At 40.4% G+C, this 121252-nt stretch overlaps 3 protein-coding genes across 4 annotated transcripts in view; all 3 read left to right on the forward strand.

Annotated features, from left to right (window-relative positions):
• The first annotated feature begins 7519 nt into the window (after positions 1 to 7519).
• On the forward strand, positions 7520 to 69486 carry BACE2 (beta-secretase 2). The gene is made up of 9 exons (XM_014075021.2): positions 7520 to 8196; positions 44204 to 44292; positions 45923 to 46139; positions 50722 to 50850; positions 53451 to 53585; positions 62439 to 62540; positions 64660 to 64809; positions 65775 to 65943; positions 67113 to 69486. The coding sequence occupies exons 1-9, from the start codon at positions 7879 to 7881 to the stop codon at positions 67364 to 67366; spliced, it is 1563 nt and encodes a 520-aa protein (XP_013930496.1). The 5' UTR covers positions 7520 to 7878; the 3' UTR covers positions 67367 to 69486.
• A 13230-nt stretch (positions 69487 to 82716) lies between these two features.
• Positions 82717 to 101313, forward strand: FAM3B (FAM3 metabolism regulating signaling molecule B). The gene is made up of 8 exons (XM_014058760.2): positions 82717 to 82939; positions 92187 to 92315; positions 94023 to 94146; positions 94510 to 94568; positions 97464 to 97514; positions 99551 to 99638; positions 100427 to 100559; positions 101095 to 101313. The coding sequence occupies exons 1-8, from the start codon at positions 82915 to 82917 to the stop codon at positions 101185 to 101187; spliced, it is 702 nt and encodes a 233-aa protein (XP_013914235.1). The 5' UTR covers positions 82717 to 82914; the 3' UTR covers positions 101188 to 101313.
• A 7453-nt stretch (positions 101314 to 108766) lies between these two features.
• LOC148044407 (interferon-induced GTP-binding protein Mx2-like) overlaps positions 108767 to 121252 on the forward strand; it is a 23581-nt gene continuing 11095 nt past the window's right edge. The window contains exons 1-9 of one of the 2 annotated variants that reach the window (XM_087721681.1): positions 108767 to 108976; positions 110207 to 110276; positions 111431 to 111623; positions 113023 to 113160; positions 114565 to 114719; positions 115900 to 116038; positions 118145 to 118343; positions 118702 to 118780; positions 119228 to 119350. In XM_087721681.1, the coding sequence (XP_087577807.1) occupies positions 110226 to 110276; positions 111431 to 111623; positions 113023 to 113160; positions 114565 to 114719; positions 115900 to 116038; positions 118145 to 118343; positions 118702 to 118780; positions 119228 to 119350 (1077 nt within the window). In that variant the 5' untranslated portion in view covers positions 108767 to 108976; positions 110207 to 110225. Of the gene's footprint in view, positions 108977 to 110187; positions 110277 to 111430; positions 111624 to 113022; positions 113161 to 114564; positions 114720 to 115899; positions 116039 to 118144; positions 118344 to 118701; positions 118781 to 119227; positions 119351 to 121252 lie in introns of both variants that reach the window. The other variant, XM_087721683.1, reaches the window with a different exon arrangement.

Raw genomic sequence — 121252 nt, forward strand, 5'->3', positions numbered from 1 at the left:
AGATGGCATGAGTAGTCAGGACCCTGATCTCAGGCTGCTGTTGCTAAATGCCAGGTCTGTGGTTCACAAGGCTCCCCTCGTCCGGGACTTAATTATAGATGAGGGGGCAGACCTGGCATGTATTATTGAAACCTGGCTGGGCCCAGAGGGAGGAGTTCCCCTCACCAAGATGTGCCCAGAGGGTTTTCAGGTGCTTCATCAGCCGCGACCCCAAAAAAGGGGTGGGGGAGTGGCCATTGTTATCCGAAGGTCTCTAGTTCCTCGTAGGATCCCTGCTCCAGAGCTTGTCGGGTGTGAGTCCTTGCTGGTGAAGTTGGACCCTGGGGGTCAAGTGGGCTTGCTGTTAATGTACCTGCCTCCCAACAGCATTGCAGCAGCTCTCTCCTCGCTCGAGTCAGTAGCCAAGCTGGCGGTTGAGTTCCCCAGGCTTATGGTGCTGGGGGATTTCAACCTGCCTTCGCTCGGCAAGCACTCTGATGGAGCGCAGGAGTTCATGGCCTCCATCACAGCCATGGGCTTGACCCAAGTAATTCGGGATCCGACCCACTCAGCGGGCCACACGCTCAACCTCGTATTTCTCTCAGAGCAGTGGAGTTGTGATCTTGGTTTGAGGGGTATTGAGATCTTGCCCCTGTCATGGTCGGACCACTGCCTACTGAGGCTTGACTTTCGGAGGCCAATCCCCCACTGTAGGGAGGAGGAACTGACTAGGTGGTTCCACCCCAGGCACCTTATGGACCCTTTGGGCTTTCAGATGGCACTTGGTGTTATACCTGATACTCTCGTCCGCAGTCCAGCTGAGACCTTGGTCGCTGCTTGGAACTCGGTGGCGGCAGAGGCTCTTAACCGGATTGCGCCTTTACGGTCGATCCGAGGCAGTGGATCCAGGAGGGCTCCTTGGTTTACTGAGGAACTCCGGGAGATGAAGCGCCAAAAGAGACGCCTAGAGCACCGCTGGAGATCCGGTAAGTCCGAGTCAGACCGAGCACTGTTAAAATCTTGCATCAAAGACTACCTTCTGGCAATCCGGACTTCAAAAAATACATACATTGCCGCTCTGATTGCATCCGCTGAGTCGCACCCAGCCTCCTTGTTTAGGATAACCGGCTCCCTCCTTAAGGGGAGGGATGCGGGCAATCCTTTACAAGGTAAGGCTGAGGAGTTTGTCCAATTTCTCACAGATAAAGTTGCTCGGCTTTGGGCGAACCTGGATTCCAATTACGCAGAGCCAGCCGAGGTACCAGAGGTGGGTCTTGGATTGATTTTCAGTGTGTTACTCCTGAGGAAGTGGACTAGGCCATTGGAGCAGTGAGTGCCTCCACATGTGTACTGGACCCGTGTCCCTCCTGGCTGCTCGCAAACAGCAGGGAGGTGACACGGGGCTGGATCCAGGCGATAGTGACCGCCTCTCTCCGGGAGGGGTCCTTTCCCCCCCTCTAAAGGCGGCGGTGGTGAGACCCCTGCTGAAGAGGCCGTCCTTGGATCCAGCCGTTTTAAATAACTACCGTCCAGTCTCCAACCTCCCCTTTGTTGGGAAGGTTGTTGAGAAAGTGGTGGCCTCTCAGCTCCGGCGGTCCTTGGAGGAAACCAATTATCTAGACTCCTTTCAATCCGGATTCAGGCCTGGCTACAGCACGGAAACTGCTTTGGTCGCACTGACCGATGATCTCTGGAGAGCCAGGGACGGGGGTCACCCCTCCGTCCTAGTGCTCCTTGACCTCTCAGCAGCCTTCAATACCATCGACCATGGTATCCTTCTGCGACGGTTGCGAGAGGTGGGGGTGGGAGGCACCGTTCTTTGGTGGTTCTCCTCCTACCTCTCGGACAGGTCATAGTCGGTGTTGGTTGGAGGGCAGAGGTCGACCCCTAGGCCCCTTAACTATGGGGTACTGCAGGGTTCAGTCCTGTCCCCCCTCCTGTTTAACATCTACATGAAGCCGCTGGGTGAGATCATTCGACGGCACGGGATAAAATACCACCAGTATGCAGACGATACTCAACTGTATCTGTCCGCCCCGTGCCAGCTCAGTGAAGCAGTTGACGTGATGTTTCAGTGCCTGGAGGATGTTAGGGTCTGGATGGGGGTAAACAAACTGGCTCTCAATCCTGACAAGACCAAGTGGCTGGTGTTTTTCCCTCCCAAAAATTGGCTATGTATTCCAACTATCAGGCTGGGGGGTGAAATTATACGCCCCTCAGACAGGGTTCGCAATTTGGGAGTCTTCCTGGATCTGCAGCTGACTTTAGATCACCATTTGTCGGCTGTGACCAGGGGGGCATTTGCCCATGTACGCCTGGTGCACCAATTGCATCCCTATCTGAACCGGGAGGCTCTTACAACAGTCACTCACACCCTTGTGACCTCAAGACTGGACTACTGCAATGCGCTCTACATGGGCAGCCCTTGAAGAGTGTTCGGAGACTTTAGCTTGTCCAGAATGCAGCCGCACGAGCAATTGTGGGTACGCCTTGGTACACCCACGTTACATCTATCCTCCGTGAGCTGCACTGGCTGCCTAGTGGTTTCCGGATACGCTTCAAGATGCTAGTCATCACTTATAAAGCCCTACATGGTATTGGACCTGGGTACTTGAGAGACCGCCTTCTGCCAATTACCTCCCATAGACCCATCAGATCCCACAGATTAGGCCTCCGAATTCCATCTGCAGGCCAATGCCGGTTGTCGACCACCCGGAGGAGGGCCTTCTCTGTGGCTGCTCCGGCCCTCTGAAACGAATTCCCCGTGGAGATTCGGACCCTCACCACCCTTCAGGCTTTCCGAAAAGCCGTTAAGACCTGGCTGTTCCAGCAGGCCTGGGGCTCCTGAGTTCCACCCCTACTCGAATTGTTGTGCGTGTTGTGACTTTTTAAATTGTGTTGTATTGTTGTTTGTTTTTTTGTCTTTTTACTTTTTTGTATTGTGTCCCTTCCCTTCTGGTTTGTCAGCCGCCCTGAGTCCCTCTGGGAATAGGGCGGCATACAAGTCGAATAAACCAAACCAAACCAAACCACTCTGTTTCACCATGCTCTGTCTAGATTCTGGCTTCCTGATCTGTATATAAATTTCTTGTGAGAACAACGATATACTTTTAGGATTTCCATTTTTTCTGCGATTATTTCGTATTTTGGAGTGATTGATCATTCTCTTTCTTAGCTTAATTGAACATGCACATGAGGAGTTTGAGACCTGTTCCACAGTCAGCATCTGCTCATGACTGATGCTTCTTTTGAGGCCTCCTTCTATCTCCTTTTAGCAATAAGATAGTTGATCTGATTTTGATGTACTTCATCTGGTGATGAACATGTATAGAGTGACTTTTTTCAAAGAGTATGTTAGCTATGAAGAAACTAGAACAATAAAATAGATAGGTCAGTCTCTTCCTTATTTCAATTTCCTAAGCCGTACAGTTCAACTGCAGTTTCCTCTTTAATGTTTCTACCTTTGGCTTTCTAGTCTCCCTTCACAAGCAGCACATCTTTCTTGCATGTTTAACTTCAAACTGAACTTGATCATAAAACTCATCAACCTTACCTTCTTGCATATTGGGGATTGGAATATAGGCTTCAATGATTGTCATATTAGTGTTGGTCAGAAAACCTAATTGATATTATTCAGTCATTGATTGCTTTGTGGCCAATAACTATTCTTGCTAGCTCCAACATGATTCTTTTTTTGTTAACTTCTGAGTAATAAACAGTATGATTTTCTGACTAAAAGTGTCCAATCTCAGTCCATCTTAGTTTACTGATGTCTGAGATGTTGATTTATAGTTGTTTCATTTCATCTTTTACTATATTGACTTTCCCACATTCATGGTTCTTACAATCTATGTTTCTTACTGTAAATCAATATTTTGCAGCTTCTAATTTTCTTATGTGACAATATCAGCAATTAGATATTCTGCAGCTTTTAATGTAGCCACATCATTAAAGCTACTAGCACTCAAAATCATCCTCAGCTCTTCCTCAGTAGCATGTTCATTGCCATTCAAATTGAGGGACCCATATTGTCAATTATTTTATCTTGTCTATCCATGTGATTTTCTTGGTAAAAATACAAGACTGGTTTATCACAGCTTTCTCCTGTGCATTGATGCCTTTGTAATTGTCACTAAAGTGATCAACTGCCTCTAGTATCTTCCTATATTGCTGTTGCTCAACAAAGATATCTGCTTGCTGTAGCACAGCAGGATTTAAGGGTATGTGTCTCTGAACAACCCAGACTTTTTCCCTATATTCTTTCTTCTCAATTAATAACCCTCAATTATTTTTTTATTAAAGCTTTTTTTTATTTTTTATTTTCAAAACAAACACAACACATGAAATCTTCCTTTTTTACATACTGTAGAAAGTGTATCAGTTGGTTACAAAAGACTTTCGTGCATCTCTTCCACAGTCATCAAGCATAATTCATATTAACTCAAGTATTTTAACTCAGATATTTATACATGTTACCGTCACCATACTTCCATTTTCATTTGACTATAGTTGTTTAAATGTCCTTCATCATAAAATATCCCAAGATTTAATACATAACCACATACTGGCATTTCATTTACTATTTCTAAAATCCTCCAATGACACTAAATCCTTATATCCTATTCTAGCTAAACATCCATAATATTTAATAACAAAGTTTTCTATCCTTCTTTCCAAATCACTGTTTACAATTTACATCTCATTTCCTTATATTGTACCCATACATATATATACACGTTATTATCATTATCCCTCCTTTATTTGACTATATCCTGCATCATATCATTTTCCCTCTAGTAATCAAGACTTAACTGAATCTAACTTAATTATTTTAATATTATTGTTGTTGTTGTTATTGTTATTATTATTAACCTTTATATATAATCCAAAAGGCTTTCTAATCTTCCTTTCATGGGTGCCATTCAATATTCATATCCAGTTAATACTTATCATAACATTACACATTGTATACATTGTTATCATTATCAATTATTTATTTAACTATATCTATTATCACTAAATTTCGCTAAGTTTAGCTAGTTTTAAATTATACTCTTCCATCTATCAACCAGTATCTTTCCAATAACAAAACCGTGTCATATCTTCTGCCATTTGTGGCATCAGTCCTCTAAACATCTCCTTAATCAGCTTTGTATGGACTCCTCTTAGCAACTCTTTGCTTATAAGATCTCTCATGTAATTTCGATGCCCTTCTTCTGTTTCCTTAATCTGCTTATCTTTGATTGTCGGTGGTGTTATCAAAACTATTGCTAATAAGGTTTCTCTCTTTAAGTCCATAAATTCTTTTATTTTTTCCTCTTCTGTGTCTTCCCATCTGGGGTAAGTTTCCCCTCCATTTAATTCCTCTTTCAGTATTCCACTCTTTCCATTTTCAGAAACAAACCAATCACCATAAGTATCAGCAATTTTAATTTCTTTATATTCATTTTCCTCTTCGATTTTTTGGATTTTAATCACCACTTTTTCCATTTGATGAACATCTTCAACTTCTCAGTCATATTTTACTGTTAGATGCACTAAGTAATCCAACTTCTTCTCTATCCTCTCGTTTGTATTTGATAATTTCTGTATTTTTGAGAATATCTTTTGCAGATTTAAAACTTCTTTCTGGTGTTGAAATTGCGCCATGATTTCCATCTGACAAATACTGCTATTCTAGCTTAGAAGGTTTTAGCAGAATTAAGCATCACAATAACATTTCACCTTTCTCTGGTTAAGAATCTACTTCAAAGGAACATCTCTGTGTTTTTCTTCTTCTTATCACTTTATATAAACAAGCTATGAGTCCTTGAAGTGCCAAGCCAGGATGATCAGTGAAAGAAGTATTTCGTTTCCCATACACTTTCCCACTGTAAAGCGGTATATAAATCTAAGTACTATTGCTATTATTATCCATCATTGGAGCATACCCAAGAGTATGTGCAAGGACCATCAACAACATTACAATGGCAGGAGCAATCACACAATCAAAGCCATGGTCCTTTTTAATGCACACCTCATATGCATGTAAAAAAGGCATAACTTTGATTGCCTGGTCTTGTACAGTTTAAATGATGTTGTTAATGACTCTTGTCATCACCTGAATGCACCTGAACATAACATGGTTATTATCAATCTATGGAAACACACTTTGATGTTTACAACTGGGATTGTATGAATTCATGGCTTCTGAAATACATTTGTGTCCTTTATTTATTATCATTCATCCCATAGATTTGCAATGGGCAATATTTTTCTTGGTTTCTGGTATTCCCAAACTGTCTGCCTCTTGTTAGATTTGGGATAGTGTGACACAAGTGGAACCAAATCACAGTTTTACCTCAAGCATGCTTCTATTATTGTAATGTAAGATAGGATATCTAATTTACAGACCTGGAAGGGCACAACCCACAAACTAGGAGTATATTGCCATGCACAGGCAGGATGTAGGCATTTATTGCACCTATGCTGTCATATAATTTTGGTCAGTTGAAGTAGTGATTTGTTCTCCCTTCTCCTTCACAATGGCCTTCTCCAATTCAAGAAACGTGGACAAAACTGTGTCTAGGCAATGAATAATTATCTTCTAATCTTCGTAATTGTTACTTGTTTCATTGCAAGACACACCAAAACATTTTTTTGCACTAAGCATATTATGTCTTGTTCATACAATGACATCATTAATCATGAATTAACTATGGTTTGTTGAACAATAATTTGGGGGATCATAAATTACTCTTATCAATAAATTTATAAACCAGAGTTCATACAACATGCTCAAGCAAGACTGTCCAACTCACATTATGGCATGGTCAAATATAGGACCTCAGCTTACATAGGACACCTTTTGTATCTGATGGGTATTATGAGTAAATGCTGTATATAGGCAACCAATAGAATATATGTAGCTCACGGCTGAACTGTTATATTTCAATAGTTATATACCCTGTTTATAACTAGGGTAATGAAATCTAAGAACCTAGAAATGGTGTACTGATGATGTTACCTAGTCAGGTTGTGAAATGTCTAAAAGCGAACACCAAGCTCAGACAGCACCAAATAGGTACCATTAGCCAGGCCTAACATCTAAAAATAAAAGTGCTGGAATGGGAGGGTGAAAGGGGGGTTTCCAATCAAAATGCATGAAACCTTGCCTGGATGCCCATATGATCCTCATGATCAGGAGACTGTGGTGGTGGTCAGGAAAATTGTTGCCAGCCACCGTTCCTCTCTTGCGGGTTACAGGATTCTAAACCACAGACAAATTGACCTCCGGTCTTGTGAAAGTATATTTTGAAAATCAGAAAAGATTAATCAGCTGATTAAACTTCTGAGCAATAGAAAAGTTTCCACAAAGGCTGTCCCAACTCCGTGCAGCTTTCATTTTACAGAACTCCTCCACGCCCTCCGCTTTGAACAGTTTCGCTTTTATGGCCAACCCCTTAGAAAACTTATGAGGGAAATTCCTCCTTCCTCCCTGGCGCTTTCTCCGCCTCCAAGGCGTTTGCCGGCCACGGGGACGGCTGAGTGGCCCATCGGCCCAGGCGGAGAATGCTGTCAGCCAAGCTGACCGCCCAGCGGGGCACTTTTCTTCAGAACAATTTGCAATCCCGTCACATCCGCTGGGAAGTTACTCGGCGAGTGTCTGGAAAAGAAGACGGCGCCCCCCGCAGTGGTAACCAAAGTCCTGAGACGCTTTGAGCTCCGGGAAAAAACTTTCTTTCTCGGGGCGGTCAAGAGAGCTCTTCTCAGGTTGGACATGCGGGAAGAAGCACCATGAAGCTGGGCTGCCCAGGCGCCTTCCTCGCCTCTCACCGTCGCGGCCGCTTTGAGAAGCAGCGCAAGGGAAGGCTTCAGCTCCCTCTTCTCTAACTGCCTCAGGTTGCGGCGACTGGGGGGATGTCGCGGACGGCTGCCTGTGTCGTGCTGTTGCTCCTGCTAGCAGTGGCGGAGCGGGGCCGGGCTAGCTTCGCCTTCCGCCTCCAAGTATCTTCTCCGGTGACCCCCGAGAGCAACCTGGTTCCCACGCCCGTGTTGCTAAAGTCTCGGAGCAACGGCGGAGCCGGCAGCCAGCCGGCGCTCCCAGAAGCCTCGGGCTTGGCCTTAGCGTCGGATCCCGGCGGCTCCCTCAACTTTCTGGCCATGGTGGACAATCTGCAGGGAGACTCGGGACGCGGCTACTATTTCGAGCTGCTCCTCGGCACCCCGCCGCAAAAGGTAGGGGCACTGCCGGAGCGGGGCTGGTGGAACGATGAGGGAGGTTTCCCATAAAGTGGACCCGTTTGTGCGTTCGCACCCGGGACGGCGTCTCCTTTCCGCCACCGCATCATAGAGCAGGTCTCCCCCTTTCCCTATCCTGAGCGATTCAAGGACCTGGGCGCGCCCGGGGAGGGGGAGCGGGTACAGCGCGTAAGGCAACCTTTGTCAACCAAGTGCTCTCCTGGCGTACTGTGGCTTTAAGCAGTTTTGGTTCTGGCGTCCCGGTTGGGGAAGAGTGGGCTAAAGCGTCCGAAGGCTGTTGTGAGAAATAGATCATGGGGCTTTCTGAAGTACTTAGAAGTACCTGAGATCCGACTGAACCTGCTACTTCGAGGCTATCTCCGATGCTTCCGGGAAGCTCACAGATTTCCAAGGCGGTAGTTGTTTCTGCTGTTCCTTTTTTATCCCCACCCCCCACCCCGGCAGGAACCGAGGTTTAGAAATATCCTTTCTCTGACTTTAGAAGGTTTGGTAAATTGTCAACATCTTCACGTTTTAAAACTCCATTATGTATCCTTGAATGCCTTTGTTCAGTCTGATGCTATTGTCATTCAACTTTATTATCATATGGGGTTTTAAAACAGGCATTTTTAAAAATCAGTTACTAACATTTAATTATCTCTCTCTAAATAAGTACCCAAACCATTTTTCCTCCCCCCCCCTTTTTTTGAAGTCTGAGGTTTTGCTGAGAGATGGCCAGAACTTTATACTATATCTCTTAATTGTATTGGGTGGGGTAAGGCTGTAATTAATCTTCTTTTGGGGTGATGTGTTGTGTCTCGCTTCCAAGTGATGGCAGAAGTCGTAGTGAAAGTCTATTTGAATGAAACTTTATTGCACTATATACTTTTTAATATATTATTAATGCAGCTGAAAAACAGATGGGAGCAGTTTCTGGCTAGGGAAGGTTGTGGTGCCCAGAAAAGTAAAATATTACTTTCCTTGCAACAACAAAACTGTTTTCCCCCTCCCTTTACAGTGATGAATATGCTTATACGCGGCTTGTTATGTTTTCTGCATTTGGAACAGCTCTATAATACTTCAGAATAATCTGAATTCTGATTTTTATTGTGTTTATGTTTACATGACCTTTTGAATCACAACCCCTGACCTTGCTATAGTATTTGCTACTTCTGAAATAAAAAACAAAGGATCTTTCTATAACTATGTAGCAAAATCCTGGTGTACATACTGATTCCATTTGGCTTGCTGGTTGTGTGGCCGTAAGCATTCTATTGCCATTGTAAGTTTTACAGTTGGCGCATAAGCACAAAAGTGCCTAAAATGTGAGGTAAGCTTTTCCTGTTGATAGGACAGTTCATGTTTGTCCCCGACACTCCTTTTTCCCCACTCTCTGCCAGGCTGGGTTCTGGCCAGGTTGCACATTCTGCTAAACCTGACCCCCCCACCCCCAAAAAAGATAAAGACAAAAAGAAACCAAACTATATTATGGATGAGAACACTGCATGACCTAAGTTTCTATGTATGCGAGTATGATTTCACATCAACCCACTTAATAGGAATTTGAATTCTACCTTATAAGCATAGAACCCTCATAATCTGACCTTTGTGCATACTGACTTCTGCAAGCCAGTGGGCTAAAATGTTTCCACTTTATTGTGTTTGTGAGAATATTGAGAAAATAATCTCATAATTGTTTAAGGAAAGGTTTGTTTTAATTGTGACTTGATGAATGAGCTACAAGGATGTGGTTTTCACATTCTGCTGAGTCATGCATATAATTTTTTCCCTAATTTTTGGAGAACCATGAATCCTATTTTTCTGTGACATCTGAAGTCTGGAACAACACCCACCCACAGATTAATTTGGTCTTCATTCTGACTTTGTTCAAAATTGTTAATAAAATTTGGTTCTTCTCCTAGGTTTTGAGCTAAAAAGGGTTTTTTTTGGGGGGGGGGGATCAGTTATATTTTATTTGTCTTAGAGCCAAGGTGGCGCAGTGGTTAAATGCAGCACTGCAGGCTACTGCTAGATCAGCAGTTCAGCGGTTCAAATCTCACCGGCTCAGGGTTGACTCAGCCTTCCATCCTTCCGAGGTGGGTAAAATGAGGACCCAGATTGTTGGGGGCAATATGCTGACTCTCTGTAAACCGCTTAGAGAGGGCTGAAAGCCCTATGAAGCGGTATATAAGTCTACTGCTATTGCTATATTGCTATTGCTATTTTAAATTGTTTCACTATTGTGTATTTGCCCACTGTTGCATAATTTTATACAATGTTCTAAATGGGGGGGGAGACCAAACTAAATTTGATTTTTTATTTACATTTTAATTGAAATGTATTATACCTCATATGATTACTCTCTGATTATATATTTAATCATTTTGCCCTTCTGCTTAATTAAAAATCACAATTTGATGACAATTCTTAAAAATCTTTACACAATTCTCATGTGTTAGGATTTGCACCATAATTTTAGATCATGAAACACAGTTCACTAACTATAGTGGCTGAGTTCATACAACATTTCAAGCCAAAATCAAATAAATTATGAAATATATGAATTAGGCCTTTATGTGAAAGAGTTGCAGAGGTGTCAAACTTGTGCATTTCCTGGCAGGCTGTTGAAAAGTGACCATATTTGCTTTTAGTCATGGATTGGTACTTAGTTACTATCAAACAAACAAACTTTGATAGGGAAATGTCAATTGTGGGAGTGCTTGTATATTCATATTAATCCTACCCTAGGTCTCAATAATGTGATAAAATCTATTTAATTCAGTAGAAGCTTTCAAATTACTTGCAATTGTGAGACTAAGTCACTGATTAATTGCAACAAGGTCTTGGACTGGAGAAGTATAGATATACTTGAAAGCAGCATAATGGGATGTTGGCATAGTGGGCAGCCCTACTTTGTTTATATCCTTTCAGCCCATATAAGTTCAGATGAATGCCTACACTACATTATGAAGCACCCTTTTCTGGGGACCAGCATTACAATGTCCTAGATAATTCCACCTCTTCTCCTTGCCAAAAATTCTGGGATCATAGTAATGATTGTTATCCTGCTGATAATATCAAAAAATAATGAGAATTATAGTTGATAGAGTTTCTTACAAGGTAGAGATGATCCATAACTATTCAGACGAGAAAACAAAACAGAGATTGCTGCAAATCAACTGAGTGACTCCATTAAAATTATATCTTTCATCTTGCCTTTGCTATTCTTTAGAGCCACTGAATTAAAAGAACTTCCCTAGAAGAAAAATAGCTTATTGAACATTACTACATCTTTGTCTACAGGGATGTGGGATGTACAGTTGCAAGAAAAAGTATGTGAACCCCTTGGGATTACGTGGAGTTTTGCATGAATTGGTCATAAAATGTGCTCTGAACTTCATCTAAGTCACAACAATAGAAAACCTGCTGAACATAATACTACTCAAACATTAGATGTTGCCATGGTTTAATTCAACATAACTTGTAAACATTCACAGTGCAGGGAGGAAAAAGTATGTGAACCATTGGACTTAATAACTGGTTGACCCTCCTTTGGCAGCAATAACCTCAACCAAACGTTTCCTGTAGTTGCAGATCAGACCTGCACAACGATCTGGAATAATTTTGGACCACCCCTCTTCACAAAACTGCTTCAGTGTAGCAATATTCTTGGGATGTCTGGTGTGAATCACTCTCTTAAGGTCATGCCACAGCATTTCAATCGGGCTTAGGTCAGGACTCTGACTGAGCCACTCCAGAAGGCATATTCTGTGCTGTTGAAGCCATTTTTTTGTTGAATTACTTGTATGTTTTGGGTCATTGTCCTGTTGCATCACCCATCCTCTGCGGAGCTTCAGTTGGTGGACAGATGGTCGTACATTCTTGATAAACCTTGGAATTCATTGTCCCATCAATGACAACAATCCGTCCAGGTCCTGAGGCAGTAAAGCAGCCCCAAACCATGATGCTCCCTCCGCTATGTTTTACAGTGGGTGTGCTGTGCCTTTTTTTCTCCACACATAGTGTTGTGTGTTTTTTCCAAACAACTCAATTTTGGTTTCATCTGTCCACAGTATATTTTGCCAGTAGTGCTGTGGAACATCCAGGTGCTCTTTTGCAAACTTCAAACGTGCTGCAATATTTTTTTTGGACAGCAATGGCTTCCTCTGTGGTGTCCTCCCATGTACTCCATTCTTGTTTAATGTTTTCCTTATTGTAGATGTGTCAACCAGAATGTTAGCATGCGCCAGAGATTTCTGTAGGTCTTAGCTGACACTCTAGGATTCTTCTTTACCTCATGAAGCATTCTGCGCTGTGCTTTTGCAGTCATTTTTACAGGACAACCATGCCTAGGGAGGGTAGCTACAGTGCTAAACTTTCTCCATTTGTAGACAGTCTGTCTTACCATGGACACATGAACATCAAGGCTTTTGGAGATATTTTTGTAATCCTTTCCAGCTTCATGCAAGTCAACAATTCTTGATCGTAGGTCTTCACATCAGAGTGCTTCTTGAAACCAGTAAACCCAAAACAGGTGTGTGTTTTTAAAGGGCAGGACAGCTGTCAGCAACACATCCAATATCATCACACTGATTGGAGTCAAGGTTGGCTCACTCCTGGCTCCAATTAGCTCTTGGAGAAGTCATTAGGCTAGGGGCTCACATACATTTTCCTCCCTGCACTGTGAATGTTTACATGTTATGTTCAATTAAACCATGGCAACATCTAATGTTTGTGTAGTATTATGTTCAGCAGACTGTGGTTTTCTATTGTTGTGACTTAGATGAAGTTCAGAGCACATTTTATGACCAATTCATGCAAAACTCCATGTAATCCCAAGGGGTTCACATACTTTTTCTTGCAACTGTAGTTCTGTACACATTCATCCAGGAAATAAGCCTTACTTAATTGTGGACTTTACTTTTAAACAGACCCACATAGAATTGCATTGCTAATAAAGTTTTCAATGTTGGATACAGCATATTAAAATATTCTTATTTTCACTCAAACTTTAAGAATATATTAGCAAAATAGTTTTCTGCAGGTTTTTTCAGAAGTAAAAGTTTGAACTAGAAAAGTAAGGGTTACTCCTTGGGTAAATATGTCTTACAGCTGCAGCATATGAGTTTGTAATAGTAGTAATGCTGAATAAGTTATTTCTATATATCACACCCACACATACTTATAATATGTAAGATAAATATCTAAATATTTATTGTTTTTAAATAGACCAATAAGGTCAATAATCTGTTTTTTTTAACACAGGAATATGCAAACTCGGCTTTTAAAGTGATTACATCTTTAATACTGTATAAGTTTTTTTTTCTTAGATGTTTTATCAGAAACTGGAATATTGCTAAACTGGGGGAAAAACCTCAGCAATTTATATATGTGTATCTGCACGTATTGAATACTTTGAAGTTTTAGAAACTTAATTATTTTTCTTTCTGTCATGAGATTGCATGTGAAGAATTAAGGTCTCTTTGGGCAGGATGGCTAGTCAGATGATAAAGATAAACTTCTTAATCCTCAGAATGTTCACAGTTCTAAAATGGATAATAATCAGTTGTGTTGGTTCAAAGAAGTATTTTGAAGAGCTGAGTCTTATTTCCCGAAAGCCTTCAGGGCTTAAAACTTTCTCCCCCCCCCCAAATATAATGGTTCTTTGTAATATTTCAACTGATCATTATAGAACATTGCTAATATAAAGGGGAAATGAAGAAACTGAAATCTTTCTCTATTTCAGTTTTGCTCTGTTCAGTTAGCTCTTAATATCCTTTTGACTAAAGTGGTGTGCTCCTTCTCATATCATTTGCTACATTTGTCTTAACATATAGGGTTTTTGTGTTTTTTAGGGTTTTGAACATAAGCTATTGAAAAGGTTTTTCACTGAATTACAAGTGTGCAATTATATCTGTTCTTCAACTTGTTAGATGCTTTTTATAAAATTGAAATCACTGTTTGGGATTACTTCTATCAATGAACAAGTCAAAAAGTATTGGTTTTTAAACCAAAAAAAGAGAGATTATTTTTCTTTCTTTTTCGGTTAAAGAGGCCAGCATGGATGGGGAAATACTGAGAAAATGCCTTTTGAGTGCTTTGGGGGATTTTGATTTTAAAGCCATAATCTGAATAATTGAAAAGATGAAGATGGTTGTTGTTGTTGTTGTTGTTATTGCCAAGATATCATTGCAATATTTCTAACTACTTAGAGTAGGAGGAAGGGCATGTGTAGCCTTTTGGGTGCTCTAAACTACAACTCTCAGCAGCCCAATCATCTTGGTCAATGCTAAGGAATGCTGGAGAGCCATAGTTCCTTCCCCCTGAGCTAAAAGTCATATGCCCTCTTTGTATTTGATTTCCAATATGGATCTGACTATAGTGTACAGGTAGTCCTTCATTTACAACAGTTTATTTAGTGACCATTCACTAAATCATGATATTGAAAAAAGTGACTTATGACTGTTTTCACACTTATGACCATTGCAGCAGCCCCATGGTTATGTGATCAAATGGTTATGTGATCAAATTTCAAATGGTTGGCAACATTCTCATATTTATGACAGTTGCAGCGTTTTGCGGATATGTGATCAGTTTTTGTGACCTACTGACAAGGTCATAAAATGAGGAAGCCAGATTTACTTCACTAACTTAACAGTTATAGTGATTCACTTAACAATTGTCTCCCCTAGCAATGGAAATGTTGGGCTCAATTGTGATCATAATTAGAGGACTACCTGTATTGTTTTTTTGTGTTCAGTCTCTCCTGAGCAGTACTCTGATACTGGGTTTTGGTATTTTTCTTGAAACGCCTGTAACTGATATTTTTCTCCTATTTCTAGAACTGGACATGAACATAAATTGAACACCTGCCATGAATTCCAACTACTTTAGAAAAATATTTATGATGTTCAGAAGCAAATAAAAGAGATGATGTATTTATGTCACTCAGTGTCAATTTCAGTAGGAAATGTGACAAAGCTGTAATGAACAAGGGAATGTTGCAGATATAATCTACTTCCTAATGAAGCATTTATGAAACTCTATTACATTCTTGTTGAAAAGCTATTGAAGTGTGGGTTGGATGGCACCACAGTGAGGCAGATCCACAACTGGATCTACCTAATACTGGCCAATCAGAGTCAGCATTAAGGACTCAATATCACATTGAGTAACCGGTGGGGCTCTGCAAGGGTCACTCCTCTGACCAGTATTATTCAACCTTTTTTTTATTAAGGACCAGGAATTGATGGCCTGCTTGTCACATTTTTATATGTATGACATAAAACTTCAAGCAATAGCAATAGCAGTAGACTTATATACCGCTTCATAGGGCTTTCAGCCCTCTCTAAGCGGTTTACAGAGAGTCAGCATATTGCCCCCAACAATCTGGGTCCTGGGTAACATACAGGTATGTCATGAGTAGCGACAGAATGAGTTTGCACCCTAATCTGGACAGGTTGAAATACTTGACTGAGAAGAACAAGATGCCCTTTAACAGGGAGAATGTATGATACTACCTTTAGGGATAAAAAATATAGGATAGACATGCAGTATCAGGAATTCATGGCTTGGAAATATTACATCTGAGAATAGATGGGAAAGTGGCTGGACTAGCCAGAGTTAACATCTATCTAGGTGTTAAACTTCCTGATGGTATGATCTGTACAATAATGGAATAGTCTATGTAAAGAGTCCTACATCAGGAAATATTTAAATAGATTGGACAAACACCATTCATGAGTGGATTAATTGATTTTCCTGTACATTGTAGAAAGTTGGACTAGAGGTTGTTGAGGTCCTTTCCAACTCTACAGATATATGATGCTATATCAAGATTCAAAAGAATCTTGAATATGAGTAGTTTTGTCAAAAAGGAAGATTGCTTTACAATGGTTTCCCTTATGATTTCAAACATTCTGTGAAAAAGAATTTCAAGAATGGACATGATTATTTTTCTTTATAGACATTGACAAATCATGGTAATGTGTTCTAGACATCAAATGTTCTGTTCTACATCAGCACAAACAAGAAGTACCGGTAGTTCCTAACTTCCACCCACAATTAAGCCCAAAATTTCCATTGCTAAATGACACAGTTGTTAAGTGAGTTTTGCCCCATTTTACAATCTTTCTTGCTAGAGTTCTTAAGTGAATCACTGCAGTTGTTAAGTTAGTAACATGGTTGTTAAAGTGAATCTGGCTTCCCCATTGATTTTACTTGTCAGAAGGTCGCAAAAGGTGATCATCTGGCCCCAGGACACTGCAACCGTCATAAATATGAGTCAGTTGACAAGTATTGGAATTTTGGTCACATGACTATGGGGATGCTGCAATGATCATAAATTACTTTTTTCAGTGCCGTTGTAACTTCAAATGATTACTTAACTTTGCGTATTGTAAAACAGGGGACTCATATAATTTGTGGAAGAAAGATAATATCCCTTTTCCAAAAAACAAGCATTGTATTTCAGTGTTCAAGAACTTGCTCCAAATATAAGGCAATCAATTGAATGATATCAATAAACTTTTTATTTTGTAAAAAAAAAAATCAAAGGAGTATGTTGAATGCTAATTGACAGGTTTGTGATGCTATGATTTCATTTGTATATTTTCCTTCCTGAATTCTTGCTGAACCTGGAACAAGATTTATTGTACACTAATAGAATAGTACTGTGCCCTGATTTATTAGATCTGCAATTAATTCGCCTCCACCACGATTAAGTGTATTTTTGGACATTTTAATAAATGTTATATTTACCGTATTTATTTCATTTAACTAATTAGAACAAATGCCAATACCAAATTTTGAAACCAGCATTCAAATAAGTTTTAATGAAGTTTGATAAAATTTGAAAAATAAAATTTAATAAAATTTCTTTGCTTATTATTTCCCTTTATTGCTTTATTAGTCATCCTTGCCTTTGTTTCCTTCTCCAAAAAGACAATATTGCTTTAAATCATCTCCAACTATTGCAGAAAACTATGGATGTGTCTATGAAGAAACTCAGAGTAGCTTCACAATATCTGTATAATACGGTATTTTTGTAGAGTAACTGTACAAAAATGGTTGGTATTAAACATTACAAGGAAAAATAGTAAGAAAACTGGCCTAATTTCATGCATGTGTAGCCAGAGCTAAGCATCATTTCAGAGGATCTTATTAAGAGTAAGCATGTAAAAACTATACTTGAAGGTGCTTTCACACATTATTAGGGTTTATTCCCTGGATAAATTAAATGAAAACTGCTCTAGTGACAGTCATATTTGTCTGTTTGTTTTCTATATCATATATAGCGACATGCATTGCTTTCAAAAACCACTTAAAATGTGGATTGTCAACACCTCACAGAATGATTTGCCAGTAAGGATATTTGCTAGAATCAACACGAATTCAATCGAATTGTCTGGAGGCCATCAGTTAGATGAATTTGTTTATACATTCCAAATTTATGAACAGGTGTGAAACTTTTGCTTCTGTTGGAGGTTAAAAGATTTGATCTTCATCCAAAATGAAATGTATACACATCAAAATATCTTGTTTGTAAATCTTGCTAAACTTTCTATTCCAATATCTATTTTTCATCATGCAAATAATTTTGAGGGAAGGATTGTGCATGTAAAGATGAGAACAGAAATCCAAATCTAAATTATTCTCTAACTTTTTCCTCAGAAGTTCAAATTAAATATAGTCCAAAATGTGAAACATCCACACTTTGTATATTTTTCTGAATAGAAAATACTTTGTACTGAATAAAAAATTGTAAATAGTTTATTCATTGTTGAATTGTTGAGTGGATGTTTCCCCCCACAAAGAAATGTGAGAATCTTTACGACATTCCCTTGTATGTTATGTGTGGCTCTTCCCCACCCTACCCCCTCCTGGAAGGCCAGCTCTCCCTCACCCCTCAAAAAATGACAAATTCATAGGTTTGAAAAAAATATAATTAACAGCAAAATGAACTCCCAATGGAATGAATACCCTTACTTTTTTCCATTTTCTAGGAAGTTCACTTGCTATTGTCTTACAGTGCGCCCTCCCTCCCCATACATCTGAATCAGTGGTGGGTTTCAAAAATTTTTAGAATCTCTTTTGTAGGTGTGGCCTGCTTTGTGGGAGTGGCTTGCTGGCCATGTGACCAGGTGGAAGTGATTTGCCAGACATGTGACTGAGTGGGAGTGGCTTGACATTCATGTGACTGGGTGGGCATGGCCAACTTGTAAAATGTAGTGAAACTCACTTAACAACGCTCTTGCTTAGCAACCAAAATGTTGGCTCAGAAACTCTGACATTTGAAGCAAGCAAGTCTTAAAGCTGTCAAGTTACAAGACCCTTGCACCCCTAATTCTTTAGAAAAAAATATCCCAGGGGTGTTCAAACTTGACAGCTTTAAGACTTGAGGACTTCAACTCCCAGAATTCCTCCTCCAGTCATGTTGGTGCAGGGACTCTGGCATTGAAGTGTGCAAGTCTTAAAGCTCTCAAGTTACAAGACCCTTGGACCCCTAACCCTTTAGAAAAAAAATCCAGGGATGTTCAAGCTTGACAACTTTAAGACTTTAAGGTTTAAATAGGACTCTTGGAGCGGGTTGCGCAATTGGTGAGTCAGCCAATCAGTGAGCAGCAGGCAGGACAAGCGTGGTGCGGACGGGTGGGGAGAGGGAGCTGGAACTGGTTTTAAATGGCATGGTAGATTTGTGGAACCTCTTCTATAGTAGAGGTTAGAACTGGCAGAAACCCACCACTGATCTGAATGGTCAGGTTGCAGAAGACTGCTGAACCATAAACAGCAACAAATACAACTCTGCACAAATAAAAGTGATGTTCTAAATAGGGGCAATCTAACGCCTCCAAGGTCACAATATTATGAATAACTTGAATTATTTCAATATTATGAAATCACAGTAATCATCTTATAGGGGAGACAGGTGGCAAAATAATAATAAATCAATCAATAGTAATATTTTTTTTGAAATTAGAGTTGGAGCACGATTCTCACTCCCTCTTCATTCCTGAATTCTCTTCCTGTTACAGTACTAGCTTCCAAAGGAAAAAGAAAATGATAAATACAGATCTTTCTCCATGCTAAATTCTATGCAGACCTATTCTGCCCATTCAGCAGGAGTTCAGAAGGATCTGCAAATTAATAAGAATGCTCACTCCAATCTGCCTGCCTTTACTTTGCAATTTTCTCCTGAGAAATAATAACATTTGAGCACCTCCTCCAATTTGATTTGCAATAGTTCATCTTTGCTTGAGTAAGTCTTTAGTAGTGCAGTGAAGTAATGTTTGGTGTTTTTTTTTTTTAGTGGTCTATCATTAAATAGGAGAAGGTTGTAGCCTAGGACTTCAAGGTTAGGCAAGACAAACATTGCAAGATTGATCAAAGATTATTTGGTTAATTAGTTTAAGAATTTCTTCACAGTTTAGTGTTAATTGTGGAGAATGGTAACGTTTACAAACCCTTTCCACATCATCTACTCCAGCACAGATTATAATTAGTAATAGATTTTCATTAACTGCTCCAAAGATTCATTTATTGGCTAACTTTGCTCCTTGAAGGAGTTTTGCCAAATGAAAGTAAGAAATTGGATGTTAAGTAAAAGGGGTTTGTATGATTAAAATTTACAAATCTATCATGAGAATTTAAAATTTGTTAGAAATTATTTTGAGAGCCAAAATAGATCAGGGGCCATTTAAATAACATAGCAGTAGGATTTATTTTTTTCACGCTTCATGGTATATACAATTATCTGCAGTCCTGAGGCCTGAAATACAAGAGGTGTAAGAGAACTAGTCATTAAAGAAGTTGCATTATTTCTTTGTTTTTCATGGTAAATATGCCTCTATCTTTTGGTGAATGTGAGGAATTATGGCTTTTCCCCTGGGAGATGGCAGTGGGGTAATCTCACCATCTCCAAATCTGATGAGATACCTGGATCCTGAATTCATCAGAATTGCACTCTTTGATCCAATAAATTCCTGCATCCAACACAAACGAACTATGATTGGAGTTGTGATTGACCAGATTAGGTTTGTAGTAAACCTAAGGTGACCAGATTTTCAGATTGGAAAAGAGGGACGCCCTTGACTGGGGGGGGGGGGGGGGGCTTGATTAAAAAAAAATTTTTTTGTCAAAAGGTCACCCCAGGACACTGAAACCAGCATAAATACGAATCTGTTGCCAAACAAAATTTTGATCACGTGACCATGAGGATGCTGCAATGGTCGCTAAGTGTGAAAAATGGTCGCAACGGTCGCTAAGTGTGAAAAATGGTCATCAGTCACCAACCTGGCCTGCCCATAGAATAGCAGCCACTTTGAGACACATAAACCTGGTCTGAACATATTGCATCACAAAGATTTGCAAAGATCACATTTGCAAAAAGGAACATTTCTTGTAGTAAATACATTTTATAAACAATTTAAAAATAAAAATCCCCTCAAAATAATAAAAAGGTATTCTATAAATAAAAGAAATCCTTAAAAACCATTGTTAAGTATTACACCAGCAATAATTTATACTGTCACCATTTCAAACTATTCCACACAGAATAAATTGAAGTAAAATCATTTTAAACCATGAGGATGCCACAACGGTCGCTAAGTGTGAAAATGGTCGCTAAGTGTGAAAAATGGTCGCAACGGTCGCTAAGTGTGAAAAATGGTCATCAGTCACCAACCTGGCCTGCCCATAGAATAGCAGCCACTTTGAGACACATAAACCTGGTCTGAACATATTGCATCACAAAGATTTGCAAAGATCACATTTGCAAAAAGGAACATTTCTTGTAGTAAATACATTTTATAAACAATTTAAAAATAAAAATCCCCCCAAAATAATAAAAAGGTATTCTATAAATAAAAGAAATCCTTAAAAACCATTGTTAAGTATTACACCAGCAATAATTTATACTGTCACCATTTCAAACTATTCCACACAGAATAAATTGAAGTAAAATCATTTTAAACCATGAGGATGCCACAACGGTCGCTAAGTGTGAAAATGGTCGCTAAGTGTGAAAATGGTCGCTAAGTGTGAAAAATGGTCATCAGTCACTTTTTTCAATGCCATTGTAATTTTGGTCACTAAACAGCCATGTTCCTGACTTAACAACCACCATGATTCACTTAACGTGGCAATAAAAGGTCGCAAAATGAGGCAAAAATCATTTAACAAACGTCTCCCTTAGCAACAGAAATTGGGGGATCAATCCTGGTCGTAAGTCGAGGATTACCGGTAGCCAATTGCAAAAGGCAACTTTACTTGGAACAGGTGAGATTGTGCCCGGATCCCTTTCATGCCAACATCCCATCCTGTCCATGGGGAGAACTCCACAGGCGGACAAAAGCCCCAATCCCCTCTCAACCTCCAGCTGACTCTGCCATCCGCCATAACCACACATGCCCCTCAAAGGCAAAACTCCGGGGGCTGAATTCTACAGGGGGAGGAGTAAAGGGGGGATTTGAGGGGCAGCCCAAAGCACCATCTGTCTAAATTTGCATCAGGTAGGCAGTAACATTTTCATAGACCATGATCAGAGGAGCAGCTGATCCTATGGAGAGACTCCTCCTGCATTCAGTCCCAGGCCTACAAGTGGAAGTACCCTTCCTTCCTTCCTCCTTTCACCTTCCTTCCCTCCCTCCCTCCCTCCCTCTTTCTTCCTTCTAGCCTTCCTTCCTTTCCATTCTTTCTCCTTCCTTCCTTCCTCTTGCCTATCTGCCTTCTGTCTTTCTGCTCTTTAGATCTCTCTTCCTCCTTCCTTCCTCTTTCCATCCTTTCACCAAAAATCAGGATGTTTTATTAGCATCAGCATCATTCTGCTGAAAATGCCAGATTCTGTGGTACTTCTGGATGAGATTTAGAAAATTACAGAGACATGAGGAACCATTATATAATTTCACTTGGCAAAACTCTGATTAAAATAATAGCAACAAAATGTAAGGTTTTTTAATTTTAAAACTCTAGCAAAACATAGATTTATTTCCAGTTTAGTTAATTAATGCCATTATAAACAGGAATGCAATTGATTAAATAAAATGACTTTTTCTTTTATTAAGAATACTTATTCTACACTAAACTAGAAAATATTTCATAGCCCCTTCAACAAGTTTGTTACAAATTTTCAGGATTGCATGCATTCTTGAAACTGATACCATGTAATGTTAAAAAGCAGATAGCTAACTAAGTACACTAAAAACCATGTTTAATTATTTGCTACTTGAGGCCAATAGCAATGATGAAGAAATTTCTGTCATCCTCAGTGACAATATTTTTAGGGCCAAAAAATAAAATTCTGTATATTGGATCTGTTGACTGGAGAAAGGCTTGCTCCCCCATTTCAAGGAGCTGCTGCTTCTTCCACTGCCTCCCCCCCCCACCTCTTAGAAGTCCAGCCAGCTGCCCGCCAAGCTCTCTGCGGAGACTCACCCAGAGTTTTCACAGCGATTTGCCTGGTGAGGGGAGGCGGCAGGTTGATGCAGACCAAATCCACAGTATAATAAATACAAGTATAATAAATACCTTCCTCCTCTTTCTCCTCGCTGCGATCTGGATGCCCGACGCGCCTTCCTTTCCTCCGCGTTCGGCCCTTTCGCATGGAGCCTCAAGATTACGAGCAATGCAGGGTTGCTAAGTTAAGGGCGTCCGGTCCCAACTGGGAGCAGTGGCTGGCTCTGCTCATGGCCGCGGGCCCCTGCCCTGCTGCGTCCAGCGCGTCTTCAACAGCATGACCCGGCATCCCAAGCGAAGCTCCCCGTCCCCCGCCTAGCTACGTTGCCCACACGCAAGGGGATTCAAAGTATCCAGCCGGATTTCTTGAATCCCCGCGCGTGTGGGCAACGCAGCTAGGCGGGCTCTGCTTGGGATGACCAGGCTATGGAGGGCATATAGCCTGGTCATCTCAAGCGAAGCTTCCCCCCCCCCCCGCCTAGCTACGTTGCCCACACGCACGGGGATTCAAAGTATCCAGCCGGACTTCTTGAATCCCCGCGCGTGTGGGCAACGCAGCTAGGCGGGCTCTGCTTGGGATGACCAGGCTATGGGAGGGTATAGCCTGGTCATCTCAAGCGAAGCTCCCCCCCCCCCCCGCCTAGCTACGTTGCCCACACGCACGGGGATTCAAAGTATCCGGCCGGATTTCTTGAATCCCCGCGCGTGTGGGCAATGCAGCTAGGCGGGCTCTGCTTGGGATGACCAGGCTATGGGGGGCATATAGCCTGGTCATCTCAAGCGAAGCTTCCCCCCCGCCTAGCTACGTTGCCCACACGCACGGGGATTCAAAGTATCCAGCCGGATTTCTTGAATCCCCGCGCGTGTGGGCAATGCAGCTAGGCGGGCTCTGCTTGGGATGACCAGGCTATGGGAGGGCATAGCCTGGTCATCTCAAGCGAAGCTCCCCCCCCCCCGCCTAGCTACGTTGCCCACACGCACGGGGATTCAAAGTAACCAGCCGGATTTCTTGAATCCCTGCGCGTGTGGGCAACGCAGCTAGGCCGGCGGGCAACCCGCTTGCTGTTGAAGACACGCTGGATGCGGCAGGGCAGGGGCCCGCGGCCGGGAGCGGCTTCTGGCGGCTACCGGGCGGCGATCTCACACCATCCGCTCGCGGCTCTTAGTACTCACCAGTCAGCGCAGCTGCAACCTCTTTCGTCTTTTGGCGAAAGGAAATGGAGACTCGCGCAGGCATGCTGAAAATTTCCCATCCCAGCCAGCTCACTGATTGGCTGGAGTCCAGGCCAATCCAATCAGTGAGCGGCAGGCTGGGCTGGCTTAAATTTGTAGGTAGGTAAAAGCACGCTTTTTTTGGCGCTCGCAGCTCCCGCCCATCAGCTGCTAGCTTGCTGGGCTGGCTCATCGGTAGGATAGAGAACAGAACGATGAGCCAGCCCAGCAAGCTAGCAGCTGATGGGCGGGAGCTGCGAGCGCCAAAAAAAGCGTGCCTTTTAAAAAGGCGGGCGGGACGCGGGAAAATGCATTAAAAAGCGGGGGTGTCCCGCCAAAAGCAGGACGTCTGGTCACCTTAAGTAAACCACCCTCCAGGCCTTCCGCATAGCCCTTAAAACCTGGCTGTTCCGGCAGGCCTGGGGCTAAAGACTTGCAGCCCCACTTCGAATGGTATGATTGTTGTGTTTTTTAGCTGTGTATGGTCTTTATGTTTTGTAACTTTTTGTATCCCCTCCCTTGAATTGTGAGCCGCCCTGAGTCCCTCTCAGGGAAAAGGGCGGCATACAAATGAAGTAAATTAATTAAAATTTTAAATTTTTTTTTTAAAAATTAACTTTAAGCCATGGGATTGAAGCCTATAAAACATTGTCCTTTTCCCAGCTGCACAGTATTATAAGAGAGTAAAAATTTATCTGAAGTCAATTATTGTGCAATACACAATATTTCTGGCATCACAGTATGTGTAAATTGGGTGTGAATACTTTTTCTAGGGAGCTGAAACTTCTTCACAATCTTAAATCCAAAAAAGATAAGAACACTGCCATCAAGGCAGATTTCTGAGGGAGAATATAAAGTATCAGGAGACTTGGTGGCAGGTTTACTCCCTACTTCCATTTTATTTCTTTGACCTTGTGGTTCTTTTGATAACACAATAATTCCCTACAAAGAAGTTCTTTTTAAATCAGTGGTATTTAGTTCTGGGTAAACAAGTTTAAGATAATACAATACAATAGCAGAGTTGGAAGGGACCTTGGAGGTCTTCTAGTCCAACCCCCTGACTAGGCAGGAAACCCTATATCCTTTCAGACAAATGGCTATCCAACATCTTCCAGTGTTGGGGCATTCACAACTTCTGGAGGCAAGCTGTTCCACTGATTAATTGTTCTGTCTGTCAGGAAATTTCTCCTCAGTTCTAAGTTGCTTCTCTCCTTAATTAGTTTCCACCCATTGTTTCTTGTTCTGCCCCCAGGTGCCTTGGAGAATAGTTTGATTCCCTATTCTTTGTGGCAACCCCTGAGATATTGGAACACTGTTATTATGTCTCCACTAGTCCTTCTTTTCATTAAACTAGACATACCCAGTTCCTGCAACCGTTCTTCATATGTTTTAGTCTCCAGTCCCTAAGATCATGCTTTAAATGTCATAACAATGAAGTGTGGGGAGAGTGGTGATTCCCCATAAATCACAGAAACAATGCTATGTGTAAAATGCAGCATTTAAAATAATGAACAACTCTTTTTAAGTAAATGTGAGTAGAGACTGTAACCATCCCAAAGGTTTTTTTTCTTTCAAGATGCAACTGGATTTCTTGTTTTTTCTTTGAAGACGTTTTACGTCTCATCCAAGAAGCTTCTTCAGCTCTGATTGGTGGGGAATGGAAACCATTCCCCATAGTGAGGGGGGAGGAGTAGTCCTGGTACCAGGAGGCGTTGCCCAATGAGCTTATCTGACTCAATCCAATCACGAGAGGATAAGGTCAACCCATTCTGGATACTCCTCCCCTCACTATGAGAAGAGGCGTATCAGGTAAGTACCAATGCCCTTTTTCTACCATCCAGTCAGAGCTGAAGAAGCTTCTTGGTTGAGAAGCAAAACATCTTTAAAGAAAAACACTTGTCTCTTGAAAAAGCACCTTTGGGAAAACCATGATCTAGATGACTGAGAATTTAGAATTTTTGAACTAGAATCTGAGTGAGCTTTGCTCTTTAACCAGACTATTATCTGGCAGTCTAAATGGAAAGATAATTTTGTTGTTCACTTCCTTCAATGCCTGCTGATTGACTTTAAGATGATCTGAAAAGCTCACGATACCCTTTTCTCCCCCTTCTGGTGTTAAATTCTCAGAGACTGCCTGGAAAAGATTCTATAGTTTTCTTGGCAATTTTTTTTTCCAGAAAGATTTTTGGTTTTAAAAATAGTTTCCCATTGTCTCCTTCCTAGAGCTGAGAGAAAGTAACTGGCCCAAGGTCACCTAGCTGGCTTTGTTCCCAAAGCAGGACTGTCTCCATTTTCTAACCTGAAGCCTTGACTGCTACATCAAAGTGGCTCTACAACTTGCAGTCTAGTTATCATGGCTACATAGAAGTTAACTGAGCAAAATCTGCCATAGTGGAATGTCTCTGGTTTGGCAAAAACAGGCTGCTGCTGGAATGTACCTGATCAAGATAACATTGATTTTTGGGTTTACCTTTATTGTTTCTCAAAACAAACTAAATTAAAAAATGTGTTTCACAGTTTAATGGAATGTCCAAAATGCAGTGAAGCAATTCTGGGCTGTTCTAGAAAACCTACTTGTTCCTTTAAAAAAATAATAATAATGGACAAATGCCATTCTCAGTTGCATTTTTTTATTTCTTAGCTCCATCTAAAATTGTCTAAAATTAATTTAACCTGCATTTCAACATATGAATTCAGAAGTACAAACAAAAACTGTATTGCCTTCTAAAAATAGGATTCCCATTCATTTTGCTCATGGTTTGATTCCTATGATAGAATGTGCAGAATCTCCCCCCCCAAAAAAAGACTGCACTGTCTTGTGGGGCGGGGTGGGGGAGATTCAGGGCAGCCACTCTGTGGAATCTCTCAGGATCTACTTAATAGGTAAGAAAGTTATAGCTTCAGTTTGGCAAGTTTCTGTCCATTAGGTGTAAGCAATAAAGGACTGAACTCGATTGGATCTCACCGTCACATCTCTGAGTTTCAATCACACAATTTCACATTAAAACTTTAGCAACTAAACTGCATTCACTAATTCAATGTTTCTCCAAAAGCCAATATGAGTACTATGAATGGGAGAGAAAAAATCATATTTGCAAATTCAAAGTGAGCAATAACACATAGTAGCATTGGGCTAATGACATACATTATAGCAGTTTGAGTGCTTTATCTTCTGTTTTGGTTGGAAGCGGCTGTTCCAGAATGGTTGATGATGTAATTAGAGATTGTTGTGTTAAATGAGGCAGTATTTAAATTGGCTTCTAATTTTCCCACCTATTAACCAGCTTTCTTTTTTTCTCCCACTTTTGCAAAAATGACTGCAGTAGAATAATTCACGGCAACAGCTGATTATTAACTATAGAATATTAAGAATCCTGTGCTCCAGCCACCAGAAAATCAGCATGCAAGATATATATTTTAGTCTGGCTGATATTTCTTTATATAAAAATTCCTTTCCTCCTACTGCTTAATTGGTTTTGTAGAATTCACCATTGCTTAGTGAAGAGGTGGGCTTTCCTTAGATGACTTTAAAACAAAGCAAACAGAAACAACATTCCATATAATAGCAAAAGTCGCCTCAAATTTCATAGGATCATTAATTCTTCTGTGATTGTGGAGACAGCAGCCAGACTGGGTTTGCTCCGTCCAGTAACCAATTGGACTGAGTCTACACTTATGATGTCATCGGGCCCTTGTGGCTCCTCCCCAGATCAGACTCAGTCCAACCAGGACTAGCTGTGAGAATTTATCTCTCCTCCAAATTTTAACCTTATAACTTTAATTGGTGTTTTTTTTATAAATTTTTTCCCTTTGAATTGGCTTTTTGAATTGAATTTTTCTTCTGTCTAAATTGGAGGAAAATTCAAAACTGCTTTCTGGCTGCCGTCTGACTGCCTGCGGCCATAAGTTCGCTCAGGAAGCCTGCCTTACAGTTGGATTGGCCAGCTCATGAGCTATGGCTCTGGAGCTGTTTTCCCACAGTGCTCCTTGACTCTGGGCACTCGGAGGGATGCGCGACCAGCCCTTTCATGCACAGCGGTTCCAGCGAAGTCGGTGGCCATTCTGCGGATCGCTCAGCCACATTGAGTGTTGGCATCTGCTTTGGCTCAAGCCATGGCAGGTGGACGTCCATACCAAGTGGTGCCTGGCAGCCTCCCCCTTCAGTGGCACCCAATTATTTGGTACCTCTTTGGATCCATACCTCACAGAATCTAAAGACAAGCACAAGGTCCTTTCATCCATCTATAAGAAACACTTGAAACTTCATTCTCCCATCCGCAATGTCAATCCTACACTCCCAGACAGGGATCTCACCAGGACAGATGTAACAGAAACGCACACCAACTCTCTTCCAATCGGAGGCCGCCCAGAGTTCTTTGCCCACTGCCGGGAAGAGACCACAACAGACAATTGGGTACCCAAAACTGTCAAATTTGGCTCATGCTGGAATTCCTTTCCATCCCCCAGGACACTTCGTGCCATGCCCAGTCTCTCTGTGTCCTCACAAGAGGTCACTGATGGAACAAGCCATTCAGCACCTGTTGGAGCGGGCCATCCAACCGGTTCCTCCCCATCAGGAAGGGCAGGGATTTTATTCCCGCCCGTTTGTGGTACCAAAGAAATCCAGGGGATGGAGAGCAATTGTGGATCTAAAATCGTTGAACCACCATATTGTCTACCGGCGGTTCAAAATGCATTCTCTGCACACCATCCTGCAGAGAGTCAGAAAAGGTGACTTCCTCATGTCGATGGACTTGACCGAAGCTTACCTTCATATTCCCATCTTCATAGACCACCCAAAATATTTCCGTTTCTCTTTTGGTGGGGAGGCACTTCCAGTGCTGAGCTCTTCCATTCGGACTGTCCTCAGCCCAAGGGTATTCACAAAGGTACTGGCAGCCCTAGCCACCCACATCAGGTCATCTCCAGTTCAGATTCTCTGTTACCGGGACAACATTCTCTTGTTGTCCAGGTCTCCAGTTCAAACAGAAAGGGATCTCGCTCTCACCATTCACACTCTGCGGAATCACGGCTTCGGGGTGAATCTCAAGAAGAATCAACTCGTTCCCAGCACTTGCATTCTCCACCTCAGGGTCTTGATAGACACCGTGGCAGAGAGTGTGTTTCTGTCCAATGACCGCATATTCACATCTGAAGGAGCTTGTCAAGAAGGTGCTGTGCCTATGCAAGGCATCCTTTCTTCTTATTTCCTAAGTCTTGGGCAAGATAGTGTCTTGCTTCGAGGTTGTCCCATGGGCCAGGTTCCACAGCAGGCCCCTTCAATGGTTCATGCTTCCACATCAAAAGGCTGACAGGAGCTGCTCTCCTCTCTGGGTTCCCCTTCTCAGCAAGGTCTTACAATCCCTCAAATGGTGGCAGTCCCCGGCAATTTTGCAAGGGACCTAGTTCAGGGATCCCTGCCATCTCACACTTACAATTGACTCAAGTCTGATGGGGTGGGGGCCACACAAGCAGGACCTAGTGGCTCAGGCTTAGTGGTCCTTTGAAGAGAGCCAAAACAGCATAAATTGGCTAGTTACAGGTGGTTCACCTCACCCTCAGATAATTCCAACACTAAGTTCAGGACCGCCACATATTAGTCCTAACAGACAATACCACGACCAAGGCGCACATAAACAGGCAGAGGGCAACATGTTCCTGGTCCCTAATGCAGGAGTCCAATCTGTTGTGCTGGTGTCACCTGTCATCTCTCAGGCAGAGCACATCTCAGGGCACCTTCAACGTCCAGGCAGACTGGCTGAGCTGGACAAGGATAGATCAGGTAGAGTGGAGCGTCCATCCAAACTTCTTCCATCGACTGACACTACAATTCGGTCTCCCAGTCCTAGACCTGTTTGCGATGGCAGACAACAACCAGGTACCTAGGTATTACTCACGGTTAATGGATCCCGTGACATAAGGAGTAGACGCCCTCAGGTGCCAGTAGCCCAAAGGTCTCTTGTATGTATTTTCACCCCTTCCCCTCATTCAGAGAGTAATTTGAAAAATGTTGGAGCAGGAGGCAGAACTATTGCTACTAGCGTTGAATTGGCCACGCCGGCCTTGGTATGCCAACCTAGTGACTCTGTCATTCTCCATAGTGAGGGGGGAGGAGTATCCAGAATGGGTTGACCTTATCCTCTCGTGATTGGATTGAGTCAGATAAGCTCTTTGGGCAATGCCCCCTGGCACCAGGAATTCCCCAGTTTTTCTGACTCAATCGATTGTGAAAGGTTGCTCATTCTGGATCTCCAGCAATTTACTAGGATTTAAAGAAAATTAAGTTGAACACATCGAGCCTTGCCTCACTACACTGCGCACAGCCTCCTCCTGCAGGATCGGGACTGCCACTAGCCCCCTGGGCGTGCTGCCCTGGCCACTGAGTGAATCTGAAGACACTTAGTGAGGACCTTGGCTGGGCAGCAGGAGGACTGGGCACAAGCCTCTCGCAGGCAAGCCCTAACCGCTGAGGCTTATAAGTTGCTGGAGCACTCCATTGCTCCCCTCAGGGGTTGAGCGATGAACCGGGGCTTCCAAACGCCCCGGAGCACCCGCGCTGCCTCCACGTGGCCAGAGGATCACAAGGAAGCCAAAGAAGCCGTTCCTGGCCACAGCAGCATCAGAGAAGAGGCAGGAGGAAGAGGATCCGGCTGAGAGGGCGCGCAGCAGCTCCCTGGAGCAGAAGCCGCTCTTCAGGCACTTTTGAATTTTGCGTCCCTTTGCAAGCCGGACGGCGCCATTTTGAAGCCAGGAGGACCCACGTGATCCAGGATGGCGGTGCTCAGCAGCTACCAGGAAGGAGAATCTCAAGCGGCTGCAAGCATGTACTGCAGCCCCACCAGAGGGGCAGAAGAGCAAGCATCCAGGTCAGTGGCTTCCCCAGAGACTGCCCGAGGAGGGAGGGGGAAAGGAAAGGCTAAATGTGAAACCCAAGCACCTCTTCCCCAGGGCAAATCCAGAGGAAGAGGGGGGGTCACAAGCTTTCCAAGCCCTCTAAGTATGAGCGGAGGAGGCATAAGGGTTTAGAGAGGCTCTGCAAGAAGGCTGCCAGCCATCAGGCCACCCCAGGCAAAAGAGAAAAAACTCCAGGCACTCCCCTACCCAGTGGAGGCTCAGTGGAGAATCCAACCCTGCCAGCAAGGATCCCTATAGACACCTCAGGACTTTGGGGCTCTACTCAGGGGTGGCAATCCCCTACCACTCCTACTGTGGGGGCAGCCTTGCCTACTGGATGTCCCCTCTTGGGCAGTCCCCCTGCTCAGGGGGGCATTAGCCCCAGCCAGACACCTCCCACAGGGGCCCCCAACTTTCAGGAGTTAATGATGCAGGCCTTTCAGCAATGCATGGCAGCAGCATTCCAACAGCCACAGGCTAAGGGCCCCCCCCTCCCACCCACCCCCAGGGCTCCTGAATTCCCAGAAGCCCAGGAGGAAGAGATCCCCAGCTCCTCAGATTCATCCCAGGAGGACAGTGACATGGAAAGTGAGGAAGGCGAGATCAGGGAGGACAAGCTGTCAGAGGCGAAGGCATGCCTCCTCCTAAACCTGCATTCACTGGGTTGTTCCAGCCCTCACTGTTTAAGTCCCTGCTCTTCAAGGCCAAGGCAACAGTCAAGCTAGGCAACAGAGCAGCAGAGGTCCCACCTCAATGCCAGGGCTTCTCAGCAGAGAATATCTTCAATGAGCAGGCCATCGAGGCAGACACCGTTCCTACGCCCAAGACCTTCCTCGACATATAAGGTGCCAATGGGCATCTCCTACAACTGGTCCCTCATCCTCCTCTTCAGACAGGGTGTTCTTCAATGTGGACCAAGAGCTGGCTAAGCTACTGGCGCAGCCCACCATAGATGATCCAGTCGTGGCTCTTCATACATCCACCAACATGCCTGGGAAGCCAGTGGATGCCTTGAAGGTGGAGGACAAGAAGGCGGACCTCACCTTGCAGAGGGGTCATCAAGCAGCGGCCTGGGCTGTGAAAGCAGCCACCACAGCCTCCTTCATCAACAGATCATCCTTGCTGTGGCTGCAAGAGCTATAGCAACGCACCCCCATAGCAGATGCCCAGTCATATTAGGACATCAACAAGCTGGTGGTGGCCATCCAGTTTTCATTGGATGCCACCTTGGCTGCAGCCAGATTTGCTTCCAGGGCGATTGCGTCATAGGTGGCATCACGCAGGCTGCTGTGGCTATGACAGTGGCAGGCGGAGGTTCGTCACAAGTGGCGCCTGGCTTTGGCCCCATTCACAGGGGACTCCCTCTTTGGCTTGGCTCTGGACCGGTTCCTGATTGAGAACAAGGACAAGAGGAAGGTCCTGGCCACTGCCCAGAAGAAAGGAAGCTTCAGGACGACTCCATACCCCAGACGCTCTTACTCCCGGGGTCAGGACTCTGGTTCCTTCTTTTGGGGTCAGGACTCCTTTAGCGGGTCAGAGGCAGGGTTCTCTGGAAACAGGCAGTACCAGGGGGGATTCCCTGCTAGGTAGAGGTACCCAGACAGACAGCAGAGAGGCAGGCAGCAGAAGCGGCCCTTTCGAGGGGGCAGAGGAGGCAGAGGGGGGCGCTCCTTCCGCAAAAATTAAAGCTAGGCCCAGCGTTCTCCCCATTGGGGGGTGCTTAGTGCACTTCGCCAACTGCTGGGACCTCACCTCCTCTGACAGGTGGGTGCAGAAGACCATCAGGCATGGCCTTTCACTCGAATTTCTTTCCAGTCCCCCGAGCTTCTTCCGGATATGTCCGGTTTCAAAGAACCCGACCCGGAGGTTGCTGATGCAGGAAGCCATCCAACACCTGTTGGAGATCAGGACAATCCAGCCGGTGCCTCCAGAGCAACAGGGTCAGGGGCACTACTCCATTCTGTTTGTCATCCCCAAGGCCTCGGGGCTGGAGAGCGATCCTTGACCTGAAACGCCTGAACCGTTCCATTCGTTATAGGAGGTTCAAGATGCACTCCCTGCATCTTGGAGGGGGTTAGACAGGGAGACTTTCTCACCTCTATAGACCTCACTGAGGCCTACCTGCACATTCCCATTGCCCAGGATCACCGCAGGTATCTCAGGTTTTGCTACATAGGACACCACTATCAGTACCGGGCCCTTCTCTTCGGGTTGTCTTCAGCCCCGAGGGTATTCACGAAGGTAATGGCAGCGCTGGCAGCGCACCTGAGACAGGTCCTGGTGTGCATCCAATGTTACCTGGATGACCTGCTTCTGCAGTCATCTTCCTTTAGGAGTGCCCTGCGAGACCTAGACATCACCATGACAGTCCTGAGGGACCACGGGTTTACGGTAAACCTAGCCAAGAGTCACCTCCACCCCTCTACTAGTCTGATTCACCTAGGAGCCAGAATAGACACCCAGATGGGCATGGTTTTCCTGTCGCCTGACAGACAGATAGCGCTTAGACAGCTAGCCTCCTTGATAGCCAGGAAGCGCAAGGTGTCCTTAGCCACTCTGTCTAAACTACTAGGCACCATGGTCTCCGCCATTGGCCTCGTTCTGTGGGCTCGCCTCCACACCAGAGATCTCCAATGGTTCCTCTTGCCGTTCCAGCGAAGGCACACGAGCTGTTCACAGACCAAGGTACTTCTCCCGGTAGCGGTCTCCTGTGAAACTTTCTGGACACCAGACCGCTTGACGGTAACGACGGATGCCAGTCTGAGCGGGTGGGATGCCCATCTGCTGGCTCAGATGGCACAAGGACAATGGACTCAGGCAGAAGGGACTCACAACATAAACTGATTGGAGCTCAGGGCAGTCCGCCTGGCCCTGTTACAGTTCCAGAACTCGGTCAGGGGCCAGCACATATTAGTCCTCACAGACAATATCACCACCAAGGCCCACATAAACAGGCAGGGGGGGAACCAGATCAAGGGCCCTCATCCCTCCCTCCTACCCTCCTCCCCAAGCCCCCCCCAGCCTTCCCTCCCCCGACTTCCCAGAACCCATACACAGTATAAATCTTTAACAAAAACAGTCTAAAATATATTGGAAAAAAGAGTAGAAAAATTGATAACTTCTTTATATCGAGCTTAGCTCCTCCTTGCTAAACTAACTTTAAACAATTTATATCAGTCCTGGTGTTAATCATAAACTATCTGGAATTTCTTAATCCCGTATTTATTTTGAATATAATCAATCCATTTTCCCCATCTCATTTATCCATACTTATTTTGTATATAATCAATCCATTTTACCCAGTTTCATTTATTTCTCTCATTTAATTGGTGCTTAAGATATGCAGGTATTTTAGCCATCTCGGCTAAATTTGTGACTTTCAGTGTCCTTTCTTAAATTATAGGCAAGTCTTCCTGATTCCAGTATTGCACCACCGACAACCTAACTATAGTTATTAGTATTTAGTATTTTAGTATTTTATTAATACTTATAGGCCGCCCTTTTCCCTGAGGGGACTCAGGGCGGCTTACATAAAATAAGGGAGGGGGAAATACGAAACAATAAACATAAAACAATACATAAGAATAAAATAGTACACAACATTCATTCAATATTCGGGAGGGGGCAGGTTGTGATCTTATCCCCAGGCCTGACGAGTTAGCCAGGTCTTAAGGGCTGTGCGGAAGGCCTGGACGGTGGTGAGGGTACGAATCTCCATGGGGAGATCGTTCCAAAGGGTCGGAGCTGCAACTGAAAAGGCTCTCCTCCGTGTAGTTGCCAGTCGACACTGACTGGCAGATGGAATTCGGAGGAGGCCCAATCTATGCGATCTAATCGGTCGCAAGGAGGTAATTGGCAGGAGGCGGTCTCTCAAAGTGCAAAGTCAAGTTAATCTCTACAGCTGTACATTCAGTCCATAGATGCACCCTTATTCATATTAAAAACAAAGTATTCTGCTAACAATTTTTACATTCATTAGTATATTTCTCATGTCTAAATAAATTTTCATTCAATCTCCCAACCCCTTCTTGATTGCGTCACCCCTCCCAACTCCATCCAAACTGGGTTATGAACTGATGAAACTCTGGCACATATCTTTATCTTCTTCACCCTAGAAAACAAATCATTGATAATTAGTTGATTGTTGTTTTTTTAATTGTTGACCCATTCGTCTGGTAATCACACGGTATTGACTTTGTTCCTTGGCGCCTTGTACTTGTACTGAGGGAGAGATGATCCATCCTTGTTGATAGTTGTGTAGTTTGCTGTCTATCTTGTCCTTCTTGTTCTCTTTCTCTAGGTCCAGGTGGGGCAGGATGTCCGGCCTTCAAGATATTATGGTAAAAGTCTCGAGCTTCCCCTACTGATTTAAGACGATATCTTTGCCCCTCAAAGATGAATGATAGTCCATCTGGTGCCTCCCATCTGAACTGTAGCTGACGATTTTTAAGCTCTTCAACTAAAAAAACATAGTCTTTCCTGGATCTTAGCATTTGAGGTGGTATCTCTTTCAGAACAATCACTTCCTGATCCCCAATTTGAAGCTTAGTTTTATAGGACTCTTGCAATATCATATTCCTCATGTCTCTTGTAGTAAAATAAATCACAATGCCCCTTGGGAGCTGCTTCTGTTTCTCCAGCCAGAAGTTAGGACGATAAACCTTATCAATTTGCCAATCATAATTTCCCCCTGGCCTTCCCAACAGATTATCAAAGGCTTCTGAGAGAATCTGTTTCAAATTCTCCTGACTGTTTTCACGCAAACCTCTTATTCTTAAAGCAAACTTCATTTGTCTATACTGTAGCATAATAATTTCTTTTTCAGCATTTCCAACTTTTTGTTGCACCACGTCTATTTTCGATACCATATTAGTCTTAGCATCATTAAGATCTTCAAATCTGTCTTCAATTTCCGAGACATATTCTGTTAACAAATTAACAACCCCCAGCATGTCATCCCTCATCTTCTGAATCCGAGTCTCAAGTTTATCAGACAGATCTTTATGCGCAACCAATATCTCCTCCTTAAGTTTTATTTCCATCGTAACTGCAAAGTTTTTAAAAGCCTCGGCCAGCTCCTTCTGAAAAAATTCTTTAGTCAGTAGCTCGCCTGTGGGTGGAGGAAGTGAAGACTGTGGTTTCGTGCCAGGGACAAATGAACTTTTGAAGCTGGGGGGGGGGGGATTTGCTTAAAAGCCATTCCAAGTCTTAATCTTCAACCAATTAATAAGTCTGTGCTAGTCAATTGTGCAGCTGTTACTGATAAATTTAGTATTAAATCACTCCTTCCCTTTGAGGTTTTAAACTCCGTAGAAATTCAAAACTCAAGCAGTGTAACGAAGCTGCTCGGCGCCATTTTGAGTATCTCTTTAGAAAGCAAGATATCAGAAGGAATTCTTGTAAAAACAAAAACTGAAGCTAAGATTGATACAAACAATTAAAAATCCAGATGTCTTATACCCTTTTCAATTTGAAAGGATTCTGTTAAACTTCCATTGACTATAATTTGAGCTGTTTGCTGTTGATATATTGCTTTGATTGCTTGTAAAAAACTATCTCCTATCTGCATTTTTTGCAATATCTTCAGCAAAAATTGCCAATTAACCAATTAACCAATTAATCAAAGGCTTTCTCAGCATCCAGAAATATGAATGCAGCAGGGATTTGATTGTTCTTTCCCAAGTATTCTAATGCATTAATAATTAATCTAACATTACTTTTCATCTGTCTCCCTTGTATAAAACCTGTTTGATCAGCGTTTATCAATTGTTGGATAACCAGCATTAACCTATTTGCTAGTATTTTAGTAAAAATGTTGTAATCTACATTAAGTAATGAAATAGGTCTGTAGTTTTTTGGTTGAGTAGTATCTTGATCTTCTTTGGGTATCAAAAATATGAAGGCTGTCTTCCATGAAGGAGGTACCTTACCTTCCATTTGAATCTTATTAAATAATTCTCTAAGAGGTTCTACCATTTCCAACTGTAAGTTTTTATAGTAAGCCGCTGTCAAGCCATCTGTGCCTGGTGCCTTCCCTGACTTTAACTGTTTAATTACCTGTAAAATTTCCCCCGAGGTTATTGGTTGATTCAATTTTTGCCTGTGTTGTTCTTTAACTAAGGGTATTTTTTCTTTATCTAAGTATTTGTCTATATCTAAACCATTAATTTTATCCCCCTTGTACAACTCTGTAAAAAATTCCCGAAATGCCTTTTGAATCTCATCCTGTTGAAATACCTCCTTCCCTTTGTAGGTCAATTTAGATATATTTCGAATTTTCTTTTTTTTCCTAATCTGATAAGCTAACCACCTGCCAGGTTTATTTGCATTACAAAAAGTATTGTGTTTTGCGTATAACAAACTGGTGGCTACCTGGTCAGAGATCAACATATCAAATTGGGATTTTAATATGGTGATTGCTTCCTTGACCTTTGTATCGGCTGGATTCATTGTTAACTCCAGCTCTTTCCTCTTAATTTCCTCCTCTAACTCTGTTCGTTTTACCCCTTGTTTATGTCTATGTGATTTATTTATATTTATCAATACTCCTCTCATATATGCTTTGCTTGCATCCCATACAAATTCCATAGGTGTATCCTTATTCATGTTAAAAACAAAGTATTCAGTTAGCAATTTTTTACAATCATTGATATACTTTTCATATCTAAATAAATTTTCATGCAATCTCCAATACCTTCTTGCCTGTACCACCCCTTCCAATTCCATCCAAACTGGGTTATGATCCGAAAGGACCCTAGCCACAATCTTTGTCTTCTTCACCCTAGAAAGCAAATCATTAGTGATTAATATGAAATCAATCCTGGAAAAGGATTGATGCCTATCAGGAAAAAAGGTAAAATCATATTCCTCTGCATTTCTTTCTCGCCAGATATCTCTCAGTTCAAAGTCATCTATCATGTCAAAAAAGGATTTAGGTAGTTTTGCTCATATCTTAGTGTTTAGGCGAGAAATCTTCTTATCTCTCTTGGTATCTATAACACCATTCCAGTCACCCACTAATATACAAGACCTATAATCCTACTGTACTAATTTAGCATGAAGATTTCTATAGAAACCGTCTTGCTGTTGATTAGGAGCATAAATTCCCCAAAACAATGTCTTTTTCCCTTCTAGGATTAGATCTAATGCAATGTACCTTCCATAGGGATCTGCTTCAATTAATTCAGCTTTCATATCTTTTCTTAAGTATACAACTATACCATTTTTCTTTTCCATAGCAGAAGCTACAAAATGTTGACCGAATCTTGGATTACTCAAATATTTTTGATCGGTTGATTTGATATGAGTTTCTTGTAAACAAATTATATCATTCTTGAACTGTTTAAGATAGTGAAATATTTTCCTTCTCTTCTGTGGAGAATTCAATCCGTTAACATTCCATGTTAAAATCTTAGTTGTCATCTTTGGTTAGCTGAAGCTTTTTTAGAGCCTCCTGCATGGCCTGTTTAACCTTTGGCCTAGCTCCTCCCATGGCTTCTGAGGTTGTTGCTGTGGCTCCTTAATCGATAGCCGATAGTTGTTGCGGTTGTTGCATTTTAACTTGTTGCTCCATTCGTCTGGTAATCATACGGCTAGGTCTCTGTTCCTTAATACCTTGCGCCTCTAGAGGAGAGAGATGATCCATCTTATCGGGTAGTTGTGTGATTTGCTGTCTGTCTTGTCTTTCTTGTGATTTTTCTCTGGATCCAGAAGGTGCAGGATGTCCAACCTTCAAAATATTATGATAGAAATCTCGGGCTTTCCTTACGGAGTTGAGACGATATCTTTGCCTGTCCAGTGTAAGTATGATGCCAAATCGCGCCTCCCATCTGTACTGTATCTGACGATTTCTAAGTTCTTCAACTAAAAAGGCATAATCTCTCCTGGCTCTTAGCATTTGAGGTGGTATCTCTTTCAAAACAGTCAGATCTTGACCCCCAATCTGGAACTTAGTTTTATAAGATTCTTGTAATATCATGTTTCTGAGCTCTCTTGTAGTGAAATATATAACAATGTCTCGAGGAAGCTGCTTCTGCTTTGCCACCCAAGAGTTAACACGATAAACTTTATTGATTTGCCAGTCAAACCCCTGTCTTCCCACCAGATTATCAAAGGCTTCTGAAAGAATCTGTTTCAGGTTTTCCTATTTTTCTTCACGCAACCCCCTTACTCTTAATGCGAGTTCCATTTGTCTGTACTGTATCATAATAATTTCTTTTTCAGCATTTTCAACTTTTTGTTGCACCACCTCTGTTTTCGATGTCAAATTAGTATTAGCTTGATTAAGATGCTCTAAACTATCTTCTACTCCTGAAATATGTTCTGTCAGTACAGTTACAAGCCCCAGTATATCATCTTTAATTTTAGCAACTCTGGCATCAATTTTATCATACAAGTCATCCGTAAGTTCTTTTATCTCCTCTTTTATCTCCCCTTTTATCTCCTCTTTAAAATCTTTCAGTTTGTTTTCCACTTTAATTGTCAGCGTGTTATGAGCTTCACTCAGTTCTCTCAGGAAGAGTTCTGTCGTTAGTAACTCTCCAGTAGGGGGCATAGAGGGCGGTGGCTGTGACTTTGTACCAAGTATTGGCGATGTGCTTCTGGGGGCTGAAGAAGGGGGTTTCAGATTAGGATTTGCTTTTGAGGCCATTCCAAGTTTTATCTTCAAGCAATTAGGAAAACTCTACTGGCCCGCTATACAGTTGTGGAAAGAGGTACTAAATCACCCCTTTATTTTGAGGTTTTTTAAAAAAAACTTCGTAGGACTTTGCAGAAGGTTTCAAAAAATAAGCATTGTAACGAAACAGTTCAGCATATTCACCACTGTTTTGAATGTCTCTATATTAGCAAAGAGTCTTTTAAAAATGAAACTAATTAGTAAAGATCTGTTGGCCAGCTGTGAGGCAAAATAAATCACTCCGTTCCTTTGAAGTTTTGAAACTCCGTATAACTAGATAAACATTGTTACTCAGCAATTCAACTGGCTCGTCGCCGTTTTAAGTGCCTCTTTAAATAAATAAAATAACGGACGAGGATCTTGTAAAAAAGAAGCTAGGATTTAAATAAACAATTAATGCTCTCACATACGAATTCTGCTCGTTTTGAAATCAAGTAATTCAATCTTTGTTCTGAGTGGGAGGGACGCTTACTTTGTGCTGCAAAGCAGCTGGAGATTTCCAGCACAGAATAGTTCTGCCTTCAGCTGGCCCCCCTCTCTCTTCGCAGACACAGAAGCTGCAAAGATCAGAAAGGCATTTGCTCGACAAAACTTCTCTCCTTCCCTTCTTGCCCGAAGAGTAAGGTGTCTGTCAGATGTCTGATAGATGATCATCTGAATAGATAACGCGACTGGTGACTCGGGAGCAGCTATGTTTAGCTGCTTCCATCAGTAAGTCCCGCCCAGGAAGTCCCTATATATTGATGTTGAAGACAATAAAAGCTAAAAACTGAATTAAGAGTCTGGAGTGAATGGTGCAATGAGTCGGATAGAGCTCTTTGTCATTAAAACTGGGGAATTCCTGGTGCCAGGGGGTGTTGCCCAAAGAGCTTATCTGACTCAATCCAATCATGAGAGGATAAGGTCAACCCATTCTAGATACTCCTCCCCCGACTATGAAAAGAGGCATATCAACGCCCTATCTCCACTCCATGGCACATTCCACGGTCTCTCCTGTCTCTACACCAAGGGTCTGTTTGTCACCCCAACCCCCAGTGGCTACAATTAACCACATGGCGATTGAGCAGCAAGCTTTAACAGCTGATAACATCTCCCTCAACCTCATTGCTACCATTCAAACATCACCCAGAAGCTCTACTAACCGCATTTATGATGCCACTTGGCAGGCATTTGCACTGTGGTGACTGTTGACCAACTTAAAGCATCCATTCCACAGATATTGGACTTCTTTCAGAGGGGACTTGATCAGGGCCTTACTCCTAATACGTTACGTCGACAGGTGGCCGCATTGGCTTCTGTCCTAGACGGTCTGGCCTCCGAACATCTACCTTCTCATCCTTTGATCCAGAGATTTCTCTGTGGAGCATCCAACCTGCGTCTCCCTGCCATCCATAGGTATCTGACTTGGGACTTACCTCATGTCCTATAGGCTTTGACTTCCCTTTGAACCTATGAGATCCACTTCTTTTAAACTGTTGTCCTTTAAGATGTTTTTGGTGGCTATAACATCTGCCAGGTGTCAAACTTGTATTGTCACAATGTCATCACGTGACGTATCATGATTTTTTTCCCTTTGCTAAACCAGGCAAGGGTGTGGCCAGCACATGATGCATCCAGCCCATTGGCCATGAGTTTGACACCTCTGCTACAAAGGATGACACCAGGATGACCATGGGGGATCTTAAGAGGGCAGTGCAAGACAGAGGGGCATAGATAATGCTGATCCATAGAGTGGCCGAGCATCAGGCATGACTGAATGGCTGATGACAACAATGATAGTTTCATTTGCAGGAAAAAGTTTCAGTATAGAAGAACAATCAGACAATCCTTTGGCACTTCTGATGAAATGATTCTCTTCCCTTCCCCAGCTTAGCAAATATGACTTCAGCGGAGAATTTAGGGGTTAATTGTTCCAGTACAACTGAATCATACAACTGGAAGGCTGTCACTGATTTTTTTACTCCGACTATACTATTATTAATGATATGAGCTGTTGTTCCAAGATCAATAATTTTTAACACTTAATCACTGATCATTCTCTTGTGTTTTGTTTTCAGGTTTTTTTAAAATAATGTCTATGCTAGTTTCATTTAGTTGTGGAATGTTAATCTGGATAGCACTTAATCCTTGGATTCTGGTCAAACCCTAAAGTGGGTTGCTGATTTCATGTTTGACTAATTTAATTTAATTTAATTTAATTTAATTTGTTAAATTTATAGGCCACCCAATCCCGGAGGACTCCGGGCGGCTTACACAAAACAAGAAAAGAAAAAACAAACCAAATAAAAATAAAAATTTAAAAATTCTCCAACACACATACGTTCAATATGGGGCTGGACCCTACATAATAAGGTCAACAGCCCCAGGCCTGCCGGAACAGCCAGGTTTTAACAGCTTTTCTGAAGGCCATGAGGGTGGGTGAAGTCCGGACCTCTGGGGGTAGCTGATTCCATAGGGTCGGAGCAGCCACAGAGAAGGCCCTCCTCCGAGGCCCCGCCAGCCGACACTGTCCAGCTGACGGCGTCCTAAGGAGGCCCATCCTGTGGGATCTTATCGGCCGTTGGGAGGTATGCGGCAGTAGGCGGTCTCACAAATACGCTGGTCCTGAGCCATATAGGGCTTTAAAGGTGATGACCAATACCTTGAATTGCATTCAGAGACCAATTGGCAGCCAGTGCAGCTCGTGGAGGATAGGTGTAATATGGGTGTATGTCGATACACCCAATATCGCTCACGCGGCTGCATTCTGGACTAGCTGTAGTCTCCGAACGCTTTTCAGGGGTAGCCCCATGTAGAGCGCATTGCAATAATCCAGCCTTGAGGTGACAAGGGCGTGAGTGACTGTTTGAAGTGCACCCTGATCCAAGTAGGGCCGCAATTGATGCACCAGGCGAACCTGGGCATAGGCCCCCCTGATCACAGCCGACAAGTGGTGTTCCAGTGTCAGCTGTGGATCTAGGAGGACCCCCAAATTGCGGGCCCTCTCTGAGGGGTGTAAGTTTTCACCCCCCAGGATCAAGAACTGAACTGTCCTTCGGGGGCAGCATCCACAGCCACTAAACTTAATTGTAGCTGATAATTTTATTTATCTGATAGCTTGTGGAAAAAGTATTTCTTCAACACACTGAACAAGATTTAAACTATATTGCCTATTTTAAAATACTTTCCTTAATGACATTGTTCACTGGTGTGTGTGTGTGTGTGTTTATACTAATAATGTTAAATTGAAGCACTTTTAATTAGCTATTGTGTGGGATAGGATTTGATAAATAACTATTATATGGAACTAACAATTTTCAAATGCTTAATTATGTCTTGTAGTACTTGTAGTGACATATTACTACTCTAAGCTTTGTAGGTTTTCTCTGAATATATCAAAAATTTTCCATTCTGCTTGTCTACTAGTAATCTTTATAGGCAGGTAATAAATTATCATTTTTAAATATTACAGACATTTCCTTAACTGTCCTGAATGTTTATTCCTACACCTAAAGTATTATTGCGGCTTTACACAAATGGCCAGGCATAATTCTATATAAAATTATTTCCTGATTATTAATAGTTCAAGGTAGGGGGGAAAATAATTCCCATCATGTTTTTTAGTCAAGCTATATTCATGCAAGTAAAGGCAACTTAAAGCTGTGTGGTTAGTATAAGCAGTTTCCTGCTGAAATATAGCAATCATGTAGCAATAATCATAAACATATGGCTTGCTGAACTAAATGGTTTACAGGCTGTTTACTCAAATTAAAAGGAGGACAAAATGTGTTATCCAGATTGCTAAAGATTCCTTTTTAAAAATAATATTTTTTTCAGACCAGAATACCAAATTTGTATTCTCAATTCTATTGTTTTCTTGAAATCCTATCTCTATTATTCTACTCTTTCTGCTGCTACTAATCTATACTTTTCCCACACATTTCTTGCTTTGATGCTATCCATACAATATAAAAGAATGATAAATCTCTACCTCCTAATACTTCTGATTCAACCTGTCTTCCTTCGTCTTTCCCCTGTTCATCTCTCAGCAACATTTCACTTTTGCTTTTAGAATTTGCAACACAAGTTTGCTTTCCAGCCAAATTCAGCTCTCATTGTTTTTGTCTTTGCATTCGCCCAATAATTTTTGGATCAAGGTACATAAAATCCTCTAACTTAAAGAATGCTAAAAAAATATAGGTCCTCCTGTTGAAATTAAATTTCCACAGTGTTTAAACCAGTTTTATTTGTAAAGATGGTTGCTGCAGCATCCCCATGGTCATGTAATCATGATTTCTAAAGTTCCCTCTCAGCTTTTCCCTAGCAAAGTCAATGGGGAAGCCAGCAGGAAGTTGCTTTCATTCTTACTGCTTTTTCCCCCACCTACATCATTCTGCCTATACTTTTAGCTAAGTAAATGTTGACTTATCATTTTAGTGTATTTGCCATTACAGTTATTTTTCTGCTTATGATATACATTCTTCTTAGAAAATCATGGAACTATCCAACATTGAGGTAAAAAAAATACAGTCAGCCTAAAATTTAATGTTCATTCTGATCCCATCAGATTATACATCCTTTCTCTCAAGGATGACCTAACAAGTATCAGGACAGTCTAGTAGAACTTTAAAATATATTTCCATTAGCCAAGAACCATCCAAACCCTAAAGGTTGAAAAGTGGAAAAAAACAATGATTTTTAAATTGCATTTCACACTTAGGTCAAAAGCTTTTTTTTTAAATCAATTTATCTGAATATAATACAAAAATAACTTTCCTTTCTTTTTAACAGCTAAATATTCTAGTTGACACTGGAAGCAGCAATTTTGCAGTTTCAGGTGCACCAAATACAGATCTGACCTCATACTTTGACACAGAAAGGTAAGAGTTTTGATCCCTACTTCCCATTCCTTGGGACAGTGACTCCCAACTTTTTGGGCATCAGGATCTGGTTCCGTGGGAAAAGGATTTTCTGCAGACCAGAAGGGACATGGTTTTGCATGCTGCCTGCATCCTGCAGCTGGAGCTTTGCTTGTTTGCGCAGTTTGGTGCCAGTCCAGTTTGGGGTTGTTGGGGACCCTTGCGTTAGGAAATTGTATTGAAGTTTCTATGAAATGTCAGGGGGGAAATAGCAAAGCTAGAAGCTTTTCTTTACAGAACATTGAATGGGATGCAACCTCCGCATTTCTTATTTAAGTATTCCAGCACAATCCTTCTGATTGTGTATCTCTGTTAGAATTATTTAACTGATATACATGATATGATTCCTCCAGCATGGCAATGTCTTCTTTTTAGAAAATAGGTTTTCTAAAGTTGGGAGGGGGGAAGAATCCTTAGTCCATCCTAGTACTGTTTGAGAAGTTTCCGGCTCCTAAAGCCAAGAAAGACACACTGTGGTTCCTCAGCAGTTTCCCCTATTGTTTCTCACCTATAGATAGAAATCTTGCCAAACTACTTGCACCATAAAACAAATATTCTGGGAACTATTAGGGAGGAGCCATCTTTTCCCTTTTTATCCCATACACACTATCTAAATTGTAACGTCTCTTGCTCCTCTGGAAAACACTTTCTTCCTCCTGGAAATCAGGTCAACATTCTTCATAAGAAAGTTGGCATGCCACAGTTATAATTTGTAAATAGGCAATGGTATTCTCTCTCCCCCCCCCCATGTGACTGACTACAGTGCCACACATGGATACATGCTTATATCAAATGTGTATATGCTGTGTTTGCAATGAAGCAACGTTACCATATTGTATCACACTGTAAGCTGCCCAGAGTTATCGTACCAATGAGATGGATGGCATAAAAATTAATTAATAAATAAATGTAATAAATACATTATTGGAATAATGAATGAATACCACCTCTGCATTGATAAATGAGCATGAAAATGTGGGGTTTGGGAGCAGGGATGTCATTTGTTACCCAACTGAAATTATATGCTAGAGAAAGGACTAATATTTGGCAAAGAATGACATAAGGCAGGTTAAAATGGCACTTATTAATGTGCATTACTAATGCAGTAAAAGGTCACATTGTCTTGAGATGAAATAGTTGCATGCTTCTATTCAGATATTGCAAAGCATCTAGTAACAGGACATGCTTAATTGTGATGGAATGTAAATGACATCCAACAATCTATAAGAAATGATATTTGTGCATAATATTTTCACAGCAAAAATGAAGATTTAAAAAGAAGGGAGGTGTAGCTCTTTATGAAGTCTTACTTTATGTGGTGGAACAAATTCATTGCATATAAATTAAAAGACTGAAATGTATGCAAGGATATATGGAGAGGAAGAATTTGCCTGACTGATGTGGTATCTGAAAAATAGTGATTGTATTACATACTTTTTTGTTGGTTGCATTGCTTGGTTGGTGGGGTTTTGCTGATTTTACATAATAGCTATAATTGCTATTCTTGAGAATGAAGGTGGACAGTGTATATGATGTTTTTATCACAGAATATGGAATAACTTGGTTTATAACATTTTGTTTCTTTCCTTAGATCCAGCACATATAAATCACTAAATGTTGAGGTTACTGTTAAATATACCCAAGGAAGCTGGATTGGAGTTCTTGGAACAGATGTCATTAGAATGCCTAAAGGAATAAATGGCACTTATATCATCAACATTGCCACCATTTTTCAATCTGAAAATTTCTTTTTAAAAGGCATTCAATGGCAAGGGATCCTTGGTTTGGCATACAGTACATTGGCTAAGGTAACTGGATCTCATATTCATCAGTTTATTTATATGAAAATAAAAGCAGATATTGTGAGCAAATGAAAGTTTCATTGTTGCTTCTATGATTTTACTGATTTGTATCCTAATTTACATTGCTAGTATTCCTGCATGATTTCACATCCAAGCACTATCCAAGTTGTCCCTAGTTAGGTTTTGAAGTCAGCAACATGCTGATTCAATAATGATAAATATTTTATCATTAAAATCATTTTATCATTTAAACCATTAAAATGGTTTTACATTTATTCTTATGAGGCAGGGGTGAACCTTGCAGTTCTAAGGCTACAGGTGTTTCCATCCTGAAAAATTTACCCCCAAATTACAAAATGCATGGGGAAATAATTATATTATCTGTATTTAAAACTAAAGGAAATGAAACTAATGGGAAGTAAATTAAAGTTCATGTGGACAGTTCTCACCATCCATCTTTAAAAAGATATTATAATGCTAGAAAAGGTGTGGGGGGGGGGAGAACAGCCAAATGATTAGGACACCTTTGCTTCTCCCTTGTTAAAAAAAAAGACTATCACATTTGAGTTCAGTGGTCATAACCTGAGCGCCAACTGTACTGAGGTTTTAGCTATCATTAAAATAAGGAAACACAAAGAGAAAAAAACCCTAACTATATTGAATAGTAACAGTTGAATGACATGCAAAAAGACAACTAGTAAGCATAGATAAATAAAAATTGTATAGGAAAATTTTCTAATAATATGTTCTCCTCTTCCCCTCTATTTATTTGCCTAGTTGACCACAACTTGGAATACCTAGATTCAAGGGGATATATTGATACGGATTGCTCAGACATGCTTGGGGGGGGGGGGGGAGTCTGTCAGGGCACAGGCCAGAGCTAACTAATGGGCGCGGGTCGGGAGTGCTGGGAAGGGTTGGGATTCCAGGGGAGACATTAAGCCATTCCATTGGGGGGTTCACCATCTCCACTGTTTGTGGGAGAGGCAGATATGGTGGGGGACGAGGGCCAAATTATGTTCGGGGGACGCGGGTCCGCTGTTTAAGAGCAATCGCGCATTCCGACCCTCATCACCCTTCTCACACCCCTGGGTGCCCCGGATTATAGGACCCTGGTCTCCGGCTGGTGTCGCTTAACGCCAGGTCCGTGGTACATAAGGCTCCCTTCATTTAGGACCTCATACAAGAGGGTAGAGCGGACCTGGTGTGCATTACGGAGACCTGGTTGGGCCATGAGGGGGGTGTTCCCCTTAATGAATTATGCCCACCAGGCTTCCAGGCATTTCACCAGCCGAGAGCCCAGGGCAGGGGCGGGGGGGGGGGGGTGGCAGCGGTGGTGGTTAGGGAAAGTCTCAGACCTCAGGAGGTCACTGTGCCTCAGATAGGCAGGTGTGAGTCCCTTTTTGTGAAATGGGGCCTTGGAGTTCAGGTGGGCCTTTTTGTTACGTACCTGTCTCCCTGCTACGTTTCATCGGCCCTGCCGGAGCTGCTGAATGTGTTAGCTGCATTGGCGGTTGATTTCCCCAGGCTTATGATCCTGGGGGATTTCAATCTGCCTTCCATTGGCGAGACATCTGAGTCAGCTCAGGAGTTCATGGCTTCCATGATGGCTATGGACCTAACTCAGTTAATTCAAGACCCCACTCATAATGGGGGACACACGCTCGACCTGATTTTTGTCTCTGGGCAGTGGATGAATGATCTAGATTTAGGGGATATTTCTATCCAACCCTTGTCATGGTCGGATCATTTCCTCATCAGGCTTGACTTCCATACTGCTACCCTTCACTGCAGGGAGGCGGAACCGACTAGATGGTTCCGTCCCAGGCGCCTGATGGACCCTGAAAGGTTCCTGATGGAGCTTGGGACTTTTCCTGAATCCCTTGCTCACAACTCGACCGAAGCCCTAGTGGAAGCCTGGGATAGGGCGGCCACTGGGGCTTTGGATCGTGTTGTGCCTTTGCAGCCTCTGACCTGGTGTCGATCCCGGGTAGCCCCCTGGTTTACCGAGGAGCTCCGGGAGATGAAACACCGGAAAAGATGCCTAGAGAGTGGTTGGAGGGCCAGTCGGTCCGAATCTGATCAAACTAGTAAGAATCCATATTAAATCCTACTTAGTGGCGATAAAAGCAGCAAAACGACAACATTTTTCCGCTCTTATCGCGTCCGTAGATAACTGCCCAGCCGCCCTGTTTAGGGTGACCCACTCCTTACTTAACCAAGGAGCTGGGAAAGACCCCTTGCAGGGTAGGGCTGAAGAATTTGTTCAGTATCTGCAGGATAAAATCGCTCAGATCTGGACAGGCTTAGACTCTGACTGGGTAGATTTGTGCGAGTCGACGGGGATGAATCTTGTGGAGACCATCTGGGATGAGTTTGATCCTGTGACCCCCGAGGGCATGGACAGGATTATGGGGAGACTCAGTGCTGCCACTTGTGTGCTGGACCCGTGCCCCTTTTGGTTAGTCTCGGCTGCCCAGGAGGTGACACGAGGCTGGCTCCAGGCGATTACCAATGCTTCATTGAGAGAGAGGTTCTTTCCCACCACCTTGAAGGAGGCGGTGGTGAGGCCCCTCCTTAAGAAGACTTTCCTGGACCCAGCTTCTTTAGCCAACTATCGTCCGGTCTCCAACCTTCGCTTTGTAGCGAAGGTTGTTGAGAGTGCGGTAGCACGTCAGCTTCCCCAGTCCCTGGATGAAGCTGCCTACGTGGATCCATTCCAGTCGGGTTTCAGGCCCGGATACAGCATGGAGACGGCATTGGTCCCGTTGGTCGATGATCTCTGGCGGGCCCGAGACAGGGGCTACTCCTCTGTCCTGGTCCTATTAGACTTCTCAGCGGCTTTCAATACAATCGACCATGGTATCCTACTGCGACGACTCGGGGGGGTGGGAGTGGGGGGCACTGTTTTACGGTGGTTCTCCTCCTACCTGTCGGATCGGTCGCAGTTTGTGTTGACTGGAGGACAAGGATCGACCCTGAGGCGCGTCACTTGTGGGGTGCCCCAGGGGTCGGTTCTCTCACCCCTCCTGTTCAACATATATATGAAACCACTGGGTGAGATCATCCGTGGTTTTGGGGTACGGTATCATCAATATGCTGATGATACCCAACTTTTCATCTCTACCCCAGACCACCCAAACGATGCCCTCGATGTGATGTCCCGATGCCTGGAGACTGTGCGGATCTGGATGGGGAGGAACAGGCTCAAGCTCAATCTCTCCAAGACGGAGTGGCTGTGGTTTCTGTCATCCCAATTTGTGCATCTTGTTCCATCTTTGATGATAGGGGGAGAAATTTTAGCCCCCTCAGAAAGGGCCCACAATCTGGGCGTCCTCCTGGATACGCGGCTTAGTTTAGAAGAACACCTGATGGCCGTGACCGGGGGGGGCTTTTACCAGGTTCGCCTGGTATGTCAGTTACGCCCCTTCCTGGATCGGGATGCTCTGTGCACAGTCACTCATGCCCTCATCCTTTCTCGCCTGGACTACTGTAACACTCTCTACATGGGGCTGCCCTTGAAGAGCACCCGGAAGCTTCAACTGGTCCAGAATGCGGCTGTGCGGGTTATCATGGGGGGCACCTAGGTGCTCCCATGTTACATCCCTTTTAGGCTGCCTGCACTGGTTGCCAGTTGTCTTCCGGGTGCAATTCAAGATACTAATTATGACCTTTAAAGTGCTCCATGGCTTAGGCCCAGGGTACCTGCGAGACCACCTACTGCCACCGGTAGCCTCCCATCATCCAGTGCGATCCCACAGAGTTGGCCTTCTCAGGGTGCCGTCGGTCAGACAGTGTCGGCTAGTGACCCCCAGGGGGAGAGCCTTCTCTGTGGGAGCGCCTTCCCTCTGGAATGAGCTGCCCCCGGAGCTTCGTATAATCCCCGACCTCCGGTCCTTCTGACGCGCCCTAAAAAGTTGGCTTTTCCAGCAAGACAGCCTGGCCTGAACAAAACAAAATACAGTATTGATCACTGTTAATTTTAATTCAATTTTTTTTTAAAAAAATGTATTGTCAATTTTAATTGGGTTTGGGATGTTACATTTAATTTTTTTTAAACTTTTATATTATGTGTTTCTTTTAATTGTTGTATGCCGCCCTGAATCCTTGGGAGAAGGGCGGCATATAAATCTAATAAATCTCTCTCAAATCCAGATAATTTCCTCTAGAAATGTTTCTGGAACTGCTGGCCAAAACCTAGAGTGGAAGACCAAAATTAGATAATATACAGCAATGGCAAAATTAATCATTTATAACCATAATAGAACTATCAGAATTTAAGCAAGAATGGTTCCCTTATGTACAGCAGGGCAAATTTTAAGACTTTGAATCATGATTTTTAAGAAGAAAGCTATGACACCAATAAAAAATAGATGAAAGGATTTAAACGAATGCTAGCAATTACCTTCAGTGTTTAATGTATAGCATAAGTTTGAGGTTCTAATAACCTCAATTTAATAAATTTGTTTCATTGTTAAAACTCCTTTTATCCACCAAAAGTAATCTGAATGGGTTGCTCTCTATCAATTTATTCACAGTGCTTCAATTTCTGTACAACTGATTTTTTGCTATTCTTCTTTTTTAACAGCCGTCAAGTTCTGTGGAGACTTTTTTTGATTCTATTGTGAATCAAGCCAAGATCCCCAATGTTTTTTCCCTGCAGATGTGTGGACCTAGTGTGCCTGTTTCTGGAACTGGTACTAATGGAGGTAGTCTTGTGGGTATCTGTCAGGTTGAATGTTAGGAAAAATGTGCATTTTTTAGGCTACTTAATATAATTAAATCCAATCACTTGACATCTTTCTCATATCCTTTAGAAACTGTATAGCTATGGAAGTTTACTATTTTCTCCTAATTGATGATTAAATTGATGGAATACAGATTTGTCATAACTTTTCTTATTATTTCAAACAATTAGCTTAATAGTTACCCAAACATATCGGCTAGATTTTAAAGTTCAAGTTTAAAGATATCTTTTCTTTTGTTAACTCTAATAAATTATTGAGTCAATATATGACCTGGACAATCACAACTGAATTATCAATCTTCCAGTACTTCGCTTTTAATAATGTTGAAAACTGAACAATAAGATCTGAGTCTTAATGGTTTCAACGTGAGCATAGATTGAAACATAATTTCAAATGCATACATTCTGTACATAATAACCATAAGTTAAGAATTTTTCTTCTTGTTCATTTTGTTTTTCTTTAAAATTCAGTATTTTAAATGTAATTTATTGTGTGAGAGAAGTGGTAATAATCCTATCTGTATTTTATTTTTAAAATGTACCCTGTTAAGTTCAATGGTGCTGGCTTTGCTAGAATTACACTAGACGAATATATAATTCACTATATATAGACACTATTTAATATTTAAAAGGACATAACCTGGTGACATTTTGTACTACTAGTGATGATTTCCCTCCCAGTAAGCTACTCTTAAAAAGCAAACAATACCAATAGGGGTTGCAGAACTCCTGTTTTATTCAAATTAGTGATCTGATTTTTTTTCATTGATCTCTTAGGTTAAAATTAATGTTTAGATTGTACACAAAAATACAAATGCCCATCTGGCTTTTTCACTTGCTGATATATTGGGACTACAACTTCCGCAATTATCAATTCAACAAAAGAATGACTGGTCTGTATGGATGGACACGACTCTTTACATGGCCAACATTTGGATTGACATTTCAGACAGTTAAACAAATAAATGTAGTAAGAAGTCACAAATGCCATTTAGCTTTGTTCTGCAGCCTTACCTGAACTCATCTCCACTGCATCATTTTAACAATAGAAAGATGTGGAGAAAGGTGTGCAAGCTTTGTGAAATTTCAAAATAGGAAGTCTTTAAATCTAGTAGATTCATTGCCTTCTCCATCTTCCTCTGATGGACAGATCTGTAGAATGCCCTGTTTTCCGTAGGAATGCCAACTATTGAGAAAGCTTCAGAGAAAAAATTGCCTCTTCAGTTGTGAAAGGAATACCATTAGCCACAAAGGGCATTCTCTTAAAGACATGGGCCTATATCTTTAGTTGATTACCTCTCTGGTATTTAACTGATTACAAATCAACTGGAATTGTATATTACAGCAGCATAGTGAATGCACAGAAATGGAACAGTTTGAAAATGATGTGCTATTAATTGTTCAGAGATAGAGGAACTATTTAAATTATATTAATATTTATGATACAAGGATCTTCTTGGGTCCAAGTAAAATTTGAAATTGATATGCAATCCAGATTATTAGCCATAACTTTAAATTCATAGGCTTAAAAGTGAAAAGTTGTTTAGGCTAACTCAGACAAAGTATTATCATGAGGTGCTTTACAAAGCACCCCTTGTCAAAATGTTAAAGAATCTGTGTCCTCAGGAGGTTTGCTGTGGTTCCTTTGATTTTCCCTGCTTTCAAATGTACATAAATACGTGCTGACAACCAGAGAAAGCCTTTGATATGATTGTATATATAGGTAGCCCTCAACTTACAACCACAATTGAGCCCAAAATATATGTTGGTTTGTGAGACATTTGTTAGGTGGGTTTTGCCCCATTTTACGACTTTTCTTGCCACAGTTTTTAAAGTGAATCATTGCAATTGTTAAATTAGTATCATAGTTGTCAAGTGAGTAATTTACCCATTGCCAGAAGGACACAAAAGATGATCACATAATCCCAGGACACTGCAGAAGTCATAAATATGAGTCACTTGCCAAGCATCTAAATTTTGATCATGTGGGGATGCTACAACAATCGTAACTGTGAAAAATAGTTATGTCCCTTTTTCAGTGATGTTGTAACTTTGAACAGTCACTATATGAACTGTTGTAAGTAGAGGACTACCTGTACACTTAAGATGCAATCGCCTTAATGCTTCACATGTTTTGTTCACATCTCAGCATGTTGCAATGTCCCTTTTTCAAATTCTTTGTGCAGCTCTATTAATGTTGCTAGAAAAAACATTTTAGATTATAAGGCTTTTATTTTAAGTCCTATATTCTTAAATGTATTTCTCTCTCTCTCTCTCTCTCTCTCTCTCTCTCTCTCTCTCTCTCTCTCTGTGTGTGTGTGTGTGTGTGTGTGTGTGTGTGTAAAAAGTAGTATGTTTACAAGCCTAGTTATTTCTCATCAACTTTTTAAAACTTGTTTTGATTGACTGACTATACTGAAAAATCAGATCTCATATTGAATTTATATATTCATATACTTATTACTGTCCTTGAATCATTTTGAAGACCCTCTGTTAGATTGTAAACATATTTTATAACTTAATTATATTTGATTATGTGATACAGTAATTTTTTTTTATTTTTTTTTTAGGTATTGGGTGGGATTGAACCAAGCCTATACAAGGGGAAAATTTGGTATACACCTATTAAAAAAGAATGGTATTATCAAGTTGAAATACTGAAATTTGAAGTTGGGGGCCAGAACCTTAATTTGGACTGCAAAGAGGTATTTTTCATAAGTAAAAATTATAATTTAATATTCTTCTACTTAATGACAACTTTCACATGTGTGGAATCTGTTTCATGGATTATCTCTATATATGCAGAATGGAGCATGGAGTTCTGTCCCTGCATTAATACGAAGGAACATAGGCCTGAAAATTGTCCTTCTTTCTGGTTGTCATCAATATTTTGCCAAGAACTTGCTTATTATCCTTCCTCAAACTAGTTAATATGTTTTTAATGGTCATTTGGGAAACAGATTGATATGTAAAACGAGTAACCATTTTACTGTAGTTCTTTCATTGTTGAGTTATTATTTCTGTTGTACAAGCCTAACCAAACTTGGTTGTATAAAAATAGTGTTAAATAAATCAATGCTAATCAGTATTTGAGTGACCAATAAATTTGAGCAGTAGTAAATGTTTAATCTTAGATGTGCATGAAAGTAAACTTCTGAAAAAGTTTATGCAAAGTATGATATGGGGTATACGTATCAGCTTAACTAAAAATCTAAGGCCTGTGGTTGATGTCTATATGATTTTATGTTTTTAGGAATATTTATTTATTTATTTTTATACCACCCAAAGTCCAGAGTTGAACAGCCAATAAATTTAAATAAAGAAAGAAATCATTTTTTTTATATTTGCTTCTCAGATATATTCTATATTTTCAGTTGCTCTGTGGCACCATTTCTATATTTCTGAACTTTAAGTGAATTCCCAAAGCTTTTGGATCTGTCTTGCATTATACCTGTTTCTTTGTATAACATAGAAACGTAAGTGGTGGCTTTACAAATTCTATACAGATTTAGTCTGTAATGAGTTCAATGGGATTTATTCTAGTGCAAGTTTATTGACATGAAATTGCATAAAAGCAAATACCACTGTTAAGATAAACTAAATTAATTTGTTAACCTAGTTTACTTTGTGTTAGGTCATCTTTTTCTGGTTTCAATTTCTCTTCCTCACATGCTTTAATACAGTTGAATGGGAAATAACAACACTTGGGTCCACGTCTAATTTTAGTGTGATCAATTAATATTACTAATAAAATGACACCAATTATGCAGATTTATCCCACTATAAACATTAGATTATCTTAAGGCTCTTGATTACTTTTACTTCACAATTGAGCCCAACATTTATGTTGTTAAGTGAGACATTTGTTAAGTGAATTTTTCCACATTTTATCACCTTCCTTGCCTCAGTTGTTAAATGAATCACTGCAGTTAATAAGTTAGTAACCCAGTTGTGAAGTGAATCTGGCTTCCCATTGACTTTGTCAGAAGGTCGGAAAAGGTGATCACAGGACTTTGGGACACAGCAACAGTCATAAGTATGAACCAATTGCCAAGTATTTGAATTTTAATCTCAGGATTATGGGGAGGCTGGAAAGGTCATAACTGTGAAAACAGTTATAAGTCAATGCTGTTGTAATGTTTTTTTTTTTTTTTTTTTTTTTTTTTTTTTTTTTTCCTTATTGATGTATATTTTATTATGTTTTCATTCTATACAATCACATATTCACTGTGCTTGATCAGGGCATATAACATTGAATAATAAACACGGCCCTCATTTATATAGAAAATGCCCTCTACAATACAAACCCAGTATACCACCTTGGCCTGCCATACACCCTCTTTCAACCCCCTCCAACTTTCATTCTTCCTTCTCACACACCCCTCTACGCCTACTTCCCCTCCCCTTCTTTCTAACCCTATCACTCCCTCTCCATTCCCTCCCTCCCTTCTCCTCCTCCTCTCTCTCACCCTCTCCACCCTCCTTCTTCTTTCACTCGACTCTTTCCTTCGGTATCTATTACCTTCCAGTATATTCGGTTTGTACTATTTTCGCACTAACATTGAAAAACCACAGTATACAAATACAATCATGGAATTTAACACATATTGTATTTCCCCCCTCCCCCCTCCCCCTAAATCCCCACCTCCCTTCCCTCCCCCCGACTTCCCAAAGACCATACGTGGTATAATTTTTGAACAATCACAGTCTAAGATATCTCTACATTGAACTCAGCTTCTTACTGTTACCCAAATTTTAAACAATTTAAGTTATTACCGATACTAAGCATAAGCTATCTGGAGTTTTTTAGTCCCATATTTACTTTTTATGTAATCAATCCACTTTTTCCAGTCTCTTTTGTATCTCTCGTTTGAATGTTCTTTGAGATATGCTGAGATTTTGGCCATTTCGGCTAAGTTCATAACTTTCAAAGTCCATTCTTGAATTGTGGGTAAATCTTTCTTCTTCCAATACTGCGCCACCAAGAGTCTTGCTGCCGTTATTAAATACAGGATCAAATTAGTCTCTGCTACTGTAAAATCAATGCATATACCCAGTAAAAACAGCTGGGGGGTAAATTTTATCCTTCTTTTAAAGATGTTTTGCAGGATCCACCATATTTTTATCCAAAATGCCTTAACATTACGACATGTCCACCATATATGAAAATATGTAGCATCACAAGAACCACATCTCCAACATTTAGGTTGAACATTTGGATACATAGAGGCAAGCTTTTTAGGATCTAGGTGCCATCTATAAAACATCTTATAAAAATTTTCTCTCAAGTTTTGTGCTTGTGTAAATTTCACATTCCTTACCCAGATTCTTTCCCATGTTTCAAGCATTATTGGTTCCTCGACATTCTGAGCCCATTTTATCATACAATCCTTAATCAGTTCCGTTTCAGAATCCATCTGTACTAATACATTATATATCCTCTTTATATGCATTGAGCTTTGATCTTTTATTTGTTTAAACAAATTATCCTCAACTTTTACAAAGCCAGTTTTTTGATCTGTTTTCCACCTAGCTTGTAGTTGACCATACTGAAACCACGTTTGAACTACCTTCTCTTCTTTAAGTACCTCTAAAGATTTTAGTTCCATCACCCCTCTTTCTGAGATAAGAAGTTGTCTATAGGTGGTTCTATCGTGTTTTTGTTCTACATTCATATTTTCAATTGCATGTCTAGGAATTGCCCACATGGGCACTTTATCATTTAGTTTATGTTGATATTTTTTCCAAACCCGCAATAAAGCATTTCTTAAGATGTGATTTTTAAATTTCTTATCCGTTTTTTTGTTAAATAACAGGTAAGCATGCCAACCATATAACAAATCATATCCCTCGATATTCAAAATTCTGTCATTAGTTAGATGAATCCAATCACTAATTGCAGATAATGCCACTGCGTCATAGTATAATTTTAAGTTAGGTAATTTCAATCCTCCTCTTTCACGTGCATCTTGCATTATTTTCATCTTTACCCTCGGCTTCTTTCCTGCCCACACAAATTTGTTGATACCCTTCTGCCATTCTAAAAGATTCGCATCTCTTTTAAGTATTGGTAACATTTGAAAAAGAAATAAAAATTTTGGTAAAATGTTCATTTTTACTGCCGCTATTCTACCCAGCAAGGACAAATGCAGTTTTTCCCACCTTTTCAACTCCAACTGTGTACTATGCCAAAGTGATTCATAATTATACTTGTATAATTTCCCATTTGAGATTGAGATATTAACTCCAAGATATTTAACTTTTTTAACTACCTCACATCTTAGCGTCGCCCCCAGTTCTTCCTTCTGTTTAATAGTCATATTTATAGCTATTATTTTGGTTTTTCCTAGATTTATTTTAAATCCCGAGACTTGACCATATTGATTGATCGTATTCAATAATACCCTACTAGATTCCTGAGGTTGTTCCAGTATTATAACCAGATCATCCGCAAATGCACGAATTTTATATTCTTGCTGTCTAATTTTGATCCCTTTTAGACCGCCCAGGCCCCGTATCTTATTCAACAGTATTTCCAAAGTTATAATAAACAATAATGGGGACAGAGGACAGCCCTGTCTTGTACCTTTTTCAATTTGAAAGGAGTCTGTCAGACTTCCATTGACAATGATCTGGGCTGTTTGCTGCTGATATATTGCACCAATTGACCGTAAAAAGCCATCTCCTATCTGCATTTTTTGCAATGTCTTCAGCAGGAATTGCCAATTAACTCGATCAAAGGCTTTCTCCGCATCCAAAAATATGAATGCGGCCGGGATTTGATTGTTCTTTCCCAGGTATTCTAAAGCGTTGATAATTAATCTAACGTTATCCTTCATCTGTCTGCCCTGTATAAAACCAGTTTGATCGGTATGTATCAGTTGCTGAGTTACCCCCATTAGCCTATTTGCTAATATTTTAGTAAAAATTTTATAATCTACATTAAGTAATGAAATAGGTCTGTAATTTTTTGGTTGGGTGAGGTCTTGATCTTCTTTGGGTATCAACGATATGAACGCAGTCTTCCACGAGGGAGGCACTTTCCCTCCCGATTGAATTTTATTGAATAGTTCTCTGAGGGGTTCTACCATTTCTAACTGTAGATATTTATAATAAATAGCTGTTAAACCATCTGTGCCTGGTGCTTTCCCTAACTTTAATTGTTTAATTGCCTGCAAAATTTCCCCAGAGGTTATAGGTTGGTTCAGCTTATGCCTATGTTCTTCTCTGAGTAGGGGGATTTTCTCTTTATCTAGGTATTTGTCTATATCGCCGTCCTTAATTTTATCCCCTTTATACAACTCTGTAAAAAATTCCCGAAATACCTTTTGAATCTCTTCCTGTTGAAACACTTCCTTCCCTCCGTGACACAATTTGGTTACATTTCGAGCTTTCCTTTTTTTTCTAATCTGATAAGCCAACCACCTACCGGGTTTATTTGCATTGCAGAAAGTATTATGTTTAGCATATAATAAACTAGTAGCTACCTGGTCAGAGATCAGCATATCAAACTGAGATTTTAATATAGCAATTGTTTCCCTAATCTTTGTATCTCCTGGATTCAATGTTAATTCTGACTCTTTCCCTTTAATTTCCTCTTCCAATTCTTTTCGTTTTTGCCCTTGTTTGTATCTATGTATTTTATTTATATTCATTAATACTCCTCTCATATACGCTTTGCTTGCATCCCATACATATTCCAAAGATGTACCCTTGTTCATATTGAAGACAAAATATTCCGATAGCAATTTTTTACAATCATTAACATACTTTTCATATCTAAATAAGTTTTCATTCAACCTCCAGGACCTTCTTGCCTGGGCTACCCTTCCCAATTCCATCCAGACTGGATTATGGTCTGAAAGAACTCTCGCCATAATCTTTGTCTTCTTCACCCTACAAAGTAAATCATTTGTAATTAGTATAAAATCAATCCTTGAAAGAGATTGATGTCTATTGGAAAAAAAGGTAAAGTCATATTCTTCTGCGTGCCTCTCGCGCCAAGCGTCTCGCAATTCAAAGTCGTCCAGCATGTCAAAAAAGGGTTTGGGTAACTTAGCTCGAAATTTGGTGTTCGGGCGAGCTGTCTTCTTATCTCTTTTGGTGTCGATCACGCCATTCCAGTCACCCATTAATATACAAGACTCAAAATCCCACTGTACTAATTTAGCATGGAGATTTCTATAAAATCCATCTTGTTGTTGATTAGGAGCATAAATTCCCACAAGTAACGTCTTTTTCCCTTCTAAGATTAAATCTAATGCAATATATCTTCCAAAGGGATCTGCTTCAATTAGCTCAGCTTTAATGTCTTTTCTTAAATATACTACTATGCCATTTTTCTTTTCCATGGCTGAGGTCGCAAAATGTTGGCCCAGTTTGGGGTTAAACAAATATTTTTGATCGGTTGATTTGATATGAGTTTCTTGCAAGCAAATTATGTCATTCTTAAACTGTTTAAGATAATGAAATATTTTCTTTCTTTTCTGTGGAGAGTTCAATCCGTTAACATTCCATGTCAAAATCTTAGTTGTCATTTTTGGTTGCCTGAAGCTTTTTTAGAGCCTCCCGCAAGGCCTGTCTCACCTTTGGTTTGGCTCCTCCCACAGCTTCTGAGCTTGTTGCAGTAGCTCCTTGGTCAGTGGCCAATGATTGTTGAGATTGTTGCATAGTAGCTTGTTTATCCGTTTGTCTGGTGGTCTTGCGGTTGGATCTTTTTTCCTTGACTCCTTGCCCTTCCGGAAGAGGGAGATGATACATTTTATCTGATGGTTGTGTGGTTTGCTGTTTATCTTGTTCGTCTCGTGGTTTTTCACCATATCCCGAAGGTTCAGGATATCCCATCTTCAGAATCTTATGATAGAAATCACGAGCTTTCCATACAGAGCTGAGACGATATCTTTGTTTGTCCATTGTAACTATAATACCGAATGGGGCATCCCATCTGTACTGTATCTGGCGCCTTCTGAGCTCTTCCACCAGAAAAGCATAATCTCTTCTGGCTCTTAGCATCTGAGGCGGTATTTCTTTCAGAACAATCAGGTCCTGTCCACCAATTTGAAGCTTAGTATTGTAGGACTCTTGTAGTATCATATTTCTAGATTCTCTTGTAACAAAGTATATTACCACGTCTCGGGGAAGTTGCCTTTGTTTTGCCGCCCATGAGTTAACACGAAAAATCCTGTCAATCTGCCAATCAAAATTGGATCCCGGTTTTCCCACCAGACGGTCAAAAGCTTCAGAAAACATTTGCTTTAAGTTCTCCTGCTTTTCTTCACGCAGCCCCCTCACTCTTAATGCAAGCTCCATCTGCTTGTACTGTATCATAATAATTTGTTTTTCAGCATTATCAATTTTTTGTTCCACCACTTCAGTTTTGGATATCAGGTTAGTTTTAGCTTCATTGAGAGTTTCTAAATTATCTTCCATTCCAGAAATATATTCTGTTATCACATTTACAATTCCCATCATATTATCATTCATTTTAGTGACCCTGGTATCGAATTTGTCATATAGAACTTCCATCTCATTCCTTATTTCATCTTTGAAATCTTTAATCATTTCTAGATTCTGTTCTCTGAATTCTTTAAACATTTCAAAGTTCTGTTCTCTGGATTCTTTGAACATTTCCAGAAAAAATTCTTTTGTTAGTACATCTCCACTAGGGGGCATAGATGGTGGGGGCTGCAACTTTGTGCCAGGTATGGGAGACGTTTTCGGAGGTAATTTAACAGAGGTTGATTTGGATGCCATTATATTTTGGTTTTAATTATATATTCTAAATTACTAATCCACTGTGCTATGTGGAGAAAAAGAAATTCCTCCCCCCCCTTTTCTCCCTTCTTTTTTTTTTTTTTTTTTCCTTCCAAGGGGTTTTACGGAGGATTTCAAAAGAGAAAGTCCGTTTAGAATGTTTGGAATGTGTCTGAGTCAACAAAGAGTCTTGAAAGCTTTAAGGGAGTAGCTCTAATTAAATTATAAGAGATTATTTCTTTACCTCTGTAGCAGGAAGCCGGAGATAACAGATGCAGAAGCTGTAAACGCCATTTTGAAGACAATTAAGCAAAAGAGGTTTTTATAACATTGAAGCTGGTATTTCAGATAGAGAAAAGATTTTAAAGTTCACAAGTTGGTCTTTGCTCGTATTGACTTTTAATAGTCTCTTTTCTAAAGAATGTCCTGAGGGGGAGGGGATCCTGTCTCGTGCTGTGAATAACAGCTGCGAAGTTCAGGTCGGAGTTGAATGACTCAGCTTTGGGTTGATTCTCCCCCTCCGTCCACAGCTCACAAAGAAACAAACTGTGAACTTCAAAGAAGATTCTTACCAGCTGAGATTCCTCACTGCTTTTTTCTTGTCTGAAAAAAAGAGTTATCTTCTTGATATTGAGTAGATAACGATCCTGAATTCTGGGGGCAGCTCTGTTAAGCTGCCGACCGGCGACAGGCCACTCCCCGGAAGCCAATGCTGTTGTAATGTTGAATGGTCACTAAAGGAACTGTTGTAAGTCAAGGATTACCTATACTATTTTCTCCACCTTTGAGTGAATTGTAATGACAATGAAAAATAATAGATGCTTCCATCTGGGCTACTCAAAGAAGACAGCATAGAATATTGAGACAAAACTAATGTGTGCTCTTAAAAGGATAGGAATTGAAAAAAAATAGTCCTACTTTTGATTATATGCTCAAAGGCATCATGCTTTTTAATGGTATATAAAGATCAAAGAGTTAAAGGGAAGAAGGAGAAGATCTATGGGGGGGGATTCTTAAATGTGTGGTTATGAAAATGTGCCGTGGAAATTGGTAAGAGAATAGCGTGGAAATTGAGTGGTGTTGGAGCAGATTTATACAGATAATGACACTTTATCTGTTGTAACAAATCAAGTGTATCATTTTCCATGTTCTTCACCTCTAAAATATTGGATACCTTTAAAATATTCAACAACTTGTTAGTTTTATTTGGTTCCTCTGATACTAGCAGATCATTGTACTTTGACCTAGTTGTGAATTGAAAACCAATACAACTGGAGTTTTACTAGTTAGCAGAATTTTCAAGCTCCATAAGCATAAGCCCATCACATCTTCTTTTTTATATGTCCCCAAGGGGAGGAACTTGGGGTTCTATTTTTAAAAAAATCTAAAGTAGGTCCTGGATAGGCATCATTGCTGGTGATTATTTTATCTTTACTTTGCTATAAAAATGAACTAGATATGGAAAGACATCTCTTTCATTTTCAGGTAAGAAGGTCCTTTAAAGGACGAGGTCAATCAAGAGGCCGTTAGTTAATTTATACTATAGGGACACTTGAGAAGAGAGGTCAAGGCTGGTCTTATTATTCCATTTGGGTTGTTGTGCTAGAAAAAACCTTTCTCTCTTCAAGATACTTCAAAGATCTTATTGCCTCATAGTATGAATTAAGTTTCAGAAGATCTGATACCAGGCCCTTCAATATATGTTTTCATATATTGAAGGTGAATATTTCACCTTCTCTCCCCCAAAAGTTTATTATTGACTTGCTAATTGTTATGACAAGTGTTTTCTTCCTTCCCTCTTTCAGTACAATTCAGACAAAGCAATTGTGGACAGTGGAACAACTCTCTTGCGGCTGCCAGAAAAAGTCTTTAGTGCTGTTGTGGAAGCCATTACACAGACTTCTTTGGTAAGCTATGGCTTAAGAGTTTGTCTCCCGAGTTAAGTTCTTAAAGGAATTCTTTTCAATGCTTATAGTACGATGTGTAATCAAAAGATTGGAACTAAATTAGATTCTTTTTTCTCCTTTTTGGATGGAGACTTGATGGAGAAATATATAAATTAAATTTCTGTGCTATCAAAACCATACTATATAACCAGGATGGCGAACCTATGGCATGTGTGCCACAGGTGGCACATGGAGCCATTTGTCAGGGCACGCGAGGTGTTGTCTGTCAGCTGGCCAGCACGCAGGTGGCCAGCTGACTTCAGCCTTTTTTAAAGCCATTTTTCGCCCTCCCCAGGCTCCTATAAAGCCTCTGGAGCCTGGGAAGGGCGAAAAAAGCATGCAAAAAATGGGGGGGGAGCATGCACACTGGAGGGGTCACACGTTGCATTATGGGTACGGCATGCACCCGCATGACCTCCCTGTGCTCCCCTCTTTATGGCATGCAAGCCAAAATAGGTTCGCCATCACTGCTATATAATTTCTGTGGTCTCCAGTGTATTAAAAGCTTCATGTATGCAGCAGATTCGGGGATAAAATGTTTATTTTGTTATTGGTAACCCTAAACAGGATAAGTATTTAATCTTATTTTTAAGGCATAGCTGTATTTGTTTTAAAGACTGATTTTCTACATATGGTATAAAGTTCAAAATATGGATCATATTAATAAATACAATGAAAAAACATGTACACATCTAAAAGTACAACAAAGAAGTCAGGATGTCAGAACTCTCAACTTTTCCTGCCTGCCCCTTAGCTAGACCCAGGATGACCACAAAAACCAGGTAAGTAAAAGTGATGTTACTGAAGCAATGCATATCAAGAATGGCCAGTGTTTTTATGGCCTGGAACCACACCTTTTAAAACTGGTTTTGATCTGTAGGAGTTGCAGGACATGGAGCACAGTGTCATGAGGTTACTATGTTGGGTGAAACCAGCATTTCTAAAAGGTTAGAAATGTTAGTTTCATCCTTGCCAGGAATATTTTGTGGACAGCAAACGGAGAGTGAGACCCTGTATGCAAGTGCTGGTTTGTTGCCTATGTCTGTATAGATAGAGGAAACAATTAAATGGCAAGTTTCCTAGAAATAAGCAGGAATTTCTTCTCTCACTTTCTATTCCAGTGAAGAGGCTAGAAAACTAAAACCCAAGTGACCTCTACTGATATATTCAGAGGCTTCAGTTACCATATTTTTGGAGTATAAGACGCACATTTGTCCGTCCCCCCCAAAAAGAGGCTGAAAATCTGGGTGTGTCTTAAACACTGAATACAGGATTTTTGGCCTCCCAAAACCCTGCCCCCTTCATAAAAATGGAAGTGCAGAGGGTTTGGGAGGCCTGCAAAGTGCTCCTGGGGAGGGCAAAAACAAGCAAAAAATGGCCCATTTTTTGTCCATTTTGTCCCTCCCCCAGTCACCAGGAGCACACTACAAGCCTCCCAAAGCATATGCATTCCCTGTTTTTGCAAAAATGGGCCATTTTTTGCCCCCCCAACCCCGCAGGAACACTCTACAGGCCTCTCAAACTCTCTGCATGCCCCGTTTTTCACAAAAAACGAGGTATGCAGAGGGTTTGGGAGGCTTGCAGAGTGCAAAAACTTTTTAAAAAAAATTTACCACTTCAAAATCTTGTTGTGTCTTATACTCCTGTGCTTCTTATAGTCCAAAAAATATGGTAATCTGCCCTGGTGAGCATGAAAGCAGGCAGTCTTCCTCTTGATTTCAATGCCGATCTGTTCAAATAATTTCATAGCATACCTTTTCTGTGCCCCTATCCAAAAGGAAGAGGATTTGTTTGCATCTTCCGTGGCAGGAAGCACAGATCTACTGTTTATACACCTTTTGCTACATATAGCAATTCCAGGTCAAAAGTTCAACATGTTGTTGAAGCTTCATGTGGAAGTATGTAAAAGTATTGTCCTACTTTTTCTTATGAGAATAAATACCATGATTAGGAGACTGGTGCACCGTTATGATCCAATTTCTTAAACTGAAACAAAAACTGAAATCAGGTAATAGAGAGACCTTGTATAGATGCTAAGGTGGGGACAGAGTTTGGGTTTTTGTTTTGTTTTTCCTTATAGATCCAAGAATTCACACCTGGATTTTGGAGTGGCACACAGCTTGCCTGCTGGGATAAAAGTGAAAATCCTTGGGCCCTCTTTCCCAAGATCTCTATCTATCTGAGAGATGTTAATTCCAGCCAGTCCTTTCGAATCACTATCCTTCCACAGGTCTGGAGCTCTTATTTTACTATTACTAATATTTATGACAAGGAAGATGGACATGGATTAATCATGTGCTAAACTAAGTACTGACAGCTGTTCATGTGCATCCCATTATAGATATTGCTGCTTGTGTGTCTTGTTAAGAATTCCAGTAGTGATGTTTATTCCCATCCAGGGAGAGTCTTGGTGGGTCTTTGGACAACAGCAAGGACAGCAGGAGGTGGCTTAGCTTTACCTTGATAGGGTGTTTCATGCCATGGAGACAGTACAATTCTCCCTGTCAAAGTGAAGAAATGACAGGGACTTGGAAGCCTAGCAGTTCCTACTCCTTTGTTGTGTGTGGATAAAAGCCAGGATGCACAGCAGCCTTGTCCAGTTACTGCAGCTTCAGGAGGCCTCAAGACAAAACATGGCCACTTTGCTTATCGAGTGGAAGAGCATAGGATATTTTCACAAATAGTTTGAAAGTGTTTTATTCAATCCTCTGTCAAAATGAAGCATCCTTGAACCTTTGCACAGTCCTTTTAACAGCTTAATTTGAAAAGGGCAAAGGTCATTTGAGACATGCTCAATTCCTCTATTGTTTTGTTTGACATCATATGAAAATGCTATGCCTTTGTCTTCCTGCAGAATGTTTTTCCAGGTTTTAGTTTACTGTAACCTAGCTTACAACAATAGATGTTATGGTTGTCTCCCAACTAGTTCTGTAGAATTCTCTTTGCATTTTATCACCACAGTAGCCATATTTAAGCTAAAGCAAATCTAGATAAATTATACCAGTCAAAAGGTATTTAAATGTCTATGTGAAATATAAGCTGAGCATTTTGACTGGTAATATGGTGATTGCTCTTGCTTTTAAAGCCTTGTATTTATTTTACAGTTTTAAAAAAATCATTTGGTTTTATTGAGTGTTCATTGAGGTGTATTTTAGTTTTTTAATCATCTTTTATGTCTTTCAAAAAAAAAACCAGCTTTACATTCAGCCGATTCTAGGGATAGGGCAGAATCTAGACTGCTATCGGTTTGGTATCTCCTCTTCCTCCAGTGCCTTGGTTATTGGGGCTACAGTGATGGAAGGATTCTATGTCATCTTTGATAGAGCCCAAAAGAGAGTGGGATTTGCATTAAGTACTTGTGCTGGTAAGTGATGGGTAAAACAAGAGAGAGAGTGAGAGGAGGGGAGGGGGAGAGAGAGAGAGAGAGATAGAGATCTTTCTTAATGAATTATCTTTCTTTATGAATACTTTTAGGGCTTATGTTAAAGTTCAAACATATTTTTATAAATAGAGGAAATGTCAAAGGGTTATAGTGTGCTTTTTGAATTGAAAGAATATTTTAAAATTTCAAACCTGAGGGTCACAAATGGGTATTAGATATTCTGTACAGGAGAACCTACTTTTCTATGTGTTTTTGTGATTTTTAATTTTTCAAACAATGTTGCCAAATAGATGAAGCAGAACAATTTTGATTTCTGATGGCTTCCTGTGAATTTCATAGGATGAATTGAGGGACTCAGTTTTTTTCAAACAGTTACAGAAACTTTGTATCTGTTTCTGCATGTTCAGTCGATTATTAAATGCTTTGCTATTGAAACTGATGAAACTGGCAAGAACAACTTATGCATGCAAAATGTTCTATGTATGTTGATCAAAAGAATAAAAGAATCCATTGTGTTTCAGGAACAAAGTAATTATTTAGATATCATTTTTTTAAAAAAATACTTAATCACATAGGTGCCCACACATAAAGACATACACACAAACATAAACAATGGAACACTGAGTTTTTTGGTAGTGAGAAGTGACCTTACACTTGAACCATCTGGGAAAGGAAAATGTGAATCAGTAGCCTTGCTACTCTTCTGAAATATAAAGATTTTTTTTGTAAATAAAAAGACAAATTTTATCTTAAAAATAATGTTCTTAAAGCCCATCTTGCAGTGCTAAATAAATTGTTTCTAAATGTGTAGAATATCTTCCAATTTCACATTAATCAATACACAGGAAAAAGTTTCACAGAAATGAAATGATTTCTTTGATTTTACAGATCATAGAAAATAATTGTTACAACAAAATCTTGTAATATTGTGAAATAAGAGTTTATAGCTTTGAATTCAACTCATTTCCCTAATAAGTTTCCAGAATATAGACATTGTGTTTGTTTTGTAGCATGCATATTTCCCTTAGCTTCCATTTAACAGAGTATACTGGCATTTAATTGTAAACATTTATAGGCTTATAGTTTTTAACATATATATGCTTTTTGTTTGCTCTCTCAGTATTTATCTTTCTTTTAATTTTTTTATATAGAACTGCATGGTTCTCCAGTATCTGAGATTGAAGGCCCGTTTACTACCACAGATGTAGCAGGCACTTGTGTATCAACTATATCTCTCCATGAACCAATCTTGTGGATTGTGTCTTACACACTTATGAGTTTCTGTGGACTTGTACTTCTCATACTCATCATCTTGCTGCTTATTCCATCACGCTGTCGTCATCGTTATGCTGACTGCGACACTGTAAACGATGAATCGTCCTTAGTACGGCATAGATGGAAATGAAGAAGTTGATCAACTTGTGAAGAATCCTTATGTATTCTGATAGGGAATGAAGAATGACTCTCCATTTTTTTACCCTGAGGTTCTTAAGATGTGTTAAGACTACAGCCTGTACTTCTAAATCAGCATGATTATATAAGCTGAGAATTATAGGTGGTGTAGTTGAACAGACTTGCAGGGCACAAGGTTAGGGTATTTTAGCCAAAGATTAAAATCTGAGCTTCACTCTGTACAAATACTGTGGTCTATCACCAAATCACCTTCCAATTCTCCTTTAACATAAATTTAATACTTCAACAATTAATTATTTCAGTTATGTTAATATATAGCCATTTCAAATGCTACTCTATTGCTTGCTTCATATACGCAGTTGCCCCTAGTACACTTCTTTTTTTTAAAAAAAGTTAAACTTTGTTTTATAGTTCCAAAAAGATTGTCATTTCTACAAAACAACAACCTACAAAATATTCTTTTGAGATAAGCCATTCATCAGACTTGCCATAAAGAACAGAAATATTTCTTCTTCGTTGATGTTTTTTTCATTAAAAATATATGTTCCTTGGTGAATCATGACTTCATCAGTAACTGGCAGAAAGATAGATTGATAATTAAAAGGAGGAAAATAAGACTTTTTTTTAAAAAAAGAAAAAGATGAGGGTTTTTTCCTCTTTGGAAAATGATCTATTTCTTTTAATGGTTTACTCTGTGATTCTTTAAAAAGGTTAAGCAGTGGAAAACACAGAAATCAAACCCATTATGTAATTTGTATGAAACTAGTATGAAACAAGACTGCCTCTCTTCAGGGATTTATCAGTAAGACATAGGTAGATCTGCTTGACATAGATGCCGATCGCCTTCCCGCTCCATTCAGCACAACTGGAACATCCCTTTAAAGCTTCTCTCTCTCCCTCTTTCTCTCTCTCCCACACACACACTCCCAGTTCATGACATTTTAACATTTACAACTTTACTACGCACACAAATATCTTGATTTTCTAAATTCATGCATAAATGATCTTTGAAAGGGTTCTTTGAGTCTTTGTGCACATATCCTGCAGAAACAGCATAGATATAAAGCAAAGTCTTTCTCTCTCTCCCTCTCTCCCTCTCTCCCTCTCTCCCTCTCTCCCTCTCTCCCTCTCTCCCTCACCCTCTCTCCATTTGTGGAGACTCTAATGACTAGAAATCAAATTTGTAACAATGCAGGGGAATTTCTTCAGTTAAATGACTTACTCAACTGTGACCTGACTGAGAAAGGTGAAGACCCATAAATGATCAGATGTTTAATTACTTTACTTAACAATAACAATGTTTATTGATCTCCATTTCAATATAGCAAACACAATGCTAGCGGGAGCTTATTCACATATTTTGTCTATGTTAACTTGCCTTTTCCTTTGCCGATGCACTTGTGCCAAAGGTCTTCACAACATGAGAACATGCATTTAAAACAATATCCATCACTATGATTCTTAACTAAAAAAACCTGTAATACTAAAAAAAAAACTTATTGTGGTAATAGTGTTATTTTCACATATTTTGTAATTATTTTTTAAAATTATACTAAGTTGCAGAGTCTGATCACAGGGTAAGGATTAAGCCATTATCTCCATGAGGAACACAAAACCTTTTACTAGTTGTGCTGATGTTGAAAGAAAAATTATTGCAATGGCAAATGTATTATTCTCAGATTACTTTTGAACTTTTGGAGTCCTTTTATTGGTGCCATATTCACCCTGTTTTGGAATATCATTTTTGGGTTTGAATGGCATAAATGCAAATTCTTGAAAAATTAAGCAATAATTGATTCATTAAGAAAGAGAAAACTTTGTTGCTGAAATATGGCTAACAAAATTTGTATTTTCTGACATTTGCTTGCATTGTTGTTTCAACACATCCATCTACTGTAAACTGAGAAGACAGATGGCAGCTTGATGAGTGTCACAATAGATGCTGGGCAATAGTGGCCAAGGACCATTTTTAACCTCAAAACACAATGTCCAAGCTTAGCATGGAAGATGAAAAGTCATAAATTTTCAAACATTTCAACTGACATTTTCTCTATCATAAAGGTTATTTATACCTATAATTAAATTGAAATAAACTTTTATGTAAAAAATTTATATGGGCATGTTGACTGATTAGTTAAGGACTGATTTTGTTCTATGAATTCTGTGTTACTTTTATGAAAAGTGTCATGGTTTCCACAAGAAACAGCTATTCTTAATCTTCAATCTATCTTCAATGAAAACAAACAGGATCCATTGTAAGACTTAAGGTGATTGGCAACCCCCATGCAGAGATAGACTAGTACAGGTAGTCTTTGACTTACAACCATAATTGAGTCCAACATTTATGTTGCTAAGCAAGACATTTGTTAAGTGAATTTTATGACCTTTCTTGCCACATTTGTTAAGCTTCCCCATTGACTTTGCTTGTTAGAAGTTTGCAAAAGGTAATGACATGACACAGACATTGCAACCGTCCCAATATAAACCAGTTATCAAGCATCTGAATTTTGATCACATGAGGATGTTGCAGTGGTTGTAAGTGCAAAAAATGGTCATAATGGTCATTTTTTTCAGTGTTGTAACTTCAGACAGTCATTAAATAAATCAAGGATTACCTGTATTTGTAGACTGCACACAAAACCTAGATGTACACCACATTTACACAATACAATACGAACAGGAGCTTCCTGTTCTTTCTAATAGCAATTGCCAATCAATATCGCTCACCTTATATTGTTTCCCCTTCTATTATATTTCATTTGTATTTCACCATTCTTAACCTCCTTATCTTACTCTGTCTGCTATATTGGCTGATTACCTCTAGTAAGTTTAAACCACTTGGATACATATATGTGTGTGTTAAATCTCCTTAACTACTATTTTTGGGCTTTGTTATCTTCCTTCATTGATCCTTTTTTCTTTCCTCCATCCACCTATACCATTTATCCCATATCTGGTAGTATTCTGTTTCTTCTTTTCCCTGGATTTCTTTTGTTAATTTGTCCATTTCAGGACAGTCCATAACCTTTCTTATTATTTCATCTTCACTTGGAATTAATTTGTTTTTCCAACAAATGGGTCCTTTCAAAATACTGTAATTTTAGCATCAGCTTCTTTGCTGAAACTAACATCTTCATTCAGTTTTGATGGTTTTATCTAAATAGATTTCATGGACTGATCTGATTATATAAGACACAGCACACAAAGGATTTATATCCCATCTTATTTCATTTTGCTTGCCATCTTTTAGCTTTAGTTTTTTTAAATTCCAATTGCATTGATTATTGTGCATCACCCAGAATTTTTGAGAGGTAGGCAGTGTGCCAGTTTAATAGATTTTATTCCTTAATGGTGGCAGTTTATAAAACATTCTACATTTTGCTCTCATCTAATGAAGGTTATCCAAGGGCTCAGTGTCTAAGATGCTGAGCTTGTCGATTAGAAAGGTTGGCAGGTCAGCAGTTCGAATCCCTAGTGCCGTGTAATGGAGTGAGCTCCTGTTATTTGCTCCAGCTTCTGCCAATCTAGCAGTTCGAAAGCATGTAAAAATGCAAGTAAATGGGAAGGTAACAGCAATCCATGCCCCTTCTGCATTTAGTCATGCTGGCAACACGACCATGGATACGTCTTTGGACAGCACTGGCTCTTCAGCTTTGAAACAGAGATGAGCAACGCCCCCTAGAGTCGGGAACGACTAGCACATATGTGCAAAGAGAACCTTTACTTTTCAATGAAGACTAAACCATATGTAAATTGCAGTAATGTACATATTTACAATACCTTAGAGCAAAATGCAGTGAACTGAAAACTCCATGGCTCTCAAACTATTTTTTTTTACAAGTAAAGAATTACGCATGTCTTAATTCTGTCTAAAACAGTGCTAGTCAAAGTGTGGTGGATGCTGCTCTGTTTCTGGTTCACAAGCAAGATAAGTATAAGATCTGAAAGTAAATGTTCAGAAATTTTTACAGCAATTTGAATTATCACAACATCCTATCAGTCCACAACACATTGGAAATAAATGAAATTAATGCTGCAGATAGATGCACTTATCTAAAGAGCTTTCCAGCATTTCTATTCTATTCCTAAATAGAATCCTATTCTATTCTTGCTTGAAATCCACAACAACTTAATGCCTATAACCCTCTTTCTGCCAACTAACTTCTGCTTATTTAGCTGTTCCTAAGCTGATTTCATCTTCAGTAAAGATGATAATTGGATCTTAGTTGGAATAGGCAATGATTCGTGGTGGAATTTATATCATTTGTTCCTTTTACATCATTTCTTTTTGTGAAGTATTGGCAGTAAGAACTTTGAATTCTTGCGTATCCACAATACTGATGAAGGAAGACATTTCTGTGACCAAAATTGGTTACTCTAAAGACCATCTTTTCCATATGATACCTACTATATTACTCATTGTGCATTAATTTCATATATGATTAAAACTTTTCATCCACTAAAAAAAGAGAATAAAATAGCTGAATATAAGCTATAATTTCACGTGGCACGACAAAACCGCACTGGTCAAAATCGCGGTGATAAAATCGCGGCGCTAAAGTCGCGACATCACCGTGCGTCATCACCGCCGCGACAACAGCGCGGCAACAGAAGGGCACTTTAAAACGGCGGCGCGGCAGAAAGCCGACTTCAATTAAGGTAAGCATTAGGATTAGGTTTAGGGGTTTGTTTTAGGGTTAGGTTTAGGGTTAGGGTTAGGTTTAGCATTAAGTTTAGCGTTAGGGTTAGGGTTAGGTTTAGGTTTAGGTTTAGGGTACTGAGTGCTTGGGAATGCACAAATTTGCCCTCCGCGATTATGTCATTTTGGTAGGGTCGCGTTTTTCCTTAGCACTTAGAATGGCGCAAATTAGTCTTCGCGCTTATGTCTCCGTGCAGAAGGGCTTCACGGATTTGTGGTGGAACCATAATTTCAAGACTAATGTTCCAAAAGAAGTCTAGTTACTGAATTTTTATTATGGAGTGAGTGTTTACTGGTAGTAAAGTACAGGTCTTTCAAGAATGCTTTCCTTGACCATAATAAAGAATGAAGAAAGACTATATTAAAAATAGATCTTAGAAGCACATAGGAATATCTCTATTTCCTCCAAGCAAATTATCAAATTAGAATGGTTAAAAGAAAAGAATTTGGCTAGTAAATAATACTTAGCCTGCAATAGAATGTGGAAATAATCAGAAAACAAGACTTATTTTTCTAAAGGTCAAATTGAACATGTTCAGCTGAGACCTGAAGACCAGCTGGCTGGGGGGAGGCAAGGCATCCCAACACCAGCAGTGCAGCAAGAGGTAAGATATTTTTCTTTCGTAAGCTTCTGTTTCATTGTTTGCAGGGAAACAAGCTCATGAAAGAAACACCACAGAGATCTGACCTGGGGTGATAATTTGAGTGCCAGTAGAGAGGGCTCTGCATACCACCTCTGGCACGCGCACCATAGGTTCGCCATCATGGGCCTAAACAGTTAACCGCTACAAAGTGAACTTCAGGGTTGTTGTTTTTTAGAAGTTTGTGCAGTGACTATATGACTATACAAAGTGGGATAAACATCTTGTGCCTTGAGACTGCAGAATTGGATTGAGGATAAGCTGATATCAGCCAGCAGGGGATTACCTATGCACGTATAGCTGAAAACAGGGAGGCCCACATGTACAGATGTAATAAAATGCCAAGAGAGGTGAATATTTGTAGCTCAAGGTTGAAATGAGGGGTTCTTGGTGCTTTCTGAGCTTGGCTGTTTTCTTGCAGATGTTTTATTACTTAGTTTAGGTAATGAAATATTCTCAAAAAAACAACCAAGAGTACTCAAGTTGCCAACACTATGTAACATCAAAAATTAGTATCTGTATTTGCTTGCTTTCATCTTCCCTCCTAATTTTGTTTCCATTTGTTATTGATTCTCATATGTTGAACAGGCCAGCAGGAATGCCTCTACTTTTCAGTCTTTGTACAACAGTAAGAATAATGCAAGTGCACTATAATTGATAAATAAAATCATAAAACTTGTCAAAATTATGAACTACCATAGTAAGGTTAGTTGTGAAAATACATGTCAGTCATTAGATTTTTGAACTTTTGGTGTTTCATTAAAAACCTTTCTAGGGTAATTTGTTTTTAGACATACACCATATGATAAAGCATTTTTCTCTAAAGTGGTGTATGGATTTAGGTTTTCAATGTATGTGGTGGCTCAATGGCTAAGATGCTGAGCTTGTCGATCAGAAAGGTTGACAGTTCGAATCCCTAGCACTGCATAATGGAGTGAGCTTCCATTACTTGTCCCAGCTTATGTCAACCTACCAGTTCGAAAGCATGTAAAAAATGCAAGAAGAAAAAATAGCAACCACCTTTGGTGGGAAGGTAACAGTGTTCCATGCACCTTCGGCATTTAGTCATGCTGGCCACATGACCATGGAGACATATTTGGAAAACGCTGGATCTTCAGCTTTGAAATGGAGATAAGTACCGCCCCCTTGAGTCGGGAACAACAAGCACATATGTGCAAGGGGAACCTTTACCTTTACCTTACTTGTGCTTAATCCACATAATGCCATATATCTGATACTATGGCACTATGTTACATGTGCAGGTCCATACTCCTCCAAACTTACTAATAAAAATGATGAGGAATTTGAAGGCAAAATGCAAGGAAACAACATATGTACTTTTATACTTCTTTTGAGCCTGATTGTTCTAAAAGATTTGGGCTGCACTGAAATCAAAGTTCTTTTCTGCCCTCCAGTGATCATCTGAAGTTTTGCATGATTACTACAATGTGTAGTACAATTACATGCAAAAGGGGGAGTTTGAGAAAAGAAAAAAAAACTGGCCAATATATCTGAAATGGACAACCAATGGCAAAGTGGATGGATTCAGTTACAGTGGCAAGGAGAACACTGTTAAAAGACCTGAAAGATATGATTAGGGATAGATTGTCATGGAGAAAACTATATGTTTGGCAGGAGGTGAAAATGATTTGATGGTACATAATCAAATCTGGAATAGGGAAGTTTTACATCAGAGGAAAATAGCTCTTTTTGTTTAAAAGGCAATATTATATGCAGAGGTAGGTAACTTTGGGGACTAGGAGCTCATTCTGAATGCACATTTGATGAATATACAACATAACTACCATGAGAAATTTTCTGTTTACAGAATGGCTGCTAAAGTGGTTAAGGCCAGTCACAAAACAGTTATTGTCAAAATGAGGAACCAGCCCAGCAGCAGCAGCAGCCATAACAGACCCTGCCCCTCTTGTACATGCTTAATTATGTCATGTACATGTATAAAAAAGCAGACCTTATTGTATAATGGCACTGTGCTGCTTTTGACATTTTGATGAAAATGAGAATCTTCAGTGTCATTCGTATGAAACCCAAATTCCGATACTACAAATAAACATGTTACAGACTGGGGCTTCACTTTGCAACATGTCAGATTCTTGTTTCATGGTTTTTATTATAGGAATTATATTTTTAAAAATGGGGCAGGAAAGTGTCTGAGATCACGTTTTTAAATAAATAGTTCCAACAATAAAGGACTGCAAGTCTGAATGAACAGAGTAATTTAGAGACTAGAAGGTCTTTAGTCGAAATAGGATAACAAGAGTTGGAGAAAACAAGGAATCATACACACAGACACACACCACACACACACACCAATCATGGGATTAGCCTTACCATAAGACAGTATACTGGTCAATGGCATAACTGAGGTGTCATATCAATATAGGTAAGGAACTTATTTTACTGTTTTAATATTATTGCCAAGGTAGAGGAAACGGTCCTAGGATACTCTCAGAAGCCAAAACAGAGAATTCAATCCAAGAAGTATAATATTAAAAAGGCTGTTGGATATTATTTAACAATTTATATTTATTTAATTTAATGGCTACTGTTCTGCTTTTTTTCTTTAAAGAAATGGCAGGCATAATTTCTTTTTTCAAACATGTTTATTCTTTTATCACCAAAAATAAAATAAAAGAAAAAATAAAGAAAAGAAAAAAAGACTAACAAATATCCAACACTAACAACAACAATGAAAGAAAAAATATATGTATGAAAAAGAGAAGTCAAATAATGAATATACTTACCATTAAACAAAAAAATCCATTACAGCTAAATGCTGAAAGATACATCAAAAATCTAATATATATCAGGAATATATATTTCTGAGGGGTGGGGCTGATGTCACGATGGTACAACGTGCTATCTTGGAGCTCCAGGATCACCATCAATATCTCTGCCGCTGGACGGTCCTTTTGGACCTAACCGTCCCATAGAGATGGTGATATAGAAGGGCACATCCGGCTGATCCCAGGGACATCGCAAAGTCCCTGATAGATCCAAGAGAAGCCCTTTTTTTCTGGGCACAGAAAAGCAGCAATTGAAGCTGTTGAAAGTTGGGACAGCTCCAGAATGGAACGAAGCGGGAGAGAAAGTGTGTTGAATTGGTGAGATAAACTTTATTATTAGAGAAGAGAACATCCCAAAAGATCAAAAGTAAAGTTAAAATCGAAGATAGAAGAGATTAATTGGTGAGATTAAGCCTGAGTCAAACTTAGCTGTGTTATTTTTTAAAAAATCTTTTTATTGATGGAATTTTTACAAACTTCTTATTTTTTAAACTGAACTGGTTTTCCCCCCTTTCTTCTAATTTTATTTTTTAATACTTATTGATTATAACTTTCTTTTTCTTTTTTCAACGCTCTATTGCATTTTCTTTTTTAAAAAAATTCTTTTTTCCCTCAATTTTGGAATATAAAGAGGGAAGTAAAAGTAGAGAAAAAGAAATAACACTGCCTTTAGAGGCTTGGAGGCCTCTTCTTTTCTTTCTTTGAGCATCTGATCTACAGTTCAAGGTCTCTGAGCTTGTTTAGTGAAAATGATAGCAGGATGAGCATGGATTGTTTATACAGGTGCTCCTCTCGGGTACTATTATAGCTGGATTGGAGTGAAAAGAAAGCTTTGATTTGAAAGAAAGAAGATTGCAGTGAACTTGTTTGGAACTTAATAAAAAAGCCTTGGATTCTATATAGTGGCAGTGTTTAGTATCTGGAGGAAAAGATTAATATAGATCATGTCGCAGCACAAAAAAGAAAAGGAAGTGACATTGCAGATGATTATGCAATGAATTCAAAAAATATAAGTAAGAACAGAGAACATTGAAAAGAGAATGGAGAATATTGAAAAAAGAACAGGAAAAATAGATGAAAAAATTGAGAATATTTACCAAACAACGATGAAATACGAGGACACATTTCAAAAATTTGAAGAAAAAGATGAACAAAGAGACAAGAAAATTGGAGATATTGACAGCAGATTGAACGTGGTTGAAAAAGACAAGAGTGGAATATTGGAATGGGAGAACGACAGATCAGAATTTTACCTCAGATTCCAGAATATAGAAGAAGGAAAGGGAGAAAATTTGGCAGAAGTAATGAAAGAAATTCTAGCAGAAGCATCAGTAATAACCAAAGGGAACTTGATGGAAGGAACAGACGAGGGTTTTTGAGTCTTTACAAGATACGCTGTAAAAAACAAGTTGCCAAGAGAAGTCCACATAAGATCTACCAAGAAAGCAATTAGAACACAAATACTACAAATGGCAAAAGATATAAAATTGCATTACTATTGGATGGATACAGGATGATGTTATGAAAAGTTATAATAAAAATTAATTTAAATATAGATAAACTTAGAATATTACGTATAAAATGAAGTAATAATAGATATAGTCAAATAAATGATTAATAATGATAATGTGTGTGCGTGTGTATATGTATGTATGTATGTATGTATGTATGTATGTATGTGTATGTGGGTGTGTATATTAGATTGATAATATGAAATTTTATATAAATTTGTAAGTGAGGATTATGGAAAGGATGCACAAGAGTGTTGTAACCAAAAGTAAACAATTTTATACAGAATACAATATAAAGATGTAATATTACTGGATGGTTTTAGGATGATGTAATGAAATGCCATAATATAAATTTATTCTAAATGTAGAATAATTCACATAAAAGGAAGTAATAATAGTTATAGTCAAATAAATGTTTAATAATGATAATAATTGTATACATATATATTAGATTGATAATATGAAATTCTATATAAATTGTAAGTGAAGACTATGGTGAGGAAGTATAAAAGTCTGGTAACCAAGTGACACACTGTATGTAACTAGAGGATGGTTTTTATGTTTTATGTTTGTTTATGTTTTTTGTTTGTTTAAAAATAAAAAATCTAATATATTCCCCTCCTCTTACATAATGGGTCTACAAATAGTTATAAACTTGCCCATCTGTATTTAACAAAAATGCTAATTTATATAAACAAAATTCCTAACAACCAAATCAACCCAACATATGTTTGTGCATGTGTGCGTGCATGCATGTACGTGTGTAAACAGTCAACAGTTACCCCAGAGTTAAAACTAATCTTCAAATCCCTGCTAGTCATCTGTCATTTTATTTAACATGTAGAAAATCCACAAACAGCTTCCAGTTTCTTATAAACCTGTCTAATCCATTGTCTTTAATCAGAGCAGTTAATTTTGCCACCTTTGCTAATTCAATCAATTTTAAAATAGAAATGGCAGGCATAATTTCATGTCCTGAAAATGGACTTAGTCTCAAAGTGTTAAGTCCTCGGGGTTACAATGATGCCCAAAGACTTGCCGACTGCAGGACTGTCCTGATTGGCTAAGACATGAGCAGCCTTTCAGCAGGAGAATGCAGCCTTGTCTTGGTCCGCCTGTCTGACAGCTTCTATATAAAGAGGTGTCAGATGGCAAATGTTGTTAGTTTGGGAGTTTGCCTTGCAATTTGCCTTGTTAACTGTTAGAATAAAGGTTGTTTTGTGGTACAACCTGCCTAGCTTCAGTTCCTTCCTACCTAGTTCTCCATACAGAGCACTGGCAACGAAGGTGAGATCAGGGCTGAGGTAAAGACTAGTTGAAGTCACTAACCTGAGCTGAGGTCTGTTTAGCTGATCACTGCCTTCCAGTCACAGGAGACGAGACGTCGCACCAAGGCTACCTCCCCAGCATTCCATCCTTCTAAGGATGGCTCCTCTGCCCATGTTTGCAGCTTTCAATCCAGCCACTGAGACCTGGAACACCTACCTCAAATGATTTGAGTGCTTCCTAGAGGCAAATGACTTTACCGAATTGTCCAGTGGCCATGAGGTTATTTCCTCAGCTCATGTGGCCATGAAATGTTCAGGACAGCTCAGGTGCTAGCTGCCCCCCAGCTGTTCCACACAATGCCACGTGAGATGCTACTGCAGAAATAAAAAAAACATTACTCTCCAGCCCCCTCACGCCAGGCCGCATTCCGTCAGAGGACTCAAAAAGAAGGGGAGTCCATTAATGATAATGGACAGCCGCCCTGTACTGTGACTTCTGTGAGCTGGACAATGTCCTGCTGGACCAGCTTGTTTGTGGAGTAAGAGACCCGAGGCTGCAGCGACGTTGCTGGCCTGGCCTGAGCTGACTCTCCAGATGGTTTTGGACAAAGCTAGGGTGTCCAAAATGTTGGACAGGTCAACTGTGGAGATTCAATGCTTCCAGCCAATGACCACCTCTGCCAGCAAGAACCAATCCATCCAATATGAAGAAGCCGATCAGGGTGACACCACCGATGACAAGGGTGAAGTGAGTCACCTCAGAACAGCCCAAAGAAAAAGATGGACTCCAGCTATCAAATTACCTCAGGCTAGCTGTTTGAGTTGTGGTGGGAACCATGCCAGGTTATCCTGCAGATTCAAAGCTGCCATCTGCCGCTGCTGTGGCAAGAAAGGATACTTAGCAAAAGTATCCAGAGCTGCCGTGCCAGCCACTGACCTGCCATCAGAGCCAACATTCACCAAACAATATGAGAAAAAGTCTCTAAGATGCCAGGATTGCTTCACGGTTTCTAAGGACCGACATCTGCCTGATGTGGCCATCAGCCATGCCTCAATGGCCACCCCTAACAACAAAATTTACTTCACTGTAATAGCAATAGCAGTAGACTTATATACTGCTTCATAGGGCTTTCAGCCCTCTCTAAGCGGTTTACAGAGAGTCAGCATATTGCCCCCAACAATCTGGGTCCTCATTTTACCCACCTCGGAAGGATGGAAAGCTGAGTCAACCCTGAGCTGGTGAGATTTGAACCGCTGAACTGCTGATCTAGCAGTAGCCTGCAGTGCTGCATTTAACCACTGCGCCACCTCGCTCTAAATTTGGAAGGATGCCTTGCAAGATGGAGGTGGACTCTGACTCCTCCAAATCTTTAGTCTCCTGAGCCACTATCAAGCAGTTAGTGCCCAGCCTGTCAAAAAAATGTCTCAAACCATGCCATGTCAGACTGAGGGAATATCAGGGGAATTCTATCCCAATCCTTGGATGTGGCACCTTCAACATCACCTGCAAAAAATTCATCAGCCGCCATCCCCTAATTATTGTGGATGGCACACTGCCCAGCCTCCTGGGACTAGACTGGTTCTCAGGATTGGGGCTCAAATATCCAGCATCCACGCCACCATTCCTGACACTTTGGGCATGTTCCCCAGTGAGTTCAGAGATGTCTTTGACAGCAGCCTTGGTAAATATAAGGGGAACCCCATTTCTTTCAATTTAGACCCTCAGATAGCACCAATCTGCTTGAAACCTAGAAGGGTGCCCTTTGTTTCTTTCAAGATGGATCTGGAGCTAGACAAATTGATAGTCCAGGGAGTTCTTGAAGCTGTGGACCATTTGAATTGTTATCCCAATTAAGCAGGATGGCACCATCAGAATATGCATTGATTGTAAGTGCACAATTAATAAGACTTTGCAAGCCAACCCCTATCCAGTCCTGTGGTGCAACATCTACTCAACTCCCTGGGCCAGGGAAATGTATTTGCCAAGCTGGACCTAGCACAGGCACATCAGCAGCTCCCAGTCAATGAAGCCACTGCCATGGTTCAAACCATTGTCACGCACTGGGAGCTTTTAATTGTAAACACTTCCACTTTGGGGTTAGTGTCGCCACAGGTATCTTTCATAGCCTGAGGGAGCAGTTGCTTCAGGGGCTGTCTGGGGTAGTACCCTGTTGTAATTATGTTCTGATCTTGGCCACCAATCAGACAGAATTCATCAGGAAACTAAGAGCAGTCCTGGTGCATTTCAGACGTGCAGGATTCAAATTGAAGCAGGAGAAATGCAAGATAGGAGTTCTCCAGGTAGAATTTTTGGGATACCTCATTGATTCCCAGGGGCTCCATCCCACTCCATCTAAAATTGAGGAGATAAAAAAGGTGCCAACCCTTTCTAATAGGACAAGGGGTGGGCGCAAGGACCAGTGCTACCCGAGTTCCAACCTTACCACCTGAGACAGCATGAGCTGTCCATGCAAAATGGGTGCCTGCTAAGGGCACCAATTTTTCATTGCCTGCACGATGCCCACCCTGGCATCATGCGCATGAAGTCACCAGGGTTTATCTATGTGTGGTAGACCAAGATGGACCAGGAGATAGAGGACTGGGTAGCCAAATGCTGCCCCTGTCTGTGAGTGAGAAGCACCCCAAGTCTCGGGTCCATCTGGACTTTGCTGGATCATTCCTGGGGTAGACCTTTATGGTCTTAGTCGACACCTATTCGAAGTGGGTGGAATTGGCCCTCATGCCATCCACCACATCAGAGATGGTCATAAGGGTGCTGGGCAGGCTGTTCATAACCCATGGATTGCCGGACGTCATAGTGTCCAGTTTACATTAGCACCCTTCCAGATGTTTCTTGCCAAACATGGCATATGCCATGCCCTGATGGCCCGATTCCACCTGGGTGCCAACAGCATAGTGGAACGGACAGTCCGATCAGCCATAGAGGCATTATGCCATCTGGGCCCTGGAAATTGGGATGATCCCAATATCTATTGCACACAACCCCATGCCCAGTCACCAAGCAAAGTCCCACTGAAAGACTCATGGGTCGCCACCTCAGGACAAACCTGGACCGACTTCACCCCAGTTATACCACCAAACAAGCCCCCAACAGATGCAGTTGCACTTGAACGTTTGCTGTCAGAGATCCAGTCTATGCCCAAAATTATGAGACTGACTCAAGGTAGCTGCCAGGACACATAGTACAACTAACTGGACCCTACTCTTATAGGATCGAGCTCAATGACAGTCGAATGTGGCGCCGACACATAAACCAGCTCAGTAGAAGAGTCACAGACACAACCAAGCAGCGGCCAGGGCAGGCCCAATCCTACCCTGGAGAGATAACACCCCCAGCGGGCCTTCCAGCCCAACCAGAACTAATCCAGATACCCACCACCAAAGCATTCTCGACACCTGATTTACCTGGAGAATCAGGCCTTCCAGCGACACTCGAGCCTCCCACTGAATTGGAGTTCATCAGAAGTTCTGGAGGACTCTTCACCAGCTCCTCCTTTTTCAGCCACTGCCCCAGAACTGAGACGATCAGGGCAGAGCTGACAGCGGCCAATGTACCTATCTAACTACACATGTGCCATCTGGGAGGAGAGGGGTGTTAAGTCCTCAGAGTTAGGACGATGGCCAAAGACCTTCCGACTGCAGGGCTGTCCTGATTGGCTAAGACACAAGCAGCTTTCAGCGGGAGAACGCAGCCTTGCTATTGGTCCACCCATCTGAAAGTTCCTATATAAAGTGCTGTCAGACAACAAATGTAGTTGTTGCTGGTTCGGGGGCTTGTCTTGCAATTTGCCTTGTTAACTGTTAGAATAAAGGTTGTTTTGTGGTACAACCTGCCTAGCTTCAGTTCCTTCCCACCTAGTTCTCCATACAGAGCATATATAGCATCAATACATTATAAAGAGTAAAATAAATTAGCTGAGTTTTACAAAACCATTAACAATCCTGTCTTATTTTTGTGCTATACTCTGGGTTTTTAAAAATTATTTGTTAAGAGAGAAGAAAAATACATATTCCAATATCTTCAAAGAAAATGTGCAGTAGAGAAGCCAGAGAAATCGTCAGCTAATGTTGTATGAGTTTATACATAGCAAGTTTTTTTGTTAACAGAATGAAGAAAAAGCTTCTAAATGTTTACCAAGAAGCAAACTGCAAGCCAGCATCTATGTTTGTATTGTAATCTGAAGACCACAAGCCCTGTCATACCAGCTGGCACTTCTTTCCAAAAGTTTAGAGTGCAACAATTTCCCTTTATTTGCTCAGTTTACTTTAGAACTTGTTTTCCAGGTAGAACAGCTTGGTTTAAAAGGTTTAAAAATTTCCCAGCTAGCTGATTATGCAACATTCAGACAGTTCATTTTCTATCAATCAGCCTTCCTTCTTCACCACTTCAGAGAACTGCCCTCCCTTTGCTCACCTTCAGTTGTAAGTTAGGGCGTGACTAGGCAGTAGCCAAGTGCAGCAGTAATATGCTCCCAGCATTTTGCTTCCAGCTAAGAGAAAAAAAAGTTATATTCTGCAGTAGGCTGAAATTGCTACCAAGATCTACAGCCACGTAAAGACAGTTTTGGAGAGTCCTACACATTTACAAAAACAATGCTGAGGTGGACCAACTGCAAGAGTGAGTATTTTTTATAAACCTTTTGCCAAAAGGTTTGCCAAAACCTTTCTCTTTTTCTTGTTATTCCAAGCAGCATTCTTAAGAGAGCTGACTTTGTTTGCTGTTTTGTTTTGGGATTTTTTTTTTTACAATAGAGCTTCAGTGGGGCTTTTCCTCCATGTTTACTAATATATCAAATATATTACATACATATAAAGTAAAATGGCACCCATGTGGTGGAGCACAGGCACCAAACTTGTTTCTCAATTCATAACAATTGCAGCTCAGCCAAGAACTTAGAAGCAGTCTGATCATTTATCCAATTCAGAAAAAAATCATCTGTCTCTAAATGTACTATTATCTGCATGACAGAGAAACAGTTCTAATATATTCTGTGATATATTTTGTTTATAATTATAGAACATTCCTCCTTCAAACAGATTCTCTGGTTTTTATCATGACAATTTTTGTAAGAAAGGGAAGGGCTTGTTGCCCATCTCAAAATAGTATTTTTCAGTACTATAGAAATCAGTTCCCACTTACTGTGTCTTTTATGTCTAACAAAATATAGTACCTTTACTTCATACGCTTGGTTTAATAACACTAAACACAGTCCATAGAACATACTAGTACCTTATTTTTCCAAAATTTATTCAGATATCTGGTTGCTGTCAACGTCTACTATTCCTCCACAGCGGAACAAAATATTTTAAGCCAATGAACCTAATTTGGATGGGTCTTGAATGAGTAATAGTACAATGCAGAGTAAATTGAAAATAACTGCAGTTCCTCCACAGAGATGGGTATAACATACAATTATATTTGAGGGTTCTGAGTACTATGCTCAGTGGTTTGAGCACGTTAGCTGTGAATGGTAGGATCTGTAGTTCAAGAAGGGTGCTTTGTCATGAAAGCTGTTGTAAAATGTTGAATGCTAAATTAATGGTGATAGGCTTAATAGTATGCTTGTGTTTTAACAAAAGAGATTAAAAAGGAAAGTGAGCCAGCCAGAAAGGAAGAAAGGGTACGGAATGTAATGCTATATACAATTTGCCCAAAGTCCGTTACACAAAATGCAATATAATATTCTCCTGCAATATAACTTACCGAGGTTGTTGTTTTTAATGCCACGTAGAGATCAAGGTCTAGATTCTGACTATACTTTAAGCTATTAATAATATATTGTGCAGCCCAAATGGCTATTTTGTAGAACAACATACTTTTCATACTAATGTAGATAACTTGTCATGAGTCAATGTTCAATTATTGATTTTTATTTCTGCTGCACTACACACTCTTTAGACTGATAGCAGGGATTGGCCACTTCCTACAGGTTTAAAGTTCAATTTCACCACGAGGATGGGGGCTGAAAATAGTGACTTTTTGCTGGGGATACAGTGGCTTTTAAGGGTAGAAATGCAACCATTTCCTTATTCAATTTTCTGGTTTGTTTCAAGTACCCCTTTCTCTTCCTTGCTCACTCCTCTTTCTCAGTTGCTTATCTTTCTGTTGCTTTTTCATTATCTTCTCTGTTTCTCAATCTATCCCTTGCTTGCTTGGTTTGTTTCTTTGTTTTTGCTCTTCTCTTTTTTCATTTCTGTCTTTGCTTGTTTTCTCTCACACAGTCTCTCTTGTGGCTTCCCAAAAACTGATGGCTGTTAAGAGGCTCTGGTGGCTTCCCTTCCCTTCATTTCAGACAGCATCATTCTGCCACATGAGATTACTAGTTTCATTTGGATAGGGGTCAAGCAGTAATTCTGTTTTGGTGCTTTGCAGATTGCCAGTCTGGCATTCAAGGCAGCCAGATATCTCATGTGTTTGGTGACCAAGCCCAAAGAAATTGCCAGGAACTAAGGGTGGCAGGGGGAGGAGACTAGGTGCTTGTAAACTGCCAAAGACAGCCAACAGGAACTAGAAATTACTCCGTTCCTAACTATATCATAGTTATTGAAGCATCAGAAATCAGGCATAAAACAAAACTTCTGTCATGAAATGATGGAGAATACCATTTTAACATTGAGAAATGCAAACTGTCTGCTAGAGATGAGGGAAATGTTATGACACACAGCCCTGTATTTAAAGAATGGCTGCTAATCATCTTCAAGGGATAGTTGTGGGGAGATGTGTAGGGAATAATGTTTGCCCACTCAAAAAATAGAAGATAGAAGGCCAGAGACATAGGAGAAAACAGCTCTGAAGTCTCAAGCTGCTATGTAGCCCCTTCAGGTTTTTCCACACTCTTTAGACTATTTAGACACTCTTAATAGGCTTGAAGAAGAGAAAGATACTGAGTTGTATATGTACCCAATATATGACCTACCCAGACTTGGTGCCATTATTTACACATTGATAGGTAGAAGGGAATGAAGGTGGGGTTGGCGTCTATGCTTGGAAAAACCAGCTGTAGCCAGAAAGCCTCCCACTTTCCCAAAGCTCAGCATAGCTGATGCTTTTTGCCAAAGGACCCAGTAACTTAAGAAATGGGCTCATTTATTCATTCACAATTACATGCAAGCAATCATGCCAGCATTCTAGCTGCCTAGTTAATTGAACTATATCCTGGCATTTCCAGGAATGTGCTGATGTCAAGAGGCAGCCTCACCCCAGCCTACAAAAGAAAAAGCTAAGATTGTGGATGGGTTTAATAGAAGACAAGCAGATAAGAAAATGGCAATCAGGTGGAAGCAGTTTCTTAAGACTGAAAGCTAATATAGACAGGCAACATGACTATCAGCCAACTGTCAGGACCATAAGCTTTTAGAATGCTCAGAAACAACACTCCTTAACTGCGGAGTTTGGATACAACCAAAAAATAAGCAACCACATTGAGGCAACATTTCATCTCAGTCAGTACAAGAACTTTTGGAGGAAGGCAGAAGTTATATGAAGGATGGAATAAAGATCAATAATCTGTTGATGGGAAAGATGTGTGCCACAATAAAACATTGTGTACAAATTTGTTATGCCGTTAAATTAAGGTGACCAGATTTTAACATTGGTAAAGAGGGACACCATTGACCGGGGGGGGGGGGGTGTTCTTGATTAAAAATTAAAAAAAAAGATTTTAAAAAATCTTATCCTTCAAATTGTCTTCTGATAACATTATGGACATGTTCACTAGTTTTCTAAGCAGAAGTAATGGCTTCTAGAATTAATTTGCCAATTGTCTTCTTCTTCTTCTTCTTCTTCTTCTTCTTCTTCTTCTTCTTCTTCTTCTTCTTCTTCTTCTTCTTCTTCTTCTTCTTCTTCTTCTTGCCACCATCTTCTCTCCCCCCCCAATCACTGCTCCAGCTTCCAATCTACCCTGTAATCCTGGGATTTTGCTCCTAGTCTTTTCTAGGTCTGGTTCTGCTCATTTTTCAAGACCAACCAAAGTTTGTTGACTTAGCATCAGTAAATGGAGGATTATGTCTCCAACCCCCCCCCAAAAATGAAAAGGGATTGCTTTTAAATAGCAAGAAAAAAACTAAAATCCCTCCCAAAGCCCTTGCTAAACTAGCATTGATCCCACACAAACCACCAAAGCAGTTTCCATGTCAAAATAATCTCAATTACAAAGAATGTTTCTGTTTATACACTGGCAGATTATACTGTTTACATGTTATTCAGTCTCTTTTTTTAAACGGCCCGGGAGCCGCCCAAAGCCTTCCTGCCCACCACCGTTTGGAAGGCTTCGGGTGGCTCCTGGGTGGCGGGTGTCCGGGCGGGAAGAGCCAGTGAGAGGATGGCAGTGGCATCTTCAGCGGCAGAGCAGAGGCGCAGCAGCGCCAGCAGCCAGGCAGCCTCCATCGGGCAGATGGAGATTAAAAGCGGGGCAGCTGCTGGGGCTTCGGCTGCTCCTAGCTCCTGCGCCACTTGTTGGCTCATTTTTTAGTTCATTTATTAAGACTTATAGGCCGCCCTTCTCCCTGAGGGGACTCAGGGCGGCTTACAATCATAAAGGAAGGGTGTGCAGCAACAAGGGACAAACAATAAGTGACCAAAAATAAAATAGTAAAACCACAACATGCATTCAACAGTCAGCACTTGGGCGGGTAAATTGGAACCTATCCCCAGGCCTGCTGGGAGAGCCAGGTCTTGAGGGCTGTGTGGAAGGTCTGGGTGGTGGTGAGGGTACGAATCTCAACGGGGAGATCGTTCCACAGGGTCGGAGCTGCAACAGAAAAGGCTCTCCTCCGTGTAGTCGCCAGTCGACATTGACTGGCGGATGGAATCCGGAGGAGGCCCAGCCTGTGTGATCTAATCGGTCGGAGGGAGGTAATCGGCAGAAGGCGGTCTCTCAAATATCCAGATCCACTACCATGGAGTGCTTTAAAGGTGGTCATCAGTACCCTGAAGCGCACCCGGAGACCGACAGGTAGCCAGTGCAGCTCGCGGAGGATGGGTGTAATGTGGGCGAACCGCGGTGCGCCCACTATCACTCGCGTGGCTGCATTCTGGACTAACTGCAGTCTCCGGATGCTCTTCAAGGGCAACCCCATGTAGAGCCCATTGCAGTATTCCAGCCTAGAGATCACAAGGGCTCGAGTGACTGTTGTGAGAGCCTCCCGGTTCAGGTAGGGCCGCAACTGTCGGACCAGGCGAACCTGGGCAAATGCCCCCCTGGTCACAGCCGTCAGCTGATGGTCGAAAGTCAGCTGTGAATCCAGGAGGACTCCTAAGTTACGGACCCTGTCTGAGGGGTATAAAATTTGACCCCCCAGCCTGAGTGTTGGAATGTCAGCCAAATTATTGGGAGGGAAGCACAACAGCCACTCGGTCTTGTCCGGGTTGAGTACCAGTTTGTTAGCGCTCATCCAGCTCTTAACGGCCTCAAGGCCCTGGTTCATCACGTCCACCGCTTCATTGAGTTGGCACGGGGCGGACAGATACAATTGTGTATCGTCCGCGTATTGGTGGTATTTTATCCCGTGCCTCCGAATGATCTCGCCCAGTGGTTTCATGTATATGTTAAATAGTAGGGGGGATAAGACCGAACCCTGCGGCACCCCACATGTTAGGGGCCTCAGGGACGATCTCTGCCCCCCGACCAACACCGACTGCGACCTGTCCGAGAGGTAAGAGGAGAACCACTGCAAAACAGTGCCTCCCACCCCCACCTCTCGCAGTCGTCGCAGAAGGATACCATGGTCGATGGTATCGAACGCCGCTGAGAGGTCAAGGAGAACCAGGATGGACGCATGGCCTCCATCTCTGGCCCTCCAGAGATCATCGGTCAATGTGACCAAAGCGGTTTCTGTGCTGTAACCAGGTCTGAAGCCGGACTGGAAGGGGTCAAGGTAACTAGCTTCCTCCAAGGCCCGTTGAAGCTGGAAGGCCACCACCTTCTCAACAACCTTCCCAATAAAGGGGAGGTTGGAGACAGGACGATAGTTGTTTAAAATGGCTGGATCCAAGGATGGTTTCTTCAGGAGGGGTCTCACCACCGCCGTTTTAAGTGCGGCGGGGAAGTGTCCCTCCCGAAGGGAGGCGGTCACAACCGCCTGGATCCAGCCATGTGTCACCTCCCTGCTGTTGGCAACCAGCCAGGAGGGACACGGGTCCAGAATGCAGGTGGAGGCGCTTACAGCTCGAATGGCCTTGTCCACATCCCCAGAGGCAACATCCTGGAACTCAACCCAGTGATGGTTTGCCAAGTAAACCCCCTGTGTCCCGGCTGGATCTACTGCGGTGGAGTCCAAGTCCAACCGAAACCGAGCAACTTTGTCCGCCAGGAACTGGGCATAGTCCTCAGCCCTACCCTGCAAGGGATCTCCCACATCCCTCTTATTAAGGAGGGAGCGTGTGATCCTAAACAGGGCGGCTGGGCGTGACTCGGCGGATGCAACCAAGGCGGAGATATGCGTTCTTTTGGCATCTCTTAGTGCCCGGATGTAATCCTTGGTGCAGGTGGTCAGAAGTGCACGGTTCGCCTCGGACCTATCGGACCTCCACAGGTGCTCTAGGCGTCTCCTCCGGCGCTTCTTCTCCCGGAGTTCCTCGGTGAACCAAGGAGGTCTCCGGGATCCACTGGCCCGGAGGGGCCGTAGTGGCGCAATCCGGTCAAGAGACTCCGATGCCGCCAAATGCCAGGTGGCTACCAGAGTCTCCGCCGAACTGTGGGCGAGAGTGTCGGGAATTACCCCAAGCTCCGTCTGGAACCTCAAAGGGTCCATAAGTCGCCTGGGGCGGAACCACCTGGTCGGTTCCTCCTCCCTACGGTGGGGGTTTGGCCTCCGGAAGTCAAGCCTCAGTAGGCAGTGGTCTGACCACGACAGGGGTATGATCTCATTACCCCTCAGACCAAGATCACACATCCACTGCTCCGAGAGGAATACGAGGTCGAGCATGTGACCCGCTGTATGAGTTGGGCCTCGGATTACCTGGGTCAAGCCCATGGCTGTCATGGAAGCCATGAACTCCTGCGCCCCGTCAGAGCGTTCACCGAGCGATGGCAAGTTAAAGTCCCCCAGAACTATAAGCCTGGGAAGCTCAACTGCCAGCTCGGCTACTGACTCGAGGAGCGAGGGGAGGGATGCTGCAACGCAGTTGGGAGGCAGGTACGTTAGCAGCAGACCCACTTGACCCTTGAGGTCCAACTTTATCAGCAGGGACTCACACCCGGCAAGCTCCGGAGCAGGGACCTTACGAGGTAACAGAGACTCCCGGATAATAATAGCCACACCGCCACCCCTTCCCTGGGCTCTCGGCTGATGAAGCACCTGAAATCCCTCTGGGCACATCTCTACAAGGGGGACTCCTCCTTCTGTGCCCAGCCAGGTTTCAGTAATACATGCCAGGTCTGCCCTCTCGTCAACAATTAAGTCCCTTCGCTGCCCTTGCATTGGAGACGGCCAGGATGCAGTAGGGCACTTGTAGAGGATCTGGAACCTTTAAAAAAAACGACCGCTCGGGTTGATCGGGATTTTTATTTACAAAAAAATGCTGGATTCCTTGAATGCCCACGCATGTGCGCAATGCAGCTAGGCATGGGGAGCTCCGGGTTGTGCATGCTTGGGATGACCCGGCCATGGAGGGGCAGTGGCAGCAAGCCAGGCGGGCAACCCACTTGCTGATGAAGACGCGCTGGACGCGGCAGGGGCCCACGGCTGGCTGGGAGCACAGCCAGCCACTGCTGCAGGGATTGGGTGCTGCTGGGTCCCTGCGGTGGCAGCAGCAGTTCCCAGTTGGGACCGGGCGCCCTTAGCGTAGCAACCCCACATTGCTCATAATCTTGCGGCTCCGCACGAAAGGGCTGAACGTGGAGTCTAGTGCTTGGCAGCGTGCAGCTGCCACGCAGCGTCCAGCCCTGCAGGCCGCCCTCCCGGCGCACAGCCACTAGTCTATAGACAAAGATAGACCTGGAAAAATGAGTGAAAATGTTTGCAAGAGGAAGCCACGTGGTGGAGCCAAAAAAGGGGCGGGGCACCCTTTCTACAAATATCGGGACTTTTTAAAAACGCCATGGGATGCGGGACAAATTATTAAAAATCATGACTGTCCCGCCAAAAGCGGGAGGTCTGGTCACCTTACGTTAAATCTCAAATCCTTGGAAGCAAAGAAACCTTACAATGAGCACAAGGCAGAAGTGGGTTTCTGCCGGTTCACCCTGGATCAGGCAAACTGGTAGTGGCAACAGCAGGAGGCTCGGCCCACCCACCCGGATGTTTCTGCTCGTGCGCAAACCGGTAGTAAAATAAATTGTAATCCATTACTAGCACCAGGCTTAATTAATGCAAAACAAAACCAAAGATCTGAGTTGGTGATTCCGCGGTATGTTTGTGCAGCTATTGAAATTTTTTTGGCCTTAAAAAAAAATTTTTTTCATTTCATGTGTAAAACAATTTTCTGATTGACACATAGACTGTATCAGGTGTGGGTTTCTACTGGTTCGGACCAGTTTTGCCAAACCGGTAGTAGTTTGGCGGCCTGAGTCGCTGGAACTGGCAGTGACCCAGACCTGCCATACCCAAAACCAGTTCTCCTACAGAGGTGCCATCTTGTTTTTTGCTTCTGCGCATGCCCAGAGTGATTTTAGTTGTACTGTGCATGTGTGCATAGCATGCATGAAATGCGCACAACACGTCCCTGAGTGAACCAGCAGTAGTCTCTGCCACAACCCACCCCTGGTATGTTTCTTAATTGACATCTCATTCAGTATTGGCTCAAAACATATAACGAAAATTTTAAAAAAGTATCTATGATGGATTGAAGAGGGAGGTGGTGTAAAGACCATGATGATGTGGCAGTTTCCCAGGAAGGAGGAAGCACATTTCAAGAAGGGCAAAGAGGCAACACAAACCAGAGCTGGATGCAAGAAAGAGATTTAGGATAGCTACTCCCTAGAACCATCCAGGGGTAAAATAATATAGGCTTATTCTGGCAAGATTTTGTCTATATAGTATGAGCAAATAAAGAACTGAACTTTGGCTGGATTGTTCTATGTATGTCAATCTTGGAGTACGCCTGACAACAGCTTGCACTGTCACTAACAGCTTTGCGTATGTGTGTTGATTTTTTAGACATTGACTTTAGTAGCGTCACAGTTTGATAATTTATTTTTTTATGATTTTTCAGAACAATAAAAAATTAAGACCTTCATGATTCACACATTTATTATAGTAGAAACTTTGTTAATCTCTTACTTAATTCATTGTTGTGACTAGTCTCAAAAATATGAATAATTTACTGCTTTACACCTAGCTGACTTTAACATTTTGACTACTATTACAGCCCTGTTTGATGTTAAGTCTGTTTTAACTGAGAGGATACCAGCTCCACTTGCTCAGTTCCCACATTTTATATTCCAACTGCTTGGAAACTTTGGTTTTAAAAGGCCTTATGGGCATTATCTCTTTTTATTAACTAAAACTAGCATTCTAAGTATTTTATTCAGGAGCAAGAGTATAACTCTATACATAAAAGAACATTATGCTAAATTTTTTAGACTTGGCCTAGATTCACATATTCACTTTTTCATATATTCAACTTTTTCACAAGAAAGTTAATATAATGAATGCATATCTAATCAGATTGCTTGGAGCCTACATACAGCTATGTTAAATTTATTGTTTAAATCAGTTAAACAATATATGCTAATTTAAGATATTTTATACATTCTCTGCTTATAATTTAGCATACCAATAATAATAGAATACGTATTATATATCATATGCAATAGATTACAATTACATATCATTCAATATATTCATTCATCAATTAATTGCCTTTTTTTTTCTTTTTGCCTTATATGGGTTTTTTTTTAGCCTGTTTTGTTCTATTTTTTCAGATTTTATTAAATTTGGAGGTTTTATCCTTGCATCAGTCTGCGCCTGGTATTTGGGGACAATATTGGCATATCTCATACCTCAAGCATCAACATTTGACCAGTTGCTTCCAGACAAGCCAAAAATTTATAGTAAGTGATCACATTTTCAACATATGTTCAGGACGCACTCAGTTTTCATTTTTGCATCTGCCAAAAAATGACTGTGTTCTTTTACGTTACCTAAGATTTGAATGGCTGGAGTATGGATTTATGTAGGTTCGTTGTCTCCTTTTGTTTCTGAAATCTTTGAGCATTGTCTGCCACATATGCAATTCATGTTTAGTTAAAGCAAACAGATGTATAGACATAGCGTTACCCACCTTAGCTGTATTTCATTGGATGCACCTTCTCAAGGGCAAGATGCAGCAGGAAATGGAAGATAAAGGCAGGAAATGCATTTTTGCAGCTGTTGCAGCTTAACAACACTATATAATTTATATTCTTGCTAGTTTTTGATTTGCCAGGTAGCGCTTTGTTTTGCTAAAGGGGAACTTATACTTTTTAGTAAACCCACCTTGCAATGTCCAAATCCAAAGAATGTAAAATCAAGATAGCTGAAACAGTGCAGTTAAAGCTCCAATTTTGCACTGTAGCCATCTTGATTTTTGCAGTTGGGTAACAGCATGAATATTTAGGGTGGGGGGAGAATTAAATTGTAGGTGTGAGGAATACATAGTTTTCCTGGGAAGACAACAAGATAAAAAGATAAGGAAATAAATATTTATCCAAAAAGTTAAATAAAAAAATATTTTTAAAAATGTCAGTAGACAAATATTAACATTAATTGTTGAAAACATAGAGATAAAGATTGATCAGCTGAAAATGTTCAAGAAAAATCTAAAATAAAATAAAAACTTGTGGCCCACTATCAGATAGCAATGTTAGGTATTTGAAATTAAAACTGTGAATAACAGGGCAATTTCTCAGAGAAAATTACAGTCTCCAGAATAACTTGTACTGATAAATAAGAATGTAAGACCATGAGATTTTCCATTACACAAAAAACATTAATTAAGAATCTTAGTTAAGATACTGAAATAAAATCATTTTGAAGCAAAGATCGACTTTGTTTTGAGAAACTATATGCCATGATATCTGTATCAGCTCTTGGAAATTACTTAACTAGACTTTCTTCTATGCAATCTCTTCCAAACTTAGTTCCTCAGGTGTTTTAACAGTGTATTAATCACACCCATTTACTTTGATTTTTCCCAATCTTTCCCTGCATCACAGACTTATTGAGCTAGTCCTTCATTTAATGTATCCAAAATATGATACATTAGGAATTGGATACGAATTTCCATCCTGTTGAAAATTGTGTGGTTTTCCAAATTTTCTACATAGCACAGTTTGGTTTAAACCTCTACTGATCTTTATTCTGCTGCTTGCTATATTTCTGTAAATATATTTCCATCATTTCCTACAGTCTTCCAGCAATGTCTGGAGAGATGATCCAATTTTATCTTATCTTACCAAAGGTTCCGTAATATATGACATCTCTATTTTATGTTTTTAATTTTTTTAAAATGTCTATTTCTTCTTTATGTTTAGAATCAATATGATTTTTTTTACAGTTCAATCACTGGTGTATTAAGTTCTAGTTGTTATATTGCACCAATAAAAATGTAAACATAATTATAGTGTCAAGATCTTGACCAATGAGGCTTTTCAAAAAGATCTACAATAATGAAAATAAAATATTGTGCAAACAAATTAATCTCTTGTTTATACTGTATCTATTAAGAATCAATTGCAAATGTGTGGCCTCCAAGATTACTTCTCTGTTCTCTATTATAGTGCCAGCCCCCAAAAGACAGAAATGTGACCACTGGTCTCCGTGTTCGCCTGGAAATTATGCTTATCGCATGCTCAGTGGAGGTGGGAAGGAGAGATTTCCCAAAATCTGTTTTGAAGATAAATTGTAAGTATTTAAGGCCATGTTGACATTGCAAATAACTAAGATACTTTGACATTCAGTAGCTATTCTCACTATAAATTCTGGAAGATAAAATCCCAGCTCTTTAGAAAGGAGATCAGAGGTAGAGCTTTATGATTCCTATACCAATGATTATTAAACCATAGTTTTAAAAAATTATGAGAATTTCATCTAGACAAGACTTTCAGAGCAAAACCTTTCTTTAAATTCATGTGATTCTGAAATTTCCATCACTCTATTAAAATAATTATCTAAAATATGAAGTCAGACAACAATTAACTTGCTATAATTGATAATATAGGAAAAGGTTTATCTTATATTGATACTGCATATTTATTTCAATTTCAGACTCATAAGTGAACAAGATGGAAATGCTGGGAGAGGAATAAATATTGCAATTGTAGACTGTAAGTAAAAAACCTATAACCTAAGAACTATAAGCAAATTCATGCAAGCTGTCACTACCACATGTTTTCTTCACTTCCCAAACTTCCAACTTTCTAAAGGTGTGAGATGTGCAAAGGAATTTCAGAAAGAAGAGAAATGTATTTCATTGACAGATACCATTAAATATATCTTTCTTTCATTAAAAAAAAACAAGAGCTTCTAGGGGAGGTGTGGTGATTTGATGACGGTTCTGCAAAAGCAGAACCAAAGGTTACAGCAAAAACCAAGAAACCAGTGAGTAGATCAGTTCTTTGGAACTTTTCTGGATAGAGAATGGGAGATCATCCACATTTGATCTGCACAGTTGTTCCCCGTGAAGAGACTGTAGGACAAGAGTTTTCTGTAGATTTGAGTGATCAGGGAGGCAACAGGATCTCCCAAACTCTGGTACAGACTTTTAAAAGATACTAAATTTGCAAATTTCACTTTGTAATCTCTTTCATAAATTGCTCCTTAATTACTTCTAAGGTATTAGAGGCTTTTTTGGAATGACAAGCTTGAAAACATTGAATGAGTCTGCCTTTAATCATGAGTGAAAGAAAGCTTCAATTATAAGCTTGATAATTTAAAAAATCTGAAATAAGCAGCAAAAAAACGGAAAAGATTTTGATCTTATAAATGGATTAAGGGTTCATGTAAAATTAGAATATTGAAACTTTTTTGACTTTGGAATTAATTATAAAGTACAAACGGCTTCTTGTGGGAAATAGATTATGTTTTGGTTTTTACAAGTTACAGCATAGATAAGTAGTTCCATGGTTTTAAAAAGGAGGAGCTAAAGGTTTTAGATAGAGGAAAAATATACAAACCTATAAATTAGTGCAAAACCTGATAACAATTAAAAAAACTGATGGAGACTTTTGAAAAATGGAATGAGAAAATGGTAGCCATGATAGCAACAATGTCAGTAATAATATCTGCTTCTAGGGAGACTTTGTCCAAAAGATGTGAAGAAATGTTAGTTGTAGAATAATCTGATATTTTCTGATAAGATAGAGATTGTATTCAAAGAGGATTCATAACTGATATGCCAATACAATGATTTAGAAAAAGATAGTTCATTAGATCTATAAAAAATACTGGCTGAGAATTGAGAAGTTAAAAAGAAAATACAATTGACACACCAAGAGAATGACCTGGATGGTGGTTGGTTTTTTTCTACTGGATTTACAAAGAAAGCTTGTTAAACCTTGGAAGAACATTTTGCAATGGGACAAAGAAGGAATGAAGGAGAAATCAAATCTTATGACAATATTAGAATGAACAAAATATTAAGCATGTTAGAAGTAAAAGGAAGAATAAAAAGTTGTTCTTTTGATCAAGATTAAAAGAAGATACCGTGGTAGAATGTAGTCTGATTCCCAGGAGGAAGCAGCTGCATTCAAGAAGGCAAATAACAAACAAACAGCAAAGTATAGATAGTTTGGTCAGGAAAAAGAGAGTTAAGAAGGTTTCTCCCTAGCTGGTGGACATGTGATAAAGCAAATACATTTTGGAGTAAGATTCATATTATAATACGGAAAATTCTTAAAATGAAAATAAAAACAAAACCAGAAACTTTTCTTTTGGGTTTAATGGAAAAAAACTCGGAGAAAATTTTTGGAACTTTGATCTTATATATGTTGACAGCAGCAAGACTATCATATGCATAAAAATGGAAGGACTCTTCAATTCCCACTGTGGACAAATGGCTACAGAAGCTGATGGAGTTGACAGAAATGGCTTAAATTGACTGTTTTGGTTAAAGGAAAGAATATAAGTACTTTTGTTTCCACCTGGGTTTTACTGATTAGATTGATATGTTTTTATAGAAATGGCTAGTTTATATTATTATTGAAAAACAAAAAGTTGTGGTTTGATGTTAATGCTTTTTTTACTATAACAGAGAGTGAGAAGTCAATGTTTCTTCTTTTCTTTTCCACAGTTTCTCTTCACTTTTCTCTCCCCCCCCCCCGTGTCTTCCTATTTACTTTTGTATTTTATATTTTATCTTATAACCTAATAAAAATGGTAAACTAAAAGAAGTCCCCTTCCTAGCACTCCTCTGAGTATATCTGTAGTAATGCAAATAGTTGTTTTAGTTTGGCACAGTTTCTGTCTATAGGTGAGGAGCGATAAAGGAAACTGTTCAGGGATAATTCTAGTGTCTTTCTTGATTGTTGAGACCTGACAGATATGTGCTCTATAATGCAGGAATCTATATAAAAATAAGGTAGACTAGGGACAAGGAACACATGACAAAAGATATATCATAGTGCAAACTCTACCCCTTATATACTGTACTAAGTTCTGACATTATGACATAATGAATAGGTCATTGTAACAGCATGAGGCACACTTTACCATTTTATGTGCTTGTCGACTCTGATTTTGTGTGTTTTGTGTATTGGGATAATGTCTGAACACCATATCCAAATGTAAACCTTTTTTCTGGTGATTGCACTAGTTATTGTGAACTGCCCTTAAAGGTTTGTTCATCAAAGGACTTGTATTTGATAAATAATAACAGTGCCAAGTGTATTTTAGTCAGACTATATATATCAGTTAGATTTTTCCATTGTTAGAGCCAAGTGGAAGATCAGCAAAATCAATACTTTGCCAACACAGGAATTGAATAACTTCTTATTAAGGTTTTCTACCAGCTCATATAAAGAAACTAAATATTTGGTTTGCAGCTTTTTGAATGTAACACTAAAATAGTTTTCGCCTCTTCCCCACACCGTTCCAAGTTGGATGAGGGGAGGTTAACTGAAGCATCATGTTACTAGCCGAGATGTGATGGCTTTGCTCCTGACTCTTTGTATTTCTCACCAGTTTATTTATATATACACATATATACATATTGTTTCTTTTAGATAAGACTGGAAAAGTTGCTGCTACAAATTATTTTGACATGTGGGAAGGAGGTAAGAAGCTTAGCTCATGTTTAGCATCAGCTTATGAGTCCAATATCTCTGTGATGAAGTACATCTGAATGATTCATGTATCATGTATTACATCTGCAACCATTTACTTTTGGTCATGATCATGGATATTTAATTTGGAGTGTTTCCTGACCATATAATCATATAAGTAACCTGCTTTACTTATGGGATATCATCATCATTTACTTGTAAACTGTTTTTTCTATATAGGAAAGAGATTAGTGGATTCCCGTTCACTCCCTACCCAGGGTCAGGAAATCTACCAATTACTTCTCTGGCCTCATTACTGAGGCAAGTAGAACAGATGATTGGGGCGAGCAAATTTTCCTGGCACTATTTTCCTAGGTGTACTTTCAGTGCTAATGTCCTCTCCATTAAAGAGCTCTGAGGAGGAAAATAGAAGGGTACTCACCATTTATTTCTGTACATTTGAATAGGAGCCCATGTTCCAATATATCCCAGAATGGAGCTTACTAAGCAGTGGAAACCAAGTTCACACAAGTTTTTTTCCACACTATAAAAATGAGTTGATTGGGGGGGGGGAATCAATCAGGTGTTTCGTACAGATGTAAAACTGCCCAGAGTTCAAATATTCTAAGTGGAAATAAATTGATTTCAAAATCCAGTTTGCAAACATGTTGAGGATAAATATGCTAGCCATTGTCCACATGCTAATTGGCTGTTTATTTGTGAAAAAGACATGAGAATTATTTTATGATAATACAGCACAACTAGCTATTAAAATATTATGGGCATTTTTAATAGAGCACATAAACATTATTTTCTACCAAGCAGATATTAGTCTCAATATGTTGAAAGGCAGAGAAGCGAGGAACAGGAAGAACAGAATATTGCAATGATTTTGAGCAGACTGTTTAAACTATTCTAAATTTTCTGGTAGTTGTTTGGATGTTTAACTAAAATTCCATTTTAGAAAGTATTTCCTCTGTTACTCCTTTGCCTTCAGCAGAAAAGAATTGGATGGAATGGAATATCTCTATCAATGTTATTGTTATTTTAAATTACCCACAGCTTTCCATTGTTTACAACAGGAGTAAAAACCATTTTGGTGGCCAGGGGTGTACATGAGTGGTGAGAAAGGTAAAAACAAGTCAAGGGATATGACACCTTGATCAAAACCTCTGCCCTCATTATGTGTGCAAACTTAATAAAAAGAGCAAAGATTCAATTCTGCCCGTCATCTTCAATTTTTATTACCTAAGGCACTCATGCGGCCAAAGGCCACATTTATCATTTGGGCTTAACTGAATATTTCAAAGTGAGGTGGAATGGTATGACACACATGGACATGGCTGAGGGTCTGAAAAACATCAGGTTTTATGTGGGTTTTAAAACTGTAAGCTGCCTATTTTATGGCTTACAGTACAGTATAAAGTTGATGTATTTGTCAACTGACAATAGGAGGTTCTCTAGGGAAAAGTGATTTGCTGAGGTAGCTCCTATCCAATGTTCTTGCCTAGCCTTTTAAAGTAATATCAATATTCTTAATGTTATTGCGCTTTAATATTGTTATTTTATTGTTTTATGTATGCTGCCCAGAATCACTTTCTCTGAGATGGGTTGACCATATAAAAATGATTTATGAATAAATAAAAATTAGTGTAAGTGTTTTTGGGCAGGAAAGGGAGGAGCAATGACAAAAAATGGATTGTGATATCCCATCACAAGTGTATGAATCATGGTATTAGGTCCAACATTGGGATGTAAATAGAAAAAACTTGGGGCTACATTAAGCCATAATTACACATCTTTTGTCTTTTTTTGTTATTGTTATTGGTACTGAAAATATATGAAAACAAGGCCTCTCACCCATCTGTGATTTAGAGTCTCCAAATTATCTGGAGCAGAACTACAGGCTGTGCAAGATAAAGGAGAGGTTGCTTTTCTATCTGTGGAAATGGAAATGTGATGTCTTGGATCTCATTTCTCAGAAAGAAATATAATTGAGGCTTCATTTATAATGTATTTCTCTAAGGGTTTTCCCCTCACACCAACAGAATTCTCTGGACCAATGACAGATTTTATTAGCGAAGCTCCACAGAAATCTCTAATCTTTATGGTGACCCATGATGATGGAAGTACAAAGTAAGTAAAAGATTTAGACTTCTATTCAGTCTTACAAACTTACAAATACACAAAAATGATCAATTTTTTTTATCAGTTTTACTCTCCAGTGTTGCCAAATACACATTGCTATGGATTTTCTGTCATAATTATGGTAGAAGCTTGTTTCTAACACAATTTTGTAATCTTTTAAACACTGCCTTTTTCTCCAAAGCCATTGCTTCAAATGGATATCCAAGACTTCCCATTTTTAAATAGTACTGACATTGTATAGTAAATTCCACAGAGATGTTTACTACATCTCCATTCACTACAAGGTTACTAACTGTAGTATTTTAATTGGGTAATGTTATTAATAATGTTATTTTATTATGTAAAAAGTGTTAATATTCCAAATTATTTCTTGTATATTTTTTGTTGTATCCTTTATAATTTTTCTCATTTGCACAAGTTTGAAGGAAGGAGTTAAAAGAATGAAGCACTTGAGCTTCATGATTTCATATTTCTTGAATTTGAAAGTCTCCTATAGATCTGATGCTAGATTATAGATTGTAATATTTGATCAGGGTTTTCAAGCTGAGTTTCCTCCATACTTGTTGATTCCATGACACTAACAATTCTCAACTATAATGACCACATTTGGACAGAGTCAGTTTTGAGTAAAGCTATCCTACAACTTCTTTCTGGCCCTAGATAATCAGAAGGTGGCTCTGCCATATATATAAGCAGGAATATACGTCATAATAGCTGCTGATTTTCCTTTTGAATCACAAAAGGCCACATTCAAATTATTCTCTTATTTCTTCCAGGTTAAAACAGGACAGTAAAAAAGCAATAGCAGAATTGGGAAGTGAAGAAATATGGAACTTGAAGTTTAGGTCAGGCTGGGTGTTTTTAGCTGCAAAAGGTTTTAAATTACCAAAAAATATACAAAAGGAAAAGGTAAGAATTGTTTAAACTAATAACCTCCAGAGTACAATCCTGTGATTTTTGCATGTGATAGATGAGCCAATAATGTGAAAAAATGATTTTTAATTAATGTGTCTGTTTCCTTAACTGCCATTGAGTTTTACTTAGATCAGGCTATCAGACAGAATGATAAACTTCCAGCACCTCTGAGGGCCAGATTATCCTATCCAACACGTAGGTCCTGTTTACAAGCAGTCTCTTTTTTCCTCTATGGGTGGGATTAACAATGATATTCCTCAGAAAAGCAGGACTGGGTTCTTGTTTTGTTTTGTTTTGAACAAATCAGTAATTGAAAAATCTGTGTGGAAAAACCTGTCCTCACAGTCTGTCTCCCCAAAAATAGTTAATGTGGGAATTTGATTTAATATATTTATCAGAAAGATATTTTTGTAGGGTGTTTTAAAGCTATTCTGTGTTTTTAGTTTAGTAAATAATAGAAATATTTCCTTTCTTAATGTATTATAAGGCCATACACTGAATTACAATTTGTATGTATCTTTTTAAACAGATAATTCATTCTGACAATAGTAAGAATCGATACAATGGATGGCCAGCTGAAATCCAGATTGAAGGCTGTATTCCAAGAAACCTAACAAGCTGAATTCTAATATTTGCAAAATAGCACACTGCACATTTATTTATATGGCACTATTTGCTCCAAAAAGCTGGCTGTCTAAAGCTGCGGACAAAAAAAATATTCTGGATAAAATCTATTTGAAACACTGGATTCAATTGCAGAGTTGATTTTTATCATGAAGAGTAAATAATTAGAGACACGTCCCCTTCCCCCACATCTGCTCCGTCTTCTCCTTTCAGGATATTGGGTTGCAACACCTATCATTTCCAGCCACCACAAAAGAGCTGGAATTTTTTAAAATTATGATCTCAGTCATCTGACACACCAAGCTTGGAAAAGGTGAAAAAGAAAAGTATTTTCCTATTGATGTTTTATGTTGTCACTTAGAAAAGCAATGTATTGAAAGCAAAGTAATGCCCCACCAATGTGTATTTGTAAAATTGCTCTCTCTGTGTGTGTATATGCCAGAAAGCTCACTAGAGCTAAAAGAGGCCCACCCATGCACCCAGAATCAGTACCTGTGGTTTATGAGATAGTACAAAAGTATGCCCAGGTAATTTGCCCTGTCCCAAATACTAGATCTCTACCATGAAACAAGATGAGGGCTAGTACTCCTGACAGCTTTCCGGTGGTGCAAAGAAATATGATGGATTTTCTAATGGTGGGGAAAATATTCACCAACTGCTGCCCCAACATAATCAGATTTGGGGGGGGGGGGGGCGTTTTAAACAGATCATTAGAACTCTGGGTTTAGCATCTGTCAGAACCTGATCTGCAGGGTAAATGGAGGCTTTTTTTGTTTTTCCTGATTTACCCCCAAATCATTACTAGGTGATGATTGATCATTGACGAGATGATGAAGCATTCCATCCCATCCAACAAACTACCTTTCTCTTTCTTGGTTTCTTGCTAAAACTCTTTGCTCTCCTGGTTTTCTTCCAGGAAAAGGAAAAGAAAGTGTGACTTTTGCTCACTTATCTCTCTCCCTGTCTTGTTCTTTCTGTTTGGATTCCTCTGTTTCTCTCATATTCTGTCTCTCTGGAGCTCTGTCAAAAGCAACACATCCATCTGTGGGAGGAACTCAAAGGCAGGCAAATAGTGCAAGTAGTGTTGTGCTATTGCAATGCAAGTTCTGGCCTTTTGATGTGCACTGTGAGATTGCATGCACTTATCGAATATGTAGAGTTTATATTGCAATAGTGCAACACTGCTTTTGTCATTTGATGGTAAAACTGTGTGAATGCCCTCTGGGTCTCATTTACATTTTATCATTTGCTCTATTGCTTTGCCTCACTCTCTCTTTTGCTCATTTGCTCTTTTACTTGTTCTCTTTCTCACTATCTTGGTTACTCTATCTAAAAACAGCTGCTAGCTGGCCCTCTGATAAATAGTGACAGGCAGACTCCCCCCACTTTTTTTTAGCTTGACTTCCCTGCTGCTCCCTAACCTTAATGCAGTAAAAATGGTAGCCCTGGCCACTTTGAAAAATATTAGACTTGCATTATTCCAAATGCATGTAAATAGCATTTTTAAAGGAATAAATATTTAAATTAATTTAAATAATTTGCTAAGGGAATTCCCACTTACTCTTTTGAAAATTTCAGAGGCAGTTACCAGGACAGAAAAGTATGGATTGGTATACTGCAACAATAGGCAGCTAAGAGGAGCTGGACAGATTCCAGCCCTGACTGTGTCAATATCATAGTTGTTGCCAAAGCACCCCAAGTCATGGTAGCAAGGATTGGGTAGGGAGAAGATGGAAAACATCACATCATTTCAAATGAATGTGCAATGAGGAAACCTCTGTGATGAAGTAGGAATGAGACACAGCTGAATCATAAGGTATAACAAGCAATAAATAACCTTAAGTAATAATTACTGAAACATCTTTAAGCTGCATTTAAAGAACATCTAGATGCATCCCCAATTTAGCAATCAACAAATCAACAATGAAGCTAGTTTAGAAATCACTTTTTAAAAAATCACTATGTTTTAGTGCCCTCTTCTCACGCCTAGTTATAAGAACCTTTCATGACCACTGTTCCCTCTAAGGTGCGCGGCTACGCGGCCGCACACGTTGCAAGAAAACCCCACGCAGCAGTTTCTATCTGCCGCGCAGAGATTTCTGTAAAGGAAACGTGTGGAAGTCCTTTGCAGGTGGCTACAACTGGATCCGGCAGTGCTGTTGGAGGAGGAGGAGGCGAACCAGCCTGTCACCGCCGGCCACCGCCAACCCCACCACTCTTCCCGCCCCCTTCCCAGCCCCACAGTCCAGCGGTCGCAGCAGAAACAGCCCCGGGTCTCCGCTGCTGCTCCCCGCATTTTCTGGATGGGGATCCCTTGGAGAGGGGATTCCTTCCTGCGAGACCCTGTCCAGAAAATGCGGGGAGCAGCAGCGGAGACCCAGGGCTGCTTCTGTTGCGACCGCTGGACTGTGGGGCTGGGAAGGGGGCGGGAAGAGCAGCGGGGCTGGTGGTGGCCGGCAGTGGCAGGCTGGTTCGCCTCCTCCTTCTCCAACAGCACTGCCGGATTTCTGCTCAATGCTGCGGGGGCGCCAGCGGGAGCTTTGATGGCTTCACCTCAGCCGCAGCGCTGGGCAGCAAATGTGTTGGTGCTGTTGGAGGAGGAGGCGGAGGCGGCAGCAATAGCACCTGAGGACAGGACAAGAAGCAATGGAAACTTGTCAGAAGGAGACTCAAGCTGGAAATGAGAAATCTGACAGTAAGAACAATTAAAATCAATGGAATCTTAATTCATTTGCTACAGGTTTTCAAAAGACTGGATGGCCATTTGTCTCAGATGATATAAAGACTCCTGCCTTGGACAAGGGGCTGGACTAGAAGACCTCCAGTATCCCTTCTGATTCTATGATTTTAAAAACCACAAGCTTTTTACAGCTCGCTTGCAACTTTACCAAATTTAATTCAGCCATTTCCTTTTGTTATTAAATGGGTATTGCTAGTTCAATGCACATGCGCTCCACTTTTAAGATGCTGAAAAAATCCCCATGACCTGCAACAAAATTCATTCTTCCACTCTTATCTTGCCCTAACTTCTGATAGGTTCCTGAAATATAGATCTATAAAATTTAGTGAAAATATTTCTATCTATTTTAATACAGACTCGTAAAACAGATTGGGACAAATGACATTAGTGCTCTGGGATAATAGCAGGTTTACTCTATTTGGATTTTCAGATAAAAGGTATCTTTTGGGCTAAGTTCTAACAATGTAGTTCTCTAATGTAACTATGAAACAGTCCAAATATATAATTCCCCTCAGGGAGGAATTCTGGGAGTTGAAGTCCACAAGTCTTAAAGCTGTCACGTTTGAAGACCCCTGGGGTTTTTTTTCCCTAAAGGGTTAGGGGTGCAAGGGTCTTGTAACAACAGCTTTAAGACTTGCGTGCTTCAAATGCCACACTTTCTGAGCCAACATTTTGGTTGCTAAGCAGGAGCGTTGTTAAGTGATACTGATATTATATAACACTTTTAATTAAGCGGGTACCTTGAATAAACATAACTTTGAGTTTCAAATAATACTGATTTTGTTGTCGTCTTAGGTGACATCTGTGAAAAAAATTCAGGTGCTCAGGCATGAAAATGTGCCGCTCAAACACTATACTTTTCTGCTCACACTGAAAAAAAATTAGAGGGAACATTGTTCATGACATCACAGTATGCTACAATATTTAATATATGCATTGCTTTAAATATGGTAAGAAGTGGTGCAGTGTCCTAGAGATGGAGTTGTCATGTCACAATCAGGAGACTGTGAGTTTGATCCTATGCAAAGGCAGATATTTCTCTGGGCACAATGAGAATATATCTGCTGTTAACTCCACATTGATGACAGGAAGGGCATCCAGCCAGTAAACACTCAACTCCATTCTGTTGCCCCAACTCCACCCCATGCAAGGGATTATTGGGGGGGATGGGATTAAAAGCAAAAAAAACTGTTTTAAATACGTTAAGAACAATAAACTATTCATGTTCAAATTCTATTTTGTCATACATTTACTTGCGACTATCATATACAATTGATGCTAACAGTATTTTGAGAAGTGGCAGAATGACTTTAGGATCTTTGTAGTATTCTACTTGGTAGGATTTGGACATGAATCCCTAGCCCAATAGACTTTGGCTACACAGTAGAAATACCATATTTTTGGATATGTCAGATGCTCTGACATATAAGACGCACCTAGCTTTTGGGGAGGAAAACAAGGGGGGGGGAATCTGCCTCTGCCTCCCAACAATTTGCCTCCTTGCAGCAAACAGCAAACAGTACAGAAGATATACATTGTGGTGTTACATTTCAGACTATACTTGTACAGATGCTGTTAAAATTGATGTGGCTTTCTGGAAGTATACATTATTCTCTGCTATTTAAAATAATATACAATAGCACGGCCTCTTCAGATCAAGCATTTATTTTAAAAAGCTGCTTCATTTTGTTAAGTTGTCTAGAACAATAATAAAGCAGTCTTTAAAAATTAAGTTTAATAATTTGAACATTCTATAGCCATTTATAGTTATTGAATTACCTCCTTGCAGCAAACAACAAACAGCCTGTTTCAGTTTAGCCTGATTAGAAGAAAAAAAATCTGCCTCTGCCTCCCAGCAATTTGCTTACTTGCAGCACTTTCCATTTCAATTTCATCACGGGCCTACTGATCACCAGCTATTTCAGGCTGCAGGGATTGCTATAGCCTATTGCCACCTCCGGAAACCCCTTTTCTCTGTTTCCTGCTAAGAGGTAAATTGCTGGGAGGCAGAGGCCAAAGGGTGGGGGCCGGTGGGTAGGCGGGGCTACATTTGGTGTATAAGATACACCCAAATGTTGGGGGGGGGAGGTGTGTCTTATACTCCAAAAAATATGGTAATTACATTAGTCATCAATGGGTTGTAGGAGTGACAAGGAAACAATTCATTTGAATGCGTTTTAGACTTCTAAATCAGACTAAATTTGACTGATTGCAATTACTTCTCCCTTTATGCCAGTTTTTGTCAGAATTTCTTTTGGAAAAGTCAGAGCTGGTTACAGTGGAATACATGTAGTCCTCACTTAATAACTGCAACTGGAACCAGCAACTCCTTCAATAAACTTTATGGTTATTAAGTGGAACATCACAAGACCACAGCAGATTTACTATGTAAGTTTAGCTGCAGTTGTTAAACAAAACACATTGTTAAGCACAATGTAAGATCACAACTTGCAAATTACTGCCAGCTTCTCCATTGATTTTTCTTGCATGCAGCTATCAGTGAAGCTTACAAATCTTGTGAACAGGTGAGTATGTGGACACAGCAGCCATTATAAATGCATGCTGGTTGCAAAGTACTCATACTGTGGGATACTGGGATATTGTGATGGGTGCAGATTTGAGGACCTACTTTTTCATTTCCATCATAACTTTGGTCTCTGAATGAGCAGTTGGTAATTAAGAACTGCCATCTGTCAGAAATGATGTAGGGTCTCCTGCCTGGGAGGGGTGGTGGTGGTTGGACTAGATGACCTACGAGGTCCTTTCCAACTCTGTTAATCTGGCAATTATCTGTATTGACTGTACATCTGAAAATTAGGCTAGATAGAGATCTGCCCACAATAATGCCAAAGTGATTGTAGTAAAAGTGCACTGTGATGTCACAACAACAGTTTCAACTTTTTGAATTTTCATTGTAACATTGTGTGAAAGTATCACTGAGGTAAATTTTTCAGCATATGTTGATACATTTCATTATGTTTGTGGCCCCCACCTAATCCATAAGGGTGTTGTTTGGCACATGTCTAGAATAAGATCAGCTTTCACAGCAAAACAATTTTTTTTAAACAGTAGGTAAAGCAAGATGAGTTTATAGACCAGGGAGTTGAGCAGAAGCTCCTCCAAAGGTTTGATGGATTTGTTTAAAATCTGATAGCCACATCTGGCCCTTGCTTCTTCCTTGCTTCTTCCTTGGTTCACCTTCCCAATAAGTAACAGAGTCAGAAGGTCTTTTAAAACCACCTCATTAGAGTACCCTGATAAAGTAGGATCTCCCCATGAAAAGGGAGAACCCCGAGGCCCATCTTACACTCCTTTTTATACCTAACACAACAAAGAAAAGGCAAGAAGAAAGTTGATTGGATAGGATAAAAGTTTACATAGGAAATCAGTTACATGTAGTCAAACATGTTGACATCTCATAATATTGCACAGGTGCATTAAAATGAGATCTGATGTCAGAAGGGGCATAAATTGTAAGGAAAAAGGTTGTTAAAAGCTGTTCCTACATTCCAGTCTGTCATGAGCCCGAACATCATTTTAAGAGAGAAAACTAGTCAAATTAAAATCTTAAGTAACTATGTCAGTTAACAAATTACAAAATCTCCCGGCCACGTGATTTTTGGATCTCTACTGTGCATGTGTGGGGGCAGGGGACATGCGGGAGATGCATGCACATGTGTGGAGGTGGGGGGGTCGCATGCACATGCGAGGGGCAGGGGGGAGAGCAGGTTTGTTGCACCCCCCACAGCCCATTTTTGGTCCCAGAAGGCTTCAGGAAATCCTGCTGGGCCCAAAATGGGGCACGGGGTGTGTGTCATGCATGCATGCATAGAGGGGTGCACAGGGGGTACATACACATTGCATCGTGGCTATGTGCACACACATGCACGCACTGTTGCACATGCATGCTTTTGGCATGTGCCGACAAAAAGGTTAGCCATCACTGGACTAGAAGATGAACTACTGGAGAGAGCCAATGGACTACTGGAACTAAAATATTAATTATGCCTCTTTAAGAATTCATGGTGGACTAAACAAATGTCGTTCCCAATTTGAGACTGAACCGGTTGCTGAGGCCGATGAAGGACAAAAACATGAGGTGCAGCTTTTGTTTTCTTTTATTGGAGTGCTCCAAGAAAAGGGGTTCTGGCCAAAATGCCAAGAGCCCAGAACAAAGGATTAAGAAAGCTTTATAAATTTTCACTAAAGCAGAAGGCGAAACAAGGCAGGATAATGAGAAATATCATTTAATAAACATTTTAGTAATGATCTCATGATTTGTTCTATTGGCCTGTAGTCATCCCTATTCCCAAACCTTGGCTAATGAATGCTCAAGGTGTTACCCAATATACATTCTATTTACTCCAGGCCATTTCTGTTCCTAACCTTTAACTAAGCTATGCAGGATGTCTAACGCTTTGTTACTGTTATCAGTCCTCAAACCACCTACAATTGCTACAAGTGTTACACTGCATATTCTCTATGAATAAGCATTCTTTGTTCTTGCCAGACAGACTCCACGAATACCGGCTTCCAGGTCTCCTTTCAAGTGTATGCCATAACCTTGCTTTGTCCTAGCAGCCAGTCCATCACAAACTGCTCCTTTATTATTTTCACACTTCTTAATATTTAATCATTTGCTGTATTTACCTTTAGCAGTTTTTTAAACACTTTTAGAAAATACTAAACATGTGGAAAGCAAAGAAGGGGTCCTTTATTGCTAATCCTTTTGAGAGAAGGTGATTATCATTGGAGGGGGGGGAGTGGTTTTGTGGTTTTGTTTTTCCCCTTCTTCGCAAGATCTCGGAAATTGATTGACATCAGCAGTCGGAAACGAAACTCGTCCTTGAAGGGAGCGAGCCCTGTTTCTCGGGAAATAGAAAGCTCTCGCTATTGTTGATTTCTTTCCGGAGTAAGTTTCGATTTCCCTTCACCGAGAAACTGAACGGGAGGAGTCAGTCCTGTGCTGCCGATCCCATAGTCTTCGCCCGAACTGCTCTGGGAAAGCATCGTCTTTCTCCGACGCTCCCAGCTCCGAGCCTGAAAGGTAAGAGCGTACAGTATGAAAGAGTTTTCAAATTGCACGATTTTTCCTAGCGTTGATAGTCTCGTTCCTGGCGGAATGTAGTTCGTTTCAGTGGAGGGAATTAAATAAGACTGTCGGAGGAGTCCTAATTAACTAGGTACTTTGGGAGCCAGGGAAGGGGGTCGGGCATAATATGCTCCGAAGTGTTTGAATGAGGAGAAAAGAAAGAGAGTCCCGAAGTTGCTGGGTTTTCCCCACTGATGAGCGCAGAGATCCTTGGAGCATCAGGAACAAGACTGAATTCCCAACTAATCACTGACTTTGCAGATTGTAGAAAGGACTGCTGTGCAAGCTACGTGTCTTGTAAAACCATGGTTTGCTCAATAAATCACAATATTTCATTTCACAGAACAAGCTAAGGTAGAACCGTAGATCAAAAGTCACAGCGATGGAGCTTACTTAGAAATAAATGTGCGAACTTTTTGGTAGTGTATAAGAGTTTCTGCTTGATCTTGAAAGCAGCAAATGGACTTTTGGAGTGGAGTTGGAGGGAAAAAATAGCAAGAAGTAAATAAATTAGAGATATATAAATAGATGGATGGATGGATGGATGGATGGATGGATAGATAGAATTAGATAAATTACTGATAGAGAGAGAGAGAGAGAGAGAGATGATGTAAATAAATTAGTGATGGATGAATGAATGATGATGTAAATAAATTAGCAGGAAGGCAGGGATTCAAGCCGTTTGAAAATAAATTATAATCTCATATAAATTGCATGTCTGAGGATGCTTGCCTGCCATTAAATTATTGCCTGCAATTTAATTGAATGTAAGAAGGGGAAGCTGTCAGTAGGACCAATGGTTTGGAGGTGCTTTTTAGCACTTCTAAAGACATTCTTCAGAGTCCTTGTGTTGTGGCTTGTAGCTGCTTAGTTCAACAAAGATGCTTTTACTGAAGAGAAGTTTTTAACAGGTTAGCACCACACCTGTTTTTTAGTTTGAGGCAATGTACTATTTATGCCACAATTATTGACAGATGTTTATTTAATGTTTTGATAATGCAATTTACTCTGCTAGCATACTTTCTAACTTATAATCAGCTGCTGATAAAAGCAGTTAAAAGTGGACATCAAAACCACAGAATTGTTAAGGATCAAGTGAGGATGTCACTGATATCATTGCCAAGCATGGCAGCATCTTTTATGAACTAACAATACTTTTATTCCAGGACATTTTTTTTGCTGCAGAGACACTGCAAAGTCTGCCATGAAGAAATCCAGAAATACTGAATATTCTCCGAATAAAAGGTTCAAAAAGGTACTGCTATGTCATATGTCCAGATTATATTTTATGTTGTCAATTAGGCATGAAAGTTGGTTGGGTGATTTTTGGGGCAGTTGCTCTCATTCAGCCCAAATTACACTTCCAAGGTTCTTGTCATGGGGGAAATTGGATATGACAGCAGTAGGTCTACATAATACTTTAATATATATACAATACAATAGCAGAGTTGGAAGGGACATTGGAGGTCTTCTAGTCCAACTCCCTGACTAGGCAGGAAACCCTATATCCTTTCAGACAAATGGCTATCCAACATCTTCCAGTGTTGGGGCATTCACAACTTCTGGAGGCAAGCTGTTCCACGATTAATTGTTCTGTCAGGAAATTTCTCCTCAGTTCTAAGTTGCTTCTCTCCTTGATTAGTTTCCACCCATTGCTTCTTGTTCTACCCACAGGTGCCTTAGAGAATTGTTTGACTCCCTCTTCTTTGTGGCAGCCACTGAGATATTGGAACACTGCTATAATGTCTCCCCTAGTCCTTCTTTTCATTAAACTAGACATACCTAGACATGTATATATGTATAAAATCATATTTGGGAAAAAAACACACCCTAAGACCCTAAAGACAGCAAAGCTATACCTTGGCACTAAATGGAAAATCACATGACCATAATAGATTTATTTCCCCTTGGGTGATTAAGTGAAGGGCTGTGGTTGCTAAGCAAAAAATCACATGACCATGACATGATTTTATTTATATGTTCACTATTAACTCTGTTTGTCACAAGCCAGTTGCAAAGCATACAGATGGCAATCACATGACCATGGGGTGCTGTAGTGGTTGTAAATGCCAAGTGTTCTTTTTTTGCATTGCCGTAACTTTGAACAGTTGTACCCAAGGCAGTCAGAATCCAAGGACTATCTGTACCTTTCTTCTCAGTCATCAACTTAACTTCCTAAACAGGAATCTGTACATCAACTGAATTGACAAGAGTTATTTTTATGAAGCAAAAGAAAACTAAGGTGCAATCTTAAAGGTTTTTTTAAAGTTCATTACCTCTTCTATATTAGTAACTCTTTTCACGGGAAATTCAGTTCCAGCTCATTTGGGATGAGATTTCCAAATTAAGGAAAGGTAAATTCCAAGATCAATAGAGGAGGCAACTTTGTATTTTGTTTTGTTTCCTTAGGAGGCAGAAAATAATTTGTGTAGCCACTATGAAGAGAAGGTCCGTCCCTGCATTGACCTCATTGATTCACTGAGAGCCCTTGGAGTGGAAAAGGACTTGGCGCTGCCGGCAATTGCTGTGATTGGAGATCAGAGCTCTGGAAAAAGTTCCGTGCTAGAGGCCTTGTCTGGAGTTGCCCTTCCTAGAGGCAGTGGTGAGAATTTTCCCAAAGCTTTTCTTTGAATGCAAACAGATTTTCCCAGCCAGTACTCTTCTGTTATGTTGGCCTATATGTCTTATTGCTGTACCTGGGAGAATAGGGTTTATAGTTCATCTTGGGAACCACCTGCTGTAGACAGGTTTACAATTGGAATGAAGCTTTTGAGAGATGCTCAGTTAGCTTTGTGAACTTCAGGAGCCTAGAACAAATGTGAACTTCCATATTTTTCTAATCAAAACATGTACCCTATTTTTTGGTGTATAAGACACACTTCCCCCCTCCCTCAAATGTGGGTGGAAATGTCTGTGCATCTTATACAGCAAAAGTTGCCAAAACCCTGCCCGCCCACCATCCCCCCACCCTTCGGCCTCTGCCCCCCAGCAATTTGACTCCTTGCAGCAAACAGCCTGGTCAGCTTCAGCACAGCCTGATTTAGCATGAGCAGCTGATTGATGGTTGGATCTGCCTCCCCAAATACTGCCAATCAGTTGTTCCAGGCAGGGATCGCCACCATCCACTGCTGCCGCCTATCATCACCACCTATCGCCACCTCCACACAAACCATTTTCAGCCTCCGTGCATCCCATTTTTGGCCTTAGTATACCCTATTTTCGGCCTCTGTGCATCCCATTTTTGGCCAACTTCAGGTGGTGGGGATAGGTGGCAGTGGCAGCACCCCTTGTCTCTAATGGGCCAAAAACGTGATGCAGAGGCCAAAAATGGGGCATGTGGAGGGAAAGCAGGATGTGCGGACGCTGAAAATGAGGCATGCGGCGGCAACAGTGGCAGTAGGCAGTGGCGATCCCCGCAGCCTGGAACAGGTGATCGGTGGTATTCTGGGAGGCAGATCCAACTGGCAATCAGCTGTTCGTGCTAAAGCAAGCTGTGCTGAAGCTGACCAGGCTGTTTGCTGTTTGTTGCAAGGACACAAATTGCTGGGAGGCAGAAGCAGATTTTTTTTCTTGTTTTCCTGCCCAAAAGCTAGGTATGTCTTATACTCCGAAAAATACAGTAAATCAGGCCATTCTCTACTTATTTTCCTTCTTATTTTCATATTAGCTTCAACTGAATCCAAATCAGTTTGTGCTAATTTTCCAAATCTCATGGCTTCTGTGTGTATTAAAAAGAACTGTAATCATATCCCAAGATAGTTACTACCTAGCACAAAGCCGAATGTAATTCAGAAGATTTAAATTTTAAATTTTAAAATTAAAACTATGCAAATTAAAAATGTTAAAACTGCAAAAACAAAAACAAAAAACACCAGAAACCAAGAAATGGACAGCACAATATTTAGTTGTGATTTTTCTTTCTGCTTCTGTTCTTATGTTGTTAAATATCTGATAAAATAGATGATATCTATAAAATTAAGAAAAACATTTTAACATTGCAGGGATTGTTACCAGATGCCCCTTGGAGCTCAAGATGAAAAAAAATAATAAAAATGAAGAATGGAAGGGGAAAATGGTGTATCTAGAAACAGAGGTGGAACTGAAAGATCCATCAGAGGTGGAAGACGCAGTTAGGAGAGGTAACATTCAGTAACAATAGAAAGGGTTTTATTTTCCTTTAAACGATCAGTATATATAGAATTTTAGCTTGCAATAGCTCTGTAATTGTAGTTGTAATTGTAATTGAAGGATAGAAATACAGTGGTTTCACTTCTAAATGTATTTGTGCTTGCATTTGATATTTGATTTTAATTCCCTTGACTTTTAATCTAAATATTTAATCATGTTTACTGCTGTTAGAAATTTCAGTTTTGTTTTGTTTGTTTTTTATGTCCAGAAACATCTGTGGGTCCACATAAGCATTTTCTTTTCTTTTCAAAATTAAAGATAGGTGCCATTCAGCTTTGGTTTGAAAATGGGTTGTTTAAAAAAAAGTGCAAAGACCACTCTGGATTATAAAGTAATCTGGAAAGCTCACGGGAGTGTCAGGAAAATTTTTCAGTCTGCCCTTGAATTCTGTTGTTTTTAAAAAATATATTTTTGGCACTATTTTCTAACTAGTAGTCCCCACAGTGGCATCTCTTTTGCACCAATACCCATGTACATTTTTAGATTTTCAGAAGTTCCTACTAAATCAATCAGGTTGCCTGTGCTGCAATCATTTTTCCCTTGAAAACATTTGCTTTGAGAATGGGGTTGGGTGGCCTTAGGAAGTAACAGATTCTAGTCAATGAAATTTTTAAAATGTAAAATGAGAGATTACCAAGACTGAAATTGAGAGGATTAGAGTCAAATTTAATCAAGCTGCCAAAATCATGCTTAGATTGTGATAGAGTTGTGAGAGAGTATACATTTGATTAATAAAAGGTTTAGATAGAATATTTTGATGTTCTATCCATTTTAGAAGATATGTTACTTTCCTTGTGTCATTCCTTTTAATTGTAGTACAATTATCCTTTCTTTTTGATTCTGCTTTTTCATTGGCCAGGCACTAATATCCTGGTTTTCAACAATAAATTAAGCTAGAGTATATTTCAGTCTTGCTATGAATCATGATAAAATAAATGCTAGCTAATATTGCTTTCCCAAATTGTTCTGTGTAGATAATCTCATTATAGCTATGAAAACAGAAGTAATACTGCAGATAAAGCTAGCACAGTAAGGAGGCCCCTCTGCTAATATTTATTAAATACTTGCACAACTTTCCAGCTTGGTTTTTTAAAAATATAGTATTGCATTATCTATGTATCACATTATAAAATTTAAAAGGTGTGTGTTAGGAAATGATTTTAGCATCGTTACATTTGAATACACAGAAGTACCTACAAACTTAAAACTATTATAGGAAACAAGCCTGTTAAAAAATATATGTGTCTGTTTTCTTCAGAGGTCTTTTAGAACAAATGGTGGTTTGGTAAAACTGCTCTATATAAGGAGTTTCCCATAACTGAGTCTGTTGCTTTGTTTTGCCTCATACAACATAGCCCAGAATGCAATAGCTGGCGAAGGACTGAGTATTAGCGACAAATTAATTTCCCTGGAAATTAGTTCTCCAAATGTTCCAGATCTCACCTTAATTGATCTTCCAGGAATTACAAGAGTGGCAGTAGGTAATCAACCACAAGACATTGGCAATCAGGTAAAATAAAAAAGATTTTATAGAGTGATAGGTATCTGATTATAAACTGAATTAGGGACATGAAGATATGACAGCATTGTTTACTACTAATTTCTGTTAGTGAGATGTACATGTAATTCTGCATTACTGATTGCCTCATTTAGTTACCATTTGAAGTTACGATAGCGTAAAACAGATAGCTTTGCTACAGATGCATTTATTGAGCATCCGGCAGTTACGTGATCACCATTTGTGTGCTTTGCAACTGGCTTATGACAAGCATAGTTAATAGAGATGCAGAAGTAAAACAATTAAGTTTTGTTCATGTGATGTTTCACTTAGTGATTGTTCAGACAGACCAAATCAGAATCAAGGTTTTTAAGTGTTTGTGATCACATGAATTTCTGCTTAATGATGGTGGTGCTTAATGACTGAGTAACCTGTCCCAGTTGTGGTCCCTAAGTGAGGACTATCTATAGAATTTATCTTTCCTGTGGTTGATCTTTATTCAATAAATGGATTCCAGAAATTATGCTAAATTCATGCTGTCTATTTAATGCATCTTGAAATGCCAGTGGAACTGAATAATATCTCCAACCTAGTAATCATGATATCCAGATAGCAATAGTAATAAGACTTATATACCACTTCATAGTACTTTTACAGCTCTCTCTAAGTGGTTTACAGAATCAACATATTGCCTCCAACAATCTGGGTCCTCATTTTACCTACCTTGGAAGGCTGAGTCAACCTTGAGCCAGTGAGATTAGAACTGCTGAACTGCAGCTAGCAATCAACTGAAGTAGCCTGCAGTGCTGCACTCTAACCACTGCACCACCTCTGCTCTTATACACATATGGAACCCTAGTGTTCCCCTGCTTAAGCTTACTGCTCTTGATATATAAGCCTCTGGACAGAGGATTCTCAATATCTGGATAAAGTGGACAGGCACATTGTTGCTCCTTCACAGATATTGAATGCTCCACATAGAAGCAGCATCTGTGAAATATAATTTGGTGGGAGGGGGTTAAAATAAGTTGCAGATTATGTGCTATACATTACATAATACTTTCATAATACACAATAATTTTATGTATAGTTATGGAAGCCTTAATAGAATAAATTATTTCTTCTTTCCAGCTTCATTGAAAATCACTTTATCCTCTACCTTTGCCTGACATAAAATGCAATTTAATTACAGATCCTGAAATTAATTCAAAGTTATATTACCAAACAAGAAACCATAAATTTGGTAGTGGTTCCAAGTAATGTTGATATCGCTACTACAGAGGCATTGAAAATGGCTCAAACCGTAGATCCCGAAGGACAGAGAACACTTGGTAAGTTAATATTTTTTCTACTCATGAAATACAGTAGGATACTATTGTAAAAGATTTTTTAAAATTGGAAATGTAAGTTGTTTCTTTTTTACTTTCTTAAAAGTTATTGAAAGTCTGGTTTTACTAACTTTCTGGTTAACGATGCAGTTGTTAAGAATGAAATATTGGTAGCTACATGTCTCTTCATTTCAACTTGTCATTAGAGTAAAGGGGTGACATGTTGATTACATGGGTTAGTTGGAGAAAGGAACTTCTACAGTTCCACTGAAGTTTGTGAGAGTCTGGAAACTTTTCAAGGATGTCTTAACAGAAGAAGGCAGACGGTTCCCATAATAAAGAGAACTTGTTTACATGGTCTATGTGGAAGCATGGGATTGGGATGGGAATTCATTGTTTAATACTGTGAACTGGTGCCTGAGAATTTCAGAGTTAGTTTTACTTTGCCATTATCATGCAATGTATTCAATAAACAATACGCTTTTCAGAAATGACATAATCCCAGACTTTTGTTGGGGATACTCAAGCTGCATGTTGACAGCTATATATTTCATATATGCTCATATAGATTATCCTGAAATTACACCCATTTGTTTAGTGAATGCTTGAAGTTCATTTTTCTTTATCTATTTAAAACATTTACATAGCTGCCTCCTTATAACCAGCAAACCTCCCAGCAAAAGGTTAAAAGAGCATAAAAGCATATTAAAATGATAAAAACCAACAACAACAAATAACAAAAACATAGGGCTAGGTCAAACCTGATGTGCAGTCACCTCATCTTATCCTAGCACTTAGGGCAGGGGTGTCAAACTCATATTTCATTGAGGGCCACATCAGCTTTGTGTGGGTGGAGGTGGCCAGCTATACGTCACTCATGTCAGGGGTTCCTGGGGGGGGGGGCTTGAGAGCTCTGCCAGCGAAAATGGGCTGTTTCCAGGGTGGCCCTGTGGGTCAAATCTAAGCACCCCAGGGGCTGGATCCAGCTCCCGGGCCTTGAGTTTGACACCCTGACCTAGGGGAAAAGCTAGGGCTTCAGAGGTTTACCAAAAGCTAGGAAGATAGAGGTCTGCCGAACTTACAGGAGGCAGAATGTTCCACAGGGCTGGGGCTTAGGCACCCTTCTGAGGTCCCACAAGATGGCAATATTTATGGGAAGGGACTAGGAGCGTGCCTACCCTATTTGTTCAGGTAGAACAGGTAGGTATCATTAGGGAAAGCTGGCCCTGCAGATAACCTGGCCCTGTACCATACAGGGTGCTAAAGGTAATGACCAGCACTTTGAATTGCATTTAGAAAGAAAATGGAAATCAAAGTAGCCCACAGAACAAAGGTGTTATGTGAGCAAACCTAGCCTCCCCCCCCCCCCCCAATTACTGTCTGTTGCTACAAGGGTATCTATTTTCTGAGTAGTACAAGAAGCTATGACATCATTGAAAAGAATGACTTATGACCAGTTCTCATATTTACAACCATTTCAGGGTCCATGTAGTCATGTGCTCAAAATTCAAACCCTTGTCAACTGGCATCTATTTACCACAGTTGCAGTGTCTTGGGGTCATATGATCAGTATTTGCAACCATCCCAGCCAGCTTCCAACATGTAAAGTCAAGGGGGGAAACCAGATTCACTTAATAAACATTGTAAAAAAAGTGCTTAACATTATTAAAAAATATCAAATATTTGGGAATTTATTTTTTTAAAAAAATAATGAATTATTCAAAATTTACTTTTTGAGTTGGAAAAGGAAAACAGCAAATATTACTAGAGGGAAAAAACTACTGTAGTGCTTAAATGTTTGTGAACCCTTTTTAATTTTCAATATTTCTGCATACAGGTAGTCTTTGACTTATAGTCATTTAATGACCATTCAGAGTAACAGTGGCCTTGGAAATGGTGCTTTACAGCTGGTAAAGCTACTTGAAAGCCGACTTCTTCAATGCCAGCAGTGAGGAAAGGATTAATAGCTACTTGGTGGTGTGCGTGTTTTGGGACACTCATTTTTTCAGACTGAATGTAGTTCAGGAATGAAGCAGCCTTCATTAGATTAAGCCCCTGCCTTTCTCAAGTAATCGGGCATGTCTCACCTTTCCATCAATTATTTCATAGGTATTCTAACCAAGCCTGATTTGATTGACGAAGGAACTGAGAATGAGACCGTTGATGTTGTCCGGAATCAAAGAGTGCCTCTGAAAAAGGGATACATGATTGTTAAATGTCGTGGGCAGAGCGACCTCACTAATAAACTGAGCTTGGAGGATGCAATCAAGAAAGAGAGAGAATTTTTTGAAGAGCACAAGTTTTTCAGGTAGGATTTAGAAAATAATTCCTGAACATGGTTTAGCAAAATGTGCTCCTTTATACACCATAGTTTGTGTGTGTCTCTATGAATATGCCTGTATGCAACCTAAAGTCTGGTGAAATTTTATGCGTGAACTGGGCAGAGATATTTTTCTCTCATGAGCTTTAGCATTTTTAATTAGTGACGGATGCTTACTCCCCACTTTGCTTCAAATTACCATCAAATTATTTGACCTCATAACTTACTTATAGAGCATATAATCCAAGTCCATCTGAAAGACTTTGAGGAACACTGAGATGATACAAATGATAACTTCAATATTATTGAGTAACTCTTGAATTTTATTCACTCTGATCTCCCTCAGTCTTCTTTTGGAAGAAGGCAAAGCTACAATCCCATTTCTGGCAGAAAAACTTACACATGAGCTCACTGAGCACATTCAGGTAAGGAACTCTCAATTCATTTCAGGTTGAATAAGAAAGATATCCCTGTGTTACATGTGCAATTTCATACCATGACTATGATTGTGCTGCATAGAGATGCATGCATCAGAATCCCAATTAGCTCTCTCTGTAGAAAGGATGAAGGTTTTGGTGGGCAAATTTGCATCCTACTCAAGCTGCATTCTTAAGTCAATACATAATGGCTATATATGCATGCATATTTCTGTCCCTAGGCATCTGATTCATACTGTAAGAGGGATTCCTAGGACCGTGTGTGTCTGTGTATGTGTAAATATTGTTATATCACTTGGCAGCTGCTAAAATTGGTAGCTTCCTACTGCAAAAAGTGGGATGGTTCTGTCAATCCACAGTATATTTAAAGTTTCTAAACTTGCATAGGATTACAATTTTACACCTTTCCTTTAGTTAATTTTGTTGTTATTGCAGAGATCACTGCCAACTTTAGAAGGTCAAATAGAAACCAGCCTCCAGAAAATGCATCAAAAACTTCAGAAGTATGGTGACGGTGTTCCTGAATCCTTGGAGGACAAGAAATATTTTTTTGTGGAAGTAAGATTAATACTAGATTTAAAAAATAAAGGCAGATTTGAGTTTCTATCTGATCATGAAGCAAATTGTATCCTTGTTAATTAGTCAGTATTGTTGCTAGGCACCTTCTGTTGTATAAAATGGCCAAATTACACAACTATCATCAGGAGCTTGTCACTATACTTTCTGCTATTGCTTTGCTTTTGGCTTTGAAGGATGATAGGAATTTTGGGATGGGGGGGGCAATTGGAGCATGGAACCTGAGGAGTTATTGATATCTGAGTACAGGGAAACAAGACCAAACCGCAATTTAAAAACTGCAAAATGGTTGCTTGTTGTTGTCCATCTGAATTTACTCTTCTTTATTCTATACAATTTACAATACATATTTCTGAAAGATTTCATAATCTCTCCTTTCCTTTACATTGACATTAATTGTCCATAAACATATTTGAATCCATTCAAATAGTAAAAATATTTATTTATTTATTTCCTTTATTTGTATGCCGCCCTTTTCCCTGGGGGGACTCAGGGCGGCTCACAATTCAAAAAGGGAGGGGGGGAAGACAAACAGTATTCCAATATGGAAACAATACAACATATTAAAAGAGAGCACAACAGTCACACAATTCGGGTGGGGTTGGAATCTTAACCCCAGGCCAGCCGGGACAGCCAGATCTTCAAAGCGGCACGGAAGGATTGGAGGGTGGTGAGGGTCCGAATCTCCACGGGGAGTTTGTTCCAGAGGGTCGGAGCAGCCACCGAGAAGGCTCTCCTCCGGGTAGTTGCCAGTATGCACTGGCTAATAGATGGAATTCGGAGGAGGCCTAATCTATGCGATCGTATCGGTCTAGTGGAGGTAATTGGCAGTAGGCGGTCTCTCAAGTACCCAGGCGCACTACCATGAAGGGCTTTATAGGTGATAAGTAGCACCTTGAAGCGCACCCGGAGATTGACAGGCAGCCAGTGCAGCTCGCGGAGGATAGGTGTAACATGGGTGAAGCGAGGTGCACCCACAATCGCTCACGTGGCCACATTCTGGACTAGCTGAAGTCGCCGAATGCTCTTCAAGGGCAGCCCCATGTAGAGCACATTGCAGTATTCCAGCCTAGAGGTCACAAGGGCACGAGTGACTGTTGTGAGGGCCTCCCGGTTCAGGTAGGGACGCAACTGGCGTACCAGGCGAACCTGGGCAAATGCCCCCCTGGTCACAGCTGACAAATGATGTTCGAATGTCAGCTGTGGGTCCAGGAGGACTCCCAAGTTGCGAACCCTGTCTGAGGGGCGTATAATTTGACCCCCCAGCCTGAGAGATGGAACACTTGACCAATTCGCGGGAGGGAAACACAGCAGCCACTCGGTCTTTTCTGGATTGAGCACAAGCTTGTTGACCCCCATCCAGTCTTTAACAGCCTCCAGACCCTGGCTCATCACATACATCGCTTCATTGAGTTGGCACGGGGCGGACAGATACAACTGGGTATCGTCTGCATATTGGTGGTATTTTATCCCGTGCCGTCGAATGATCTCACCCAGCGGTTTCATGTAGATGTTGAAAAGTAAGGGGGACAGGACCGAACCCTGCGGCACCCCATACGTTAGGGGCCTAGGGGTCGATCTCTGCTCCCCAACTAACACCGACTGCGACCTGTCCGAGAGGTAGGAGGAGAACCACTGTAGAACAGCGCCTCCCACCCCCACCTCCCGCAGTCATCGCAGAAGGATACCATGGTCGATGGTATCGAAAGCCGCTGAGAGGTCAAGGAGCACCAGGATGGAGGCGTGGCCTCCATCCCTGGCTCTCCAAAGATCATCGGTCAACGCGACCAAAGCGGTTTCTGTGCTGCAGCCAGGTCTGAAGCCTGACTGGAAAGGATCGAGATAACTGGCTTGCTCCAAGGACCACTGGAGCTGAAAGGCTAC

Source organism: Thamnophis sirtalis, unplaced genomic scaffold (genome assembly GCF_051295495.1).
Source record: "Thamnophis sirtalis isolate CommonGarterSnake01/CBP01778 unplaced genomic scaffold, rThaSir2_p1.2 scaffold_8, whole genome shotgun sequence".
Classification (NCBI taxonomy): Eukaryota; Metazoa; Chordata; class Lepidosauria; order Squamata; family Natricidae; genus Thamnophis; species Thamnophis sirtalis.

Coding starts and splice junctions, on each gene's coding strand:
- BACE2 (XM_014075021.2), top strand. CDS start 7,879: ATGTCGCGGACGGCTGCCTGTGTCGTGCTGTTGCTCCTGCTAGCAGTG. Junction 8,197..44,203: donor TCGGCACCCCGCCGCAAAAG/GTAGGGGCACTG, acceptor TCTTTTTAACAG/CTAAATATTCTAGTTGACAC. Junction 62,541..64,659: donor CCATTACACAGACTTCTTTG/GTAAGCTATGGC, acceptor TTTTCCTTATAG/ATCCAAGAATTCACACCTGG.
- FAM3B (XM_014058760.2), top strand. CDS start 82,915: ATGCTGAGGTGGACCAACTGCAAGA. Junction 92,316..94,022: donor AGACAAGCCAAAAATTTATA/GTAAGTGATCAC, acceptor TCTCTATTATAG/TGCCAGCCCCCAAAAGACAG. Junction 99,639..100,426: donor CATGATGATGGAAGTACAAA/GTAAGTAAAAGA, acceptor TATTTCTTCCAG/GTTAAAACAGGACAGTAAAA.